General features: G+C 39.4%; 2 protein-coding genes and 1 long non-coding RNA gene across 4 annotated transcripts; all 3 read right to left on the reverse strand.

Moving 5' to 3' along the window:
* Window positions 1–24,456: 24,456 nt before the first annotated feature.
* DTD1 (D-aminoacyl-tRNA deacylase 1) lies at window positions 24,457–51,593 on the reverse strand. Of its 2 annotated transcripts, XR_011600152.1 has the most exons (7): window positions 51,485–51,593; window positions 47,427–47,517; window positions 46,758–46,993; window positions 45,470–45,567; window positions 41,709–41,883; window positions 31,787–31,895; window positions 24,457–25,563 (listed from the first exon to the last, which is right to left on the reverse strand). XR_011600152.1 is itself a non-coding variant. In XM_070939139.1 (6 exons), exons 1-5 carry the CDS (start codon window positions 51,525–51,527, stop codon window positions 41,728–41,730), a joined length of 624 nt encoding a protein of 207 aa, XP_070795240.1. In that variant the 5' UTR covers window positions 51,528–51,593; the 3' UTR covers window positions 24,457–25,563; window positions 41,709–41,727. The 2 variants fall into 2 exon arrangements, 1 of the variants encoding a protein (XP_070795240.1); XM_070939139.1 differs by lacking the exon at window positions 31,787–31,895.
* A 7,179-nt stretch (window positions 51,594–58,772) lies between these two features.
* LOC139313708 (uncharacterized) lies at window positions 58,773–59,842 on the reverse strand. Its single transcript, XR_011600153.1, has 2 exons — window positions 59,571–59,842; window positions 58,773–58,955 (listed from the first exon to the last, which is right to left on the reverse strand). It is a non-coding gene; the product is annotated as an uncharacterized lncRNA (long non-coding RNA).
* Window positions 59,843–64,554: 4,712 nt separating this feature from the next.
* SEC23B (SEC23 homolog B, COPII coat complex component) lies at window positions 64,555–97,888 on the reverse strand. The gene is made up of 20 exons (XM_070939141.1): window positions 97,801–97,888; window positions 95,138–95,370; window positions 90,446–90,503; window positions 88,509–88,595; window positions 88,110–88,346; window positions 87,917–88,002; window positions 87,499–87,643; window positions 85,394–85,552; window positions 84,551–84,666; window positions 82,073–82,196; window positions 81,684–81,764; window positions 80,124–80,213; window positions 79,234–79,340; window positions 77,790–77,943; window positions 69,640–69,717; window positions 69,231–69,392; window positions 68,872–68,958; window positions 66,921–67,076; window positions 65,356–65,421; window positions 64,555–64,944 (listed from the first exon to the last, which is right to left on the reverse strand). The coding sequence occupies exons 2-20, from the start codon at window positions 95,356–95,358 to the stop codon at window positions 64,855–64,857; spliced, it is 2,304 nt and encodes a 767-aa protein (XP_070795242.1). The 5' UTR covers window positions 95,359–95,370; window positions 97,801–97,888; the 3' UTR covers window positions 64,555–64,854.
* Between the last annotated feature and the right edge of the window lie 41,037 nt (window positions 97,889–138,925).

Here is a 138,925-nt window from a genome sequence, read left to right on the forward strand (position 1 = left end):
TGGGGCGAGTGGTGATTGGGTGACTGAATGAGCATGGGCGGGGCCAACCAGAGGTGGTATTTACCGGTTCGGTAAACCAATTCAAATTGCCGCTACCGGTTCGCCCGAACTGGTCTAAACCGGCTGAATACCACCTCTGTTCTGAATGCTGCAAAAGGTTTTTGTAGCACTGTGCAGAGCTTGTTAAGGCAACAAAATGAAGCAATTTGTCACCAGACTGAGCAGCAGCAACCCAAATGCAGCCATCATTTTGCGGATGGGACAAAATGGCAGGTGCTTTCAGAATTGTGCCATGTGGCTTCGCAAAAAAGAAAGTCATCTCAGCACTCTGGAAGGCCTCGGGCCTCTTCAGAAGGTAAATGGTGAGAGGGGTGTTTGGTGGGATGGGAGTCAGGCCTAAGGCCTGGGAGGACCCAGTGGCAATGGGGAAAGACTTGTTGGGACCCAAGGCATGGGAAGTGGAGCATGGCGCATCTCGGGGGTGGGGGAGGCCTTGGGGAAAACCAGGGCAGGTGAACCTGGGCCTGTACTAGGCCTCCAATGGCCTTGCCCATCCAGGAAGCACCTCACACTCAACATAACGACCTGCATATTCCTTTTACATTTCATTGAGGAGAGCAGGGATGGAGGGGGTCATTAGTGGCACATTCCACCTAATGACTGCTGTGACCTGTGATGTAGTGGGCATAGTCTATTACAGTCATATATTGAGGACTACCTGTATTTAATTGGGTGTTTCCAACACACAGCATGACTTCAACAGGGCTAGAAGTGTTTTGCTGCTGATTGTTGTTTGTATCTCCCTGCAGCGTCCAATAATAGTCAGCCAGCATTGATGAATTTCATTTGCCCTGACATTGTATTTCCATTGTGGCAATGTCTTGGTGAAAACTCTCACCATATTTGTCACTGACTGCATGTAGAGTTTGGGGAAAGAAGTCCAAGTGTGAATGCAGAAAATGAATCTTCAGTGACACTTCATAATCTTCTATGCTGTAAGAAGTCTGTCAACCAGCTGAATGTAATTTGTTTTTCTGTAGGTGTCAAGAAAATTCTCAACAACATTCTGAATGCTTTCCAGGTGATTTTCTCTGGCCTCACCAACAGATCTTGGAACCACTTGTCATTGATGACATATCTGATCTGTTGTTTCCAAGAATAACTGATGCGTTCCTTAATTGTGGCATCAGTTATTTTTGGAAACATCTATCTCAAATAACGAAAACCTTCCTTGTTCATCACCTTCACAAAATTTTTCATCTGTCTGAGTTTTATGTGAAGCCGAGGCAAAATATATTTATCAGGTCAAAAAGTGGTTCATGTGACACATTTTTCTGTCATCAAATTCTTTCAGAATGGCCATTTCTTTTTAATGTAATGAGACTCTCTTGCACTGCTGTCCCATTTGCATATTTGACAACAGTAGTTGATAAAGCAGAGCTACATTCTAAGCAGCAGAGCCACTACTTTTAGATCTCCACAGATATTCCAGTTGTACTTGGTCTACTGGATGTGTTTCAATCACAATTCCATGTTTTTGTATATTTCTCTCATGTGTGTAGCATAGTCAATGTGTAATAACAGATTATTTTTTTTATAAAGCAGTACATGATATGTTAAATTACAAATAATTTTTGTGATTAGCAGCTAAAAATCCATAAGATACAGCTAAAAGAGTTCAGGAAGCAAAATCTTTGTTGTCCAGTGAATTAAGGAGTTTTCATCATGTTTTCTGACTACTAGTTGGCCAGAAGACACAACTGGACCAACTAGCAGTTAGAAGACACAATGAAATCTCACAACAGATGGATAGAATCAATCATAGTTTCAACTGGAAAACTGTAAATATCATAGACCAAACTAAATCCAAAAATGCAATTCCTGGAAATTTGACATTCAGACAAATCAGTCATCAATAAAGATAAACCACATTTATACCCCATTCAAAAATGACAATAAAAAAGCTAAGATGGAAATAAAAAGACTAGAACATATCCTCTCAGTGATCAATCAGCACCCAGATAACTAAGGATTAACAATCAAGCAGAAATCATACCCTAATCAAGGAATTCCGAAGAAGAAAACCACATACACACACACACACAGACACACACCAACGTTGGTAGCGCAAGCTACTGTATATAAACAAACCCCTAAACTCTAGCACTAATGATGTTTCCTAACTGTCTAATGAAACATCTGCAAGCAAGTGACCAAACTCAGAGAGTATCAAGAACTCCATATTGCTACATCTTTATTATATTTTGTTTCATTTTTATAGTTACAATAACTTTGAGAAGTAAATCCTCTTCTCATTTTCCTTTGTTTTATTTACGGTCATCTTGAGTTTTAGAAAAGGACAAGCCTGCCTCTACTTTCTTCCTTCTGTTGTTCTACAGAATTTCTTCCCTGTTTTTCTATTGTCATTCCATTGCATTGTCAGTTTTACTGGGCTTCTCCCCATTATGCCATTGAAGATATTGAATGTTTCAGATGACACACAGTTAAAACTGACCTTTATCTGACCATAAGCACATAGTGCCATAAATTCTTCCTTTTACATTCTTCAAGGCTTTTTAAAAAATGCCTGTAACTCAATAAGTATTACAAATAATTGCACCTATGACTGTTCATGACATTGCGACCTCCTTACCATTAAACCTCATCAAGATGATTCCTCTATAAACCCAACTACTTTGTTTGCATTGTTATATTGTCTTTAAGCTTACCTAGGTACAAGAAATGTTTTTAAAACTTGTATCAAAATGCTATAAGGTGTTGAGCTTATGGCAAGGTAAAAAGAGAAGTGTCTGTGTTATACTTCTCCCATAATTTTAAAAGTGTGATTGCCTTTTGCCTTATCATTGGTCCATTCCTGCAGCAGGAGATTCCCTGTATGCACCGGTAATTTGTATGCTCAATCATGGCACCAGACATGCCAATTGATAAAACACATTTATATAAGATCTTGCCAGTTAGTCACCCAGTGAACTGTGCCCCAAAGTGAATAAGATGTCTCACTTATAGCCGGTATGAATTTGAGCAATGACAAGGAATTTAGGGAACAGAGCAAGAACAGCTGAATTTTTTCCTCATAGTTTAAAACAAATAAACTACATACTGAAAGGAAGAATGACTCTAAACTTAATATTGATTCCTTCAGAAACAAAGGAAAATTACACATAAAAACTATTAATATCTATAAATATTCTGTGCAGTGTCTAGCTTTCCTATCTTATCAACCTGTTAAGGGAACAGGCAGTAGGTAAATGTTTAAATAAGTAATAAATTAGCAAGGATGTGCAGAGCTTCTCATTCAAACCTGAAAAACCTACTCTACTCTACTCTAAAGTAGAGTAGGTTGGATGTGCAAGCCCCAGTTATTGGCAGAGTAACCACACAGTCCCAGGAAAACATGCCGAATAAAAGAGGTGCTGCCAGCTTGTAGTCCCATACATTCTGAAGCATGTGGCTGTCCCTTTCAATAACAGTGCCTGGTTGGCTGGGCTTTTAGGAAAAAGAAACTAGCTGTTACTTGAAGAATGGTGAAGAGGGCCATTGATTCTTATCTTTTGAGTTTTGTTCCTGAATAATGTGGCTAGAACAGAAGATTTGATCAAGTGAATATTTTATTCCTAGCTTGAAATAAAATGCATTTCTAGTTTATACCTGGCATATATTACCACATGGTGGACTTGTATAAAGGCAAGGAAATTTTGGATACAAATTCATATGTGGTTAGAAAAAATGACTAGACAACATTTAAGTTTAAACCAGTTTAAGCCAGAATTATTTTTATTAGGCATTATATCAGATGGTTATGATAAAGGGACAATATACCTAATATTACACATCTTGACTGCAGCAAGAATGGTGTATGTGCAGCAGTGGAAGAATGAAAACACCCCTTCAGAATTGGAGACAATAAGGAGGATACTGGTCTGTGTGGAAATGGACAGACTAACGTTAAAAATAAAAGATAAAGGGGATACAGAATACTATGCTACATGGAATAGATTCTATCAATGGTTAGAAACACGAGGTGGAAGTTAGAATGAGAAAGAATCAGGTTAGGTGGAAATGGAAAGAGATACTATGTAGGTATTAGAATGAAAGATAAATTGGTATTCTAGAATATGATGGTCAGAAATAACTGTACAGCACTAGCACTATTTAAAATAGTATATATGTTTGTTTGCTTTTACCTTTGTTTCATGGCAAGTGGAATGCCAAGACAATTGCACTGTATTCTATATATTTATATGTAAACTATATATATATATATATATATATATATATATATATATGTATGTATGTATGTATGTATGTATGTATGTATGTATGTATGTATGTATATATAAATGCATTTCCAGTTTATGTATACCTAGTTGCCAAATCTAACTAAATAATCCCAGAGGATTTTCCTCCCAATAAAATATATACATGTAACAAATGTGTATGTGTTGTTGCTGTATCATCATCATCATTATAACCTTTGCATGATGAAGTCCTCTTCATTGAAGCTTAGGAAGCCTAATCTTCCAAGCTGGTCCAATGTAGGTTAGTAGATAGATATTTTATTTTCCAGTCTAGGGATGAAAGAGAAAGAGTACCCAAAGTCACACAGCCAGCTTTCATGACTAAGGAGGAAGTACAGGTAATTCTTGCTTAATTATGGTAATTGGACCTGGTAACCCTGTAAGCAGCCCTGTCACAAAGAATGATGTCATATGTCAATGCTAACTTACAATGACAGCTGTGGCAGTTCTGGTTGTCAGTTAAGTGAATCCCTTGTGGTCATTAATCAACATCACATGATCATCATTTGTGACTTCCTGCTGGCTTCCCCATTGACTTTACTTGTCAAGTGGCAATGAAGGTTGCAGATGGCAACCATGGGACACTGAATATGGGATGTTACAACTTCTGAGAAGCAAAGTCAATGGGGAAGTCAGATTCACTTAACCATGTTACTAACTTAATAACTGCAGTGATTCACTTAACAATTGTGGCAGGAAAGATCATAAAATGGGGCAGAACTATGATTGCTTTTCCAACTGAAATTGTGGGTTCAGTTGTAGTTGTAAATCAAAACTACTTCTATACAACACTTGTCAGATATGTACTCCGGAAAGAGCAGGACTAAGACAAAAATTAACTGAATACAGAATATAGAATAACAGAGTTGGAAGGAACTCTGTTATTATAGTTGGAAGGAACTGGATGGATAAATGATTAACATTAATTGCAAAATATGGCAAAGCACACAAAAATACGGTATCTTCCCCCCACCCTTTAACAGAAACAACAAAGGAGGGAAAAACAGCAGAGTTGGGATGCGGAGAAGGAAGAGTTGTACTTACAAGGATAATTGAAATGAGGGAAGGGAGGGCAGGGAGATTGTGGAAAACTCCAGGCATTTGGGGCTGAGTTCAGCAATCATAAATTTTTTGATAAGTCTTGCTGAGTTCAGTGACTCCTATTCATACAGAGAGATGATTTCTGATCATACCTAGGCATCATAAATTCCTAAAATAGTTGTCTGCAAATGAAGGGAAGACAGTATGTTAGTTTCACATTCATTCCTTTGCCCATTGGTACCTGAAAAGGATGTCTTCAGAAAAATTGTGGAATTATGGATAGAGGAGTCTTTCTAAAATCTGTCCTCTCAATGAAGCTATACAGGAATGCAAGAATTCCCCACTTCAAAGGTAATTTATTTGGAGGAATAAACCTTCTAGGTGCTTTCACGCTGGCTAATCACAACACATTTTAAATTAGTCCTAAAAATATCAATTTGGTACTCGTGTGTAAAACACAATATTTATAAAGCTAAATCCAACCATGTAATTAAAGCTGTATGCCATTAACACTTGCAAATGAGCTGGAAACTTGCAAAATTGCAGTACTAAATTTATGGTCTGTACTGTATTAACAAGTTACTAGAGAATAGTTCAAGCCTTTATGTATATGTGACCACAGAAAGCTAAAAATCCAAAGATTTCAAAAAATTGAATATTACCACATTTTTCCTAAATGTGAATTCATTGATTTAATATTTCTTCACGAAAGTAATGGATTTTTGCATGTCCTTTGATATAACTGTATTTTATTCCTGTGGTTATAGCAAAAGTCAGTCAGCAAAAATGATTAAAAGTTCCTTTTCTCTTTCACATCTTACTTCATATCATAATGGAAGGGGTTCTATGGGCATACATATTGTTTTTGTTAAAGGAACAAAAACAATAACATTGATAGGTAGCGAGGCAACCAAAAAAAGCAGAAACAGCAAGTTGGCCTTTTAATTCATCTTGAACTGTTGGCAAGTTATATGGTATAAATTAACAATTAAATGTATAAGTAATACATCTACCTCTACAACAAAAAAGTGACAATATCAACAAACTTATAAAAAAGAACTCCAGAAATGTAGACTTGTTCTTCTGTGTTGAAAAAGACTAATTAAAATGTTGACGAATAATATATATTGCAAGCCCAAGTCTGTAAATACTATGCAATGGTCATGTTGTATACTTTATTTCACTGTCTCCTCTCTTGCAAAGAATCTCTTAGCTATTTTCTCTTCATCCCCATTTGTTGATAACTTTCTTGATAACTTTCAAGAGAAACTTGGAGAAGCCTACAGGATTGATTCCAGCCTTTTGAGGAAGGCCAGGAGAAGAAGCAAACATGGCTGGGATCTCAGAAATACTACTTTATTGTCATGTAGGGTATAATAACAGAACCTTGAAAGTCTGTCTAAATGTTTTTCTGACTCCTCTGATGTTAGCAAAATCAAGGTGAGGCTATTCTGAGTTTCTTTCTCATGTTTGTTTCAACCTCTGGAATATGTAATTGCTTGTATAAATTCCTCCTTAGTGGTTCTTTCACTCCAAGATCATCTCTAAATCCCTTCACACCTCTCCCTCTCCCTCCCTCCACACATAGACACTAACATGTCTAACTAAACACATGCCTCTGAAACTATTTTAAAATTGTGTGGTGTGTAATCAGAAAATCTTTCTATCCCCATTATTTATAGCCAATCTAAAAAAAAACCCTATGATCATAACATATATTTAAGCATTCCTCAGTACATAGTCCTACAACAGAGAAAAATCCAACTATATAATCAAAACATTTTAAAACCACATTAAATCCTTCATCTTGTCATCTAGTGTTTGTAAAAATGACAGCACAATTATCAAATCATGCAAACAATGCACAAGAATAATTTCAATGCACAAGAAAAATTGGGAGGTTTTAAACTTTGCAAAGGAAATTCAGTCTCCCCCTGGCTACTGTTTCAGATAATTTCAGTTTAATATTAAATCTACATGCACTGCATTCAGTGTCTTTTGAATTTCTGTGTTTGCAAAATTAAATGTGGAAATACACTTTATTCTTACTTTCTTACATGTTTTAGAATGCCTTATTGTTTGGGAACCCAGTTTAAATATGAGGAAGCATTTTGATCTGAAGGTGGGTCATTCTGCTGCTTCTCTGGAAGCAGGAACAATTTGTAATGAAGTATCTGTCTCATCTCTAATATTAACAATACTTTAATTATTCTTGCAGAGGTACAGTAGGCAACTTCCACTGAAAGAAATTAAAATAAAAAAATTAAAATACTTGGAGACTTTAATTCACTGAGTTAATACATACTGTATTATCAAGACCAACAATACTTTGAGAATTTAAACCTACATGAATGTGTATGAAAATTTGAAAGAAAACCAGTAGTCTATTGAAGAATTAACTCCATATTTTATATTCTCAAGAAATAACCAGGGTGGAAACTGTGGGGCAAATTAATGTCATAATACATGAGGTATTATTTCCCTCTATTCATCATTTCCCTTTGTTTGTTATTATAATTTTTGTTTGTTTTTTTGCAAATTGTTCTCTGCCTGCCTCCTGGTTTTGATGTACCATATGTTCAAATTCTGTATTTAGAGAAACAAACCCATGGAGTGTTCTCATGAAAATATCAAATGCTGCTTGGAATTATAGACCCAAGAAAGCTTCAACCACTGCTATTTGCCTTTTCCATGAAATATTATTAGCTTTGAATTTCAGAAATAAATAAAAGCCAAGGATACCATCTGGTGCCTTTTAAAAGTGACAAAATAGGAAAATAATAATAGAGCCTTTGTGCAAAACAGTTTTGCATTGGTTTAAGCTCAAGAATTTGGAGCAGTTACTATGACCTTGTTGTCAAAGCACATTCAATCTTTGCAGCTGAACATTTATGCTGATAGTGACTGATTCATTGGAAGCTAATTGTTTCATAAGGTACTGTTGAATTCTTAGCTTTACCAGGTACATGAAATATCTTCTTTGGTAGTACTTTCTTGCCTGTCTATTTATTATTTATTATTTGTTTGATTTATATCTACTTTTCTTCCAGAAACCCAAGGGCCTTATCCATTGTGGTATTCTTGTTCAAAACTCTCCTTACTTATTACTTCTGTAAGCTGTGTTTCAGGCATCTATTCACTTTTCACCAGTCTTTTGTTGTCATTTTTGTCAACTCATTTACTATTCTGCTTCTTTTAAATTTCATGTATTCATGTAGTTTCGTGTCATTTAATCTGTTATATACCCAACTTGGGGAACATTTCATTAGCAGTTGGTAACTTCAGGCAGTCCTCACTTAACAGTAGTAATTGGGATTGGAATTTCCATCACTATGTGATGCTAGATTACATGACCGCATCCCGCATCATGACAACAATCCTGGCAGCCCCCATTTATTTATTTATTTATTAATCGAACTTCTATACCGCCCTTCTCCTTTCGGACTCAGGGTGATGAATAGCCAAAATAAAAACATTTATACATAACATTACAGTTAAAAATAGATTTAAAATAATTACATAAATTTGGCCCGTAATTTAAAACTTGTCAATATAAAATCTGTATCAAAATTTTAAAACTAACTATAAAATCAAGACAGACCGGCTAACTGAAAAAAGTAAGTTTTTAGGGCCCGATGAAAAGTCCGGAGGTCGGAGATCACTCGTATCTCTGGGGGTAGATTGTTCCAAAGGGTAGGTGCCACCTCAGAGAAGGCTCTCCTCCTAGGGGTCGCCAGCCGACATTGTCTGGCTGACGGCACCCTGAGGAGGCCCTCTCTGTGGGAGCGAACCAGCCGGTGGGAGGCTATTGGTGGCAGAAGGCGGTCCCATAAGTACCCCGGCCCTAAGCCATGGAGCGCTTTAAAGGTGGTCACCAACACCTTGAAGCGCATCTGGAAGTCCACCGGAAGCCAATGCAGCTCGCGCAGGAGAGGAGTCACATGGGAGCACCCCATCGCTCCCATAATCCCCTGCGCGGCCGCATTCTGCACCAGTTGGAGCCTCCGGGTGTACCCCAAGGGGAGCCTCATGTAGAGAGCATTACAATAGTCCAGACGAGAGGTGACGAGTGCTTGAGTGACTGTGCATAGGGAGTCCCGATCCAGAAAGGGGCGCAACTGGCGTATCAGGCGAACCTGATAAAAAGCCCCCCTGGCCACGGCTGTCATATGCTCTTCTAAAGACAGCCATGCATCCAGGAGGACACCCAAGTTGCGGGCCCTCTCCGTGGGGGCCAATGATTCGCCCCCAATAACCAGTGATGGCGTCAGCTGGCTATACCGGGACGCCGGCAGCCACAGCCACTTGGTCTTGGAAGGGTTGAGTCGAAGCCTGTTTCTTCCCATCCAGACCCGCATGGCCTCCAGGCACTGGGACATCACTTCCAAGGCATCGTTGGGATGGTCTGGGGTGGAGATGTACAGCTGAGTATCATCAGCGTACTGATGGAACTCCACCCCAAAACCACGGATGATCTCACCCAGCGGCTTCACATAAATGTTGAACAGGAGGGGCGAGAGGACTGACCCTTGTGGCACCCCACAAACAAGGTGCCTTGGGGTCGACCGCTGCCCTCCTGTCAACACGGATTGCGACCGGTCGGAGAGATAGGAGGAGAACCACCGCAAAACGGTGCCCCCCACTCCTAGTCCCTCCAGCCGGCGCAACATGATACCATGGTCGATGGTATCAAAAGCCACTGAGAGGTCTAATAGGACCAGGATAGAGGAATAACCCCTATCCCGGGCCCTCCAGAGATCATCCACCAACGCGACCAATGCCATTTCTGTGCTGTACCCAGGCCTGAAGCCGGACTGGAGCGGATCCAAATAGACAGCTTCATCCAGGTACTGGGGAAGCTGTCGCGCCACCACACTCTCAACAACCTTCGCAATAAAACGAAGATTGGAGACTGGACGATAGTTAGCCAAAACAGCCGGATCCAGGGATGGCTTCTTGAGGAGAGGCCTCACCACTGCCTCTTTCAAGGCGGCCGGCAGGACACCCTCACTCAAAGAAGCGTTGATAATTCCCTTGTGTAACCTCCCGGGAAGCCAGCACCAACCAGGAGGGACACGGGTCCAATAAACATGTGGTGGCGTTCAGCCATCCCAAGATCCTGTCCACGTCCTCGGGAGCCACAGGATCGAACTCCTCCCAGATAACACTCTCAAGGCCTGCCTCAGTCATCTCGTCTGAACTAACCCAGTCGGCGGCCAAGTCTTCCCGAATCTTCCCATTGTGTTGTTAAGAGTGGGTTGTGAGTTGGAGCAGCTTTCTTGTACTAGATCCCTGCTTTTTTCCATTCTTCTTCTTAACATATGAATGTAGGTTTAACTGGCAGAGATTAACACCAGATGGCCATGGTATCATTACTATGTTGATGATACCCAACTGTATATCTCTATTCCTGGCCACCCAGATGAAGTTGTCAAGGTTCTTTTCTAGTGTCGGGAGGCTGTGGGGATCTGGATGGAGAAGAACAAGCTTTGGCTTAACTCTTCCAAGATTGAGTGTCTATTTGATTTGGTCCATGGGTCCTGGAACTGGAGATTCTACCATTGACCCATTCTGAGCAGAGCAGAGCTGCACTGCCCAGTTCAGATTCAATGCACAAGTTGGAAATCTTCCTGGATTCATAGCTTCTGCTGGAAAAGCATGTGGCAGCTAGGGGGTATGGCAGAGAAGCACTTGTCACATTTACTCATGCCTTAGTCCAGTGGTGGGATTCAGCCAGTTCGTACCACTTCGGGAGAACCAATTGTTAACTTTCTGAGCAGTTTGGCAAACTGGTTGTTGGAAGAAATCATTAGGGCAGAGAACCAGTTGTTAAATTACTTGAATCCCACCACTGCCTTAGTCACTCGCAGTTGGGAATACCCTTGTAGATCATATGAAAAATTTAACTGGTCTAGAACACAATAGTATGAGTACAGTAGTTATGGACATTCCTTATGCACTTTTACTTCAATTCTACCCCTTTAGATGAACTGGCTTCCAATAGGTTTATGGCGATCACCCATAAAGCACTACATGGCATAAGACTGGATTATTTGTGGGGTCACCTGCTTCCAAGGGTATCAGGTTATCCCCCACTCAACAAAGAGAAATCCTCCCGGTTATATCACTGAAACAATTACATTTTATAGAACAATATTTTAGTCTGGTTGTCAATTTACTGCTATAGTGAGTTTTAATGCATTGTATTGTTTTTGTTTATTTACATCCCCCCTTTATTATTTTTACAAATAAATCACAAGGTGGTGAACATATCCAAAATACCTTCCTCCTCCTATTATCCCCACAACAACCCTGTTGGGTGAGATGCTTTTTTTTCTTGTACACCACCCAGAGTCATGCGGTTTGAGTTGGACAGCCATATAAATATTATAAATAAAATAATAAAGAAGTTGATTGATATATAGATAAAACCGTGAATATTAACCAGCCAGTCTGGTTGGGCTTCAGGACCCAACTTAATGCACAAATAGTAGGTGCTACTAAAAATTGAAAAGCCCATTTTGTCTGATCTGCTCAGGATTTGTTTTGAATTAGTATTCAAGGACATCTTTAGATATATAAACAAACCATAGCCAAATCCCATGAAATGCTTATAAATCTGGGATGCCTTTTTGTAGTATTCTATCCTTTTATATATACTCATTTGATGTGAACAAAAATGGCTTGGCTATAGACTTTTCCCCATTACAAGACCAGAATTGTAATGTCAGTTTCTCATATACTCATGATGTCTTAATTTCCCACTAATGTTTATATTGAGATTACAAAGAAGAGAATTCACATTGAGGATTTCCTCATTATAATTTCTTCATAGTTTTTCTGTATGTTACAAGAGGCACGAAACTGTACCCACTCTTTCTCTCTTGTGTATGAAAGATACATGCACACATACATATACATAGAAAGAGAGTAAATGATGGGGGTTTTCTCCAGCACATCACGACTATTCATGACTCTGACCTGCACCTTCTCTGCTGCTGAAACAATGGCATTTGGAGAGAAAAAATTAGTATACTATTTATCAGTCTGATACACTAAAGCATTCAAATATCTTTAAAGGAAATGTAAACTTGAACAGTTATGTTTTCCATTAAAATACTTCACATTTTAATCTCGTCCTCCTCTATAACCAACATCTTGACTAAAGAGAAAAAGAGAACTGTAATTGCCAGGAAGGAAGGAAGTTCAGATCTTTGCATACTCTTTGAGAATCATCTCCAGTTTCTGACCGAGTAGAATATTGCCCTTCACCTTCACTTTCCCAATCAGAAAAGCCTTCTGGGGCTTTATCTTGCCCAAAGCAAGTTCCATGAAATCTTGTTCAGAGAGAATAAAAACTGTGTTGGCAGGCTCGTGAGATGCTCCTTTATAGACCTGACCAGAACCAGACTTCAAATCCAGGGTCCACTGGGCCACAACCTTTCCTCCATTCATGATGTCCCACTGAAAGACAGCATTCACCTTTTTCACAACTTGACTGCCAACACCTTTGATGCGACGCCCAATTTCCTCAAAAATAAGATCACTCTGAAGTCCAGGGCCTTTCGCTGAAGCATTTCTAGATGTCATCAGAGGTTCATACAAATCTGAAACAGCAGTTTGTTCACTTGTGTTGATTTTCATGTGAAGACATTTCAGCCTTTCTCTCCACATCTTCTTTTACAAATGTTTGAAAATGAGCAATTGTTATCTCACTTTGTATATAAGAGCTAGGGTGTTACCATACCTCTTTTCACAAACAGTATTTACATTTCAGTAATAAAATGAAGTAGAAATCATTGTTGGGTGGACACATTGTGTAATCAGATATGACAGCCAGTCAGCATTAAGTTTCAGTTGGTTTGTATGCTGTCATCTCATTGGTGGATATACTTTATTGTGACAGGCAAGATTTCTTATAAAGGCTGTGGCTGTGTGCTGCTTGGGTGTAACATAAGGTGTAGATAGACAGTGCGCCTACAATTTTTTGTCATGCATTTTATCTACATAATAAAATTTGACTTTTCTTGAAGAATTTCAATTATATGAAGCCTGGGGTTTGGCAAAAATAGTATTTATGTTGATACAAAAAATGTATAGCTCTTTAACATTAAGGAATGGAATCAATTTATGCGCTCCTTATTGATTTTTTAAAAATATCTTCATATTTTAAGAATGATAAAATGGAACAATGTGTTTTGGTATGGTCTACATTTACTTCGAACTAAATTTATACTAGCCTGTGATCCATGGTTATCTGTATCCTAGGAAAGAACAGCTCTTTAAGATACCATTGTAATCTGGGAGTGTCACTGTTTAATATCATTGATCATATGATGGCAGGGTATTGTTGGATTTATTGTATGTAAATTGTATATGTTGCAATATTAAGTATTCTTTAAGCTTTCATACTAGGTTAGCTACACCAGCAGTCCCCAACTTTTTTTGTACCAGGGACCAGTTTTGTGGAAGACAATTTTACATAGCCTGGGAGGGGAATGGTTTCAGTTTCGCTTGCTTGCCCACCGCTCACCTCTAGCTGTGCGGCCCGGTCCTTAAGAGGCCATGGACAGGTACCTATTTGTCTCGGGAGTTGGAGACCCCTGAGCTATATATTTGAATAAAGAACAGTATGAAAACGTACATTTTATCTTAATTTGAAGTATCTCTTAATACTTCATAGCCTGAATATTATTTTTAAATGTATCCTTATAAACATGTGTGTAGTATAGATATTCTTGTCAATGATCCAGAATTAGTAAAACTGCTGAAAGCTTGGCAGATAACTATTTTCTGTTAAATTAAGTTTGGAATGGCCCAGAGTTCACAAAAGTAGCCCCTTGCCATTAAAGTTATGAAGTTGCTATTTTCAAATATTTTACTTTTATGTATGCATTTAATTCTTTGAAAGTTACAGAGTAGGAGAATTTCAAACATCCTGACATTGTGAATTCAGATGTAACCCAAACTGAACTGAATCTTTTGCAAATAACTTTTGCCTCAAAAACCTTTGCCTCAAGATGCATTTAACAACTTGTATGTCAAGTTAAGGAACATATTTTGAATACGTATATACTTTTGCTGATAAATTTAAATATTTAAATATTTAAATTATTATTTAAATATATATTCTATGCAGATTTTTCCATGTTAGGAAATTTTTGACTTATGAAAGAGACACAGTGGTGAAACAGACAGAAATAACCAGATCTATCAACTCCAAGTGTGGTCTTTTTTCTGTTGCTGCAGCACATCACTTCTTAAGTTGGTAATTTGTTTCAATAGTTTACTCCCATATTTCCCATACTGGGAGAATCATTTCTGAGGATTTTCTGCTTACAGTTCTATTTTTTTTTTAAATTTTTTATTATATTTTTATTGTTAAAGAATAACAGAAAGAGAAAAAAAAATACAAAAATCAATAGTAAGGAAAGAAATTTTTTTTCCCCCAACGTGCTATACAAACGGAAAGGAAGTTTTAGGAAATTGAAGTCTTCAATTCTTCCAGAAATCTCTTTGATAAGATACTGGTGCCGATTCATCCAATCTCCCAAGTGCAAAGTCCACATTCTTTCATTACCTTTAATCTCCCTCCAAACATCTACTACACCATTTTGCAACATCCAATTATCAAGTATCCCCATTTTTCTTATTCCACCATAGCGGGTAGGATTGGTACTATCCATCTGGTTTCTAATTAAGTTAAAATCACCAGCAATAATTACCTTCCCTACCCTTTCAATTTGCAACAAATCGGTAATCTTATTCAAAAAATCTTTTTGATTCACATTTGGTACATATAAATTAACTAATGTTATTTTTTCCTCATTAATACATCCTGTTATTATCAAATATCGTCCATCGATATCTGCTATTACTTTGTTTTTTTCAAATTGGACTCTATTTGATATTAATGTTGCAACACCTCTAGATTTTGAGGACCCAAAAGCTTTTTCATCAACCTGCATCCCTTTTAAATACATCCTGTTTATATCCTCAGATTTCTGATGAGTTTCTTGCATAAAAAGTATGTCAGGAGAATCTCTTTTAATCTTAAATTCTAAACGTCTTCTCTTAATCTGATTTCCAGTACCTTTAACATTCCAAGTCATTACCTTAATTACCCCCATTAATATTTTTAATTTTAACTATTCCCTCTTTTTCCTTTCCGTGACCCAAAACCCAAACAAATATATATAGACAACACATAACATAAAAATAATAATAAAAAAATAATAATAATATAAAACATGCAGACAACATAAAACAAAAACTAACATAACACACAACCACATAAAATCTTCATCTCCCACCGTCTTCATTAAGACACGCCTCGTTTCCAAGAGTGGGGGAGAGGGGACCCCGTCCATCAACTGGGTCATCTCTTCATTGGCATAATTCTGGTTTCAATTGAACAACTACAAGTTCTTCGTCCCCGCACTCGGGCTCATCTTCCCTTTTATGTTCAGAGTCCAATGTAATCATCCTTTCCACTCCTTCACCAGTAACATCTCAACTTTTCTTCTGTACCTCCGCCAATATCCGATATCCAAGAAATATCTTTCGTTGGTTTTCTTTTCCTCTTTGGTTTTGGACCTAAACCTCCGACAGCCCCTCCTTCTTCCTCTGGTGTTGATGTATATACTTCAATTCCACCCATTTTGAGTAATTGTGATCTTAATTCACTTTGTTCTTCCTCTTTTTCCAAAAAGCCAAGCTCATGGAGATATTGAACCGCATCCGTTTCTATTGTAAATATATGCATTCTATTTTTATAGAAAAATTTCATTCACTGTGGTGGTCTCCAATTATACTTAATACCTCTGTCACTTAATATTTTAGTAATTGGCTTCAAATAATATCTCCACGATCTTTCCTCTCTTGAGATATCTTGAAAGACTTGGACCTGTTTTCCCTCAAGCTTCAGCACAGCATCACCATTTTCTCTAATTTTTGCCATTACTTGTAATTTATCATTAACACTTGCAAATCTCACCAAAACATTTCTTATTATTTCACGTTGTCTTTTAAATCCAATTCAATAAACACTTATCAAATCTGTAGTTGTAAAATTTTTATCCAATCCGAGTTCATTAAGCCATTTCAAAACACGTTGTTTAGCATTGTCCACTTTTTCTTCCACTATGCCTCTTATAACAATGTTGGACTTCCTAACTTCTTCTTCCAGAGTACATATTCTTCTATCCTGTTTTTCATTTTTTAAAAAAATTTCAGTTATTTGCTTATCAATTTTTTTTGTTTGCACTTGTAGTTGATCTACATTATCTTTTATCACTGTTACTTCTGCTGTGTATTTAGCAAAATTAACATTAATTTCTTGAACAATTTGTTCCAGCTGATTGGATCTTTCCTTCTTTTCTTCATCCATTTTTAAATGTATTTTTTGAAATTCTGTATCCATTATTTCAATTTTATCACTTAATTTGTTTAATGCCAACACAATTTGAGCTGAGTCAATACTAGCTTGAGAAATGTTTGACCTTAGATCGCACCGATTCATCTTTAGATGGATCCATCTTAATAACTCCTATAATTTTTTTTTATTGCAAAAGTTTTACAATTACATTTTCACCCCTTTTTTCACCCCCCCCACCTCCCTCCCCAAACCCTCCCTAACCCTCCCTAACCCTCCCCCCCCAGACTTCCCTATTATGTACTCATAACTAGTAACACTAATATATAAGCTTGAACCCATCCCTCCCCCTGTATAATTTTTCCTCTTTGTCTCTTTACATTAAAATATTTCTAATACATTATTTTCAAATAAAAGCTATTTGATACTTTCTAGTTTGGTATTTGTTCTGAACATATTCTATCCACCTTTTCCATTCCCATTCATAAGTCTCTTGTGAACAGTCTTTTAAATATGCTGAAATCTTCGCCATCTCTGCAAAACTAGCCATCTTCAAAGTCCATTCCTCGATAGTGGGTAAAGCTTCATTCTTCCAATATTTACCTATCAACAATCTTGCTGCTGTTATCATATACAATATCAGTTTTATCTCACCCCGTGTAAAACCCTTAACTATACCCAATAAAAACAACTGTGGAGAAAATTGAATTTTTTTCCTCAAAACATTCTGCATGACCCACCAAATTTTTATCCAAAAAGCCTTAACTTTCCTGCAGGTCCACCAAACATGATAATACGTAGCATCTAAACATTCACATCTCCAACATTTTGGCTGAACATTAGGGTACATACATGACAACTTTTTAGGATCTAAATGCCATCTATAAAACATTTTATAAAAATTTTCTCTCAGGTTTTGCGACTGTGTAAATTTAACATTCTGAACCCAAATTTTTTCCCAAGTTTCCAGCATCACTGGTTCTTCAAAATTCTGTGCCCACTTAATCATACAATCTTTAACTAATTCCGTTTCTGAATCTCTTTCTAACAATACATTATAAAGCCTTTTAATATACATTGGACCTTTCTCTCTTATATGTCTAACCAATTCTTCCTCATGCAACATAATACCAGTTTTTTGGTCCTCTTTCCATCTCAATTGTAATTGATTATATTGTAACCAAGTTAAATTAAACCCTTCATCCAACAGTGTCTGTAATGTCTTCAGCTGCCATCTGCCCGCATCTGTGAAAAGAACCTCTTTATATAAAAACCCCCCGAGTGACATTATATTTGTATTCCACAAAGTATGACCAAGATCCAGCCATAGCGGTATTTTATAATCCCATTTGAATCGGTGCTTCTTCCAAACTCTCATCAAAGAGTCTCTAAGTATATGACTTTTAAATACTTTATCTACTTTGTCGTCATAAAATAAATAAGCATGCCATCCAAATTCAAGATCAAAACTTTCTGCATTCAATATTCCAGTCTTTTTACTTCCAAACCAATCACTTGTTAAAGTTAAAGCTGCTGCATCATAATATAACTGTAGGTTTGGGAGTTTAAGACCTCCTCTTTCTGGAACATCTTGCATAATTTTCAATTTCACTCTCGGCTTCTTCTCGTTCCAGACAAACTTATTCACACCAGACTGCCAAACTTTCAGTTGTTTATCACTTTTAAGCACCGGAATCATTTGAAACAAAAACAGAAATCTTGGCAAAATGTTCATCTTAACTGCTGCTATTCTTCCAAGTAAAGACAGTTGCAGCTTTTTCCAAGTCTCCATGTCTTTCTGAACCTCTCGCCACAACACCTCATAATTATTTTGAAACAATTTCATGTTTGATTCTGCAACCTGAACTCCAAGATATTTTACCTTAGGTACAATTTCAAAACCTGCCCTCCTTTCAAGCTCATGTTTACGATCTTGTGTCATATTTTTAACTATCATTTTAGTCTTTTTTGAATTCAGTCTAAAACCTGAAACTCTACCATAGTCTTGTATAATGTCCTTCATCAGGATTGTTGATTCCATTGGTTGTGATAGGGTAACAACCAGATCATCTGCAAATGCCTTTATTCTATAATCCTCTTGCCTTATCATTATGCCTTTCAAAATTTTAGAGTCCCGTATTGTGTTTAACAAGACTTCCAATGTTAAAATAAATAAAAGTGGGGACAACGGACATCCCTGTCTTGTTCCTTTTTCAATTTTAAACTCTGTCGTCAGACTTCCATTAATAATAATCTGTGCCTTTTGCTCTTGATAAATTGCTGAAATCGCCTGTATAAATTGGTCCCCAAAGTCCATCTTTTTTAAAGTCTTTAGTAGAAAATTCCAATCCACTCTATCAAAGGCCTTCTCTGCATCCAAAAAAACCAGCACTGCAGAAATCTGTTTATTCTTATCAAGATATTCCAATAAATCTATTACTTGCCTTACATTGTCCTTCATATATCTGCCCTCAATAAATCCCGCTTGATCCTCATGAATCACCTTTTGGATTACTGGCATCAACCTGTTGGCTAATACTTTCGCATAGATTTTATAGTCTGTATTCAAAAGAGATATTGGTCTATAATTCTCTGGTTTTTTAGGACCAACTTGTTCTTTTGGTATCAAAGATATATAAGCAGTTGTCCATGATGGGGGTATTTTACCCCCTTGTTGAATATTGCAAAATAAATCTCTAAGTTGTCCCACCATTTCAGCTTGTAAAGTTTTATAATACACTGCGGTCAAACCATCCGTGCCAGGAGCTTTGGCTGTTTTTAACTGTTTAATTGCTGCTATTATCTCCTCCTCTGTTATAGGATAATTCATTCTTTCCTTTTGTTGATCAGTAATTTTTGTAACTCTCTTATCATTTAAATATTTTTCTATAAGTCCATTCTGCACCTCCTCTTTGGCATATAGTTTGGTATAATAGTCCGCAAAAGCTTCTTTAATTAATTTTTGTTGAAAAATTTCTTTCCCTCCAATATCAATACTATCAATAGTCCGTATACTTTGTTTTTTCCTCAATGTGTAAGCCAACCATCTGCCCGGTTTGTTAGCGTTGCAAAATGTAAAATGTCTATAATTTTTGACCAAATATTTCTATAACCTTATTCACAATTCAAAATCAATGGGTCATCAACTTGTATTTAAAATGTTGAATTGTTGAAGAGGAAAATCTTTAACCATCAGTTCTGTACCACAGATACTCAGAAGGATCTTTTCAGAAGGACTTGGGCTTATTTTACTTTCACTTTAAGGAGCCAGAGACGACAAATAAAGCATTAAGGAGTCCCAAATTTAAAAAAGTTGAAAGTCCAAATTATTGAAGGCTTGCTTACAATTGCTTCTTGCGCCAGAGGCAGTGTAAAATACGAACAGTGAAATTCCTGTAGTCACATTAATCAAAATCAGTTACACTCCTCAGTGCCATATTGCCCGCTGCGAACTTCAAACAGCAAACGTACTTTAGATTACTTTAAAACTTTTAACTTTTAGTCCACAATTTTCACAGCGTCTTCAAAAAGAAGGATAATTGCTTTCAAATTTTCGGACGATCCCACAAACAAGCCATTTAAATATTCGGCTATTCCAAAAAAAAAAAAAAGGTTCCTGTTCTCCACGTTTATGTCGACTCCAACATTCAGGCAGCTCTCATATATCTTATTTTTATCTTATTCAAACATAGCCATAAAACTTAATTTGCTGCCCTTCACCCTGCAGACGTTTTTTGCGGATCCAGCTCACAATTAAGTTCAAATTTATTGTTTTTCAGACCTCTTTAAATCATCATTTCACCGTTTCATCACCCCCTCTGCTCACTTTTATTTCCCCGAAGGGAAAGTACTTTTAAAAAAAGCCTCAATTAAAAGCAGTTCAGGGTGGCTTACCACATCGATCTTAATCCAACCAAAACAGGAACTCTTCAATAACGCATTTAGTTGTTATCGGACTTTAAAAATTATGTTTATTTTTATTTTCATCCGCTTTCAATTTTCCATATGCCGCAGAGAGACGAAGACAAAGTCTTCTAAGCCACAGCCATGGACACGCCCCCCCCCTGCTTACAGTTCTAAACAATATTGCATTTCCTCATTTGAGATTGGTATGAAAACTGGGGGTCGTCCTAGGCTTTAAGGCAGTTTTGGCAAACTTTTTCAGCACCGAGTGCTGATGATCTTCTGGTTTCCAGCACACACATGCATGCCGGCCACCTGGTGTTCTGGTTTCTGGCACGCATGCGCGCACGAAGACTAGCTGTTTGATGCCCATGTGCTGGCTCCACCCGGTCTTTCGGGGGTCCTCGCGCCTCCCTGCCTGCCCCCCTGGTCCCCATCGGGGTGACGGGACATTCTCACTGATGAGCCAGTTCCACAGCCCAGGACAGGGAGAGAAATTTGGGTGGGGAATACCGCCTCCCTCCATTGGAAAGCCAGAGCCCCTTTCTGGCCTCAGATATAAGGGGCGTTGGTGATCTCGGGGTTTGAGTTGGGGGGCCAGCAGGTGGGAGAACTTCGCCCCAACTCTGGCTGGGATGAAGTGCCTCCCCCAGCCCGCCGAGAACAAGCCAGCACAGCCCCCCACTTCCTGGCCGCCGCACCTCTTACCCCTCAGTGGTGTCTCCAAGCGTGAGGAGCTGTGCTCTTCGCCAGCCCTCCTGGGATAGCTCACCTCCCCGGCGGCTCCTTCTTTTCCTCCTGGCTGCTCCAGCATCCCGGCAGGAAGAGGCATTGTGAGAACCGATGCTGCCCCCTCACGGCGGCAGGAGCAGCAGGCGAGGCGGCTGCCTGCTCAGCCAGCAAACACCCTGCTGCCCCATGCGCCCCACAGGGTGTTCCAGACTGTGGACGTGTGTTTGTGCCACAGGCTGGAGCCGTGCAAGAAGCCCGCTCAGGCGGGGAGGGATGGAAGCCGTGGCCCACCCAACCTGGATGGCAGCTCTATTCTCCTTGCTCTTCCAAATTCTGGCGCGCTGGCCACCTGGTCTTCATGCATGCGGGAGTGCCAGAAACCGAAAGAGCAGCCGCCTGGTGCGCATGCGTGTACCAGGAAGATGATTTTCCGGTTTCTGGCGTACACATGCACACTGGCCGGCTGGTCTTTGTGCATGCACACTCACCAGGAACTGGAAGATTATCTTCCCGGCTTGTGTATGCGCACTGGGCGGCTGCTCTTTTGGTTTCTGGCACTCCCGCATGCATGAAGACCAGCTGGCCAGCGCGCTGGAACCCAGAAGAGCAACAGGCGATGGCTCTGCATGCCACTTCCAGCACATGTGCCATAGGTTTGTCATCACGGGTCTAAGGTGTCCCTCAAAGAGCAAGAGGAAGATGTAGCCAGGAGGGTGTTTGCGCAGATTTATGTTGTGCACAAGTTGAACTGTTTCTGAACTGGACCTCCGCACAGTCACTTCCTTTGTGCATTTTGTGATTCAAAATGCAACATTATGCACATTAATGGGCAGAGCTTAGTATGTCCATATAACAAACCAGTGGTGGGTTGCTTCCAGTTCTCCCTGGTTCTTGCAAACCGGTAGTGAAAATTTTGAGTAGTTTGGAGAACCGGTAAATACCACCACTGCCTGGCCCCACCCCCAATCTATTCTAGCTGATCAGCTAGAAGGAAAAAATCAGGGCTCACTTGACAAAGAAGAGAAAAAAAAACAAGGCACCTTAGCTTTAAATTGAGAAGCCAAGAAGCCTCCCAGCTGATCGGCTAGAACCAATCCGCTCCTTGTAATCCACTCGGTGGTGGTAGATTGGCAATTGAGGCCAAGCTGCCCGAAAGTGGTTTCCGATGCTCTCGGTGGTGGCAGAGTGGCAAAAAACTGTTTACACTCTTGCCGCAGCGCTTCAAAGGTCTGCCCTACAGCTGATCAGCGGTAAAAAGCAGTGTGGTGGTAGACCAGTGCGCTCCAAAAACAAATGGGTAGACCGGTACGGCTCTGCAAGCAGTTAAAAGCCTGGTAGACCAGTATTTCTGCTAAATCCTAAAGAATTGTTTGTCACATGACTATCAAACAATACCCACAAAATAAGCCATGCCCACAAAACCAGTAGTAAAAACATTTAGAACCCACCCCTGTAGAACCCACAAGCTACACTGGTTACCAAAAGACTTTGGGTGCAATTTAAAGTGCTAATTACCACCTATAAAGCCTTGCATGCTAATTATTTGAGGGATCATCTGCCCCATGGTTTCTGCCCATCCCGTGTGCTCAGAACTGGCATATTCTGGGTCCTTTACAAGTCATCCAAGAAGTAAGTCTCCTCTGTATTGCCTGCCTTCTGGGATCATATCCCCTGAAATCCAAAGCATCTCCACCGTGCTCTCCTTTTGATGAATCTTTGGCTCTTTTCTCAGGCTTTTTGACTCTTTGAAAATGTGATTGTTAGAAAAATGTGAGGGTTTTCCCAACATTTCTTTTGTTGATTGGCTTTTGTCTTTCCCATTTCTGTTTGCCTCCCAGAGTCATCTGGAGTTGGATGCTCTTACAAATAAATTAAATAACATCAATATGAAATCAGCTGAAACCTTAATCTAAATTTGGAATACCATTTGGAATGATAGCAAGTTCTGTATCTGACAGACAGTAGTAAGAAAATAAATTTGCTAGCCCTGATTTATGATATTTCCAACTTTTCAATATATCAGGGTAGTTGCTATAGGTGCTGTTGTCTCTACCCTTGCCCTTACCTTTGGGCAAGAGTAAGATCAGATTGCCTTTATTAGCTTTATAAGAGGAGTATCACTGTTTCTCAAGGCCACAGTATTTATGTTGTAATAAAAAAACCCTTTCCCAAGAGAAACAGCACCTTCCAGAAAAATGGCAATTGAAGCTCTCCTTTGCTCCAAACCTGCTCCTACTAGAGCCTTTTTTCCCCATATGACTGGGTAAAAAATGCAGGACAGGGAGGGTCTGGTGTTTGAATCGCATATTTCCCATGATGTGTGAATGCCATTCTGGTCATCAGCAGCCAGTGAACACAAGAGAGGGAAAATACCTAAAGAAAGTAAGAACTACCTCAGAAATATTTAAAAGAAAAGAAGGATTTCATTAAACTTTCCTAATAGACAATTTTGATATCTAACACTAAAACACATTAAGTTTCTTTAAAAAAACCCCAGGCTTGGCAAATAGAAAAGTTGTTCAGGTGCTGTACTTTATTAATAAAGTTCTTCCCTTTGAAAAAATTTAACCAACACATATAAACACACACAGTTTACAGATTAAATAATTGGTAAATTAATCTAACTTGAATTCAGTTTTTTCCACAGATTGTACAGCCAGACATTCAACACACAAACAATGCATTTTACACTTCATTCTGAAAAGAGACATTAGATCAGAGGTGTCAAACTGGTGGCCCGTGAGCCAGATGCCACACTCACCCTAGCTCCACGAAGGGGAAAAACATCACGTGACAGCAACGTGACGTGGCGAGTTTGACAACCGTGCATTAGATGGACCAAAAGTAGAAGCATGCTCTTACAAGGGAAAAAAAGTAAGAGAAAATGTATTTTAATGAAATGGATCGTAAGATTTGTTATATACTGCTCAAAAAAATAAAGGGAACACAAGCAGAAGACATCCGAGATCTGAATGAATGAAATAGCCTTATTAAATACTTTGTTCTTTACATACAGTAGTTTATACACTCCTCAAACAACACAAAATTACTGTATGTAACGAACAAAGTATTTAATAAGGCTATTTCATTCATTCAGATCTCGGATGTCTTCTGCTTGTGTTCCCTTTATTTTTTTGAGCAGTGTATTTATGCTGCTACAAACTTTCCTCATCAGTAATGGAAGTCTCCATGTTACCACTGATGAGATGAGGGCTAATGCAGCACAGCTTCTTCAGGTACAGCCAAGAAAGCATAAACAGTCTTGTGCACAGAGAAGGAGCTATTGCTGTGACTATCCCTCACTTCAGGGTCTGGAAAGTAGAAGATGCAGGAGACTCTCTCCCACACAGTATGGGCCTCCTCATATTGTCTGGCAGTATGGAAAGGAAGCACAGAAAAATGTCAAAAAGAGCTCTGTAGATATCCACACACAGGACTGATTTCTAAAAAAACAACTCTGATAGAGTTGTCCCACTACACTAGCAATGTTTACAGTATGAAAGACATCCACACATTTCAGCTGAAAAAGGATTCTATCAGGATTTAACCCATCCTTTACTGAGGGAGGGATGTTTAATTTCAAGTATTGAGTTGAACTTTAAGAGACATTCTAAGCAGCTCAAAATACAAATGATGGACTATCCTCTGTCTCTTCATCAGCTTGGAAAATACAAAACAGCCTGGGGATTCCTTTGAGGATTGAGATTGTTTGGGGTAGGGGCGTAGAAGATGAAGAACACCTGCAGTTGTACTGAGCTTCCAAAATGCAGGAGGCATTTCTATTCTGCTCCTCCAGCCATTCTCTCTAGCTGTTGATAGATTGATGATGCCCACTGGAAGAGCAGAGGGGGGAGGAACTGTTGTCATGATGAGAGCATTTATGCCAAGAACCATATGCATTGTTAAAATAATGTGGGCATTTCACAGTTATATAAACCTAACTATATGGAAGGGATAGTTATATAATTTCTGCAATGAAAATACTGCAAATAAGGAATGACCCAAATAGAAACTTGCTTTAAAACCTATTAACGGTGGACATTGATAAAATTCCTTTGGTTGTTTGTAATACAGCATGATGGAGATCCTTACTTCTGTCAAATTCTCCTTCTGCATCAAATAATTTTTCATCTGGAAATTTAGCATCCTCAGCTAATGAGCACAGAAGGTCACCAGTAGTGTTTTTGAGCTTTCCTGTTAAAAAGAAAGGGAAGAAAGAAAATAAATCATAATGTCATACAGAAAAAAAAACCCCTTTCCATTCTCCAGATACATGTTTAATTGCCACTGGCTTTAACTCTCAGTTTAATCATAAAAAAGGGAGACCAAATGATTTCAAGTAGCATTTTAAATATCTGTTCAAACTTTCAAAATAATCTCCCTATACTGTATACTATACTGTACTGTGAGCAATTTGCCTGGCATTTCTCAGTATAAAAAGCTGAGGCAGTTTTTCTGGAAAATCCTTCCACTCAATAGCTACAAATATATTTCTTAAATAGTGTCCTGAACAACATGCAAGTAATTCACTGGATTTGTGTAGTTAATGCTGCCCAGGAAATATCTGTGGCTACACTCCCATTTACTCAGAGTTGTAATTGCCAAATATGATGCTATAATATGGGTATACAGTATCTAAGTTAGATGGATGATGCTACTGCCAATTTTAGTGGTGAAAGAGATAAAGAAAAAATTGTATAGTTTTCTTATGCTTAATAGCATGAAATTGTGGATCCTTTCAACATGGAGACTTCATTTTTCAAAGTATATTCTAGCCCAAGAACTCAACCTTTTTTTTTTGTAAAAAGTTTTTCTTTATTTTTTACACATACACACACACAAACATACAATGTATTTTTGCTGAACAATCTTTGGCCAGTTAACAAATTTAAACAATTTTTAGTCCTTACAACTAAGATTATAATTTCTGTACCTCCTTTTTGCCATAGTATTTATTTTCATCTCTGTTTTTACAATATTACCCTTCATTTTCATCTCTAATTTTAACCAAATTCCATTTTTCCCTTCTATTCTATATTAAACACCTTTTCATTGTCATCTATTTTTATATCCATCATCAGAATAATTAATTTTGTGGTGTTACAATTGTTCAGTTCTTATACAAATAGTGAACCCACTTATTTTATAGCATACATTTTCTTAGGTAATATAGTCCAACATTTTAGTATAAATCAATTAATTATATAAATATCTTTTCCATTTATAAATTCAAAAAAGAAAAAAAGAAAAAAGGATATAAACGTGGCTATTCCAATTAGTTCCATTTTCATACATCAAGTAATTTTCCCCATGTTCCTCCAAACCACATCTTCATCATTTCTACTTTCATCACGATATACAATTAAAAATATTTCATTTATTACAATTTCCTTGGTTAAATTTTAAAATATTCTAACTGTTATCCTTTACTCATATAGCTTCCCCCATGTATTGTTCCAAATCCTCACTTAATCATTTCTACACACACCACTATAAACCATTAAAATTATTTCAATTATTACAATTTAGACTTATTCAAATTTCTAAAAAAAAGAAAAAAACTCATTATTATCTAGATTTCAAAAATATAAATAATATTCCAATTATTGTTCAGTTCATTTTCACCATCATATGATTTACTATTATTTCTTACTACAATTCATCTTTCAATTCTAGATGTATACCTCATATTTCTCTTTCATTTCTTTCTCCTTTTCTCCCTTTTCATTTTTATTTTTATCTTTTTCTTTCCCTTTTCCTGTGCTTTAAAATCCTGATCTCTCCCATTTTGCCCTGTATTTCCCATTGTTCCCTCTCTCTTTTCTCTTTTTTTTATTTCACCACTGTTTAGTCCGCTGTTTAGCCCAATATTATCATTCTGTATTTCAAAGTCCTGGATTCTTCTATTCTGCCCTATATTTCCTATTATTATCCACCCTTTTTCTCTCTTTTTTATCTTTTCACTGTAAATCCCAGTGTAATCATTTAAGTTCTTTATATTCTTTCTGTTCCACCCTTCTTTCCGTATTTGTCTCTTTCTAGCCTCTCTATTTCTTTCATTGTTAATCCCAATGTAATCTCTAAAAACTTTTTTATTATTACTATCCACATATTCAATTACTTTTTCATATTTAATCACATTTTCTTTATCTTCTTTATTTTCAGCCTCTGTGTCTTGCTTCTCCGTCTCTGTTTCCTTGTCAGCTTGCATATGCTTTATCTCACTTTTTATGTCCTCAGGTTTTAATCCCCCATGCATCATTGTAGTTATTTCTCTTATTTCCATTTTCCATGACAAGTACATCGATTTGATCATTTCTCTAATTTCCAGTGCCATTTTATTCTTTTTAAGTTAGTATTATTCCAATTTTAAAAGTTCAGTTGTATTCCTCCCCACTCCCCTCCCAAAGTCAAGCCGCTTGCAGACAAAGGAATCCTCCCTAAAAGTTATCAGGGCTGTTATCTATAAAGTTCACAATTTTCCAAAACACAAACCAAGATACAGTATTCTTTTTTGCTCCTGAAGGCGTCTCTGCAGTTACCTAACAAATATCCATTTTGTTTCAATCTAAGTTGACAGTCTTAACTAGTTTCTCTTTTTCTTTTTAGCTTTAAAAATACCAAATCAGTTTTATAGTCCAGTCCAAATTTAAACAGCTCTTTTCACTTTTTTTTTCCTTTTTTTCTTTTGTTTATACAGTTCTTCTATTACAGGGCTTATTGTCCATTCTCTTTTGTTTTTCTTAAAATTCGTGAAAGAGAGAAGAGAAAAAGGATCTATTTATTTCTTTCCAATCCTTTAATCCATCTTGGGGTAATTTCTTTCATTTTTAAATTTTCCAAATTATTTTCCAGGTAGTTTTGTTCAAAAGACAAATTTTCTATTCGGGTTTTTGTCCCTTTAAAATTACGCTTCAACATCTTCTTTTCTTCCTCCCATGCCGTTCTTTCGCTGGGGGTCTTCAGGTTTAAAGATTTTTTTCCCCTTATTATAAGTTGGCTGTCACTCACCTGGCTTCAAAAAATTCCGTTCCATTTATTCCTCCTGTCAATACTTAGTCCGGTTGCTCCAGCTTCGTGACAGCCGCAATGGCTGCCTCCCCCCGCCGCCAAGTGGTAGAGAGCTTCCTCTGACCTTTGAGGAACTTGCCTGTTCCTCTTGGTCTTCCGAGGTGCCTCTCCTTCATCCCCGTCCGTACAGGACGGTTCTGGTCCGAAGACCCCTTGGTGACGGTTCATCAGTCCGGGTTTTTCCGGAGCTCATCGGAGCCTGCTAATTCCTGACTGTCTCGCCGCAACGGTTCCAGTCAAATCTCAACAACTCAACCTTGATGCCTGAATAGCAGCCACTGAATTTTACAATCAGTAAATGATTTGAATTGTAAAAATTATCCAGGGTATAGGAATAATGGCACTAAAAGAAAATCAAGAATATTCAGCATGGATTTGAAAAAGCAAAGCAATAAGTTTGGCAAAAATTAGCAGGAAGTCTTATCTTCCTAAAATTACATGTGTATTAATCTTCCTAAGATTCTAGTAATACTGTTGTTAAGACTAATCTTTTTAAGATTCCTACACTAAGACTACGTTTCGAACCACGTGCCTTCTTGTCCGAGATCATAGAATTGTAGAGCTGGAATGGTCCATGAGGTTATTTACTCTAACCTGAAATGTATGGAAAACCGTAAGAAAAAGAAAGCACTATCTAAAATCTTCTTTAAACAGTTTGATACCATTTGATACCAAGTATCAAATTGTTTTTCACTGAAAGTTATATAAAAATAGAAATGTATGAATTGTGAAGAGAGAAAAAATTATAAGGGGGCTTGAGGGGTTCAAGTTTTTATAAAAAAAGGGGATTTTGATGGGATTATATTCTGTGGAAGTCAGAGGGGGAGGGTTAGGGGGGGTTTGGGGGGGTTAGGGTGGGGAGTGAGGGGTGGGTTGGGGGGGAAAAGTGGGGTGAAAATGTAACTGTAAAACTTTTGCAATAAAAAAAATAAATAAAATCTTTAAAATCTCCAGAGATGAAGCCTACACAATCTTTATAGATAGACTATTCCATTTTGTACAGAACTTACTCTCAGATTTTTTCCCCCTTATGTTGAAATTAAATCTAGGTAGTTGCAACTTATACTCATTATTTCTAGTCCTACTTTATATGGCAATGGAAAAATAGTTCATGCCCTCTTCCCTGTAGTTTCTATATGTACCTATAAATGGCTTCCTGAATATCCCAAGTTCTTTACAATTCTGAATAGGGCACGTCCTCAGCTCCTTGTACCATCTTTGTTGCTATCCTCTGAACCTTCTCAAGCCTGTCAACATTCAACTGAAAATGAGGAGCTCTAAATCATACACAGTATTTCAGGTGTGGTCTCACTAATGCCAAGTAGAGAGGAATAGTGACTTTGTGTGTCTTTGATATGATGTTTCTTCAGTGCAGCCCAGAACTATATTAAACCTATTATTAACTGTCTCACCCTGTTGAATCCTATTCAACTTGTTGTCAATGTAGCATTTTAAACTCCCACAATACCCAATCAGCAGAAAAGTATTACCAACTGAGAATTAAGGGACCCTAACTAGCATATGGCTAGAAAATGCTATGTTAAACAATATTTTAACAGTTTATTGATATTGTAGATAAAATCTAAATTTAATAGAATTCGTGAGTTGAATCCAGATACATTAGTTTGAAAACAAGGTGATGAAAAGGATTATAATAGGAAGGCAGAAGTAAGAATCAAGAGGAAAGGAACTTGAAGCATTTCATCTGCTTATGGCCATGAGAGCAAATTACTTGGAGAAGACTAATGTTAGTTTGAGGTAAAGACAACTTCTGTGGCTGACAGCTTCAATATTTGTTACTACCAAAACAAAAGTTTGTCCAATATGAAAGAACAAGTAGATGTCGAGTCACCCTGTTTCCAAACGCCCCATTTGCAAGCAGACAAAGCTTCCAGCCTCCGTCAGTTCTCCCTCTAGGTGAAAAGTGTTCTGGTGGTGGCAGAAAGGAGTTAGGGGAGGAGGGGGGGAGGAGCAGGAGATAGGCACCACAAACATTTTTTGCACCCAGGAGCTTCCATCAACTCTCCTCTCCCTCAAAGGCAAAGAAACCGCAGCAGATGAAGCTTCTCCTCAAGTCTCTGTGGCAGAGAAGAGACAGATCTTTGCAAGGTAAGTGAGTCCAGCACAGCAGGGAGGGGGAAGCATGAGGTATCTTAGTGGTTTGGGGAGATCTTGGGGGCCTGTTCCATCACTAGGCCCCTCCATGGTCTTCCCCACCCTGAGATACCTCATGTGCACTTAAAGAACCGCACATTGGATTAGCAAATGTGTGGGCAAAAGGAAGAAATGATCTCGTTCAAGGTACCAGATTCACTCCTATGGATCCTTGAGTTACAAATGGAATGGGCAGACTCCATTACATTTGTAACTCAAGGACTACCTGTAGACCTTCATCTAAGTCCTATGAAAATATACGAGTTACTTGTTAAAAAGCAACACATGAAAACAGTGTACTGCATTACATCTATATTGAATGCAATCAACATTTACTGACTACCTTTGTTGGAAAAGTGTGCAAAGCCTTAGGAATAAATTAGCTTTCTTAAGGGATAATTTGAGTCAGACATTCCAGTCAATAAGTTCTACTCTGAGTTTGAGAGAGAGCCTTCCCCATAAAAACAAAAACACACATGCATAAGTTGTCGCCTGTTCTTCACAATACAAGTCAATGGAAGTGAATCAGAAGAACTCTCTTCAGACTTCAGAAAAATGGTTATTGATACTTAAAATGGACACAAAACCATTGCCAAAACTTTGGCTTCAGTCAACTCAGATAAAACAGACAGTCCACAGATGGCCAAAATGCAACTTCATTCTTACTTTGGTAGAGTGGCTGTTCAACAAAAATCACTCCAGGAGAAAGATATATAGTACTCCTCTGCAGGCTACTCTCGCATTCATCAATCTACTGTAAGGAAAACACTGAACAAGAGTAGTGTACATAGGAGGAAAACAACTGTTCCCCAAAAAGGATACTCCTCTTTCTCTCAAGCTTGCCAAGACTATCTGTCTAGCCATTAGGCTACTGGAATTGTTTTGGCAAAAATTAAACTTTGACATTAATGTGGATTTTTACAGTTTGCAGAATGAGAAACATTGCACCCTCAGGACCTGGTTGCACAATCATTGAGGGAACAATGGATTCCAATAAAGAAGAATATTTGTATCTCAGGGTGAAATTAATCCCTCACAATGGATTATGGATCGTATCAGCAAATTCTAGAGCAGAGCATCAAGCCTGTGAACTCAAGCTTAAATGAATGTGGGCCATGCAATACCTTTATGATCCTGAAACACAAAAGTAAATCAAAAACTAAGTTGTGCTGAAGCACAAGAAATTTCTCACTTTGAAATGCTGAGTCAAAACTATCATCCTTAATTGAAATGTTGTAGCATGGCTTGAAGTGAGTAGTTCACACAAGAGAATCATCACATATCACTGAGTAGAAGCTGTTCTGAAAAGAGGAATAAACCAAATTAGCTCCAAGACAATATGCAGGACTGATCACCAGGTAGAGGAAACATCTGAATAAAGTCATTGCCTCTAATCTAAAGGAATAGCATTAGTTATCAAATTAAAAAGTCCAAATATTTTTTACCAATGAAGAATGTTGGATCAATATATTCAATAAAGAACTGACACCATCCACTTAATTGCACCCTGAATGAAGATGTAGCTGTTTCTACAAGTGCAAGAATACACTATTTATGGTAAAATTAGTCTGCAGGGTCACGTTATTTACAAACTGGAGACTCCTAAGTATTGTTAAATTCACTAATTACTTTCATACAAAGTTTCATACAAGTCCATCCATCTATCCAAGTCCTTTTCTCACTGCTTCTACTATCCTTATGTGTATAATGTACTCAAAATTGAAAGAGGAAATATCCAGAGAAGTAACGAACGTCCCTTTCTAATATGGTTGTGGTCAACACAACTTCTGCCTATACATAGTTACCAAAACTAGGATTGCTGTTAGTTCCCAGAACAAAAAATTAGTAGCTGGCTAAAGATCAGTTTCTCTCATCATAAGTATACAAGTTTCTGTATCAGCTTATTTAGGCATAAAAAGCAAGCACTAAGCACTTAGACTTATATACCACTTCACAGTGCTTTACAGCCCTCTCTAAGCATTTTTATAGAGTCAGCATATTGCCCCCAACAATTTGGGTCCTCATTTTACCCACCTCAGAAGGATGGAAAGCTGAGTCAACCTTGAGCCTGGTGGGATTTGAACTGCCAAATTGCTGGCAGCTGGCAGTCAGCAGAAGTAGCCTGCAGTACTGCACTCTAACCACTGCGCCACTGAGGCTCCTATATTATTGTCAAGAACACTAACCCCATCTTTATCTACATAATCAGTAGATAAACCCGCTTGTATCAATCTTAAACTCTGGGTTCAATAATTCTGTTCCAAGGATCATCATTCAATCTTCAGATCTTTCTCTGCCTAATTACTTTCTAAAGGAAAGGGGAACATTTTTGGTTCAGAGAATGTTGGATGATGGAACATGCATACATATCAATCATGTTTAAACTTCATATATGCACATGTGCACATATGTTCACACATACAAAAGTAAGTTTTCTCCTTTGTCGTTATTAATTACTTAGGATAGAAAAGCCATATTCCCCATTTACCTGCCTGCTTTTGACATATCACTGTTACTGCTACTGCTAATTTTTGAAACATCCAGATTTTATGAAGTTCAGCGATTGTGTAGATTGCTCAGAATAGAAGCTAAAATATCAAATGTTTTCACTTCTGTCATGAGAGGGCACAACAATCACTGGACTTGCAGGAAGGGGCTGATTTCCTGAAGGATGCTGCTTTTTGCAAGGCTCAACAACCAGACAGCAGCTCGGATTTCCAGGCACTGAAGGAGGCCTTTATTTTAAAAAAGCAGTTTCTTTAAGATTTATATGTCTGCCCATCTTAGGCTCATAACTATATAATCAATAATTATAAAACAATCATAAAATGGTAAACAAAAACTCTGTGCCTTAATTATTTCCTTGGGATGGCCCATAGCAAACTCCCCTCATTCCATATTTTCTATTTATTCAATCTTATCCCACTTCTCAATAAAAAGCCAGGACTTATTGGCCTTCTGAAAAGGACTTAAAGGGGTAGGAGGCCTGCTGAATTGCTGGGGGGAAGGGGAGGTGTTTCACTAAGTAGGAGCAGCCATAAAAAGGCACTTTCGTGTCCCACTAGGTGGCAGGATTTCACAGAAGGAATCTGAAGCATGCCTATCCTATGCGATCTAAAGGGAGGAGCAGATATTTTTATGGAAAGGCAGTCCTATAAATATCCAGATCATGTGCTGTGTAAGTCTTTACAGGTGATAAGTAGTACCTTAAATTGCATTTGGAAGGAAACTAGGAGCCAGTGCAGCTTGCTCAATAAAGGTATAACATGGGTAAACATTTGAGCATTGAATACTATGTGCAACACTGTATTCTGGAACTAATTGTAGCTTCTGAGTATCTTCAAGGACAGTCTCCAAGGACAATGTCTTCAAGGACATTAGTGCATTACAATAACCTAGGAAGGGATTAAGGCAAGAATGATGTGAGCAAGGCCTCCTAGTTCAGGAAAGGGTGCAACTGGTAACAAAGATGCATCTCTGCAAAGCCTCCCACCCAATCCCATCCCCTGAGCTATGGCTGCCACCTGTTCATCAAGCAGGAGCTCTGAGTCTAGGAGGACTCTCAAATTGTGTACCAACTCAGTCTGGGGGAGTGCAACCCCATCCAAAGACAAAGATTACAAGTCAGCAGACTATCATGATAAGCTCAGATTCAGAGGAGACTGGAGGAGGAGCCAGCTCCATTGCTACTGGACAAACTGACTGACAATGAACAGCCAACTCCAGAGTTATCAAACAGACTACTGTATAAATAGGCAGATGAGGTAACCAGCAGGCACAGCTGCCACTGCTCTCCAAGGATGAAAAAGCTTCCCCTCCCCACACACACACACAAAGACTCCTCATTCAAAGAAGTGTGGAGAGCAAAGGCCCTCTACAGAGCTGCTTGCAAGAAAGGAACCTCCTCCTTCCAAATGAGCAACACCTGATCTGTTTCTAGAGATCAATTCTCTCTGTTGACAACAACCATACACTCTTACTCCATGTTTCTTGACTCCTGATCTGTGAACCTCACAATCTTGATTCTGAAACTGACAGCTGACAAACCTTTTGACTATTGGAATTTACCTAAGCACTCTTCACGCCTTCTGTTTTGAATTGGGAGTTTCCTAAACTTTGGGGAATTTGTTACTCTACTAAACTCATATTTTGTCTCGCCAAATGATTTAGCAAAGCTTGCAACTACCTCCCCATGTGCTTGAGTGTGCTTGGCCTGGGACAAGGCAAAATGCTGGGGAGTCAAAAACTCAAGTCCATCTTACAAGGATTGAGCTGAAATTGGTTTATTCCCATTCAAACTCTTATAGTTGCATCCCCAGGCACTTGAATAACACCATACCCAGTCCTTTGCAAAGAGGACCCCCACTTTAGTGCCCGACCAGGACTTAATGATACAAGCTAGGTCAGCTCATTCATCCATAATCAGACCATGAATGATATGAACTGTACTGCAAGTCAAACAGGATTAAGCAGCAGCAACTGGAGACCAGAGCCAAGGTTCTGAAACCCAGTCCTGGGGCTGAGCACGGGCCAGAATGTGATGCTAGTATTAAACACTAGGGCTGCCTTCCCCGAAAGTGGCCTGCCCTTTACCTTCCCATGCCCATCACCTCTACAATGCCCTTCCTGCAATCTCTCCTCTCTAACCGGCTCCCCTCTCCCCTCAAATCCCTAAGAACTATCCATATCCAATCTTAACAATATAGACAGACAGGCTCTCTGCGTGTTCTGGCACTTCTGTACATACTCAGAGCCTCCACCTGAGCAGGGCCCCCATCCAAACCTTCCTTCCAAATTCTTGAACCCAAAACATTTTCTCTTACCCACCCAGTCCAACCACCCCTCACCCAGGCAGTGAAGTAACCCCACCCCCAAAGTGGCTGCCTCCCAGCCCACCCTTCTCTCATATGAGGGGAACAAAAGGACCCCAATACACCTAGCCTGCACATCAACTATCAAACTATATAAAACTCCTGATCTATATAATGTCTTAAATCCAGGCACCAGCAACTTCAGCCCCAAATCTTCCCAGACAGGCAAAATTGCTGCTTTGTCATGTGGTCCCTTAAACAGTAATTGCAAGACGCAACAGAGCTTCCCCACAGGTTTGCAACCTTATTCCTGCCCTGTCTGCCACAAACCACCTGTACATCTGAGCCCTCCACTACACTGGAGACTCCAACTATCAGGATCCTACAGCCACCAACACTTCTTCAACCTCTGTCAGCTTAGTCTGTTTTATGGTCTCTATGATGGCAGACCCAAGGAAGACAGGAGCCAAGTCCCCCAGAGTCCATTTCTCACTGCTTGTCAGCTAAAGCAAAGGCAGTTGATCCACAGCACCACTGAACTTTGCTGCCTGCTGCCTGCTGACTAGTCAGCCTCTGAAATATGACAGCCCGCTACCCACTTCACCCACTCAGCTACCTCTAGTTAACTGGTTCCAACATTACTGGCTGCTACCAAACCAGCCAGAACCACTGAACACCTCCACACACCATCCACAATATCCTCAAAGATCTCAACAAAATGAGCCTACCAAATAGGCATCCATCTTGACCTCATGATGTGGGGGAAATGGTAGAGTTGTAATACTGGCAATTCCAGAAAGAACAAGCAATTGAGGAACTAAGGAGACTGCAGATACCTATGCTAATACCCAGAAGCTTTATATTCCACCTTCCATTAGTTTTATGATATTATGCCTGGTAATGGCTACCAGAACACCATATCGCAGAAACTCTCCACCAATTCTTGCTGCCCTTACAAAATGTCATTTGGACACTAATATTAATAAACAATTGATTTTCAGTCATATGATTTGTATACATTTTTCAGAGGAAAAAAATGAAATGAATTTGCAAAGGCTTACTACACATAAAAGAACTCAAGTAAAAAACCAAACATTTATTCCTATCCTCTATATCTTCAACCACACTCCCTCATATCTTGGGAGCAGAATAAAGTAAAATAGTGCAGTCTTTAGAAAAATAAAATTCCCCATACCTGCCTTAAATACGATTGTAACAATAAATATAAAATTTATTTAAAGTGTTTTTATATTTATCAACAATTTAATTTTTGTTGTTACTTATAAATACATTTTATTAACAAAGAGCCCTACACAAAATTCAGTTGCTGGACTTTTCTACTGAAAGTCTGTGCATGTTAGGCTTTGATAATGCTAGAACTGCCTATTTCAAATTTTAAATTTTGCAAGGCCTTCACTTTAGCTAGTTTGGATATTATGCCCTCAGCAGTTCTTTTTGGATGTTTTAGGGGTACTCCTATGAATCTTCAGTTATATCCATGTGGTGATGGTTGAATACAAACTCTAGGTCATATACTATTATACTGTTCTTTATAGAAGGACTCTAGACAGACCCTTATATATCCATTCCTGGCTGGAAGAAATTTCCAGGTAGGGAATGTAATTTCTATTGAATGGTACTACTCAGACTAGGACTTGAAAACAACCTCTCAAGTCGCTCAGTTCTGTGTTATCATTTGTACAATATTCTATACCACTACTTAAGATTGGAACTTTTTATAATTCAATTTTATTTGGATTTATTTCAGTAACTACCCTGTTTCCCCCAAAATAAGACATCCTAACCCTGATAATAAGCCCAATCAGGCTTTTGAGCACATGGCAATAAGGCCAAGCGCTTATTTCAGGGTTCAAAAAAATATAAAACAGGGTCTTATTTTTGGGGAAACACGGTATGTTTTTAATTATTTTTAGACTCCATTATAGTTACTGTTTTTCCTTTATGCACATATACATATAAGAATGTACTACTTCTTTTATTCCATATTTTATTCGTATCTGGCCTTAGGGCTGTAATAAATTTTAATTGAATTTTATTAACTGTTCTTTAAGAATTATGCATGTGAATGTGCATATAATGGATTTCCCTTGGCACTCAATAGAAGCAAAATTTGGATCAAGAAGAATGATAGAAAAAGTACTGATGCTTTGGAAAAGAGTCTTGAGAATACGATAGGTAGCCAAGGAAACAAATTAGTCCAGAGTTCTTAGTCAACATCCAAATTATGAGGCTCAAATTTTTGTATTTTGGACACATCATGTGAAGACCCAACTCTCTTGAGAAGTTTATAATGCAGAAAGGTGGAAGGAAACAGAAGAAGAAAAAAATGATCAGCACCAAGTTTGATTATAGTGTCATGGGTACACTATTGAAAGATATGAAGACCAGACTGGGAACCAATCATTATGGAGGTCTATCTATGTAGTCACTAGAGGTGATACAGTTTTGATGATTCTTAGTCAATCCTCTGCTATCAGAGGAGTCTATATTCTGATATTTGAATAGTTTTCCTTCAACATGTCCAGCATCCTTTTTTCTTTACTATGTCACTGAATTTGAACATTATTTCTCCTTTCCCTTCATTTGTTTCAAGCTTAGTCTCTTACTGAATGATTTAAAATGAAGAGACATCATGTTACCACTGCCCAGGATGTTTGCTTTAAATGTCTTCATGTTGGGAAGTGAGAAAGCACAATTTTCAAAATGAAAACATAGGAAGCTGTTTGATTGAATGATTTTCTTTCAGAATTTCATGAAACGGTCACTGAACTCAATGAGGAAAATTGAGCAAAATGTTCAGTGAGTCATTTTGAGAAAGTAGACTTACCCTGGACACACCAAAAATAGTCTCAAGACTTACAGAAAATTCACCATGAAGTGGTTGTCAAATTGCTCCATCATGCGGACAAATAATTACTCAGCCCACACATTTGTTAATTAATTCCTTCGCAAGGTTAAAATAAATTGTTCCAGCAATCCAGTGACACAATTAGATGACAGCTTTGCCAGGCAAGCAGTGTCACCTGTATTGATCTGGTGATGCTAGACTGTTTTTTTTAATCACATCAATCAGCCTTTAAAGCACTGACTTGCTCTTCTTGGGAAATAAAACGAGTAGATTAGCAGTTGTACAATATTTTGTGTGTTCAAAATATTTCAGATATGTTATAGCTATAGCAATTTTATGCACCATGGCACCATAGGCACAAATCCCTTCAATGTTATATCATAATGTGCTGTGAGGTCTGAATAGGAAAATTGTGGATGACACTTGCCCTTGAATCAGAAAGTTAATTCTGGTTTGAGGGCAGGTAATAATCACAACGTATCAAGTTGGACATCTTGGAAAACAATGGTTCATGTTTAACTAAAAGCTAAAAGGGAAGCCATGCTCAAGGCAAAAATGCCCAGAGTTGGTTGAGGTTCTATTTTGAATCACTGTATGAACGATGTATCCCCAATAAAACTTTCACTCCTCTATAGTAAAACAGCATCACCGTTATTCACATATTGCAAAGAGAGCTGAGACAACACTTTTTCCAAATTATAGCCTGTCTCTTTTAATCACTGCCTTGGGCTATGTGCCATGTTTTATGCAAACATCAGCATTCATCTAAATCAAGTTGCTATTTGTCTCAGCACACAAGGAAATATAAAGGACCTACAGCAAAACAATTGTTTAGTATGACAAAGTAATAAAAGTGACCACCTACAGTAATATTATCAATTGTCATTCACAAACATTTATTCTTTTCCCTTTTATAAGATCCAGCACACTTTCAATCATCCAACCCCTTTAAGAGTAAGGATTTAAAAGCAATCTGATAAATGCAAGTTCTGGACTTTTGCTGCAACAACATAGCATGGATACTAGCCACAACTAAGTTCAAATTGTGGTAGCAAATGGGAAGTTCACCCAATTTTGAGTTCTCTCTATCTCTCTGTCCCTCTCCGTCTCTTTCTCTCTAGCGCTCTCAAAAAACTCATTCTGAACTTTTTGAAGGGGAAAGGATTTTCCCCAGTATCTGAAGAATGTGCATATAATAGCAAAAGCACTTAGACTTACCAGTATATACCACTTCACAGTACTTTACAGCCCTCTCTAAGCGGTTTACAGAGTCAGCATATTGCCCCCAACAATCTGGGTCCTCATTTTACTGACCTCGGAAAGATGGAAGGCTCAGTCTGAGCTGGTCAGAATCGAACTCCTGGGGTGAGCAGTAAGTTAGCCTGCAGTACTACATTCTAACCACTAAAACATGATAGTGGAGAGAAATGAAGATTTTTCAGGACATCATTTGTGCTTTTTTCCTTTTTCTTATCTGTCAATGAATGGAAGAAGCAGTCTCTTTAAAGTATTAATGTCCTAAACCAATTATTTTTACCGGGAGTAAGTACCCTCCATTGTAGTCTCTTAATTAATACTTGTCCAGATCTTTTAGTTTTAATAACAAAAAAGCAAAAAACAAAGTGCTCAAACTGCAAGATATTTTTTTAACCTTCCTGTGAAACAAATCTATTCTGAATGAAGTTATTCTCCAGGAGCAATATATAGCTTCAGGGTGCTTCTGACCTGAAATCTTTTTTCTGGTTTTCCAGATTGGACCAACAGCCACAAACATCTTTTTATCAGCTTTGGCTGATGCCTATTGTTGCTTTCTGGGGAAAAGTAACTTTAAACTATTATTTCAATAGTAAACTCCAAGCTATAATGTCTTAAGAGTGTTTTATGTGTTATTAGTTTTTTAATCCTAACGCTAACATTTGCATCAAGGCTGGAAATTTCAGCTGGCACAAAATTTGGCAAACAGATTGGGCTCAAGAAGAAAGCCAAAGAGAAAATCCCACACCTGTATTTAAACCACTGCACTGGCTGCTACTTCACTTCTGGGCAAAATATAAATCACTAACAGAAAGCATCTTCTGCTTATTGATATCATTCAAAGAGGTTCCCCTACAGTTACAATGATCTCATCTAAGGGCAACCCAGGATCAAGTCTTCTGTATTGTGGCCCAAACTCTGAAAGGAGTTCCCAGCAGAAGTTAACATTTTTATCACATACAAAAAAAATTAAATGTATATACGGGCTTCTAGTTATTTATTTTAATCATTTTACTTGCTTTCATTGCTTTTAATCCTTTTAAACTGTTTTTTATTCAAAGCTGCCTGGAACTTTCACCTTAATGTCTGCAGTATACTAAGTCAAATATACTGTAAATAAATAAATATTCCACAAATGATAAAGAAATGTTTTAATTATAGCAGATTTTACTTTTTTGTTTACTTGTTTGTTTTTCTTGTTTTTATTTTGTTTGTTTACAGGATTCTAAACAACTGAGCAGTACATAGCAGTTATTAAAGAAGGAATATTATTTCAAGATAGAAAATTTCTACTTCAAAATTGTGATTTCTATTATTTTCTTTCTCAAGTTGAGCCATGTACAACTTCAAGAAAGAAGGGGAGAAACTAATGCCCACTTTTTCCAGTGTTAAGTGTAATCTCGTTTTATGACTTCCTCAACTAACTGATATATCACCTTTGACTAGACCTACTTCCTTCCTCATTTTTATGATACACTATATTCGACCCCATCCTAGAACATATAATTGCTCTTCAGATTACAATAAAATTTCAAGATACATGGCTTCACTAATTATGCATACATTCAATTAAAAATAACATACTTTTTCTCCCTCCCTCCCTTTCCAGGTAAATTACATTCTATTATGCATTCCATTATTATTTTTCCCTATGCTAACATAGGAGAAATAAAACTCCTTTAATCTTTTAGATATGGACCTAGGCCCTATTTGGCAGATTTTAATTAATATATTGCATGAAAAATTGGTGAATGTCAAATCACAAAAAAATGTCATTAAAAGTTTACAATCAAGTGGAGAAACATAGCCTGAAAAGATATTTTAAAACATTTTGTTCCTTAAATGTCTCTCAGTGATTAAGAAGTTGGAATATATAAATAGCTATGGCCATAGTCCAGAATGTTCTGGGAATAAAGGAAATTTCTAATTATTTATCAGAAAAGGTATAACTGCCCCAGGCAGAGGTGGGGGAAGTGAAAAAATCACTAAAAATGGAAAGGGAGAGAGGAAACTATACAAAGAAAATAAAACTGGTCTATATGAAATGAAGTGGAAGCAGCTTTAAATATTGAAAAAGGACTTATTTATAGGATTGAAAAGAAAATAATAAATAATTTATACAAGACTTAAAATGGCAGGAAATGGATCTTTTCAAAAGAGCAGAGGCAGAAAGTTCATACCTGAAGGTGCTTTGAGAAGTTAGGGTTCTCTTTCAGAAGAAACATCTCCTTCAGCCCCACTGCTTGCACTTGGATCATTTTTACTTTTAGGAAGATTTCGTTCTCTACTTGATTCAGAAGGGACCTTCATTCTGGTTTTCTCTTTCCTCTGTTGTTGTTTCTCAAGTTTTGCTAACTGTTGCAAAGAAAAGATGGAAAAGCAGATTTGTGAATGAATGTAAATGGAAGTAGTGCAACAGCACAGACAATATCTTAGTTTTCAAAAAACTATGTTAACCTTTTGCAGCAAAACAAGACAAACAGTAAAGAACAGGAAGTTTTTGCAAATGACTCCAATCCTCTTCATCAGATATACGGGGATATAGACCTCAGAGAAGAACATCTCATATGCACAAATTTATAGGAGTGGGGGGAATATGGCAGAATGTTTATGAAAAAGGCTGAAGGCAGAGAACTATAAATATTTTGGAAGCTGGAGAAAATATCCATAAATTAAAAAAAAACATTCTTACTTCTAAGGGAGTAGCTGTGTCAGTCTATTGCAATAAATGCACCAATAAATCAATGAGCTTATTGTCCTGAGAAAAATGCAATTTGATGGGAGAAAGTGAGGGAGGAGGAAATCATAAAGAGAAAGTGCAGGGTAGAACTGCATAAAACAGCAGTTAGACATGATGCAGACATTTATGTAGTGAATAGTTAACATACCTTGTTTCATAAGAAGTAATGCCATGAGAAAGGCTATTGAAATTCTTCTAACAAATTTCACCTTTGTTGTTTCAGGGATTTTTCTCACATATCGCCACTTTGTGGTCAAAGAAAGAATGTCCCATGAAATTAGTATGTTTTCCAAGAATGTTTAGGAATTGCCATTTTTATGACAATTGAGTCCATTGATCCTGTTGCACAAACATTGGCTATTTTGTTCAGCATAGAATATTGTGGGGAATTGAAACAGATCTCATATGTCATTGATAGTGAACAAATATATGTACCTTGATTTGGTGGGTGATGTTTATTAGACCTTGAAATGGTGTGAGCAGACAAAATATACAGAAGAATTGGCATACAGTATAAGTCTGCCACTCATTGATCTATCTGTCTCACTGTTTTATAGCGTAGTAACAGTTTAGGATAGGAAGTTATCTCTAAATACCATAAGTAAATAAGTAAAGATTTGCCACCAATTTTTTTTAAAAAGGAGATGATATGTAAATCACCAAATATATGTTTGATAGCAGCAACAGTAATAATATGGGAAAAAGAGTTGACCAGACTAACTAAACTTTAAATTGAATCAATTTAAGTTCCACATATTTAAAACACTCCAGGAAAAAGTTCAAATAAACTTACAGGAAGCTAATATTACTCAGAACTCCTACCATGTCAAAAAATATGCAAGTGACAGATCCTCACTTAATGATTTCCTATAATTAAGTTCATTCTGTAATCAGTAATGAAAATCTTTAAATAGAACACTGGCAATGTATACTCATCATTACAAGACTGTTATTAGAACTTATTTACATATATATCAAAAACATTTCCAGAACAGACTCCTTGGTAATTCTACTTTGTCACAGATATCTCAAAATGTCAAACTAATAGCACAGCCTGGTTTCCAACAGGCAATACAAACATATGGGATTTACACAATAGTTACACTGCAGAATAGGCATTAAATATTAAAATGAATTTCTTTCTTTCTAGTAATAGCATTAAAAGAGAATCTTTCTAGTAAGTGTAGTAATTTTCTTGAAGTATTACAGCTCCTCACATATCACTGATATTATTTCTCCAACTCTTTACAGATCCTAGGTACCAAACCCTAGCCAAAAGACTAGAGCAGTGATGGCTAACCTTTTTGTCCTTGCGTGCCCGCACAACAGTGCGCATGCACATGCCCACACCCATAATACAATGCGTGCGTGACACCCCCGTGAGTGACCCCCGCCCCCTGCACATGCGCACACAACCCCCACCACACCCCGTTTTGGGTCTAGCAGGCCTTCCTGAAGCCTCCTGGGACCAAAAATGGGGGGTGGGGAGGCACGCTGCCTCCCCACGCTCCCCCCCGCATGCCTACGCTGTTACAGGTGTTGTGTCTGCCTTGTATGCAGCCTTATTCCTCTCTAGCATTCATCTCCATTGTTCAGTGATGCATTTCCTGCGTCTTTCTAGGATTTACCTCTATCTGCTCCTGTGAGGCACTTCCTGTTCCGGCAGAGAGGCCTACGCGTGCCACCTGTGGCACGTATGCCATAGGTTCGCCATCACGGGACTAGAGGATGATTTATTATTATTTTCTTTGAAGGCTTCTATTTAAGAAAGAAGCTTGAGAAGGAGCAAACAATTTGAGGCTATTATTTTCTTTCAATGCTTTTATTTAGAAATAAATTGATTAAGTAACAATAGCAAGCATTTTGGTAGGTTTCTTCATGGGAATAAGCTGCTCCTAGAAAGTGTAGATTAGGGACCTATAACAGGATAAATATAAATTTTCAGTATTTGCTTATTTATAACTCAGCTATATCAAATATGGGTTTCAATGGATTCAATAGACTACAGCAGTTTGAAATCCAACCCAAGATGAAAATATTGTACAGATTATTTGGTTAGAACTTCAGATGTATAAGTGCTGACACCACTTCATATTAGGGGAAAGCATAGCAATCAGGGGCAATGTATTCACATCTAATTAAAAGTATTTTTGCAGCAGCTAGTTCATGCAGAATAACCAATGTAGTTTATAGTATAATTAAAGTGGTATTTTTGATTATCTATTTTTAATACTTTGATCAGGTTTTTATTTGCCAATATTCGTTACATATTAATATGCAGAGATAAAAACTCTAGTATCAGCACAAATGATAAAAACTCTAGTATCAGCACAACTCTAATATAGCACAAGTGGATGTCAGTGAACCACTACTAACCACCTACTCTTAGAAATGATATGTCTCAATTAATACTATATTATTACATGACTCTGTGGTATCTAAAATTAATACATGCAATGGCAGTGCAATTCTTTGAAAATGTTGCTCTGTTAACTTTTTGAGCAGAAAGAGCCATTAATAAGACAAATCAGGGCCAGATCAGCAGAAGACTTGAAAGAAAGCACAGAAGCAAACAGTAAATTCCTAATGGAAATAACTATTCACAGAACATAGAATACGATATAGTCTATAATACAGTGTAATAAGGCACACATATCACAAATCTACTGGATCCATTACATATCAGATCTAACATTTCCCATTAGTTTAAACAGGAATGACTTCCTCTTTTCTATTCAAACAGACTTTTGTTAGCATCCATTTTTCTAGTTATCCCCTCTTACAATCCAGTGTCAGTAAAGTGCATCAAGATTATTGACCAATATATAAAACTATCAAACCCTCTAAGTAACTTAAGTCATAAACATAATAAAATAAACTCAAGATTTTGTAACAATGCTTTGGCAACATATAAAACCTCAGCTGAAAAAGAGGCAACACCAACAATGATCCAAAAGTATCACAGCCCTAGTTTATCATTCTTCCATGGTTGTTGTTGCAGTGATACTTTCATAACACGTTTTTAATACTCTCAAAGAGAAACCTCACTTCTTTTTAAAATAATTACTGTCCAGAAGAGGATTAGTTATTCTCAGGTCAGAATATAAAAATGAGGCCCGCAGAACACAGTTAAGGCTTTTAACATCAACATATGGACTATCTCAAAATAGGTAGGTAAAGAAAAGCACTACTACAACATACTTGTTTAGAGTCAACAGGGGCTGTAGGAGACTCCAGTTCAATGGTCACAGGTCCATCATTCTGAATATGTACCTGCATGTATTCGCCAAATTTGCCATCTGAAAAATTAAAGTTGGATGGCAAAAAGAGAAAGGGTACTTGTCCATAAACAATATTTAATTCTCCTTTTGTTAAAATCACCATACTCTACCATTAATTCAAACCAAAACATAATGAACAGCATTCAATCTTGACTTTTTAATACTTTTTTTTGAAATCTATAACTTCTTGAATCTATGAGATTCAAACTGTAAAAAAAATTTCAAAATGATAAGTTTGTATATATCTCTCCTACCATCACATCAATCTAGATTATCTAGATTTTACCTTTTTTTTTTTTTTTTACTGGGGACTAAATATACAGCCAAGTGCCATGTTCTAGCCCAGAAAAATCATTTTTTAAAAGATGTAATTATATCAAACCAAATGTAAAATGATCCGAACTATTGCATGGTTCTGACTGGCCCTAAAGCAGGTACTGGGAAATTGCAGGGCATATCTGAGGATACAGTAACATCACTGAGTGGCAGGAATAAAAACATTGCTCTTTTTTATGAATTTTGAGAACTAGGGAGCTAAATGTAGAAATGGATGCCACTGCTGCATCCATTCCAACCTCTTTTGCCTACAGATAGAAAAAAGGCACCAATGAAAATTCCACCAGTGGTGTTCTAGTGGCCATGGAATGCCTTTGGACTCAGGTTACTTACTCCTGATTTAAAACAAACTCATGGTGAACAGGGGAGGGAGAATTTGAAAAAAAATGGTGAAAAGAAGAAATGCCTCAAAGAAATATATACCCAGAGGCAATGGGTTTTCTCTCACACCTTTTTTAAGTAAAAGGAATTGATTCACTCTTGAATCAAAGCAGAAGAGAGAAATTAGGCTGAGAAAACACAAAAATACAACTGAAAGAAATCAAGAATGGTCTTTTTGTGAGATCTTAGATCAGAAGTCTCCCAGGCACCTAAGGGGGCAAACATACTCTTCACCCTAGCTTTTAAATGGGGGAATATGCCATTTCAGAAATCCATGTATTTCTTCATTCTCTCTTTTTCTCTTGTGACATAGACTTTTTCTTATATCTGCACTCATTTTCATTCCCACATACCCAAAACCAAACACATCAGTTTATTAAAAGAAGAATTGTAATTTAGTGTAATAAATTACAATGTAAGTGTAGCAATTTCTGTAGGAACCTAACTATTGCCTGAGAAATATTTCAATTCATCAGTAAATTTTGCCTTACCTTTAATTAATTCTGGCTTGTATGCTTTGCGAAGGTGCTCTAAGAAACTGTTGTAGAAAGATTCTGCTTGGTCAGAAGGCATTGCCATATGATAATCTGGTTTATTTCCTTTCAGGATACATTGAAGAGTAAACTGGCTAACACATAGCACTTCATACTGCTTATCCATTACACTTTTAGACCAGTGTTTCCCACTTTCATCTTCAAACACACGAAGATTTAATATCTTTCGAACCCTATATGAAAAGTCAAAGGCCTTTATGGAATCTTTCTGAAATTAAGCTATTCAATATTCTACATATACTATATATTCTACATTATATTCCAAAGAGGACCCGGATTGTGGGGACAATAAGCTGACTTTGTATAAAAAAGAACACCACTTAGGGGGGTCCGAAAGCCTTACTAAGCAGGTATATACAAAAGTATGAAGGCTATTGCTTAACTCATTGTAAGCCGCCCTGAGTCTCCAGAGAAAGGGCGGCATATAAATCAAACCAATAAATAAATACATACATAAATAAAATGGGGAGCAAAGATAATATAAAGAGATTTACAATAGATGTAGATTCTATACATAACAACTGATGCAAAAATTTAGGAAATATCATTTAAGTAAAACATATGTAAATTGCAAGGTGGAAGAAAAGTTAAATTCTTACTACTTACATGTGCTCAACCTCTTTCTGCGTGTCTTCTACAGAGATACCAAGCAGCACACAAATGCCATGTCCAATGGAACTTATTTGTTCCCCACCAACTATAAGGGATATTTTAAAGAAGTTAAATGTATAGAATTTATTTTATGTCATATCCCTATAAATACACACACACACACATGTAACAGTTTCTTATTCCTAAATTCGGAAAGCAATTTATTCTATAGAGTGGTATTCTTATTAAGTGTCAATTCTATTCCCAGTGGAGATACATTTTTTAAAACAATTTGTTGCAAAACATAATATGCATAGATCCACTTCCAAAGAAAATCAAGAAACATAAGCATGCCTTTGGGATGTGACATCCTTAGCTGAAGGTTAATATGTAGTGGGTTTGTTGCTTTTATAATCCTTCAATCAGTAATTACAACATAGTCATTATATTATAAAATATAACATAGTAACACAATTGGAAATAGAAGGCAAAAACAGAATATATCTCTGAATACAAAATATTTAATAAATGTTCATACAACCAATTTATATATCATAGGATGATATCAATATTTTAATAACCTAAAAGGAATCTTCTTTCAGACAAAATTCTATTTTACCAGTGAACCTCTTCAATAGGAATTTTACACATATACACTTCTAAACCTGACTACACATACTAAAATATTTCATATGCTTAGGAAATACAGCGAATTTAAATAAATCCAGATGTTTTGTTACAGAATTGTAAACAACGCCAAATTTAACCAGTCTTGATGTGAGAACAGAAACTAGTTTATTAAAAGATTTTTAAAAAGAAGAATTAATCTCCTGTCCCCTGCCTTTTGATAGGCATAATGGAAGCAGGATATAATTGTTTATACAATTTATAGAATTCATACAGAAAAAGTGTTCTACTTTCTCAGCTCTATTACTGTTGCAGTGGCAGAGTTGTTGTTCATAAGGTATTTTCAAATATCCATCCTTTAACACTACAGCACTGAGTTTAGGAATTATGAGAAACCCACACTGTTTTGATAACATTCAATATTGCCAGATTTTAACCAATCTTCCCCTCTATTTTAGCTGGGAATAATGGTGAAAGCCGGGTGGGGGCGGGCAACTTCTGTAAAATGGAATCTTACATTTGCTATTTAGTAACTTTTTATTAATTTTTCCTCCCATTATTTTATTTGCTCCCTTTGAACCAAAATAGGTCAACAAATTCCAAAGAAAAAAAAAGAGCCTCTGCCTGCAATTACTGCAAGTTCAAATCTCACCAGGCTCAAGGTTGACTCAGCCTTCCATCCTTTCGAGGTAGGTAAAATGAGGACCCGGATTGTGGAGGCAATAAGCTGACTTCGTATAAAAAAGAACACCGCTTGGGGGGGGGGGGGCGAAATAAGCAGGTATATACAAAAGTATGAAGGCTATTGCATTGTAAGCCGCCCTGAGTCTCCAGAGAAGGGCGGCATATAAATAGAACCAATAAAATAAATAAATAAATAAAATCTCAAAATTTACCGTAAGTTTATTTAGGAAACTTTCATTCTTCTGGTTTTGAAATTATCAGCCAAAATTAATGGGTGTTAAGCTGGAAAAGGCTCTTTTTGGCTTGTTGATTTTCTCTTTTGAATGCTATGTAGCTCACCCCACTAACCCTTGTACAAGGGGCCAGCTGCAGACCTTTTCTCTGCTAAAGAATTCTGACTGGTGTGGTCAAGGGGAAGAGCCTTTTCCACTGTGGCCCCACCCTGTGGAACACCAGACGTGAGAATTGCTTCCACTCTTTTTGCCTTCCAGAAAGATATCAAAAACAAAATATCTTATCCCTGTGACATCTTTGGTTCTAGTTTTATATATAGCACTTCAAATTTTGTTTGTATATTTTGTTTGTAAATAAAAAGATATTTTTACTGTCTGTAAGCTGCCCAGGACAGAGGTGGAATTCAATTTTTTTTACTACTGGTTCTGTGGCCGTGGTTTGGTGGGCATGGGGTGGCTTGGTGGGTGTGGCAGGGGAAGGATACTGCAAAATCCCCATTCCCTCCCCACTCCTGGGGAAAGGATATTGCAGCCAGAGGTGGTATTTGCCAGTTCTCCAAACTACTCAAAATTTCCACTACCGGTTCTCCAGAACCTGTCAGAACCTGCTGAATAGCACCGCTGGCCCAGGGTTGCCTTATAGGTGGATGGACAACATATAATTCTATTTATTTAATTTATTTTTAAATTTATATGCTGTCACTCTCACCAATAAGGCTATTCTTTATAGTATTAAATATAAATTTAATAAATTATAAAAAATAAAAAACTCTTCTTTAAAACTTTGCTGATATAACCAGTCCATTCAAAGGAGACTTGATAGGTAGTCCTTGACTTACGACCACAATTGAGAAGGAAATCTTGACTGCAGAGCAAAGCAGTTAAGCGATACATCACGTGACTGCTTCACTCAATTACCACAATTCTGGCACTCTCAACTACAGTTGTTAAACTGATCTCTCAGGTGATTAAATAATCAGAGTCTCAGGTAAAGAGTATGGGATGCCGGCGGGGGGGGGGGGGGGGGGGAGGATAGATCTTGGGAGGTTCCACTCTGGAGCTGAAAACCCTCCCTGCTGAAATCCAAGCAGGATTTTAAGCCCAAGCAAAGAGATGCTTGCATATAGCCTATGCCAGACTTCCTGGGGCTTCCCAATCTGCCTGAGGAACCCTATGCTCCTTATCGTACTGCCTCTCTGCTATCTGCTTGGATTTCAACTCTTGGGTACAGAGGCTGAAAGAGTTGCCTGCTGAAGTAATTTAGCTCCCCCGGAAAGGAACCCCTCTGGCAAGGTGCAGGAAGGGTCACTTCTGCATTTCAATTCTGCATAGTCAGCGGCAACTAATATTTTAAAAATAAAAATAGAAAGGACAATCTTTAACAATCTACCCAAGAAACAATATTTTTCTGAAATTTTACTGTTACTGCATCAAATTCCACCTAATTCTGACAAAGGATGCCAAAGCATATGGTTAACTTCCTATTTTAATCAATCGGATATTTCCACAAGTTAAAGGGGATAGGTGAATTCTAAGCTAGTCTCTGTTCAAATGTTTTCCAAATTTGAACTCGCATTAAATCTAATAATAATACTTATGGCATATAAGTAATTCCTATTTTCTGTTTTTATTCTATCAAACATTTCTCTCTTTTTCATTATTAGAATCTGGAGTGTACTTTCTCTGTTTCTGTTATGTTCCCCTAACTATTTTGATTTATATATTTTTATCTTATGTTAATTTGTGAGGATTTACTCTACAATGATAAAATATTATCATTATAAATAATAAACATACAAGTTACAGACATTATGGTTTTAAAACTCTATTACAATAAAATGATTAAATAATGTAGAATACTTTGAACATTCTACACAATCAAACCAGGATATTACTTCTTCCTAAATAAAGATATGAATGTTGTCAAATATACATACATACATACATACATACATACATACATACATATATATATATATATATATATATATATATATATATAAAAATTACACATTGATATATATCAGTGTATAAATTTTGTACATGCTGTATAAAACACATGTGACACTGCTGATCCTCACAAATTACCATTCTCTATAGAGCACCTTGCGTATTGTGGTAACAGGATAACGAATCAACAATTTAGGGCTTCTATTCACACTTCCTTTTTTTGTTTCAGGCTTAAAAGTTGCTTCAAAGATAAGGGAAGGATGTGGACAAATACATGATCCATATGGACATGCCACAAAGAACTGGGATTCGCTGCAGTGTCCAACGTGAGGATGCATTTCAAGCCAAATCAGGGCTTAACGGAACATAAGACCCTTTAATAGCAACCAGGCGGTGGGTGGGTTTTGAAGGAGCCCGCGGCGGGAAGCGGTCAAGAGGGTGGGATGAAGATGCTCGGCCACGAGAAGCCCCGCCGGCATCCCAGAGCTCTAAACCACCGCGTCGAGGGGCAAACGCGACCACGCTGGCGCTGGGCAGCTGATAGAAAACGGAATCGGAACATAAACGGCCCCCGCGCACCTGACACACTGGCTCGAGTGACACGTTGGATGATGGCCTTCATCACGCCGGGCTCAGAGGGATCCGGAGCGGCCTAGCACAACTTCCGGCCTCGACCGGAAGCAAAGTAACACTGCTTCCTGCCCTTCCTTCCACACTGAGCTATGGATATATAGTTTCTAGAAGTGGGTTTATCTCACGGTTCTGAGTTCCCTGAAAACTTACCGCGGCCCCCACTATATCCCCTGAATGTAATAAAAGCTTCTCATAAAAACTAATATTTCCCGTATCAAGTTTTCCGGATCAAGGGAAATGGTGCAGGCCGAGGTGCCTTTTCGACTTCGTAATTTATTTCCGCACCCGGCGGTCTCTTTTCTATATAACTATTCCGATTCAACCTTGTATACGATTTGGGAACCTGCCAAGGTTAATTAATAGTTGCGATGGAAATCCGCGATGTTTAACGTAGCCTCTGAGCGCGCCTGTTTTCCACGAAGCTTAACACGTAGCAATACAAATCTGAGCTTCGGTTTTTTTTAAATCCCGTCTTTCTTCAGCATCAATACTAGAAATGGCAGGACTTTTTTCAATGATTGCACCAGTCAAACAAATTGCACTTTCTTGAAGAAAAATCCCCCTCTTTCTGTACATACATACATACATTTATTTTGTCAAATATGTATAAGATAACAGATATAAGTATAAACATGATTATGAATACAGGAAATGGATAAGAATGGGGACAGTAGGACAGGGACGGTAGGCACGTTGGTGCACGTATGCACGCCCCTTACAGACCTCTTAGGAATGGGGTGGGGTTCACAGTAAACAGTTTAAGGTTAAAGTTTTGGGGGTTTGAGGATGTAACAACAGACAATGCTAGTTCATCCCTATCGAAATGCTTGTGGTCTAATCTGGTGTGAAATTATTCTGGTTTTTCTAATCTTTCCAAAAAATTTTCTAAACCAGGCCAGAATCAGGAGAATATTAGCAAACTCCTCAGAGCGTGAAAAACAGCACAGATGGCTCCGCATAAAGTAATCTACGACTAAGAATAACAGAAGGGATCTTGGAGGTCTTCTAGTCCAACCCCCTGCTCAACCATTTCAGACAAATGGTTGTCCAATATCTTAAAAACTTCCAGTGTTGGAGCACCCACAACATTTGGAGGCAACCAGGTCTGCTGATTAATTGTTCTGTGGAAATTTCTCCTTGGTGAGCTCCTTGATTCATTTCTATCCATTGCTTCTTGTCCTGCCTTCAGGTGCTTTGGAGAAGAGGCTAACTCCCTCTTCTTTGTGGCAGCTGCTTGGATATTAGAACACTGCTATCATGTGTTAGAAGAAATATCCTTCTGGGTTCAGCTCCAAGTGGGGAAAAAGACACTGGAAACATGGAGATGGCTTGGAAAGATGGTTTAATAGTGGACAGGATCACATGGTTTGAGTTCCTGAACAGAAAAGGAGGCGAGATGCTGAGCATGCCTTAGTTTTATGCCCTCTGGCTTTGAACTTCCTGGGGCCCAGGAAGAGTAACCTGATTGGTTGCTGCCAGAGGTCATAGCTAGCTCTTTAGGTTGTCTATGTGCCAAGTTTGGTTGAAACTTGGTGGGTGGTGCAATAAAGTCAATTTAATGGCTCTGCCTGAAGGAGGTAGATCTTTGTTATGTAGAATAGACTGACTCAGGCCTTAATGGCCCATTAACAAAGGTGGGGGGCTGAGTTTCTGCTTCTCTGAGTTTCTACTTCTCTTTTAGGGAAAATATTCTGCCTTTTTAGTATATCCTAAAATATTTCATTTTTCTAGGAGAGGGGTGAGTGCTAACACGTCACCTCCTACACGTCACTTCTAGTTCTTTTTATTAAACTAGACATACCCAATTCCTGTAATCATTCTTTGTATGCTTTAACATCCAAGCCCATAATCATCTTTGTTGTTCTCTGCACTCTTTCTAGTCACATCTTTTTTATATCATGGATGCATTATGAATTGGTATTAATACTTCATGTGATCTTGATTCTATCCTTTAATGCAGCCTAGGATTGCATTGGCTTTTTTTTTTTTTTTTTTTTTTTTTGGCAGCTACAGCACATTGCTGGCTCATATTTCAGTGACTAGGATTGCAAGATCGCTGTTGCAGTTACTACTATTAAGTCAGGTACCGCTTATTCTACACTTATGCATTTGGGTTTTCTTGTCCAAATATAGAGCCTTTCTTTTCTCACCATTGAATTTCATTTTGTTAGATAGAGCGCAGTGTTCAAGTCTGTCAAGATCCTTCTGGATCTTTAGCCAGGATCTTGGAATCTCTGAAGACCAAAGGGATAGGGATATTTTTCTCATTTTGTGCAGTGGCCCTTCTTTTTAAGAGCCAATGGCTACAGAAAATAATGTCCAACAATCATATTCATATTCACCCCCCACCCTTTCACTGCAAGAGCAGTGATAAATAGAAAAATTTATTATTTTTTGTCCTTATGGATATTCAACTCCCGCTTTTGGAGTATCAGAATCCAAGGGCCTTCTGAAATTCTTCATTAGAGTGTCATAAAATAGGGTGTTGCGGAGCTCCTATTCCAAATGAGAGTGCAAAATTTCAGAGTTTGGTTGCCTTTGGGCAGAGAATGAAACAAATTCTATGAAAACCTGACACATATTAATCCTTATTCATTTGGAGATCCATTTCAATATAGTACTTGCCCACAATGCAGCAAAATATACATGGAAAATATTGAATCAGAGTTTATGAACGAAGGCAAATATACATGTCCCAGGATAATGTTGCAGGATCCAATCTTAGTCGGTCACCGGGACCAGAGGTTTACTATTCCAAGTAGGTTGGATTCTGCACAGATAGTTTCAATACTCTCACCTATATTAAAGTTATGACCATGGCTTAAGAATCTCTAGTAAAACTAGGAAATAAATGAAACCCATAATAATTTGCTAACTATTCCTCCTTTCTGTCCATGCACATTCAAGGCATCTTTTACTTCAAAATACTTTAAAACAATGCTCTTAAAAGCAGAGGTGTAATTAAAATAAATATCCTTAAAATCAATTTTGTGGCCAATCAAAAGTGGAGATGGAGTTTTGCCATTATCTAAACAAAAGGTGGACAGGGACCCCAAACTTCTTCAGGGAAGGCCTTCCATATCCTGGAAGCCAGATGGGTGAAAATCTTTTCATGGATGCCAGAATATGTGTCCTCAAAATGCTAATCTATGTATCCAGGCAGGAAATAGAAATCTCTCAGACTCTAAACTGTTTATTACTTTCAAGGTCAACATCCTGTTAAAGGATGGTCAGCAATCAACTGGAAGTACAAACTTTTTATTACAGGCCCTCTGTGATCCCTCTATCTTGCATTGGTTAGAAGGGTAGCTACCACATTTTGTAAGATTGCAATTTCGAGTCCCTTTTTAATGGCAATGCCATATAAAGTAGGTTCTACTAGTGAAGTTACAATATAACCAAGGTGCATTGATAACTCTCATTAAGGTCAATCAGCTCAGGAAGGGTTGCTGGATGCCATATTTACCAGTTTACTGATACCTGGAATTTGAGGAACATTCCCAAACTGTGGACCTGCTTCTTTCTAGGATAGTTAGTCCCATTCAGAATGGCTTTACCTGAGCTTCTTCCTTACCAGCAGCATGTTAGGCTTATCTTTAGTTTATTTGCTGTTTAGCCCAGGGGTCCCCAATCCCCGAGCCGTGGCCCACTACTGGGCCTTGACCCTTTTGGAACCAGGCAGTGGAAGTGGCAGACGAGTGCATGCATGCATCCCCCCTCGTACAAATGGAGCTGCACATGGGTGCTTGTGCACTGCATGCACTGAACCATCCCCTCCTCCTCCCTCTGGTCTGCAAAACCAAAAAGGTTGGGGAACTTTAACCCATGAATTACCTTTATTTTCCAAAATACCAATGACCTCCTCAGATTTACCAAGTGGAGATGTTTCTTCAACATACTGACAGCAATCCATTCCAATGCTCCAAATGATTTCACCTAATAGTTTCACTTAGCAAAGGGGAGAAGATAAAAACCCATGTGACACTTTTAGTAAATGACCTGGGTGTCAAATACTAATCCATATATCATCTTCTGAACATATCCAGCAAGAAAAAGACACAGTGCAAATTACTGTTTGCATATCCACATCAGATGGCCTCAAAGTATACCATTATTAAGGGTATTAAGTCACTGAGAATTAGAAAGGCTAGTTCTTACCTTTAATTTTTGCATAGATCATTCATCAAGGTAATCAAAGTGGACTCACCATTATATCTTGGGCAAAACCCTAATTGAAATTGATCCATACATTCAGTTTCATCCAGATCAGTGGTGGGTTGCTAACAGTTCACCCCAGGTCAGGGAAACCAGTAGGAGCGGCGGTGGGAGGCTCCGCCCACCTGCCCAGACATCTCTGTGCATGCCAATGGGGAAATCAGATTCCCCTAACAACTGTTACTAGCTTAACCACTGCAGTTATTCACTTAGCAACTACCGATATGGAAAGGTCATAAAATGGGGCAAAGCGCATATAACAAATGTTTTACTTAGCAACAGAAATGTTGGGCTTAATTATAATCATAAATTGAAAACTATCTGTATACAAAAAGATGTTGAGATTGTAGGAAGAGTGCAGAGAAGAGCAATAAAGATGCTTAGGGGGCTGGAGCCTAAAATATATGGATTGCAGGAACTGGGTATCTCTAGTCCTTACCAGCAGCACCTTAAGCTTATTCTTGATTTAGTTTGCTTGCTATTTAGTCCAGGGATCCCCAACCCCTGGGCCACGGCCCATTACTAGGCCTTGATCCTTTTGGAACCAGACTATGGAAGTGATGGGCGAGTGTGTGCCTCCCCACTTGCACAATTGGAGCTGAGAAGGACTAGGGGTGACACAATCTTCCAATATTTGAATTGCTATCACAGAGAAGAGGGGGTCAACCTATTCTCCAAAGTATATGAGGGCAGGATAAGAAATGACAGATGGAAACTTATCAAGAACTAAGAAGAAAATTCCTGACAGAACAATTAAGCAGTGGAACGGCTTGCCTGCAGTTGTGGATGCTCCCATCACTGGAGGTTTTAAAGAGATTAGAAAACTATTTGTCCAGAATGGTATAGGGCAGTGGTGAAATGCAAAATTTGTTACTACCGGTTCTGTGGGTGTGGCTTGGGGGGGTAATATGACTTGAGTGGGCATGGCCAACTTTTTTTTTTTACTTTTAAAACCATTTTTTCTACAACCTCTTCGGCTGAAGAGGTTGTAAAAAAAATACTTTTAAAGCCTCTGACGATCCCAGCTGACTTGCCTGATCGGCAGAGGCTTTTTTTTTTAAAGCCTCTGATGATCCCAGCTGAGCCGCACGATCATCAGAGGCTTTTTTTTTTACTTTTAAAAGCATTTTTCGTCCAAAGAGGTTGTAGAAAAAATGTTTTTAAAAATAAAAAAAAAAGCCTCTAATGATTGCGCGGCTCAGCTGGGCAATGGGGGGAGGGCAGGGATTTTTGCTACTGGTTCTCCGAACCACCCACCTCCATCACTACCGGATCAGGAGATCCGGTCCGAACCGGGAGCATTTCATCTGGTATAGAGTCTCCTGCTTGAGCAGGGGGTTGGACTAGAAGACTTCCAAGGTTCCTTCCAACTCTGTTATTCTGTATCTGGAGTTACAAGGTCATAATTTCTCTTATCTCGTTATTCAAGAATGGAAGATTTGAGACAACTTTATGAGTTCTTCTGTATCCAAGGAAGGCCTTTTCAATAAAGGTTAAAAAACTATCTTTCTTCATTAAGAATATAAAACATTCTTAATATAAACAATTACAAAGATATCTAATAAAATATAAAATATTCAAGGAAACATTAATCACTATAAGAAATAGTGGGCTAGTACCAGCCTGGCAGTTGTTATTTATCAAATTTGTAAAACTCTGTGATCTTAGGAAAAACAAGATTCAATCTCTGGTTTTCCTTTTCTTTTTTTTCCCCCAAACTGGTAATTTTTAAAAACTGTAAACTGTAGTTAATACAATATAAAAAACTGCTTCTAGGTCACTAGACTCCACAAAGAAAGTTCAGTAAAGATAGCTTATAAGCAATTGGGTATTGGAGATGCAGTTCGGGGAGCACATATGGTTTAGGCTTGCCTTATAATGCTTTACTTTGTACCATCTGTCTGCCACTGAACTAGTATTTTTTCCACAGAACTGTTGATGAAGAGTTACAAGTAATATATGTCATCTACAGGTTCCCAAAATTTTCATCCTTTTTAAATGTTATAATACATAGCTTTATGGTAAGATCATTTGTTAATAATTATATAACACTGAAAAATCAGTTTCACATTTCCATTTTTCTTGTATCATTGTTTAAAACAAAAAGTTATTTGAAGTCCAAAATACATTGAATACCTTTATTTTGAGGTTGATGTAAATTCTAAAAATGCCAGCTTCCATCAAATAATCAAGCAAATGCTCAAAGGCACAAAGGAGCAATACAGCTCATAAATCTATCATGATTAGGCAAACTTCAGAGCTTAAACCAGTTAATGAGACTTTGGGAAAAATATTAAAGAGTATCTTATTTACACTTCATAGATAACATTGTTGAACTATACCTTGTCTTATTCAGACACAGAGAAAAACCATTTATAAACTGTTCCATTTCAAGTATGTTGAAAAATGATATAGGTAGGGTTGAAGAGAACAAGCCTTCTTGAAACTCCTTGTATGGTAAGGAATATGCCACTTTAGTTTTTTAAAAAAGTCCAAAATACCGCATATGCCTTTATAAACACTGGTTCAAAAAAGTTGAATGCATTCCTTGTCATGAAACCAGCAATGCGTAGTATAGCTAGCCTGAACTGTATCTGTCAACCGGGAGGATTTGAAACCTGCAAGGTCAAAAGTTACTTCTACCATATTCAGAAACTATCTAACACCTTTTTCCAACTCCAACATCAGAGGTAAGTGCTACAGAAATTCTCTATCCTTGAAAACAAAGATAGCTATCATAAACACCAAGCTCTATGGGAAAAATATGTATGGTTTCTGAAAGAGGAAATAAGGAATCAATCACATTTACTCTTCTTTAGGATTTCAAACACATGGTAGCAGAATTTCAGGAAAAGGTATTAAAATAAATTATAAACAAAAAGAAAAAATATAAAATTATATTCCATATATTCAAATGCATGAAGATGAAGCAGGGTTACAGTTTCATAATACTTTCCAATTACTGTTATTTCAAAATCAGATCTCATGCAACTTTTTAATAAAAGTTAGACACTGATACTTTGCTTTTTTTCAATGTTTACTTTTCTTTCCCAATATTATAATAAAGTGTCAGCATTATATTATGCAAATGAGAAGAATATGGCACAAAATCAGATGTAGTAGTTTTTTGCTGTTAATTTGAATCCAGTTTCAGTCTTGATTTTCTGCTCCTGTCAAACACTTCTGGAATATTCGTTGTGATCTAAATGGATAAAGATAAGAATTCTAGGAGGTCAGACTATACGAGTGAGTTCTATTTTTAAAAAACAAATTAAGTTTCAAAGTCTTATTAACTTCATCTGCATTGTTTTAATACAAAAATTACACAATAAAATGTACAAAAATCAATTATTCAATATATGTATTTCTTGAACATGCTTAACCTAAAATTAGTGTGCAAGTTTGCATATTAGTATATTTTGAGCCAATGAGATATAAATTATAATTCAAAATTATATTTTATTTATTAAACATTTTTTCCAGGAAAAAATAAGTTTGTAGAGAAATTTTAAATATAAAAATATATTAATTCCCTTACCACCCTTTACTCAAGTTTGGTACTGTTAGAATACAAAAACTGCCTTATGTATACTTGGGGTTACTTACACGTATTGTGCTTAGCATGTTAAATGTAAACATAAGATTCATTGAGACACTCGGGTTTACTAATTTACCCTAGTAGTCCATTTTAAATCTGTCAACACCAAAACTGTAAACTGCAACCGCAAACTTAAGATCCCTTAACCCTAGAAAACACTCCGAGGCGAAAAACTGCCTCCCCAGGGCCAAAGATCTATATACGGCGTTCGGGATATACCGGGCGGCGGCGGCGGCGGCGACTGCCCGCCTTTCTCCTTTTCCTCCCGTGGTATCTCCCTGAAACGCACTGACCGGGATACGAAATACCCAATAATCGTCCACACTCCCATCGCGTACAGCAGAGAGAACCGACGAGACCACAGGACTGCCCGCGGCGTCTTAAGGTCGCCACTCGTCATCTCTGCGTCCAACGGCCCTTTTAGCGGCCACAAGAAAGACACCCTAAGGCAACACCGAGCGAGGCAGAGAACTTGCTCCCCGCTTCCGCTGCTTCCCAACCTCGTGGTTTGCTTTCTCCGCCACCTCGGATGTCATATCCTGTCTTGAAGCTTTCGGTAGCTTTCTCTTCCCCAGCTCCCTGCGGCTCAATTTCCCAGGTAGAACTGACCTTTCTGAAGATGTTCCGGTAAACCAGAGGTTCTCAATCTTGGCAACTTTAAGATGTCTGGATTTCAACTCCAAAATTCCCAGCCAGCACGGCTGCCAACCAGAACTGCGTAGCTTGAATGTCAGTGTTTTAACTGTTTCTCAAGATTGGCAAATTTAAAAACGTGTGGATTTCAACTCCCAGAATTCCCTGGCCAGCTGTTGCCAAGATTGAGAAACTGGTATAAACAATGGCTAAAAAACGCCCTTAGTTTCTGGCCATAATTGATTTGAATGAAAATCTCCAAATCTCTTTTGTGTTCAGCAGTATCAATGTTCTCATTTTGTTAACCTTTTTGCAGACAATCCCATCGTGCTTTTCATACAACCTGCTGGAGAAGTTTGCAGATCTTTCCATACATCAAGAAGACCATATACCAATACAGAGCACACAATAAAAATACAAGTTTTATGTTTACAAGTTTTAAGTTTACAAGTACTCCAAAGTTTTTGAACCTTTAGTTAATCTAAATAACTATGCCTAGGACAGCTAATTCTGGAACCAACCTGTATTGTTCTTAACTATTGATAGTTGATTGTAAAAGGCAGAAGCTATCCACCACTTTGATATCTTTGATAGCCAGTTCTAAGGGTGGCTATCAATCCAGAACTACCTGTATTTGATTAGCAGTACCTTAAATTGCATCCAGGTCATTGCCAACCAGTACAAGTTGTGGAATGGTGTTCTCACATGGGCATGCCAAACCATGCAATTTTTTAAAAAAATTATTAAATCTATATGCTATCTATTTTGCTATCCAAAGTGACTCTGGAAAGCTTACAATGCAATAGCAATAGCACTTAGACCAGTGTTGGTGAATCTTTTCGGCACAGTGCCAAAATGGGAGCGTGCACGCATGCACGTGGGAACGCCAGAAACCGGAAGAGCAGTTTCCCCGGCGCACATGTATGCACCGGGAAGCTGAGCTTCTGGTTTCCAGCGGGCACATGCGTGCCAGTCACCTGGTTTTCTGATTTCTGGTGCGCTTGCGTGCGTGAAGAGCAGCTGGCCGGAAGCTCAGCTTCTTGGCGTACGCATGCATGCCAGGGAGCTGCTCTTCCAGTTTCCGACGCTCCCAAGTGCGCGAAGACCAGCTGGTCTTCATGTGTGCATGCGTGCCAGAAACCAGGGGCCTGGTGGCTCAGCAGATTGATAGCATTGTGATTAACACCAGCTGTCTGCAATTACTGTAAGTTTGAATCTCACCAGGCTCAAGGTTAACTCAGCCTTCCATCCTTTCTAAGGTAGGTAAATTGAGGACCCAGTTTGTGGGGGCAATAAGCTGACTTTGTATAAATATACAAAAGTATGAAGACTATTGCTTAATGCATTGTAAGCCGCCCTGAGTCTTTGGAGAAGGGCGGCTTATAAATCAAATTAAAAACAAAACAAAACCGGAAGAGCAATGGGCGACAGCTAGCATGCCCAGAGAGATGGTTCTCTGTGCCACTTCTGGCACGCGTGCCATAGGTTCGCCATCACAGACCTAGACGTATATACTACCCCACAGTGCTTTACAGCAGTCTCCAGATCATTTACAATGAAAACATATTGCCCTGAACAATCTGGGTCCTCATTTTAGGAACCTCGTAAGGATGGGAGGCTGAGTCAACCTTGAGCCAGTCAGGATCAAAACTCCTGACTGTGGGCAGAGTTTGCATGCAATACTTCATTCTAACCACTGTGCCACCAGAGCTCAATTCATTTCTTGCTCCACTGGATTCTTGACCAACTGTACCTTCCAAAATCGTCCTTAAGGGCAGTCTGTGTAAAGCACATTGCAATATTCCAGGTATCAGATGATATAATGAGCCATGGAGAAATATTTGGAAGCCATTACAAGGCCAAAAACTTAAAAGTTTGATATTGATTAAAAAACAAATGTTCTTGCTCTTTGCCAGGTAACAGCTGAACTAAATACCGTATTTTTCAGAGTATAAGACACACTCCCCCCCCAAAAAAGGCTGAGAATTTGGGTGGGTCTTATACTCAGAATGTAGCTTTTACAAAGCCTTTTTTCAGCCCTAACAAGGCGCTAGCGAATGAAGCGATCTTCTGCGCTTTGCCTGCTCCCTCCGACTCAGCTGTGCTTTAGCTTTTTTTCAGCCTTAACAAGGTGCTAGCGAGTGAAGCGATCTCCGTGCTTTGCCTGTTTTTCTCATTGCTGCTCTCTCTCAGCTGTGCTTTAGAAGCTGTTTTTTATTGCCAAGCAGGGGATAAAACGCATGCGCGCAGGCTCAAAACCAGCAAACTAATGTGCTGAAGCTGACCAGACTAAGAACGCTAGCCACATAAATACCTGTAGGCAAATTTTTTCCCCCTATTTTCCTCCCCAAAAACTAAGCTGCGTCTTATACTCTGAAAAATATGGTAAATCAGCCTCTCAAGAAAATGCTTCTCTATCTAGTATTTATTTATTTATTTATTTGTATACCGCCCTTCTCCTGAAGGACCCACTCCTTTGTTATATAAAGAAGTGTTCCAAATATCTTCATCTCCTTAGAATTTTCTTTTGTCCATACTTTGTTTAGCCATTGCCACTGAAGGTAAGAGACATTAGCTGCTATGAAGAGATATATCACACAATGCTGTATTTGTTGGCATAAAGCTTAATAGCATGTTCAAAGAAAATATTAAATTGTAACAGCCAGGGTCACACATTAAGATGAAAAGAAGCAACCCTCATTACTGCTTACCATGATAAATGGTAATAATAAATGTATCCAACTATTTTCAAAGTATATACACTAGTTTAAAGGTTATGTAAATATAAAAAAGTTAAAATTAACATTTAAGATCATCATCGTCGTTCAGCCATTCAGTTGTGTCTGACTCTCGGTCACTCAATGGATCAACACTCTCCATGCCCCTGTCTCTTAACTGCCTCCTTCAGATCTGCCATGGTCGTCCCAGTATCATCTTTTACAGTGTCCAGCCAGTGGGTACTAGGGTGGCCTTCTCATTTTTCCACTGATCACTCCTAGTATGATTGACTTTTCAAGTCAGCTCTCATGACAACCAAAGTATGACAGCCTCTGTTTGGCAATTTTGGCTTCAAGTGATATTTTTGGTGAGTCTAGGACTTCATTATTTTTGCAGTTAAGATACACAATAGTTGCCTCATAGTTCAAAGGCATCCACCCTTCTCTTATCTACCCTTTTTCAGAGTCCAAGTTTCACAGCCATAAGTAGCAATTGGAAAAATTATTGCATTAACTAATCTGTATTTGTTGTGAGGCTGATGTTTTTACTTGTTCAGATGTTATTCATGCCAGACCTTGCAGTTGTTCCAAGTGCTATACGCCTTCTTACAGTGGCTACCTGATCAGAGTACAATGAGTGAATGAGCTGGATGTGGTAGGTGACATTCCCAGTTCTTTGAGGCAGTTCCAGAGCTTGTCATAGTTAACACAGTCAAAGAATTTTAGGTAGTCAATGAAGCACATGTCATGTAGAGGTGTTTTTGGTATTCCTTTGCTTTTTCCATCATCCAGCGTAGACTGGCAATATGATCCACGTTCCTCTTCCTTTCTGAAATCCTGCTTATACATCAGGCAGTTCTCTGTTGGCAGTTGGATTCAAACATTGCTGGATTATCTTCAAGAGAAATTTACTCACGGTGGTATCAAGGCTATGGTTCAGTTGCTGGAGCAGTCTTTCTTATCACCTTTCTTTAGTATTGGGATATTGACCTTTTCCATTTTTTTTGGCCACTGATAATTCTAAACTAACATAATCAAAATTGGATTATTAGAAAAAGATTGAACAATCTAACAGAAGTTAGGGAGATGTTATAACCAATCAGCACCCAATACAAGTAGTCCTTGATTTACGACAATTGAGCCCAAAATTTATATTGCTAAGTGAGTATTTGATAAGTGAGTTTTGCCACATTTCTTAAGTAAATCATTGCAGTTATTAAGTTAGTAACATGGTTGTTAAGTGAATTTGGCTTCTCCATTGACTTTGCTTGTCAGAAGGTCACAAAAGAGGATCACATGACCCCAGGACACTGCAACTGTTATAAATCTGAGCCAGTTGTCAAACTTCCAAATATAAATAACCTGACCATGGAGATGCTGCATCGGTCATAAATGTGAAAAATGGTCATAAATCACTTTTTTCAGTGCTGTTCTAACTTCGAACGATCACTAAATGACCTGTTGTAAATCAAGGACTATCTATATATAGAATGATTGTATTCACTAACTAAATCTTGTCAGTTGTGTAACTTTTTTGCATTTTTCTCTTTTTCTCCTAGTTGAAGAATGTAGTATATCTACTAAGAATATTTTATTACAAAACAGAATCTTGTGTGACTGCTGTTAGATTATTTTGCATTTTATACTACTTTGATATTTAGATAATTCATCAATTTATCATACATTTAACTATTTTTTTCAACCTGTACAAAGTACATGGATATTTTTGTAATAAAGAACTGTTCATAGTCTGACAATGCTAATTCATTGCATCTATCCAAGCCAGAAAATTAGGAATGGTAAACCTTCCACCCTGCCCCCAATAAGTGGTAGAGAACATAATACACTAAGAATTAACACTATTCTCAAATTTTATTTTGCTTAGTTGTAAGGGCAGAAAAATGAACTATGCAGGACAATATAAATGCAGATTTTAATCTTGGTATAAGAACATGAAAATGAAGAGTTTGTAGAATAAAGACAAATATATCAATAAGTTAAATCTAAAATGTAAATTTCCCCTTTTTATATGGGTTAATTAAAACTCTTGATTTAAAAAAAAGAAAGGAATGTTATTAGTTTCTTGGTAGACTGTAATCTATCAGCAGCATGATTCAATAAGATTATTGTTTTTTGAGACTTTAGTATCAAAATTAGGATGCGCTTGATACAGCCAGCTTTTTTAGATGATCCATGAATACTTGTAGACTAACATCATCTGTTAGTATTGGAGCACCAGATTCCTGAAACAAGAAATTATAGTTTAGAAACAAAATCTGAGTGTGGGAAAAAATGTGGGAAAATTGGAAAAGTACAGCATAATTTACATGATGTATAATCATGTTGACTCCTATTGTACTTTTTCTTATTTCCAAATTTTAAAACTGACTTGAATGAGTGAGTGAGTGAGTGAGTGAGCGAGCGATGAATGAATGAATGCTCCAAGTCTAGTTTATGCAGTTTTGGCCCATAAACTATATAATTTATTATCTATCTTTCAAACACTGGAGGCTCAAGGGAATTTTCCAGTTAACCAAGCCCAACCCCCATAAATGGTAAAAATCAACTGACAAACTCCTGCTCCTTACATAATGCATGTCATAAATTGTGAGTACATGCACAATAGAAATAGAACCAAACACATCATTACTTACTTGTCCCCATGTGTACAGATTATTATGCGTCTGAGAAGGATTCACTTTAGATAGGAGAAACCGTGCCTGTCAAAGCCAAAATAAGCAGTGTAGATGCAATATAATTAAGATTGTCACATAAATTTGCCATTACTTGCATGTTTCCTTTTAATACAGCTCAGAATAAATTAAGTAGGATTATTTGGAAAGGAAAGAAAGTAGAAGAAAGAAAACAAGAAGCGAATCATATTCTGAAATAATGAATGCTTAAAGAACAGTTTCTGTTATAATCAGACAGAAACCATATCAGTAGCTTCCAGGTTAGATAACACTCCAAGTCGTCCTGAGCTTGTGACCATTCATTCAGCAAACCCACAAAGTTATAATAGCTCCTGCTGCTTTTTGACCTACCTACTCGCCCCTAAGGCATCCCTGCACTCTGTAGTGCCTGTTCATGGCACTCCCTCATGGCACTTGCCCACCATAGCTTTCATCTGCAGATCTACTTGCATGAGATTCCCACTTTTTCCTAGTTCTTAGTCACAAGACCCTCATTTAATGACCTACAGGCCTGAGGTTATGAAAGCAATTAAGACTGCTATGACTAAGCATTGAAATCATGTGAAACATGCTTTACAATTGCAATGGTTAGCAATGGAATTCCCAGTCCCAATTGCGATCATAATGTGAGGACTACCTGAATTCTGCCAGCAAACAATTGCCTCTCAGAACCAAAAAAGTGGCCAGGTTTTGATTTATTCAGAAAAGTGGTAGGAAAAAGCCTAGGATTTAAACTCTGGAGACCAAAGTATTACACTTGACCATTATGTACTACAATAAACAGATACGCTGTGTATATAACTATATTGCTTTTGATTGCAATAAAGAAATTAGTTACGTTATTCTTTGAGCCTTTTGTCCAGTAAGCCAGTTCCTGAATAATGCATTCATTTCTGGAAAACTGGATTTTCAGCTAAGCCAGTATAAGGCCTAATATTAACACATCTTGCAAAAATATGGATTTTTCAATATGAACAGATGTTTAACCAAGGCTAAGAGACTGCTGGACAGTGGACATGCATTTCTAGGCTTGTAACCATAGCCCAAGAACATTTTAATTCCTTCTGGTCCTTGTCAAGTAGGACATTGCCAAAGACAAGACAGGCCAAAGTCCTGAAGCAGCTCAATAATACTAGGAAGAAAAAAATCCCTCTTCTCTCAGGGAAAGATTGATGAAGCATTAGCAGTGGTTGAGCTTTCTTAATAATCTTGCAAAATAAATTGGGCTGAGATAATGACTGGCCCAAAATTATCCTATGAGTTTCTTTAGTTGAGGATAGTTTAGAATCTAGCTGTCCCTGGTGGCAATTCATCACCTTAACCACTATGCCACCCTGATTCTCACCTGACATTATCTTCAAAGTCAACTTGTGCTGGATGAAGTGAAATCTCTCCAAAAGTTCAAGACTGATAGTGTGAAAACATTGGTATGATATATTACTAATATATTAAAACCAACATTAACTATAAATATAGCTATGGCACACCTTTTTTAATGCACTTAGAATTTTTTAAGTTTTCCTTACCTGGCTGCTTCCATGTTCTGTGTTAACATAGCGTGGCATTGGGAATCTTGTTTGTAAAATTTCTTCAGCATCATCCAGTGGAGCCTGCAGTAAATGCTTGAAGTTTTCATATTCTGGAATATCTTGATAACCAGCCTTACGCCACTGGGCAATAGTCTTGTGGAAAATAATGTGGAAGGAATTAATTAAGGAACTTTCATAAATATTTGTCTTTTTACTGCCTAATTCACATCATGTGCAAAATCCTTATATGATTTATTTCACATTTTAGAAAAAAATCAATGAAACCAAACACATAATGCCAAGCAATTGTTTGGTGAAAATATCTTGCCTGAGAATATTAAAAAAATAATTATATAATTGTCACTTTTATTTAATCACCAGCACTTTGTGCTAGTTTGGTTCTAAGCCAATTATGCTTTGTCTTATGCACAAAATGAAAGCAAAAAAAGGCCTTTGGAAGGAAAAGGAGCTTGTTATGATCCCAATCTACTTTTGGTTGCCATCAGTATTTGATACAATCCTCTCATCTCCACAGCAAGGCTAATTAAATCACTTTAACCACTCAGATGGGGGGAAATCTTTAACTTGTTCTGCTTCCTTTTAGAATTTGCCATTTCAGAAGTAAATCCTTTGAAAAAACAATTCAATATGTCATTCTGGACAAAATAAACCTGTTTGGGGCCAGAACTCTCACACAGTATCACATCAGGTCACTTCTGATTCAGAGTATTTATTTTCAGAGAGTACTGAAGTGTCCTAGGAAATACTTGGTTCTGACAGAAAAAGGAACTTCCTGGAACTCCTTGGAATTAATTAAATTTGCACATTTCTAGTGAGAGATGAGATCACAGAACCTCACATCATATTCAACGTAATAGTTGAATTAGCATGATATGGAAATACAACTACTGTTAATAAATAATTTAACTTAAGTGTCATCATGAACCATTTCACTATTACATGTTTTTGCCAAATCATGGTAAAAATGATGGTTTAATCACAGTAAAAAAAAAGTTATTCGATAGGGATATGCAAATCATTCCATGTATGAATCTTGGTGCTTCAGATCTATGTGGACACCATAATGTACCTGTTAGGAGCTCTTTAATGAATATTAAATTAATATCCATTAAAGTGCTACAAATATTCAATTAATATTTGTTTGAGTACAAGAGGAAACAGGATATAATACATTTCTGCTCTCTGGTGGTTTCCAGATTTTTTGCAGCCCAGATCAGGTATCCTTCTCTTTCTAAAATGCACACTCATGATTGACTGAGGTTTGATATTTACTGCACTAGTTTCTTCTTTTGATTCCATAAAGACACTTTAAATGGAAACATTAATTTAGATCAAGGGATAAATTGCTGATTAGTGATTTACACATACATAAAAAGCCATAAGACTCTGTCAGTGTGAATATGACAGCAGATTCTTTGCCTTAAGATCATAGTTTGTGTTGTTCTTTTAGTAAGCATATGGCTTGTATACTCTCAGTTCAGACAAGAGGTTTAAAAAAAACGCAGTGGACCTGAGATATGAGAGAGACTGCCTTGCTGTGCAAGACTCCTTTCCCTGATTATGGTCATCTGGAAAGGCTCATTTCTAAAGGTAGTCAGAGGCTGGCTGACACTCGGGAATGAGTTTTTGCCATAATTGCAAAGCTTCTATGGAAAAAACTCACTAGTGCACTGACTTTTAAGGAGGCTTTAGAAACTCTGACAATTAATCTACAAAATTTAATTATTTTACAAATTTTAATTTTTGCCAACAAAATTATTTAATTTTATTTTAGCACAAGATTTTATAATTTTATATAGTTTAGTTTCTGATATATTTTCTGTTTTGTGCATCACCTAGGGACTTCAGCTGGTCTAAAATATAAAATAGCTGGTTTAAAAACCAAATCAAAGAACCAAAAATTCTAACCAAAGAATTGCTTATTTACCTCACCAAGATAGATAACAATCTGGAAAAAAGTATCCATCAGCAGAATCCTATCAGCAAGAATGCTACTGCTATCCAATAGTACAGGCTAAAAGACACAAAAAGGGAAAGCGTAATTTTACAAATAAGAAGGTAAATATAACACAATTTTAACCAAACTTCATTTTTAATTGCAGAATTTGAAAAGATGCGCCCCTAATATTTCTATTTTTTTCTTCTTTGAAGACTGTAAATTTGAAAGATTTGTTCATTTATTTGTTCATATTTAAAAATGCTGCATTTTGAACATACATCAATTTTATCAAGTTTTTTTTATTACTATTTTCAGTCAACTTTCATCAAACACAGAAGGAGAATCACCTCAGGTGGTCCATAAAATGAATAAGAATAAAGTATAGGCTGAATCATAATAAGAGACTGGGTCAAATCCTGCCTGGCAAAGTGATGACGGTAATAGGAAGATTCATCTGGACTGTTATTGAATACTTGAAGGAATGGAGATCGTCGCAAATGGAACATGAACTAAATGGAACAGAAAAAAACCAGAAGTCACATTGAATATAATATCTACTTTAATCATTTCCTGTCTCTTTGCCTGTCTAAATTATTTTGAGATACAAATACAAAAAAGGCATGTACCAAACATAAAACATTTTACTATTTAATACAGTCTTCTGATAACCATAGAAATGACTTGGAGGCAAACAGCTACTTCTTTTCTTTTATTAAATTGTTTTATTTCTTTTAAAATTTTTGACATAGATCTTACCTGGGGGTACAAGGAGAATGAATCAGACAGCCTAAATGAATTTGGATCATCTTTGTTGTATTGTCCAAACTTCTGACACTGTTGGAGAAATATGCAGATCTCAATAATCCTTTGAAGATAATATAAATCTTAACAAAGGAACAAGGAAGGAAAATAAAGACATCACCTGCAATATTTTTTTTTCCAAAAATATTGTTCATAATATCAAAGCAATAAAATTTGTCACTTTATCTCCTTTGTTTCTAATATGCCTAATAACCAAAACTGTATTTTACAAAAGGATATTGTTTCAAAATTATTAAGAGAAAATTGCTTTTAAGGACATCAAATGCACAATATCATAAACAACATGATAAGACTGCAAAAGCCTAATGTAGACTTTGTCAAGCATTTGATGGTATCTGGTAAATTTATATGTAATTAATTGGGATTAAATTTAGTGGCCAGCTTTGAACAATCATATTTTGGCTTAAAACAGGCTCAGGATTTAACAATACACTGATTTATAATTTTGCGTCATCTTGCCCCTGTGTAGCTCAACAACTCCATGAACTTCTGGGAGAGATCTTTGTAGTGAGGGCATGGTTAGTAGCCTGTTAGCATTTAATTCCATAATTCCTTGCCATCTAATTTCATGGAAGCAATCAGCATCCCTGAACACTAAGACAGATGTGCTGTTGATAAAAAAAACCCCACTTAATTTGAAGATTGTAGTATTACATAATGCTCAAGTGCCACTGGCTTCCTAGGTAACTGCTATGGCAAGTATCATATTTGGGCAATTATGTTTAGCATCCAAGCTGTAACTATTCTTAAGCCAGTCAGATTTGACAACTTTTAATTCAGGCTTTGATTACATCTTGATTTGATTACTGCTGTCGAGCCTAGCAACCTGCTCGACACCGCTAACGCATGTTGAAAGCATCGAGGGACATATACATACTTGGTGGTGGTGGCACTGGGTGCAGGCGGCCATGTGCGGGGCGAGGGGAGGTGGGATCGGGTGCGACGGGATTAGGACGTCTCCAAATGACACTGCAACCAGCACCTTCGAGAACCAGCTGAGACGCTTTCGCGCTAACAAGGGTGTGGTGATAAACGGGGGGCGCGGTTTAAAAGGGTTAATGAGAAGGGAGGGCTATATAAATGCCCGTTTCTACTACACTGTAGCGCTGATTTCATTCGTCTTTATGAGTCACAGCGTGTAGCAGTCCACGGATGCGAATAAACCAGCATGCCAAAAAGAGCTGAAAGGGGTGCTGCTGTGTTTTGATTGCGTCTCGCACGGTCAACCTGAGAGGAAATCGGCGCTGCTCTTAATACTTGCTTCAGCGGGATGGCGGAGGGGGTGGACCCAACCGCCGCTGCAACACCGCCCTCAGAGGAGGAGGACTCACCGGCATCGGGAGAAAGCCCAGCTGAGGATCCACCTGCGGTTCGTCCGAAAGAGCGCTGCCGAAGTCGCAGCCAGGAAGAGGAGGGGAAGAATGCTGTCACGGCAAAGAGGAGGCCCCCCTCCCCGACGGAGTTGGGGGAGTGGTGGCAGAGTCCTGCCTTGGCAGCCCCGATAGGAGCCCCGAAGGGCCAAGCATCGCTCCCTTACAGTGAACGTTTCCACCGCTTTTTTAAAAAATTTTTTTTTTAAATATTATATTTTTATTGTTAAAGAATAACAAAAAAGAAAAAAAATCAATACAAAAATCAATAGTAAGGAAAGAAAAAAAATTTCTCCCCCAACGTTTCCACCGCTGGAGAGAGCGTCGTTGGGTGGATGATGACGGGGAATGGAGTTATTCAACAGGTTTGGGCCACTCAACTATAGAAGTCCTTCGAGAGCGTTTTGGGGAAGCTAGCTTCCGGGATGCGCAGTCCTGGCAACCATGGATGGCGGGGGCGGAGCCCAGCCCAGGCTGGCCAGCGTCTTCCGCAGGGACAGAGACTAGGTTTCGATTGGCTAGCCCCAAGCTGCGGTTGGGTCCCTCCCAAAGCGATACCCGACCTCCGGCTACCCAGTCTGCTACAACTCAGCCATTTGGGCCATTGGGAGGCGTGGCTACAGGGACAGCGTCTGGCTCAGTGCGGGGCCCTTCAGGCCCATGTACGGCTCCGACCGCTGGACCGATGGCTTATCCAGCTGTGCCGGTTGGGCAGGCTGGGGTGTGGGGGCCCCAACCGGTCTGGGGACCCCCCCCCTGCAGACCACGTTCTATGGCAACCCAGACCGTGTGGCCCTGTTCCTGAGCCAGGTACTTAGCTACCTCGACCTATATGGGCGCCTATATCCAACCCAGTGGTCCATGGTAGTCGCCATAACAACAACCTTAACAGGGGAAGCTGCTGACTGGGTAGCGGACCTTCACAATGATCATGCTCGAGAGCTCACTGATATTGGTCTGTTCCTGGAAGGACTCAGGGTGCGGTTTGAGGATGATACACGAACCCAGGTGGCTGAGGGGGAGCTCGTAGCCCTGAAACAACGGGGAAGTCCAGCAAAGGAATACGTAAAGGAGTTCCGTCGGCTCGCAGGGAGGGTGAGGGGTTGGCCCAAACGCATGCTTGTTCATCAATTCCATCTTGGCTTGGATCATGAACTAAGACAAGCCTGCGTATATCGGGGCATGCCACCCCGCCTGTCCGAGTGGTGTAAAGCGGCCATCGACCTGGACGTGGGATTGAGAGAGTTTCGGGTAAAGGGTGCTGTGAGCGCAATCCCCATCTGACGCCAGCCAGACCGACCGGCTCCCGTCAGAGCAGTAGGGAGAGGGGAGCTCGATCCCCGTGTGGCTGACTCCACACGCCAACCATTACGCTGTTTCCGATGCAACCAGCCCGGCCATAGGGCTCTGGAGTGCTCGTGGCCACCGGTTCAACCACCTGGGCCAAATGTTCCGACAACCAGTGGGAAGCCTCGTGGGCGACCATCTTCGGAGAAAACTAGAGCCCTGTCGCAGCAAGGACAGAGTCCAACTTGAACCACCACAGGGGGACCGGGTCCTGCTATACTCCCTGGTGTAGTCCCCGTGGTAGTGGCTGATAGCGATGAGGATGAGGATACCAGCGATCTGTTGGTAAGTGAGCCCATTCGTCCCTTCCTCATACCCATCACACTAAACCCGTTAAAGGGGCGGGACGGGTACAACACGAGGCCCTTATTGATTCTGGATGTACACGATGCTTGATGAGACGTGCTGTGGCCACCCGTTTGGGTATCCGGTTACGATCACTGAAACCCCCGATAACGTTCGAACAAATGGATGGGTCCACGTTAGGGGGGTCCCGGTAACCCAGGTCACAGAGTTGGTAAAGATGGAAATAGGGGCCCATTGGGAGTATATACGATTTGTGGTGGTGGATACGATGATCGAGCCTGTGATCCTGGGTCTGGCCTGGCTAGACAAATAGAAACCCGCGATCTGGTGGGAGGGGGACTTCAGGAAACTCCGTTTGCCGCTAGGTCCAGACCCGGATATCCAGAAGATCCCAAAAGAGCAAGGGGTGGCTTTGGGGATAGATAGCAATACATGTCCCATTGGTGTACCTGCCGTTTATGGGGACTTGGCAGCAGTATTTGACGAGAAAGAGTATGACTCGCTACCCCCACACCGACCCACTGATTGTGCTATCGAGCTAATACCCGGGGTGAAGCTCCCAAAGCCACGCATGTACACCATGACTCCACGGGAGGTGGAAGAGTTACGGAAATACATCGATAAAAACCTAGCTCGGGGATTCATACAACCCAGTCGGTCACGTATGGCTGCTCCGGTTCTGTTCAGGGAGAAGAAGGATGGGGGCCTTCGTTTATGTGTAGACTACCGGGGTTTAAATGCAGTGAGTGTGGAACCGGTGTATCCGTTGCCGTTAACGAAATATCTACTCGCTGCTTTGGCAACCGGCAAATATTTTACGAAATTGGACTTGCGGGAGGCCTACTATAGGGTACGAGTGAAACAAGGCGATGAGTGGAAGACCACGTTTAACTGCCCGTTGGGCAGTTATAAGTTTTGTGTTATGCCTTTCGGGTTACAAGGCGCTCCCGCGGTCTTTATGCAACTAATCAATGAGGTGTTACACGATTATTTATATCAAGGGGTATTGGTGTATTTAGACGATATTTTGATATACACCAAGTCTATGGAGGAACATATCGTGTTGGTACGCCAGGTGTTGGAACGGTTATTACAAGCTCAACTGTACGTTAAGGTATCCAAGTGCAAATTCCATTGCACAGAACTAGACTATTTGGGATATAGAATATCTAAGGATGGCATAGCTATGGATCCTGCAAAAGTAAAAACAGTATTAGACTGGGTAGCCCCGACGACTAGAAAGCAATTACAAAGCTTCCTTGGTTTCGCCAACTTTTATCGTCAGTTCATCCCAACATTCGCGCAAATCGCTTTGCCCTTAACAAACTTACTACGGACAAAGGGGGAGGGGCCTCAGTGACCGGGCCATCGTTTGGCTTGGACACTGGAGTGCCAAATGGCGTTCGAAACCCTGAAGCGCCAGTTCGCAGAGGCACCCATTTTGTAGCATCCTGACCAGGCGAAACAGTTCATAGTACAAATAGATGCCAGCGACATTGCGGTAGGTGCCGTGTTATTGCAGACTGATGTCCAAGGTCAGTTACACCCTTGTGCATACACCTCGAAAAAGTTCAGTTCCACGGAGAGGGGCTGGGCTATCTGGGAAAAGGAGGCGTTTGCTGTCCGTTGGGCTCTCCTCACCTGGAGACATCTATTGGAGGGAGCACAGGTGCCGTTTGAGGTGTGGACGGATCACTGCAACCTTATAGCGTTGCAAACACCCAGAAGGCTGTCCCCCAAACAGGTCCGTTGGGCTCATCACTTCCAGCGATTCCGGTTCACATTAAAATACGTGCCCGGAGGCAAGAATTTCCTGGCCGATGCTCTGTCTCGGATGCCCCAGTTCCAAAGCAAAAGGGACGAGGTAGTGCAAGCTATGATACCAGGCAAGGATAGGGGAACCGTAGCAGCCGTAACAACGGAGTCCTCGACAAAGTGGAAAGAGTTGATGCAAAGAGAGTTAAATACTGATAAGTGGTTTGGAGAAAACAAACATCTGCTCACGCACAGAGACGGGGTCTCATGGAAAGGGGACAAGATATATGTGCCTGAAGGGGTTCAGGGCTTAGTGTTACACCGATGCCATGACAATAAAGTGGCTGGCCATTATGGTTTCCTCAAAACACTACACCTAACAAGGCGGCAGTTTTGGTGGCCTCATATGAGGAAAGATATAGAAGCATATACACAAAACTGTTCTGTCTGCGCCAAAGCCAAGTCCTGCCCTGGAAAACCATTAGGGTTGTTACAGACTGTAGCCACCCCTACCCAACCGTGGGAGGAAATAGGGATGGATTTTATAGTTGACCTACCAGACAGCAATGGGAACACGGTTATCTGGACTGTTATTGATTTGTTCTCTAAACAAGCTCACTTCATTCCTTGCCAGGGTTTGCCGTCAGCTCGTAGGTTATCTAAATTGTTTGTACAGCACATATACCGGCTACATGGGGTGCCCCACCGTATTATATCTGATAGAGGGGTGCAGTTTACTGCTCGCTTTTGGAAAAGCTTCCTCTCAGCTATTGGATCAACACAAGGACTTAGTTCGGCGTTCCACCCCAGTACCAACGGGGCTGCAGAAAGAGCAAACGCAATGATAGAGCAATACCTCCGTTGCTATGTTTCATATCAACAGACCGAGTGGTCATCACTCTTGCCCTTTGCAGAGGTCGCCTATAATAACATGGTTCATAGCAGTATGGGTCTTACCCCTTTCCGGGTGGTGATGGGATGGGACTTCGTAGCAATACCTGAATTGAGTTATTCATCAACAGCTACCACAATGCCCCAAGAGTGGTCCGACAGAATAAGGACAGTATGGCCCCAGGTCAGGGAGGCATTGGATAAATCTGTTATCGCATACAAAACCCAGGCAGATAAAAAACGTGCACCATTCCAACCTTTTAAGGTGGGGGACATGGTATATCTCTCCACCAAGTACATCAAACTACGACTTCCTAGTAGGAAACTGGGACCAAAATATTTAGGCCCATTCCCAGTGGTGAGGACAATAAATCCTGTGACTGTGGTTCTAAAGTTACCTCCGTTACTGGGGAAGATCCACCCCGTATTTCATAGTAGTCTTCTCAAACCCGCCACCCACACCCAAACATTTGAACGTCCTGGTTCAATTACAGAGGGCCATTACGAGGTCCTCCATTACCTGGTTAAATGGAAGGGCTATCCAATAGAGGAAGCTTCCTGGATACCACAGAGCAATATGAACGCGAGTCGTATAGTTCGACGGTTTCATAAACTATATCCTCACAAACCACAACAATCTAATAATATGTGTAATTTGTCTCTTACAGAAGGACACTTGGTGAAAGGAGAGCTGCCTGTTGAGCCTGCTCGACACCGCTAACGCGTGTTGAAAGCATCGAGGGACATATACATACTTGGTGGTGGTGGCACTGGGTGCAGGCGGCCGTCTGCGGGGCGAGGGGGGTGGTATCGGGTGCGACGGGATTAGGACGTCTCCAAATGACGCTGCAACCAGCACCTTCAAGAACCAGCTGAGACGCTTCCGCGCTAACAAGAGTGTGGTGATAAACGGGGGCGCGGTTTAAAAGGGTTAATGAGAAGGGAGGGCTATATAAACGCCCGTTTCTACTACACTGTAGCACCGATTTCATTCGTCTTTACGAGTCACAGCGTGTAGCCGTCCACGGACGCGAATAAACCAGCGTGCCAAAAAGAACTGAAAGGGGTGCTGCTGTGTTTTGATTGCGTCTCGCACGGTCAACCTGAGAACTGCAACATGGTTTTGTGAAAGTGCCCAGAAATTTCAGTTGCTACAGCTAGGCTCCTACTTAGAGCTTGTTACTGGTCTTGCATGATGCTTATAATCAGTTTAATTATCTGAGTATCTCATTATCTTACTTATTTATGTACTTATTTATTTATTATTTTTACAAACAAATACTCCTTCCTCCTGGTCTGCTTCTACGCTTGCTTTCTATCCTAGTGCCTTAACCATAGACCAGGCCTGTCAAACTGGCGAGCTGGATACGTCATGCACAGGCTGCTCCCACCCCAGCTCTGCAAAGGCAAAAAACATCGCAATACGTCATGATCCGGCCTGTGATGCCAATGCACTAGACCAAACTGGACACTAAGATATATATATGAGAGGCCATTCTGAAGATGACCTTGTTTTCAGAGTTATCTTTCTTAGGCAAAAGGACAAAGGGTCCCTCCAGGATCATTTCTAGGCTAACAAAGGTACTTTCTTAAGAGCAGCATCTGGCTCCCATTCACTGTGCTTTTAGAAGAACAGCCAAAATCTTTTTCACCAAGTTTTTAATTTTTAGTTTTAGTTTTAATTAATATTTTGAATTTTAGCCATTGATAGTCAAGTTGAATATCCATATACTATAAAACTTTCATTCTCATGACCTTTAATTGGACAAAACAGTACATAATACGGCAACAATTTTCAACCGAGGTACCTCAAATGATCTAACTTACAAAACATGTCCAAAATCAGAGACCCATGACTCCCAAGGGAATGAAATTTGAGAAAGTTGTGACAGTTTCCCAGCCCATCTTGCATCCCTTGCCCCCTCCCTCATCCAGCAGCAGCCATTTGCTTGCCTGCTAAGAAGGAAAGATTCTGAAGGCTCATTCCCAAATTCCCACAATACTCAAAGGGGAAGCCAGCAGGAAATAGGAAGTTGCTCCTGCTCCTAATGCTCCCCCCACCCGCCTTTGGCCATTCTGTTTCCCTGTTTAGATAAGAAAATATATCTGAAACAATGACCTAACGGGCATGGGTTGTCTAGTCCATCTCAGTAGTACAATGTGGCCACATAAAATGAATAGTGTCCAAGCTTATTCCTTTCTGAACTAGCTAATTGTCACAAAATGAATTTATATATATTGAACCAATTATTTTCTGAAAAGCAAATTGAAAAAATACTAATCAGTATTTACACTTGGAATTTTCAAGACAAGGATCAAAGCTTTTGGAATGCAGAGTGGTGAGGGGAGTATGTCTGATCAAGCAATCTTCTTTTTGATTCTAAAATTCATAAGCTTACAATTGATCATACTCACAAGTCTAATTAGTTGCCTATCCAGCCATCGCAAGACATCAGGCCCTTCCTCTGATTCAGCTCTGTAGACACCCAATCGAGCCATCAGGACAGCAGCTGCTTCTTGGTCAAATGCAGCTTCAATGTGCTGCAACTGACTCTGTGCATCTGCCCAACTAATTTATGGCAAGAATTAGTAAAATTTAGATTATTAAATGCCATAAAGAACATTCTACCAATAATTTACAGAAGCTTATGTTTGTTCTAAAACATTTTTATATCAGCCACAAAAATGAACTGATGGTCCATCTCAGTTTCATAAGCTATTTTATTTCGGGTTTATACAATACACCAGGGCAGTGTCCCTTAATTACAATTTCTAATCACAGATTGGTTTTGATTAGTTTATTTTAAACCATGGTTGAGCATATCATCCAAATCCAAATCTCTGGTTAGCTGACTATCAGCAACCATCACTTGATAGGCATATTTCTTTCTTTCTTTCTTTCTTTCTTTCTTTCTTTCTTTCTTTCTTTCTTTCTTTCTTTCTTTCTATTTATTTATTTATTTATTTATTTATTTATTTATTTATTTATTTATTTATTTATTTCTCAATTTATATACCGCCCTTCTCCCTAAGGACTCAGGGCAGTGCACAGCCAGAATTAAGAACATAAACTACAAATATTAAGAACAATTAAAATATATATAAATATTTTATCTCCCATAAAGAACAGATTAGTCAAAATCATGAAGGGGGGGGGAACACGGTTGACCTTCACCTCAAATGTAAGGGTTTTGATTCCCCATAGGATTGCTGTATTTTTCTTCCTTCATTTTTTTAATATTTACAAGGAAGACTATAGAACCGTGATGGCGAACCTATGGCACGCGTGCCACAGGTGGCACACAGAGCCATATCTGTGGGCACGTGAGCGTTGCCCTAGCTCAGTTAATTTTCAGGCCTCCCGGGCTCACCAGAAGTCAGGAAACAGGCTATTTCTGGCCTCCAGAGGGCCTCAATGGGGGTGGGGAAGACCGTTTTCACCCTCCCTAGGCTCCAAGAAAGCCTCTGGAGCCTGGGGAGGGCAAAAAAACGGGCCTACCGGGCCCACAGATAACCTTTTTGCTGTCGTGTGCCAAAAGCGGGGGGCAGTGGGGGGGTCGCACGCACATGCACAGGGTGAGGGGGGCACTGAATTATGGGTGTGGGCACACACACGCGCGACCCCCCCATTCCCCCCTGCTTTTGGCATGTGACAGCAAAAAGGTTAGCCATCACTGCTATAGAAGGTTACCACAAAGGCTAGCTTGATAATAGAGAAACCAGGTGAGATCTATTATCTGTGGGACAATCAGCAGCTCATCCCCCAGTCACAATGCTAAGTATGCTCAAACAATACAATTGATGCAACAAAGAAATGCAGCCAACAGAACCAAACCTAATTATCATAAATTATTCTCACTTTCTAGCAACAGTAGTCACACGAATGCGCCTCTGTGTACTGGAATGCTGGTAATGTGTAACAAACTGGATAGCTCCTCTTCCACCCTGAGGTATTGGAGTGCTGTGCTGAAAGTTAATGAGATAAAAGTTGTCTAAAATACACCTTACATTTTAAAGACAGGTTGACATCATATAGGAGAAAAATGAAGTACAAGAGTATAATATACTCATTTACAACTAACACACTGGCTTCTTGGAGGAGCAGAGAATATGAATACTAAGATATAGTTCCAAGAGTTATTAGAACTAGACTGGAAGTGCAATAAACAATTTCTGCTTTAAATAAGGTTCAAATAACATAAAGCAGTTTTCTTTTTACTCTTAGTAAATGGGCCTAGAGTTGTCATTGAATAAGATCTGAGTTCCTGAAAAGACCATCCAGAATTTTAAATTATTCTTAGAGCGGGGAGGGGATAGGAGAATAAGAATGTGAGCATGCTTTTTTAGATAGGTTTGAGTCTTCTTTAAGATGACAAATTGATCTTACTGCAGCTTTTCCTTCCCAGCATTAGCTGCTCTTAATTCTAATAAAATCTTCATTAATCTCAAGTAGAGGACTTAGAACCTAGTTCTTCAAACAGATAATGCTAGTATTTCCTACTTGTATTTTAGCTCAGTAATACCTCTTCTTGGTCCACACCCAGATTCTTTTAAAAATATTTTACATATTTCATACAAAAGACTTCTCTGACTTATCTAAATATCTGATCCTTAATGGCATCAAAATTTCAGTAATAAGGCTGAGGGAATAACAGCATTTTTCTGCGCATGCTGTCTCCTTGGCCTCCTCATCAATGGAGTCTGCACTGTATACAACATTACAAAGATTTTTTAAAAATCTAGTCTCACCTGATTTACTACTTCAAAATAAATGGCAAGAGTCATGGAGGGGTCAAGTCCACAAATTTTCCATTGGTATGTGCCACCTATTCCAAGCTCCTGTGAGACAATTCAAAATTCAGGTTTTATTCTAAAATCTTAAGTCATATGTCATGTCATGTCATGCCACAGGTAGGTAGGTAGGTAGGTAGGTAGGTAGGTAGGTAGGTAGATATACACAGACAAACATAGATACACACACACTATAGCTTCTACATATTATTTAGACTTTACAGCACAAATTACCAATTTATATCCTTCATAATTCCCATATATAAACTGCACATTCTGAGGTACAATTCTCTAAATATTTTAAAGTATCAGTTAGAAATATATAATGTGAGTCAATCACCAATCCCCATAGAAGGAATCTGGAATTGAAAACTGCACTCTTTATTTTGTAATACATTAAAATTCACATTTAAAATGGACAAAGGCAGTGGAAAGAAAAAAAGAAAAAAACCCACAGGATATAAGTGTTTAATAAATGTAAACCTATAAAAAGAAAACTAAGTACAGGTAGTCCTCAATTTACAACAGTTCGTTTAGGCACCATTCCAAGTTATAACACCACTGAAAAAAAGCGATTTATGACAATTTTTCACACATATGACTATTGCAGCATCTCCATGGTGAAAATTCAGATGCCTGGCAACTGACTCATATATATATGACGCTTGCAGTGTCCCAGGGTCATGTGATCATATTTTGTGACCTTCTGACCAGCAAAGTGTCGACTGGCGGCCCCCAGGGGGAGAGCCTTTTCTGTGAGGGCACCCACCATCTGGAACGAGCTCCCCCCAGAGATACAGAAGATTCCGGATCTGCACACTTTCCGCCGTGCCCTCAAAACATTCCTGTTTCAGCAGGCCGGCCTGGCCTAACTTTCCCTTTATATTGCTTTTTGATTTTATTTTAAACTGGGATGTCTTGAATTCTCTAGGACCAGAGTGTTTAGTATATTTTAATTGGTTTTTTATTAATGTTTGTATTACATGTATTTTTATCGTTCGCTGTTCACCGCCCTAAGTCCCTTAGGAATAGGGCGGTATATAAATTTAATAAATAAATAAATAAATAAATAAATAAATAAATAAATAAATAAAGTCAATGGGGAAGCCAGATTCACTTAACAACCATGTTACTAACTTAACAACTGCAATGATTCATTTAACTGTGGAAAGAAAGATAGTAAAATGGAGCAAAACTCACTTAATAACTGTCTTTCTTACCGATGGAAATTTTGGGCTTAATTGTGGTCATAAATTGAGGACTATCTGTACATTAAACTACAAATAAGAAAGACCTGTTTATGCTAATGGAGCTTGGGAGCCCATTTTCACTGGAGGAGCGCTGGGGCCACCACAGGCGCCCCCAACACAAGTGAGATCGAGCTGGCCATGCCCACCCTGGCAATGCCCCCTGGCCCCTGAGGTCAAACACAACCCTGATGCAGCCCTCAATGAAATAAGAGTTTGACACCCCTGACCTATTATAAGTCAAGAACTACCCATCACCAAGAAAACTTACATTTTCAGAAACACTTGGCCCTTTGGCATTTAAGGATACACATGGTCCAATAGCTCCAGCTATCTTCAGTTCTCTACAAGTCTATAATAAAAAAGTTCCAAATTAAATTTCAAGCAATAATAACTGCCTAACTGATCTCTTGATGATACCTCAGCATGACAAACCTTTCCTTCCTTCATTTAGAACTGTGAGTTTCAAATAACGTAGAGATTATAAAATATTGAGATAATTCAACAATATTGTTAGCTTCCTATTGCTGCACAGAAACTATCCTGTAAGTAAAGGATGGAAAATCTCTCTGAAATCAAAAGCTACAGTAAGCAATGTAAATTACCAATTCTTTTGATTAGGAAAATATTCAATTAATCAGCAGTACCTGTGATACTTACTTTCACTTCTAGAGTTGCTCCAAAAGCCATTCGGAATTCTCCACTGACATTTTTGCTAAACAATCTCTGGAAAGTTTGCTTGAAGAGAGAAGTATTAAAAGAATCTCCCATCACCATATAACCGCTGAGGAAAAAAAGTCAGTGAAATATTGAGAATAATTGGGTTCATGAAGTATAGACCATAACACTGTTTCCTTGGTTTTTCTTATTGCATTAGGTGAATCTAGCCATCAGTTTGTAAAGCACGGTTTATGTCTAGAATTTTGTGAGAACCAAACCAATTTTAGCTTGTTAAACTAACAATACCTCAGAAGGGAAATGTAATAGTATATGAACATGACCTTGGGAGACGAGGTGAAGAAATGCTGCCTAGGAACCATAGCCCACAGCTCCATAGTGAGTGGAGGAAAAGACTCAGGAGGGACCTTCCCTAAGGCTGTAAAGGCAGGAAAATTGTTCTTTCACTTTTGCAAGATTCTGTTAATGTAGCTTTACAATAAACTAGAATTAGCTTATCTGGCATTGATTCCTGTATGGTCTATTTGATAACACTGACAGGAAGGTCGCAAATTGCAATCATGGTAAACTCAAGCAGATTGTTGAGGTCTCAGATTGTAATTGTGTGATTGCAGGGACATTGCAGCAACCATAACTTTGAGGACTGATTATAACTTCCACTCATTTAGTGCCATCACAAGTTTCAACAGTTGCTGAAAGAGTAGTCATTAGATGATCTGTAATGCAGCACTATTAACTGAAATACAATATGTCTATCTTGATGACTGAAGTAGAGCAGGAGAGAAAGACCATATGTTGCAAAGATTCTAGAACAGTTTCGTCTTCTCTCCTCCTATTAATTAAGGACAGACAAACCAATGTCAAGAATTAGGAACACTTTTACTTTTTTATAACCATTTCCTCCCATCCCCTTCATTTTCCTAGAAACATTAAAGAAAATAAAAGAAAACCATGAATAATGCCTTCTTATGGGAGTTTAAATCTAATATAAAAGTTTCTCAGGAAAGTAAGTCTTTAGTTCTTTTTTTGCTTCCAGTGAAACTCAAGTCTGTCCACATAGGCTTTTTAAAAATTCAATTTCCAATAGGCATGTTTGGAGCAATTCATGTTGAATTGAATAAGATGTATTCACAAGTAAGCATTAATGGATTGCATCAGTTATCTTACAATATGCTGCTCTTGCATAATAAATGCAGATACTTGACTTATAACCATTTGTTCAGCAACTGTTGGAAGTTACACTGACACTGAACAAAATGACTTGTGACTGTTCCCTGAATTTATGGCTGTTGCAGTGCACCCACAGTCACGTAATCAAAATTCAGTCATTTGGCAGCCACCTACACTTATGACCACAGGGGCACTTCAACTCCCTCCACCTGCCTATCTCCCTCCATATCTATGCCCTTTGGCCCCCTGCACTCTGTGGCCTCTGCTGCCTTAAGCTATCTTGCTCCCTCTGCTGACCGAGCATGCCTGGCCTGGTTCTTAGCAGAGTAACTGAGAGTGAGTGGATGGTCATATAAATTATCTAAATAAATAAATAAATGCAGCTGCATAACACTTCTTAAAGTCGCACATGGCAATTTCCTTGCAAGGCTTCGAGAAGATGCCTTACATGACCAGCAGCTACCTTGCAGACATGACTTGTCAGCAGCAGGAGCAAGTAGATAGTGAAGGTCAGATGGGGTGGCAGAATTCAGGTTGTCAGAGGCCTCAGAGTGCAGGGAGGCTGGACTGGGCTAGGGCAACTGGAGTACTGCACTGTACTGCTGGGCTGGGCTGAGCCAGCTGAAGCTTCAAGGAATGGCTGCAGCTTCATGCTGCACTGTGCCTCAGGGGCTTTTTGCAGCCCCAGAGCTGCAGTGCACCAAGAAGCCTTGAGCCGCAGTTGGTAAGCAGCCACAGAGTCACACTAAGGCTGCATTCTACACCACAAGGCAGGGTGCAGGATGGCCAAAAGGGCAGATGTGGAAGGGGAATAGGTAATTGGGAGAAGTTGAAGGAGAGGCAGTCCCTTACTGTGGAAGAACTGAGCCTTCGGCCCAGGAGGGACCAAGCCCAGAATGGCTTTGATTGGGGTGGGTCATTAACGACCAGCGGAATTTAGTCGTTAACAATGGCAATGAGGAATGCCAGGATTACTGTTGCTAGGCAATGTAGTCATGAGACATTGTACTTTATGATCACATCATATAGTGACAGAAATTCGAGGCCCAATTACCATTATAACATGACTATCCAAATATGCATATGGCTTCTAAATTACCTAAAAGATAAATGCAGTGATTTCAAATCACCATTTCTTCTAAATGTACACATACATGAACACACACACACGACTTTTACTAAACATTTTCTCCTCAGGGTGATAGAAACAGTTTAGAAGATCTGTGCTAATCAAGAAATGTATCTCTTCTTTGTAACAAACAACATTTTTACTCAGGATTAAGAACATACCCAGTTATATTTGTACAACATTTTATCTCCAGAAGACCAGTCTGATCAAGAGCACATGCATAAATATCAATGCAGTGTCCATTAGTAGCAGCACGATTAGACAATGCCTCATAATGCTGTGGAAATATAACAGTTTTAATTTATTTTAAATGACAGTTATGAGAAAAGATTATTCATAGTTGTTTAGCATGATCTAAAGGCACATAATTCAATAATGTTGCTGACTTTAGATCTAAAGTGGTAAAGGCCTGCATGTTCTATATACAAAGCTATGCACCCTGTGGAAGGGAGGTACAATTGTTCAATAAACATTAACAATAATTGGCTACTGAGAGCTTTCCAAACCGTTTTTCCTATAACAAAAATATCTTGAAGAAGAGAGCTGATACAACTGAGAAACCATAAAGGCTCATTTAAATACAAGAAATGCAGTGTTACATAACGTGTCTGAACAGAGGTTTATGTTAAAATTCAAAGTGAGAACAGTGTATGTCCAAAAAACTTAAATCAGGAAATAGTAGCATGAAAGGGGTTCAAAAGATCAAGGAAATAAAGGAATGGGTTCTTAATAAACAAAGTTGGACAGATGTAGGCAAAGATCCAAAACAAAGAAAGTCAACTAGAAATTAATATTAAAGATAAACTGGATTAAATAATGGCACTCAGAATATAAAAATTTGTAATTGTAGAAATATTGAACAAACAAGGCAGCTAAAGACAAAGTGAAAAAGCAATCAAGAATGCAAAGTTTCTGAAATTATTTGGCAGTAAAAGGTAAGTTCAGCAGAAAGTATGAAAGATAATGTTTATCTGATAGAATTCAAACTAGACACTAATTCTTACTTTCATAGCTTTCTTCATGAATCGTGCATTGTCTTTCTCTATATCATGCCACGACCAAATCGGAGTTTTCAGCTCATCTCCTACCACCATGCCTGGCCCTTGAGTTGGTGGCCCTCCAGTAAACAACATTATTCTAGCCCCAGTATTTGGAAATGATCCCTTGGAAGTGGGAGAAAAACAGAATAAAAAACAACAAATTACATAAATTACTAAATTAATTGTCAAGAATGTAGTTGACTATATCTGTCTTATTTGCAAATTAGGTCAATCATAGGTTGCATTCTTTTAAAGACTGATTTCCTAGAGTATCTGCCTGGCCAATCATCTATCAGGACTCCAGAAGTGCACCCTTCTCTGTTGCAGTGGCTGGAATGTTCCCCCAAGATTCGAATAGCTCTAACCCTACTAGTGTTTTAAAGGATTCTGAAGACCTCGGTATTCATCCAGGCTTTTGGACAAGGGTGACAGTAGTCCCCATTAGATTATGTGGGTTGTTTTCTTTTGTTCCCATCTCATTTTTTCATTCTTGCCATCTTTATTCTTCATTTTTGTTGCTTTTCTTGTCTTTAATGTTTTAAGCAATTGAGAGCAGCATGGTGGCCTAGTGATGAAGATGCTTGCCTCCCACTCAGAAATTTAAGAGTTCAATTCTAGGTAGTGGCAGATGTTTCTCTCCCAGAGCACAAATAAAAAATATCTGCTGTGAATTTTGCATGGTGTCAGGAAGGCCATCCAGCCACTAATTACTCAGCTCTGTCCAGTCACCCTGACTCTATTCTGAATTAAGGGATTTCAGGGTTGTAAAGTGACATTTTTAAAAATGTTTTAAGCAATTTGAAAATATTGAGAATTACTGCAGTCAGGTGGTATATACATTTAGTATTATACTTATTATACTATACAGAAAGATAAGACAGAAATTATGCAAAAAAGAAAATATACATAAACCAAAGGGAAAATATACTTTTAAAAAAGATAAGTAAATTTTAGCCGTCTTCTTTCAGTATTTCAAATGGTTTAAAAAATTGATTTGTAACAAGCTGATCTAAAGTATTAATACCCCTATTAGTCCATAAATTCCCTATATAAAGTATATCTGTTATTTTCAAACTGGTTTTATCCTAAAATGCATTTCTTCATTTGAATACATGTGAATTCATCAGAATTATACTAACATCCCAGTTCTGCCTACTAGCCATCAAAAAATTACCAATACTATAGAACTATGATTAGAAAAGAAAAAAGCCCATTATCATGATACTGAACTTTCTAATTGTGCCCATATTTTTTGATTGCTTGGATTCCATAGAGAAACAAAATCAAACTTTATGCCTAGTCTCCCTAATCAAAATATGATATATGAAAAGATCTAAAAAAAACACCTATGGATTTGTCCTCCCCATAAAAATAGTCTTCACAATTTTTTAGAAATGTGTTGATGGCATAAACATGGAAGTCCGATGACCTATGTCTACATATAAGAAGCATGACTTTTAAGAACAAGAAAAAAAACTGCTTATGGTCAATCATCAACACTTTTCAACATTCAGCACAATTGAATTTTTAAACAAAGGTTACAAGACATTGGATGATATTTAATATAAATTTATATCTGTTATGTGGTAACTACTCAAGATAGCTTACATTGCCAGTCAGTGTCTGATTCTGAATACCCATTCACACAGAGGTAGGACCCCAAAAAGCACAGAAGGATCTCAACCCTTCCTTTTCATAGCTGGAAAAAGGCACTGTTCTGTTAAAACGACAGCAAAACTCTTGAAGGAAATAAACAAATTGCTGGGCTGAGGTGAAAATAAGTGGAATTAAACACTCCTCACAGCCTCAGAATTAGCTAGTTGGAATTTCCAGGGAAAAGGGAAATCGTCAGACTCATTTGTGCCACATCCAAAAACATGTATATTGGAAAATACATGGCTTTCAAGTACCAGACAATACTAGTAGAGTTTAGATTACTTCTAAAGGTATTTAAGATTGTAATAAATGAATGAAGAAAGAAAGAAAGAAAGAAAGAAAGAAAGAGAGAGAGAGAGAGAGAGAGAGAGAGAGAGAGAGAGAGAGAGAGAGAGAGAGAGAGAGAGAGATACCTCTAGTAGTCCAACAGCAACTGACAAAGCTACTCCAGTGGATCGCAAGGGTCTCTTTCCTTGAGTAACTGGCCAAGGATCTCTTTGTAGTTCTCCTAGAAGATCTGTCATGTTCATGTCAATTTTGTGAACAGGCTGCAAAAATCTAGGTTTTTTTTATCAAGAGAGAAAAAAGGAGAGACAGAAAGATATATAATATTGTGAATTATGCACTGGGTACTTGTTTATTTGGAAAATGTTTAATCATAGATTCAAAATGTATCAATCAAACCTTCGTAGTTTGATTCACCTATTACCAGCTTTATATTTTCTCTTACATAGACGGCATAGCCTTTGATCTTAAATCTAAAAAGAAAGGCAGCTATTTCAAATAGTAAAAATAGGCCTGAAATATTCTTTGTTCTGCAGAGCTACATACCTGTTAGAAAGGTGAGGTGATTCTTGGGATTGAAGTGGTCTCCCTTGCTGAGTAGGGACAGCAGGCCTTGAAAGACCCAACATATCCTGACAATGAAAAACATCCATTATAAAATCAGAAAAACTTATAAAAAACATGAAATAAGAACTAGGAAATCCTTACAACTTTTCACAGAAGACAATGCAAAATATACCTGTATTTGTTTCGCTGATAGATCTTTAGTTCCTCTAAAAACGTAACTTTTGGAGATCCCTTCACAGCTCAATTCATGAACTTGAACCATTCGACCGAAGGTAATCAAGCCCACAAGAGCATCAGGAGGGAGCAGACTTAAAGACATTTGCAAAGATTCTTTCAAAGCTTGTAAGTCCTCCTCTTCCAAACATGTGTCTACCACATAAAGAAAGACCAGGGGTGTCTGAGGGCCACGCTTGATTGGGGAAAAAAGGAATACATATCACACAAATGTACACACAGTGAAATACTCTAATTTCCCTTACTATAAGCCATGGTAAAAACACTTTATTCTTATAACCTGTTGTAGAAATGTTGAATATAGTTATGGAATTTGAGAGATAACAAAAAGGACTACCTGGACTATATATTCTATTGTAGAAAACTGGGGCATAAGTTCTGCTGGCTGATTCACTTCAGATATGCCGGCATATGCTGGAGGAAACTGAAAAAATACACCAAGAATTAGAGCATGTGCTGAAAAATACCCATTCTTAATAAAATGCAATGTCAGCATTTTTTTCTTTCAATTAAACATATGAATCTTAATTCCATTTTATAATGGTTTCTGGCTTCTTAACATTTTGGTTGTAAACAAATGTAGGCATGATTTACAATTTTTTCCAAAATCATATCCCAGGTCTGCTCACCAATTTAACTATTATCTGAGTACACTGGTCTACAAATTTGGGGAAATTATCGACCTCCGAGATAAAATGTGCTAATTTTACATATTTTGATTAGATAAATTAGAAAATAGGTGATAAAGGTGCCGGTTGGCTAAAGTTTTCAAGATATTTCACAATAAAGATTTATACACAGGTGAGTATATTTGCCTACAAGGAAGGGAGGCATCTAATGATCATGATGCCTTGTAACTTCTCGACAAAGTATGGTAGAACAATGAAAATGGTACCAAAAGGAAGTGTATAAATTTATCTTCACTTTGAGAACAGCAAGGCAGATGAGTATGAAAAACACATGGAAAATTTGCTTAGGTCCTATAAAGCACTTGATGCAAACATGTCACTGAAAATTCATTACTCGCATTTAGACCATTTCCCTTTGAACTGTGGTGCAACGTGTGTTGAACATAGGGAGAGATTCCACCAGAATATCGCAGGCATGGAGAAAAGATACCAAGGGAAATGGAGTCTGTCCATGCTTGCCAATTACTGCTGGAAACTTCCCAGGGTTGATCCTACTGCAGTTCACAAGACAAAAGCCAAAAAGCACAGTTTAGACACCAAATAAAGATGGAACCTTGTCATTTAATCTGATGTTAGAGCTTGTCATTTTTTTCATGCAAAAGGCATGAAAATGTTACATGAAAACCAATAAATGAATGGAAAGTTATGTTATTGGTATCAATAAAAAGATAAATTTATAATGATTGATGTGGCACCATTTTCATTGCTATATCACATTTTGCAGAAAAGTTATGGAGCATAATTGCACAGCCCCTTGTAATTTTGAATTATTTTGATGCAATTTTGACCTAAGCTGTTATCTTGGAAACTGGAGCCAATTAATTTTTCTTTATTAGTGACCCAATTTCTGGTAAAATTTAGCTATTTTACTTTCTGAGGCTTTCTCCTTGTAGACCAGTGGTATCACCTTTGCATTCAATACAAAGCCATGGGTAAGAAAAATCATTTAAGATTTGTTGTGATGTTTGGATAAGAATGGTGTGCAAATCAATGGCAAATCAAAATCAGAAATCATCTATTTTCATATCTCATGTTATGATTTATTTAACAAGTACATCTTATTAAAGTCATACATCACATCAAGCTATCTTTTACAAACTATAATGGCTGTGTTTATAATACACGCAATGTGAAAATAAAAAAATAAGCATGAACCCAAGCAAGTGCTATGGCTTAATATGATGTGGTAACTGAGAAACCATAATTACAGGTATTGTGTTTCATCTAGAGATTAATAAAACAGGATTTCATGCTGCCTATTCTACACAATCTATAGCATGATTTCTAAATTATGATTAGCACGAGCCATATTTTAACATGAACTAATTGAGATTAAACTGGGCCATAAAGTAACCCAAAAACATTGTAAAAATCGAAGTGAACTCTTTGCTTAGAAGGCTTTGGCAATAATATTAATTAAATGGTACAAATAAAAAATAAAGAGTGATATGACAAACAATCATGGTATATAGTTGACCTGGGGGGTACAGTAGAAAGCCAATGGCATCATTTTAGCACCAACAGATGCAGATTTTTTTAAAAAATGTATTACAGGAATGTTGGAACATAACAGTTTTACACTTACCTGGTTCCTCTGAAAGCAGAAGTTACAAGCCCAAAGTTTGGCTCTGTAATCAACTTGACTATAAAAAAGGAATATATAAAAATAGCTGAAATCAAATTTTGAATTTTTAAACATTTAATAAAAATTACTGCATTCTGTTTCATTCACAAGCACTTGACACTGGGGTAATGATTAAGGTAAATGTATAACGCAAATAGGACCCCTACAAATTAACAGCAAATTGACTTGGGGACAACTCTCACCCTGGTCACCACTTCTTTACCCTCCTACCATCAGGAAGGAGATATAGAAGCATAGTCAGCCGCATAAACAGGCTGAAGAACAGTTTTTATCCATGTGCTGTTAGATTCCTGAATGCGAAATAACATCATAATTACGTAGTATTATTTTATTTATTATTTATTTTTATTTTATTTATTTGATTTGTATACCGCCCTACTCCCGAAGGACTCAGGGCGGTGAACAGCCAACTATAAAATACATAAATACACAAAATTTAAAAACCCGATAAAATCAAATTAAACTTTTTGGCCCAGACAAATTAAAATACCCCAATAATTTAAAAACAGATTAAAATTTACATATTTAAAAAGGGAAGAGATCAGGCCAAGCCCGCTTGATGGAATAAAAAGGTCTTCACAGCACGGCGGAAGGAGCGCAGATCCGGGATCCTCCGTATCTCCGGGGGGAGCTCATTCCAGATGGTAGGTGCCCCCACAGAGAAGGCTCTCCCCCTAGGGGCCGCCAGTCGACACTGTTTGGCTGACAGCACCCGGAGGAGTCCCTCTCTATGAGAGCGTACTGGCCAGTGGGAGGCTATTGGTGGTAGTAGGCGGTCCCGTAAATAACCAGGCCCTAAGCCATGGAGCGCTTTAAAGGTGGTAACCAAAACCTTGAAGCGCACCTGGAAGACGTGGAGCCCCATGGGGCTCCAGTGCAGCTCGCGCAGGAGAGGTGTTACATGGGAGCGCCATGTCGCTCCCATTACCACCCGCGCGGCCGCACTCTGCGCCAGTTGGAGCCTCCGGGTGCTCCTCAAGGGGAGCCCCATGTAGAGAGCATTACAATAGTCCAGGCGGGAGGTGACGAGGGCATGAGTGACCGTGCGTAACAAGTCCCGATCCAGAAAGGGACGCAACTGGCGAATCAGGCGGACCTGATAAAAAATCCTCCCGGTCACGGCCGTCAAGTGCTCTTCTAAAGACAGCCGTGAATCCAGGAGGACGCCCAAGTTGCGAGCCCTCTCCGTGGGGGCCAATGATTCGCCCCCAATAGTCAGTGATGGCGTCAACTGGCTATATCGGGACGTCGGAAACCACAGCCACTCGGTCTTGGATGGGTTGAGCCTGAGCCTGTTCCTCCCCATCCAGATCCGTACGGCCTCCAGGCACCGGGACATCACTTCAAGGGCATCAAGGGTAGTATGATGGACATGCAGGGCCAGTGCAACATGTAACATGTTCACACTAGTGCAATAGGACTGGGTGTTTTGTTAATATGATTTATTGGGTTAGGGATTTTCTATCTTCACTGTGAGTTGTATTGTGTTGGGGGGGGTGCCCTGAGGGAGCTCAACCAATCTCATTGTACATATGTTGTGCACTGACAATAAAGATTTGAAACATTTGAGACTTCTGGCTGATGTCACGGTGAGATCGGACAGAGAGAGCGGGTCTCTGTATTCCAGTGCTGAGTTCTCCCCATTGGTGGGATCCGAAAGCAGCCAAAGCCACCTTGGAGGGGCGGTGAAGCAAAGAGGGACGATCTGGGAGGTCTCAGAGAGTCGCAGCTCTCCTGCCTGACCCGGGGCTTACTTTTCCTCTCAGCCATGATGAGGAGAAGAGACAACCTAAGATGGCTGCCACAAAGTTGGGACAGCCGACGACCATCTAAGCTTTGAGCTGGAGCGGACTTTGATGAACAGTGTGGAACTGGGTGAGAGCATTTTTTTTTACCCAAAAGTTAACCCCAAAAGAGAAATCTAGGATTTACTCAGAACTCTGTTAAAGCAGCCATCAAATACTTTTGAGAAAACTACCAGACTGTAAGGAAAGAATTAAAGAGAGAAAGAAAATTTTTTCTTTAAAAACGCAGGAAATTGGACACTCAAACTGGGAAGACGTGTCATTGGGAAAGCAATTTAAAATGCTGGAATTACGGATTTAAAAAATTAACACTGTTTCTATAATTGAATTACAATTTAAAATAATTAAAACCAGATTTCTAGTAACAATATTGAAAATTAACCTGAGAGTGCCACCTGCTGATGAAAGGAAAATATATAAGGCTGGGAATACCCATTTAAAGGACTGTGACAATATTTACTGGACTATATACATCTATCCTATGACCACTGGCGATTTAAATGTGAGAAGACCTTTAATTAAAGGGACTCCTGAATGTTAAGTTACATGACTAAATTTATAAAGGAGACTTAAAGAGGCTTGGATAACTCCCTGGACTATGTAAATGGAACTGACCGACTACTTATGGAACATAAAGAACTGTGATTAGTGTATACTTTGAAGAATAACCTCAGGGTTGAACAAATGGTTCTTGGGCTATTGGCCAAAAGTGGAATTTATTAAAACAAGATAAGATGCAACATAAGGAGGAAACAAGCAGAACTTTGAACGAAATGGACTTGATGTTTCAAAGCATAAAGGATATTATACAGAAAGAACATAAGGCAATTATGGAATTAATGGATGGCATAGATCAAAAATTGAAAAATATTATACAAAGGACAATGAGTAATGACCAAGATGGCCAAGAAAGAAAGGAGCTAGCAGAAGGAATAGAGGGAAAAACAGAATTGAGGAATCAATGAAAAGAAGATAAGGAGTCATTATAAAATTAATAATGTTTGATGAATCAAACCAGGGGGAAAACATTCTAAGAGATCTGAAAACAGAATGGGACGAGCAGGAAGATACTTTGGGAAGGGAGACAGGGGTCTGGGTTGATAATTTCAAAGCTAGACTGTGGAAGAGGGTAGGGATAGGAGAAACATTTAGATTGACTAGGCAGGATGTAGACACAGATACAGACAGAGATAAAGATTTAAGAGAAGAATATGGGAGGCAAGTTTAAAAAAGAATAAGAATTAAAGTATTGATGCGGGCAAGAGATGATGGATAGAAGGCGGATAGGAAAAAGAAGAAAGAAAAAAAATATTTTTCTTTCTTTTTTTTATAATGGTGGCAGGAGGAGAAATTAGGAGAGATAGGAATGTGTTCAATAAGATATTGAGGGATTACTTGTACATATACCTTTACATTATGAAACAAAAGTAATAATAAAATGGGAAAATTAGAGATTGAATGATGGTATTATTAAGTAAGCTTAAATAACATTGTGATTGGTAAATGCGATTAAATAACGAAAAGAATTTTTAATATAAACGTGTATTAATACTAGAATCATATAGATTGGATGAAAGCAAAGAATATGAATAGAGTTATTTTGTATGTTTAAATAATATTGTGATTGGTATTAGAATAGTATATTGAAACATTGAATAATGAAACAATGAAGGATAATATTTTAATATAAATAGATTCAAAGAGGGAAATATGGGAAATATGAATAATAACTAAGTATTAAAAAGCGAAAAATTAGAGATTGAATAATGGTATTATTGAGTATATTTAAATAATATTATGATTTGTAGTTGAATAATAAAGTGAAACAATGAGTAATAAAACGATGAAAGAACATTTTAATATAAACAGGATAGTGGAATCATATAGATTGGATTAATAGTGGAATCATATAGATTGGATGAATGTAAAGAATATGAATAGAATTAATTTGTATGTTTAAATAATATTGTGATTGGTGTATTAGAATTGTATATTTAAATATTCAACAACGAAATAATGAAGGATAGTATTGTAATACAAAGGGAATGTCTTTTAATACAATGTTGACATGAATAAAAGTTAGTTTTGCATCAAAACAATCAGATTAACTGTAAACTTAAATTCTGATCTAATTATTTAAGGCAGGGATGGAAACATGTGGTCTTTCAAATGTTGCTACATTACATCTATTAGTAGCCTTCACCATCAGTAATGCTAACTAAAGTTGCTGTGAACTCTAAGTTCAGCAACATTTGAAATTCAACAAGTTCCTAGTCATACTTGAAAAGAAATCCATTTATCACCTTACTATGTACCTTTTTTCTTTTAAAATACTCAATATTATCTCCTCAATTAGTCGGAGTATGTGGATAATCTTAAAGTTAAAACTTGAAGAAGCATTTTGCAAAATTCAGGACTGAATCTACAATTGTACTTAAAAATATTTTCAATATTTCTGCATAAATACTGTCTAAAATGTGATCTGTTTTCTACACATCTTAAAACTGGATGAAGAGAATCCAATTATATGAACAAGTCAAAACATTATACTAGTTCATTTATTTAAGAAAATTGCGCAGGAAGCAGGCAAGCACGTGCGTGTGCTCTCCATTTATGTGCAGCAGGCGCACATGCCCACCACTCATGCAAATGGAGCTGTACACTCATGCACATCTACCCATTGTTCGCACAGAACCATCCTTTCTCCACCCCCCCACCAGTCTGCAAAACCAGAAAGGTTGCGGAACTGTGATGTAAATAATTTTACCACTTCACAGCAATCAAAACAATCCACAGACAAAACTAAATGTACTAAAAAAATACATACCAGAGTGGATTGAGAACAGTTTTGCAGGTTGGTCTACTGCATAAAACAGGCTCATACTGGACAGGTGGTAAATCTAACCGTTCTTTCAAAGGTGTTAGAAGACAAGCCAATGGAACAACCATTCTGGTGGCCTCCAATCTGCTGGAAGGCCAAACATTCCAACTGAAGCGAACTCCATCACGCTCTTCATTTTGTTGGATAAATTCTAGATAAGTCGCCATAGAATTGTATTTCTGCAAAACCAGAACACAAGTTTGAAATACAATTTTAGAGCCTTGAATAGAATGGCAGTTTCTTTCCACCCAATGAACTGAAAACCATGCACAGTATATAGTATATTATTCAGGTACTCAGAGGCTTCACTATAAAATTACTCAACCAGTGACATTCACCTGTAATATTGAGGGGAGGGGGTTGTTCTAATTTGATAACATGCTACAATGGCTGGTTCACACTTAACTATAACCATGGATTTATAAACACAAAGGGTCAATTCACATATTATGAACATAATTACCTTATTTGTAGTGCTACGTTTGAAAACAGCTATCATTTGTAACTCATTCATTCTTTCAGACAAGCAATTGTGTTCCTTTGCAAAGAAGGGTAAAATAAAAATGAAATAAATCCTTTTTTCATGCCTTTCTTTTGCCATTCTCCAGATGGTATTTCAAACAGTTTACAATTATAAATACTGTTTTGCCTTTTGTTTCTCTACACCTTTTTTTTGTTTATTGAACAATGTGTTTTTTGCTTCTGTCCTACATTTTTTTTTGACTAAAAAAAGAAATTCTTCTGGAGCATCTTTGATATTTTGAAATACTGAAAAGGTTAGCTTAATAGAATAAATATTATTGATGTCTATTGTATCCGTATTATAAATGATCTTTAACTAAACTTGGCCATCACATTTTTGCCAGGGAAATACAGGAAAAAAATAGGCAGACATTCAAAAAGGAAACAATAACTCTATATAATGCTACTTCATTGCTGTGGTTTAAGAAGAACAGGTATTCTTAAACAGCAGCTTATATAGCAGTGGGACTTTATGTAAAGCTAGTAGGTTAATTACTAAGTTTATGTAAAATGTAAGCTTGTGTAACAAAATCTATAATTGGGCCTCAGACTACCAAAATATATTTTAGACAAATCAGGTATTCATGGAAGCAATTATCATATATCAAGGATACATTCACAGCAGCTATCAAAAACAGCTTGAAGAGTTAGTTAACACACAACTTTGATAAAAGAGCAATCTATTTTCAAACTACTTAATAGAAATTTAAGGATGCATTTCTAATTAAATTTACTGGAAGTAAACTCATAAACTCAAAGCTAAATCACAATTAGGCACTAAGGTATGAACCAAGGCATTAAGCGATACAGGACTAAACGCTTGGGACAATGGGACATTGTGGATAGAGTCATAATACTATGGTAACACAGCTATGCAGGTAGTCTGACTTATGATCACAATTGAGCCCAAAATTTCTTTTGCTAAGCAAGACAGTGCGTGAGTTTTGCCCCATTTTATGACCTTTCTTGGCACAATTGTTAAGTGAACCACTACAGTTGTTAAGTTAATAACATGACTACTAGCTTAAGAATGGTTAAGTGAACCTGGCTTCCCCATTGTCTTTGCTTGTCCTGGGACATTGCAACTGTCATAAATATGAGATAGTTGCCAAGTGTCTGAATTTTGATTGATCATGGGGATGCTGCAATGTTCGTAAGTGTGAAAAACTGTCATAAATCACTTTTTCCAGTGCTATTGTAACTTTAAACGGTCACTAAATAAACTATTATAAGTAGAGGACTTTAATATATTCAAAGGGCAAATTCTTGTTGGATTTTTATACAGAAATAACTGAAATAAATTGGCAATACCACCATGCCTTTATATTAATTTGTGGCAGTGTCACAAACATTCATGTTACACTTTTTGAAAAAGAAATAGACCTACAAAAAGACAAGTTTCCTAAATGAAAGACTGTATGGATGGGCAACCATCATTCCCCAGATCACTTTTCTTGCTGCCCACCAATCTCTGTCCCACCTGATTTTTGTTTCAGATATTTTTAATGAAAAAACAAGAAAGCAGCATGTTGCAAAGCACCAACCTCCAGCACTGTACTTATTTACAATAATGCCTTTAGGCTTCAGAAGGTTGCACTGGCCAAGTTGAGAAGTATTAAGTACCCCAAAAGAAATTTTCCCATATAAAAAATTGCACACTGAACTGAAGAAGCTTCTCGGATGAGAAGGGAAACGTTTTAATTCAAAAGGAAAAAAAAATCCCAAGGAAGTCCAGTTGCCTTCTTGAAAAGCACCTTTGGGAGAGCCCATTAAACAGTCAGTTCTAATTTACTGGTGATGATGCTCTCTGTGTATATAACATACCGACGGCCAACAGTTACAAACGGTTCAGTAAACGAGTGACTGAACTGACGGGAATTCTTCCGTTAACCGGCTAACGCTTCAAGAGAGGAGAGAAGGAGCCGGAAAGAAGTTCAAACCGGGGCGGGGGTGGGGGAGAGGCCCAAAGGCCGAGAAGGCGCTGCCAGGCACCCCTCCTCCCCCCCAACAGCCTCCGATGCCCCCCAATGGCCACCTCGAAGAGGAAACATTCAGGAGAAGAAGAAAAAGGGGGGAAAAAATCCAACCTCTCGACAGCTCACGAGACACGAACTCCCCTCTTCTGCGCTTCCTCTCCTCCCTTCGCGTCAAAGAAGAGCGGCTGCCTCTTCGCCGCCTGGACCTGCTTCCACGGCTAAGCCACGCCCACGTCGCTAAGGCCAGCTCAGCACCACCTCGCCCGGACTTAAAATGGGGGCTGTAGCATCAGCTCCTGCCTCTCTCGCCTTCTTTCAGTTCCTGGTGATTTCGAACGCCGCGATCCGAAGGGCAGATAGAGAAGCCGGCTGCCCGCGCTAACTACAAAAGCAATCGGGAACTTTGATTTCTAAAGAGCTGGTTGCGCTGACCTAACTTTTTCTCTATTCCAATGGTTTAGATTAGAAGAGTATTTTGGCCGCTGAGGAAGGTGGTGTCGCCTTTATGCCGTTGAGTATAATATGATTCTCCCTTCAGTCTGGGGAATTGCCCTCTTCCAAAATGGCAAACGGGGGAAGGCAGGCAGAGAACAGTCATAGATGTTGGAAAAGAGGGTCAGTTGCTTTTTCCGTTTGTGAATATAGTTAAGAGAGTACAAAGGAAGTAATTCGGGCTGTGCTGAGCTTTATCGCTGCTTTTCTCGTCCCTCCTACCTGCTACAATAACCGATGGAGCCGAAAGTAACAGTTCATACTTCGTGTAACACGGGCTTTATTTAAGCAAATGTTTTATTTTTTTTCTAGTTTCTTTAACGCTGATGAAAACAAGGGAGCGGTTTTATCCATGTGGCAAGCAAATTAGGATTTCCTGAATGTGGCAGAGTGGCACATATTGATGCAGCAAAGGTGTTCTTTGTACTGCAGATCCTAGTGTTGTGACTCAAGCTGAGAAAAGGGGGCAGCTGAGCACCAGGCTTCTTGATCTCTGTCTCTTGGCAATAGCTGAGAGGCTGTTAGTCAAGACAAGTTTCTATTCAAAATTGAAATAAATTTTAAACATTTATTAACAAAAACTATAGAACCTGGGTTTTTTTTTTCAGACCCTGGTTAGGTATGCCTCGTGTAGTAACATATCACCATGGAAGCTCCTACAGAAAGAAGCAAGAGACTATTTCATTCAAAGACTAATATAATATATAAATTATAATTTAGAATGATACAGTATCCAAAAGGTATAAAATACTGGCACAGATTCTGTACTGTCACAGATAATTAAGCAGTTATCCCCTTTCAATATCTGCAGGCAACGTTAGAGTCATTCAGAGAGACTTATTTCTCTCAAGGTACCAAAGATAAAATTAGTTTGGTTGTTGTGGATTTAATAAGACAAACACAACTTTTGGATTAATCAGAGACAATTTGTATATTGCACAATAGGTTCAAGGCTCTGTACATGAAGCGTTGAAAAAAGACAGAAATTAGGTACAATGGTTTTATACCCTTCTAGACAAAGGATTCTGTTAACTCAGCAATTCATATGGTCATATACATTTGTCATTTTTAATTGACATTTCCTAATTACTGAGTTTCTTTGCAAAACAGTTATAATTCTTTTTATAGATTACTGAAGCATAGACTCAAATCATCTTCTGACGATAGACAACTTTTAACTCATGTGGATCCCCTTGACCTAACCAACCTTTAAGCTGTATGTCATTAGAATGTTCCTTTCTTCTGACAACTTAGAGGCCTCCTAGAGGTACCAAAAGGATTTTGGCTGAGTTTGTACTTTTTCCAACCGGATGCATTGCTTTTTAGAATAGAGTGAATAGAAAGTTATCCAGTGGTCATCTATCAGAGCCCGCTTCATTTACATTATTCCTCCCTCTGAAAGTTTTTCAGTGCAGAAACTTTCACTATTCTCATATAAGTTTAACTTCTGAGTATACAAGGTTCCAATAAACAAATCTACCACATATAGGGTCTAACAAAAGATAATTAATAAAAGTAAAGGATAGGTAGTTCTTGATTGTTTTTTTTTACTCTCTTGATTCTTGGGGAGATTCTCTACCTCTTTCTACAGGTTCCATTTCCTCATATGGGTCTGCCTCAGAATCTTTATGTTCTCCCACAGGATAGGGACCAAGTTGATTAAGAAAATGTTCTGTCAAAGCTAGTTCCTTTTCAACTTGAATCTCCTTTACTGCTCTTATTGATAGCTGTTTCAGCATAGGGATTGCACAAGGAATAAAAGCTAGGCCTGCCACAGCCATATTAATCCACCCAGATCCAGGCAACCAAGAAAACCACATGTCAGTTGTTTATAACCTCTGACCTATCTTGGAAGCCCTATCCTGCAATTCCTTGGCAATTTCTCTGACCACACCTGATTCGTTACATGTTCCTGTCCAGTTTGTTGGTAAACACAAATATGCATCCTTTCCACATAAGAAGATTTATGGAAAAGGCATGCACTCAGTAGTTCCTTGCGTCCAGACCCCTAAGTCCCTGCCACAAACATTCCTGCCAGTGGTTGCAATGGGACTTCCAGTGAGGGGTCCTTCTGTTTATCTCTGAGAATTGGTCCTTCAAAAACATATCGAGAGATAGTATTTCCAGGTGGAAAAAGGATACACAAACCTGATTTGGACTTTAAGTTGAACCAGAGCGGAAATTCTGAAGGTTGAAATGGTCTTGGACAGATTCCATCCACCCCACTTTCCCTTCTTAAAGTTTATTTCTGGTAGCCTTTGTTCTAACCCAGAGTTGTGGTTTGACAGGAACAGCATGATAAGATGCAGGGCTAGCAGATAAACATAAGCAGCATTTCTGACCTAGGGTAGGGTCATACTGTTTAACAAGATCTTGACTTTATTCCAAAATCCGTGATATATAGTCTCCTCTATGCAATTGTTGTAGAGGCCCATTTTCCTTATCTATTCCCCCCTCAGCTGGGAATGTCAATAGTGCAACCTTAGGTGGTGGAGTTGACTTAGGTCTAAAGTAAGAACCCCGTGCATAGACAATGCGTTTTTGGCGGGAGCGAACTTGACCTAAAGTGTCTCTACTTGGGGAATCAATGTTCATCTTATGTTCACTTGAGAGTCCTAGTGCGAATAATGTCCAAAGCCATAAACAAATCATAATCAACTATGATGTGAAGCTCACAACTGCAGGGAGAGGGTTAGTGGTGCGTGTGGTTTGGGATATAGCAGTAGCAAGAAAAATCCTAGGTCTACCACAAAAACGTTCCTTATATATGTAAAACAAAATTACTAGCAAGATTAGAAAAACAAGTACCCACAAAACGCACTCCCAAACTTCTAATAACATTAGCATGTGTAAGAAAGTGTTATATTAAAGCTAAGAAAATGTATATGTGCAATGTGAAGGTAGTTTCCTCCTGATGAATTTTCCGCCGTGCGTTGGGAATCAGCTTCCGGAGTGATTCGGCAGGGCTGATGATCACCACCGTGCGTAGAGAGCCCGTTGCCGGTAGGACTCAGCAGGGTGTATTCTTCTTAAAACTTCTGTGCCAATGGCCTGTCAGTTTTTTGTTACCTGGTATCAGTCTCATCCAGTGGATCCAGGATCGTCCTCCTAAGATCTTAAAAGCACAATTACAAAACCAATACATCTGGGCGAGTGCGCAAAGGAATCTGAGCAGTTGTAGTCCTTTTCAGTTGGGAAACAGCATAGGCAACCACTGAATCCTAAGAAAGAAAAAATACAAAAATAGTCCAGATGATGAAGAACGCTATTCTCACTGGTGGCTGCCTATCAGTCCCTTGGATCCTTTGGATCATCAACTTCACTGGACCTTCTTGATGAGATTGGGCCCATTCACTTGGGGTCTAACTTCCGTCCAGTTTGGATTAACATCCAATCATCGTGGTGGAATTTGTGGACTGGAAACTTCAAAGGTGGTGTTTGGGCTAATAGTCCTTGTTTCCTAAAAACTTCAAAATATCTGGACAGGTTATACACATATTGTTTCAATACTTTGTCTCTGGTTTCCAGGGAATTAATGCATATGCTTCCTGTAGTGAAAACTACTCCAAACAACAGTTCATATGATGATAATCTGTCTAGGTTGGGTAAAACTCTTGACACCACTGTTGCTGTAGCATTACTGCAGAGAAAAGCTGCAACCCACCCTGTGAGGTGGTTCACTATGACTAATAAATATTTTACACTCCCCACTTTTGGTAATTCTGTAAAATCCACATGAATACATTGAAATGGTCGTAAAGCTGGTGGTACCTCTTACCCATCTGTTGTTTTCTGACAGCATGTTCATTCACCTTTTTACAAACCAAACATTTGTTTATAATTGATGTTACTAAAGGATATATCCCAATAGAACCATAGCTTAGTTTAAAAGTTCATCTACAATAGCTTGAAGTCCCCAATGACTCCACCCATATTTTGCCAAATGATGTCCAGAGACTAAGGGTTACAATGCATTAAGCAATAGCCGTCATAAAGTCAGCTTATTGCCCCCCACAAACTGGGTCCTCAATTCACCTACCTTAGAAAGGATGGAAGGGTGAGTCAACCTTGAGCCTGGTGAGATTCGAATTTACAGTAATTGCAGACAGCTGGTGTTAAATTACAATGCATTTGTCTACTGAGCTATCCAGACTCCCTGTCTATAGAGCTTAATTTAATGAATACAATTCAAAGTTTGAGCAGACCAATTTCAAGGCAATTTGTCTCCAGGGGGTGTCCCTCCAAATCAGGTCTTATTTTTGTATGGAAACCAATTATTTCAACACCATAATGTTCTCATCCAAGGTGATTCATTGATCTGGTGTTGGTTAAGAACTGTGCTTGATTCAAATTGTGATCTGTAGTTAAAATCAAATCTGTCTGCTGCATTAAAATTGTTTCATTTTTGTTTAGAATCTTGAATCAGATAACCACCACTGAAGGATAGTTCTGACTTGATGTGGGGTCTTACAATGAGGGCTCCCCCAAAGGTCAATTTCCTACTTTCTGAGCCAACACCCCTCGTGCAATTCAATGTGTGTGTGTGTGTGTGTGTGTGTGTGTGTGTGTGCCTACAAAGAGACCGAATGGCTTTTCCAAATTTGGCAAACCCAATACAGGAGCCCTGGTTAAAGCCTGTTTCAAATTTTCAAGGCTTCCTCTTTCATGTCCCTCCCATTTCAAACTTCAAGGTCCAGATTCAATTAATTTTGCATAGAATTATCTTAATTCTTGCTTGTTTATAGATGGAGGCGGAGACACCACCCCTCCTTTCTATCAGGAGTGATTTTTATTTTTATTTTTTTTACTACTCCTATTGGGGGGGGAAAGTCTTTCCCTTTAAAGATTGCTGAAAGGCAGAGCTTTCCCTTCCTGAATTCAAAACTCCTGGAATCAGTTTATTGTTCCTAGTAAGGCAAGCAAGAAACAAACACATCTTTTATTCTTCCTTTGTTGTGGAAAATAAGGTGGCGTCTCAGTTTCTTAATGGCCCATTGGCAAAGGTGGGGGCCGAAACTTTGCCGGAGTTTCTGTTTATTTATTTATTTATTTTTTTAGGGGAATTTTCTTGTGCTTTTAATATTGAGCTGCTCATATCTTCCAACACTCCCTTCACTGATTAAGTGTATTCAAATGCTTTGTCCACTTAATCTGATCTCTGTCAATTAAAAACACCACTTCCTCTTCTTTGGATCGGGCAATCTTTAACGCTGTCTTCCCTGCCCATATCACCACTTCTTCCCATTATCACTTGGTTCCACTCTCACATTCCTTTCTTCCTTCCCTGTCCAAAGGTTATACAACATCCATAACCTTCCAAAAACAAATCACATACCTTCTCCCTTCCATCAATTCTACTTTCTCTAACTCCTTCTTCTTATAACATTCAATTCCTCCTACCACTGCCATCCTGATTTCCAAGCCAGCACAAGTCTGTGCAGACCAACTTAAAGGCAACTTTCTGACTTCCCTTAAAACTTCCTCTCACCCTTCAACTACCGTATATCCCTCTATAAACAAATTAGCTCCTCAGCACCAATATCTAATCTTGTAAACTGAAGTGGACAAAAACAAGCATACTCTCAAGGCAGAATCTAACATTTTAGACAAAAATGCCACTGAATCTCTCTTACTACATATTGTAATTTCTAACTCATCACTGTAACAATTCCTAAAAGGGCAGTAATTTTAGCTGCAAAATGTAATTCTCTGCCTCCCGGAAAATGCAAGTCAGATTCAAAAAATCTTTCAAAATCATTTCTTTGAGATAGAATAAAAATAAGAATAAAAATAATTTTATTTCTATACCACCCTTCTCCCGAAGGACTCAAGGCGGTGTACAACCTATTTTGTTTAAAAAAACAAGACAAACACCAATTTAAAATAATTAAAAATATTAAATGGATTCAGCTCAATTTAAAACCCCAGAAATTTAAAACATCCAATTTAAAATTATGTTGCTAACCCAGCCTGGCGAAACAACAGGATTTTGAGGACAGGTTTAATTAAGCGTATTAAACCTCCAAAAATTGCCAGAAAAGAAAAAATAAAAATAAAATCAAAATGTATTCAGAGCAGAAAGGAGAATGTATCTGCATAGCTTTCATATGTTAATGAAAGAGGCTTCGCAGAAAGAGGAGGAGGGGTGGGGGTGTGAGAGAAAGGAGAAAAAAAAGTTAAAATGAACTGTTTCTCTCTTACAAAGGAAAAGGGGGGGAGAGGAAAAAAATGTTTTACAGCACGTAAGGAAGCACGCCTCGCTTCCCTCCTCCATTCAGCATTCTTAGAACAAAGCAACACATTCAGTATTTCTCTAATTTCTCACTTTATCAACACACAGGCTTTCACATTTGTACTGCAATCAGACTTCTTGTTTAAACCAATTTCACATACAAAAAAATCCCACCATTACAATCATCTCAAACATCTCCCACAGCCTCAAGCACAAATCTACTCACTTTGCTGGCAGCCACACATATCACAATCAATTCAATTCCATTCAATTTTACACACTATCATTATATATATATACATATATATATATATTTAACAGAAATCACATCAAATTGATCAAGTCAAATTATCTGTTTTCCCATTTAGACAGGCTTTACCTTTTTAACTGCCTGCTAAACCCCAGGTGGGAAGAACAGTAAACAATTTCTTCTTTATTCTTAGTTCTTTCAGAGTTCTCTGGCTGTTTAAGAATGTCAGTTTATCAGAAATTTTATAACACTGCAATTAGTTCTTCTCTTACCACACATAAGATTACACACAATACTTAGTTCCTTAATTCCAATACTTAAATACTTAATTCCAGAGACTTCAGGATGCCACCTGGTCCCCCAGGGGGTTGATCAAGCCCCACTCTTCTACCCCTTAAAGAGTAGGCACCTCTAAACAGAGAGACTTTAACTCTCTGATTTATACTTACCTGTTTTCTTTTCCTCTTTCTTTCTTTCTTTCTTTCTTTCTTTCTTTCTTTCTTTCTTTTTTTCTTTCTTTCTTATGTATTTATGTTGAGTCTCTGTGTCTGATTAACCTTCAAGGATTCTTGACTGGCCTCTTTTCGTCAGCGGGTTTACGGCACCTCCTCACTGAATCTCCGTGGACTTCAAAGGAGTCCTAATGGCCGGCCAGTGGATTTTCCTTGGAGAGGCGTTGATTCCCGCTGAGGCAGGCTGTCTGGTAGAACAAAAGTTCCTCCTTAGTCCCATCTGCAGGGTGCCATAAATGTTGTGGATTTAATAAGACAAACACAACTTTTGGATTAATCAGAGACAATTTGTATATTGCGCAATAGGTTCAAGGCTCTGTACATGAAGCGTTGAACAAAGACAGAAATTAGGTACAATGGTTTTATACCCTTCTAGACAAAGGATTCTGTTAACTCAGCAATTCATATGGTCATATACATTTGTCATTTTTAATTGACATTTCCTAATTACTGAGTTTCTTTGCAAAACAGTTATAATTCTTTTTGTAGATTACTGAAGCATAGACTCAAATCATCTTCTGACGATAGACAACTTTTAACTCATGTGGATCCCCTTGACCTAACCAACCTTTAAGCTGTATGTCATTAGAATGTTCCTTTCTTCTGACAACTTAGAGGCCTCCTAGAGGTACCAAAAGGATTTTGGCTGAGTTTGTACTTTTTCCAACCGGATGCATTGCTTTTTAGAATAGAGTGAATAGAAAGTTATCCAGTGGTCATCTATCAGAGCCCGCTTCATTTACATTATGGTTAATAGCAGTATTGCCCAGAATCCTTGTAAAAGGGGTGCGCAGAAAAAAAATAATCTCAATATTCCACAGAAAACATCAAATCTACACAATGTACTTATTTTACACAGGCTAAAAATGGTGGGAAAGTATACTTCTCTATGTGCTTCTTGAAATAATTTTTACATAGGTTTATTATTATTATTATTGTGCTTTTTTCTTAACCTCTGAATTTTAAATCTCACATAGCATTTATCTTCCACAATTAGGTAATTTATTAGCTCTCCCACGAAAAGAGATAAGATGGGAAAAAACAGTATCAGAAAATAAACTCTGGAATGCAGTTAGAAAATAAACCACAAAAGCAGCAAAATTTAAAAAGTTCTTAGGCGTAATGAGGATAAAAATTGTAAGTAACTCTAATGATAGAATGAATCCAGTGCGCTTGTTAAATAGATAATCATATAATAGCCTGGGACTTGCAAACAGTGGCCAAAAGTCAACAAAATTTAGAATTCATCTGCCTTGAGGAAGAATCAAATTACCAACAATCCCTTCTGCTGCCATTTCAATCAATACTCTGTTGATTAAAGAAGGGGTTTGTGATGTATAAGGGTTGATATTATCCTTTGGAAAGTCAAAAAACATTGGCTACAGATGAAATCAGTAATATTTTCATTCTGGGTCTGGAACTTTTGAAACAGATGCTTGCTATATTTCCAAAGTGTATTGAGACAAATTAGCAAAGATTGTGCTAGCAAAAAATTCTGGAATTAAAAATGAACAATGTTATGAATCAAGAAAAATCTTTGAGCAAATTAAAAGGATGATAAAACACAAAGAGAATGTCCCTTCAAATATAGGAGAAACAGGAAACTAGAATTAAGAGGAATTGCACATTTCAAAATAATTTGATCACCACATGATCACAGGTAGTCCTTGACTTAACCAGTCACTTAGCGACTATTTGAAGTTATGACAGCTCTCCCCAGAGCTACTTGTGACCTGGTTTTGAAATTCTGATGGCCACCACCCCTTTCTGCACAATTATGCGATCATATTTTGGGTGCTTGGCAACCAGCTTGCATTTACTGCCATTTACAGCAGCCTTTGTTCACAGTTTACATTTTTTCTGGAAAGAGATATTTACTTCTTGTTTTTTGGAAAAAACAGCCATTCAGTTTGCTTAATCACTGCCACTTGTAAAATCAGGCATGGTGACATGGTGATATGCTTATTGCCCTGATTTTCCAGAATGAATTCGCCTTGCCAGTTAATAGACTCCATAACCAGTTAAAGGAGCTGTATATAATGCAAATGTCGACAAGTTTAGACCTTGGGGTCTTGAATGGCACATTGAATACTGACTCTGTAGTGGAATATATCCATTGGGACAGGAGAAAGCCCCCACTTGATAGATTATGCTGTGGTTTCAAAGATCTTAGTTTTCTTCCTGTAAATATTCACAATCTTTATGTGTTCTGATAGTGATCACTTTCCAGCTGTTCTTCACCTGAGATTTCCTGAGATTATTGATACTTGAATATTAGTTCTATTCCTCAAATGGACTATGAAATAGGTTCAACTCAAATAGTCGCTTTGCCAGGACTATCTGGTAAAAAGCATATTATAGTCTGAAGAGGGAATTTAAGTTTGCTTTGTGATTATGGAAAGTTTGGAGGGATTTATTCTAGAGAATTATACTAAACTCTTATCTTAATTCTATCATTGATACATAGAGCATAGAGCAACACATCAACCCACGTGCAGCTGTATTCCTTGTACTGTACCTCAGCAGGATTATTGCCAGGCTTCTGCTTACTTGAGTGACCCTCAACATGCCAACAGACTTAAGAAGTGTGGTGAGGAAGGTCTTTTTTGGGATGTGGAGAATCAGAGGAACAGATGTAAGTCTAGTAGCTGGAGATAGTCAGGCAATGAACATGGTGCCATTGACAGTGCAATGACAGGGATCAGTGATAATAAATGTTGGCAATCTTGTATGCCCCAACAAGGGCAGAGGATGTTGCCCTGCAGTACCAGCACCACTGATTTACACGTAAGTGCTGCTGCTGAATCAGTGGCCATGACATAGTTGCTAATGAACCCAACATCATTAGATTCTTTGGATCTTAGTGTGAAGCTACTGGTTCCTTGATGCTCCTTTATAATAGCTTCTTGTTTCAGAAAATGCTGGAGACCATTTGTTGTGAGCTTATATTCATGTCATCAAGTATAAAAATGGAAACGGGTCATAACCAAAGCAGAATATCAGCAAATAGTCCAAATTTGCAAAAACAAAATCAGGAAAGCTAAGGCTCAGCATGAACTAAGAGTTGCAACAAATGTGAAAAATAACCAAAAAAAGTTTCTTTCAGTATGTAAAGAACAAGAAAAAAGTCAAGGAAATGATCCATCCACTAATGGGGGAAGATGGTAAGAAGGTGACAGACAGCAGAGAGAAAGCGGAACTGCTTAATAACTTCTTTGTCTTTACACAAAAGCGGGGGGGAGCCTAACCTACCAAAACCAGCACTGTGAGAGACAGAACAGGAATGCAAGTCAAAATAGGCAAGTAATTGGTAAGAAAATTCCTATCCACTCTACACAAGTTCATATCTCCAGGACCAGAAGGTTTACATTCCAGGGCTCTGAAGGAGCTGGCAGATGTGTGATCATAACCACTGAACAAAATCTTTCACAGCTCCTAGATCCGTGATGGCGAACCTATGGCACGCGTGCCACAGGTGGCACATGGAGCCATATCTGCAGGCACGTGAGCTGTTGCCCTAGCTCAGCTCCAGCACGCATGTGCACACCGGCCAACTGATTTTTGACTGGCCCTGCCCACGCCACCCCTCCTCTCCCAGGAGTCTCCACACGGCCTGTTTTGGATGCCAGGTAAGTACAGGACTCACACGGAAGCTCTGGGAGGGCGTTTTTGGCCTCCGGGGGGGCGGGGAAGGCCGTTTTCCACCCTCCCCAGTCTCCAAGAAAGCCTCTGGAGCCTGGGGAGGGTGAAAAATGGGCCTACCGGAAGTCTGGAAATGGGTATTTCCGGCCTCCAGAGGTTTCAGGGAGGCCTGCTAGGCCCAAAAAGGGGCACGGGGGGGTTGTGTGCGCATGCACGGGGGGGTCATGCACGGGGCATGGTGGGCATTGAATTATGGGTGTGGGCATGCACGCAACCCCCCTCACTCCCCCTGCTTTTGGAACATGACAGCAAAAAGGTTAGCCATCACTGTCCTAGATCATTGGTGAACTGACAGAAGCTTCTTGGATTAGAAGCGAAATGTCTTCAAAGAAAAAACAAGACAGTCCAGTTGTCTCCTGAAAAAGCACCTTTGGGACAATTGATGTGGTTCCAATCTACAAATAAAAGCGGGGGAGTGGATCCAGGAAACTATAGACCAATCAGCTTGACATCAATACCTGGGAAGATCCTGGGAAAGATAATTAACAGCAAATAGTTAAGCATCTAGAAATGAACAAAGCTATCACCAGAAGCCACCATGGGTTTATTAAAAACAGATCATACGAGACAAACTTTATTACCACCTTTGATAAAAATGACCAAATTAGTGGATCAGAGAAATGCTGAAATGCTGTGGATATATGTAGTGTACCTAGACTTCAATAAGGCATTGGACAAAGTAGACCATATCCTACTTCTTGGTAAGATAGAACAATGTACCACCACCAGAACCACCAGATGCATTCAAAATTGGCTGACCATCTGCACTCAGTGTGTAGTCCTCAAAGAGACTACATCTACATGGAGGGAATCATGCAGTGGGGTACCTCAAGGTTCTATTTTGGGCCAGTGTTCATCTACCTTTTCATAAGTGATCTACACAAAGGAATAGAACGAGAGTATCAAATTTGCAGATGACACCAAGTTGGAGGGAATTGCTAACACTTTGGAGGACAGACTCAAAATTCAGAAGGATCTTGACAGACTTGAGCATTGGGTTCTAGCTAACAATGCATTTCAATGGTTAGAAAACTAAGGTCCTACACCTAGACCGGAAAAATCAAATGCATAGGTATAGAATAAATGGTACCTGGCTCAAAGTGAGATAACTGAGAGAGATCTAGTGGACCATCAGTGTGCTACAGCTGCCAAAAAACTAATTCTAGGCTGCATCAACAAAGGGATAGCATCAAGATCATAAGTATTAGTACCACTTTATACTGTACTAGTGAGGCCACACTTTGAATACTGCATCCAATTCTGGTCACCACAATACAAAAAAGATGCTGAGGCCCTAGAAAGAGTACAGAGAAGAGTAACTAAGATGATAAGAGGTCTGCAGGATAAATCATATGAGAAATGGTTAAGGGAACTAGGTATGCTTAGCCTAACAGAACAATTAGGGTGACATGAAAGCTGTCTTCTGGAATATGGGGGGCTGTCACAGAGGTGGGGATCAACTTATTCTCCAAAGTTCCTACAGGTAGGACAAGAAGCAATGGATGCAAGCTTGTTAAAGAGAGATCATACCCAGAACTATGGATAAACTTCCTGATAACAAGAACAACTAATCAATGGAACAGCTTGACTCCCAGAGTTATGGGTGCAACAATTTGTCCAGGATGATATAAGGTCTCCTGCCATGGTCAGGGGGATGGACTAGAAGACTTCCGAGGTCTCTTCCAGCCCTATAATTCTATGATCTCATAGAACAGAGGTCTTCAAACTTGGCAGCTTTAAGACTTGTGGACTTCAACACTACCAGAATTCTCCAGCCAGCATAGCCAGCCCTATGCTGGCTGGAGAATTCTGGTAGTGTTGAAGTCCACAAGTCTTAAAGCTGCCAAGTTTGAAGACCTCTGTCATAGAATCTAGTGTAGTGGTAGAAGAGGCAGGGATGTTGCTAGTGGTGTGCTAATAAATGTTTAATCAACTTTGCTGGCTCCATTGCTGTGGCCATGCCACAAACCACCAAAAAGTGGTTTGGACAGTAGACATCATGGCTTAAATCTGCTCTGAATTGGCTCAGAAAATTTCTCAAAATTCCTCCCTCAAGTCAATACAAACTAGCTCTACCACACCACTGGATATTGCTCAGCATGTCATTGTACACCATGAGGCACTTGTGCTCGACTGGCACTTTGTCCCAGAGTGGGGAAATCCATTGAGATCCACAGCAGTCCTTTCAATTACTGATGTCAATGTTTTTGTGAATGAAGTTCACAATGAATAAATTGTTTTGATATTTTCTATGGTATGGCTGAGGGATCAATCAAATGAGGCATCCAGAAAAAAAATGAAAAACAATTATTTAACAAATGTTGAAATGATTTTTAAAAATCTTTAAAAATGGAACCTGGGCTATGGGAAACATCCTTGATTGATCAGTCTTTTCTACCACTGAGTAAGTCAGCTAAACTGAAAAAATAATAGAGAAAAATCAAGGAATGTGGCAGGAAGACCACCGAAAAAGAATAATTGGCAGCATGGAGAGGGGGGGGGGCAGGGGGGGTGGCAGCTGGCTTGTCAAGTTGAGTGATTTCCCTGATTGTTCAGAGGTTGAATGCAGACTGGTCAGCAGAAACATCCCAAAGCCCTTGGCACCATCAAAGCATTCCCAGCCAGCCAGAGTAGACACAAGAGAAGAGCAGAGGGCAGGAACGGAGCAAGGGAGTTGAGCATATAGAGATCATCATCAGGCACAAGATTTGCAACAATGTTCATTACATCACTCCCAACGCATCCTGAGATGGCATATCACAGAAAACACTACTTCCAGCACCTAATCTACTTTAAGGATAGCATAGTTGCACTTAGTGATGTGATAAGTTCACTGACATGCAGAAATATTCTTCCAAATGTGTAATAGGCAATTCCCATGTTGGGACAAGGAGGCTGTGTGGATTAACCCAAGGAGTAAATTGACAGAGTGACACATCTCAGCCAGCATCCTGTACAAAGCAGAAGGCACCTGATTGTCCACCTATTGGGTACTTGGTCTGCAGCTGGAATAAATGTGTTCAGTATTCTGATCTGGGTACCACACCAGGGACACCATTGGCTGATACATTCCCAGGCGCTTCAAGCAGAGGTGGGCTGCAGACAGTTCACACTGGTTCAGGCAAAATGATTGTTACATTTTTTACCAGTTCAGAGAATCAGCTAATCCCCCGAACCAACCCAGTGATGCCCTCGATGTGATGGCCCGATGCCTGGAAGCGGTACGGGTCTGGATGGGAAGGAACAGGCTTCGGCTCAACCCTGCCAAGACCGAGTGGCTGTGGGTACTGGCATCTCTGTCCAAAGGAGAGGTTCCATTGTTGGCTATAGGGGGTGAAGTTTTACCTCCTGTAGACAGGGCACGCAACTTGGGTGTCCTTCTGGACTCACGGTAGAGTTTAGAAGACCATATAACGACCGTGACCAGGGGGGCATAGGGCCAGATCCGTCTGGTGCGCCAGTTGCGCCCCTACTTGGACTGAGATGCCCTACGCACAGTTACTCATGCGCTAGTCATCTCCCGTATTGACTACTGTAACACTCTCTACATGGGGCTGCCCTTGAGGACCACTCGGAGACTTTAGCTGGTACAAAATGCAGCTGCGCAGGTTGTGATGGGAGAATCCCGATACTCCCATGTAACACCTCTCCTGCGTGACTTGCATTGGTTGCCAGTTGCCCTCCGGGTGAGATTCAAGGTGCTGGTGATGACCTATAAAGCCCTACATGGCTTAGGCCCAGGATATTTGACGAACCACCTGCAGCCAGCAACAACTTCCCATCGCCCGGTTCGCGCCCATAGGGAGGGTCTGCTCAGGGTGCCGTCGGCTAGACAATGTCGGCTGCTGGTCCCCAGGGGTAGAGCCTTCTCTGTAGGCACACCCACCCTCTGGAATCAACTCCCCTTGGGGCTCTGGCTGGCTCCTGACCTTCGCACTTTCCGCTGCGAATTAAAAACTTTGTTATTCAAGTCCCCTGGCCTGGACTGATGGGGTTTTATATGGGTTTTTAATCTTTCTCTGGTTTAATTAGGTGTTTTAACTTTGTACTGTGGTTATTGTGGATTTTATTGTTGTGAGCCACCCTGAGTCCGTTGGAGATAGGGCGGCATATAAATAAAATAAAATAAATAAATAAATAAATAATCCCACCTCTGGCTAGCCCTTCCACACCCCACCCGCCCCTCCCAGGAGTTCCCCTGCATGCCCCCTTTTGGATTCCAGGTTAGTGTGGGAAAATAATTGGGATTTTTGCATGATCATTACTGTGGGGTGAGTCCTATCTGTAGATCAATGTTTTCAGTCTTGGCAAGTTTAAGATGGGCAAATTTCATGCTGCCTGGGGAATTCTGGAAATTGAAGTCCATGCACCTTAAAGTTGCCAAAGTTGAGAAGCATGGGTCTACACTAGAGTTTAGGATTTTTCATTCCTGCTTTATTTAGAATTTGGTGCAATTAAATAAATCAGTTGTGGTTTCATTAACAAATAGTGATTAAAGCAATAAGAATCATTACTGGACTTTTTGTGAGAAACTTAAATTAAAAGTTGATCTGGGCTTTGATGATTAAATAAGGGATTATGGAAATAATGTAGACAAATGTTAATTTTAGAGTAAGAGTTTGATATATTTTTTTACTTACATCTGTACCAAAGAAACTTGGAAGTCATTCTTTTTAGGTTTTCCTTCTTTTCCACTTTCTTTCTTATACCTTCACTCTTTTTCTTTCCTGAGCCTTTTCTTTTTTCTTTTTTCTGTTTTTTATTTGTTTATCCCTTAACTTTTTTTTTGTTTTTTAATGTATGAAGGATCAAATACTCAGCCATTATAATGCTACATTCCTTATTTACAGAAACCATATCAAAATTTAGAATGAAATCCACTGGGAGCCATTTCATATAAGGCAGACTCTGAGTCCCTCTAACCAAAAAGTGTTTACCAATACAAGATAATATTTGTAGCTCAGGGTTGAACTGTGGGGTCCTTGGTGCTCTCTGAGCTTGGTGGTTGTTTTTGCAGATGTTTCATTACCAAACTAGGTAACATCATCAGTACTAGAAGGGAGTGGAGTTTGCTCTTATTTTCATATACTAGTGGCTTACCCTGTCAGTGTTGATCACTTGCTTCACAAAAAGTGTTTTGATTGGTGCCGAGTCTCTACAGCCTCAGACAGAGAAGGGCTATTCTGCATCCCTCCCTCAAATGTTCTTTAAAACACAGAGTTTCCCAGCATTCCTTTAGGAACCTCCTACATGCAAACTGTGGTTACTCATCCTAAAACAAATCCTCTTTACCTGGAGCTTCAAAAATTGCTATTTGCTGGGGAGGTGTGTAGCTAAAAGTCTGTCTACATTTAGTGTACATCTGACTTTGGGGATATTTCTTCATAACCAAACAAAAGTGTATTTTCTGTGAATTCAAACCCTTGCTCGCTGGATCTGAATGTCACAAACAAAGCCCACATTTTGTAATTAACCCCTGCACCCCGTTTTGGCTGGCAGAGTGCTGTAGGAGGCTGAGTGCTGTCATGCCCACCCAACCACACCCACCCAGCCGGTCATTAGGGCAGAGAACCGGTTGTTAAATTATTTGCAGCCCATCATTGACTTCAAGTGTTTCTGAACAGTTTGTGAATCCACTGCCAGTTGATATTGCATGATTTCTTCCCTTCTCCCCTTACCAAAACATTAATTGAACAACTTTAGGTGAATCATACTTTTAAGCTAGCAGTTGTTACCTATGCAAACTCACTTGCTGCATGTACTTACCAGAAAATGCCCATGGCATGCCAGCACCCCCCCTGCAGAATTCTGCATAGCTTCCAAAGCTAATTTCTGTTAGCAATCAGGCTTCTTCAGCACTCAGGATATCCAAAACAGCATGGTCCCCTGTGCTGGAGTATATGGGTGATCCAATAAGGTGGAGCCATTTGCAAAAGCTTGCCCAGAGTTGGACCCCATAAAGACCACACTGACCAATAGCCACATTCCCTCCTCAGTAAACAAGCATGAAACCTGAGGCCCAGACAGAGAAGGATATGAATCGCCTCAGTCTACACAACATTCAGTCAGCTAAAGGGTGACTTCCAGAGGTGGTATTCAGCTGGTTCAGATCAGTTCGGGTGAACTGGTAGTGGAAATCTTGAGTAGTTCGGAGAACTGGCAAATACCAGTCTGGCTGGCCCTGCCCCTGCCCGCCTGCCCGCTTGCTGCTTGTCCCTCCCACCCTCTTGCCCACCCGCTCACCCCCCCCACCCCGCTCAGTCACTCCTCATCTCGTCTCCCCAGCATAGCACACTGTGTGGCTCTTGGCTTGTGTTGACCACACAGTTTTTGCAGCTTGCCTGCCTTCCCACACGGTGCCTGCGGCCCAACTGAGCAGCCCTGATCTGCCTGCCTAGATAAGTAAATGTTGCAGCACAGAGAAGCAGCAGCCATGTTGAATGCTGTTTCTCTCAGCCACAGCGCCTTAGATTGGGACTTAGAGGAAAGTCTAAATTGCACAAGACACTCTCCCAGCAGTACAGAGAGAAGCAGCCACTGCCCCGTAGAGCAGAGATGGAGGGGAGTAGGCCCCAAAAGGCTGCTCGGTCAAGCCTCGCCGCATGGCAGAAGACCTCTGTGCGCTCATGCATGGAAGCTACACATGTGCATGCACTCACATTTTCGGCGAACCAGTGATGAAATTATTTGACACCCACCACTGGTGTCTTCTATAGCTTCCTTCAGGAGCATGATGGCCACCTCCCCTTGCCTAGCAATTATGAGGAAGATGTGACTTGTTGAAGCTGGCTATTTTGGGATGACTGCCAGAACATAGGCACATTTGCACCCAAAATTGATCAGAAGGTCTGGAGGGTTCACATGACCCCCATTGTTTCAAGCCATATGCTATGTGATGTAGGAATGGTGATATAAGCAATTGTGTAATGGTATTCGCAACTTCCAGGCAGACTCCCCACTATTGTTTCATATTTGTGCAAGGAATGGTAGTTTGGACAATGACCACAGTGCTCAGCTCAGGCCATTCCTTAAAGGGCTACAGTCCGGTGGTGGGTTGCTACTGGTTCATCCCAAATCGGGTGAACCGGTAGCAGTGGCAAAGAGAGGCTCTGCCAAACTTGCCTGGACTTCTCTGCGCATGCGCAGAAGCTTCTGCACTTGCATGCATGCGCAAGATGCGCATACCCATGAGTGAACCGGTAGCGGCCGAAATTGAAACCCACTACTACTTCAGTCGCTCAGTCTGCTGTTCCCTTTGCTGAGCACATTAAGGAAGCAGACCTCAATTGTTGAGCTAATAGCACTCAGGTCATAAACACCATGCATCTTCATCTCTATCTCTTAGCAATGGATGAGGGACTGTCAAAACAAGTTTCTAATCCAGGCAGAAATAATTATTTTTTAGTATTTATTAACAAGACTATGATGTCTTGAAGAGAGATGATCTGCACAAATTAAAGAATGGTTAATACATTTTGCTAGGCAAAAAGTGGTTTGTTCCAGTTTTATCATAGTAAATGTATTGTGGTTTGTATCATAGTTTATGTATAAGCCTGTACGGTTTATTGTTTTATTCAAAAATGTGGTTGAAAGAAAACGTAATATTTGAGTATGTATGTCTCTATCTGATAGACAGCTATTTTCTCTCAACTATACTGCTTGCTTTAAAAAAAACATTAGCATTCATTGGCACTATCCAGAGGCTTCTATTAAAGTGAGTGAGAATTTTCCATGTGCCTGGCCTTTTGGTCCATTATTGAACTTGAGGCTATAAGATACATGATGTATCCAAATTACAAAGGCACCGTCAATGGGACAACAGCAAAGTAGTGGTCCTAATGTGGGTATCCCATTTTGATCAGTCATGTCTGTGCAAAGAATGGCTTTTTGCTGGAACGAGTGCTTTAAGGGGGACCTGAAGTTATGGGATCTGCCTGGGATTTTTCTAAGGGCAAGAGTTTCTATCATTAGAAGCAGAAGTATTCAAGAAATCTCCATCACTGCAGTTAACCAAAATATCTTTCCATAAAGATGCTGCTATTGATGCCTAAAAATAATGTGGTGGAACCACAGCATTCTCAAACACTTAACTTGTCTGGAACTTAACCATCTATGAATCTTCTGGCAACAAAAGAGACCTTAGTTTGTCTACTAAAATCTGTATTAACTCACCAAAATCTGATCAAAATTTAAAATAAAACTTGAAATTATCTCAATCTACAATTTTATGTTGATATGAAAAATCTTGAGAACCCTTCAAAGCTATAGAGGCACTGGAAAACCTGTAGGCAGAGTAGAGTGGAACGGAACGGAACAGAACAGAACAGAACAGAACAGAACAGGTTTATGGGCCAAGTGTGATTAGACAGACAAGGAATTTGTCTCCAGTGCAAAAGTTTTCAGTATACATGCAAAACAACAGAGTAATAATATTCATAATAATGATACCAATAAGAGGGGATAATAAAGAAGATGGGAAGGATAATAATACAGTAAGTACTCAACGTACAACCACAATTGAGCCCAACATTTCTGTTAAGAAAAACATTTGTTAAGTGAATGTTCCCCATTTTACGACCTTTCTTGCCACAGTTGCTAAGTGAATCTGGTTTCCCTATTGACTTTGCTTATTAGACGGTCATAAAAGGTGATCACATGACCCAGCACACTGCAATTGTCATAAATATGAGTCAGATGCCAAGCATCCAAATTTTAATCACATGACCATGGGAATGCTGCAATGATAATAAGTGTGAAAAATGGTCATAAGTCATTTTTTTCAGTGCCATTGTAACTTTTAAAGATTATTAAGTGAACTGTTATAAATCGAGGACCATTTCTAATACTACAGCCATACAACATGGTAAATATACTTAGACATTACTGTGAGAGATAAGCGTTCAGCAGAGTGATGGCATGAGGGAAAAAACTGTCCCTATGTCTAGTTGTTTTGGCATGCAATGCCCTATAGCAGCACTCAAGGAAAAAAGTTGAAACCAGTGGTGGGATTCAAATTTTTCTACTACCGGTTCTGTAGGCGTGGCTTGGTGGGTGTGGCTTGGTGGGGTGGCACCTTGCTGTGAGTGACATTGAGTGGCCATGCCCACTCAGTCACATGACCCCCCACCAAGCCACGCCCACCAAGCCACACCCACAGAACCGGCAGAAAAGGCAACTCCTGCATCTTGTACCTTTATGATACCCCCCTCCCCCTGCATCGAAGTACCTTAAAGGAACATCGCAGTCCAGCTGCCTTCTGAGCAGCTCTGCTGCGATGCCGTCCCTCCGGCGCAGCTGGCCATTCTCCTGGCCAGGTCTGGCAATGGAGTGTGGCCGTGCACGCACACCAGCAGGCAATGGGGTGCACGTGCACAGCCGGCAAGAAGAACAGGGCAGCAATGCCAGTGATGTGACTTCAGGCCTCTTTTTCGGCCTGTAGTTTTCGGTGCGAGAAGCCTGGAGCCGCCACCTCTTTTTCGGCACAAGAAGCCTCTTTGCCAGCCAGAACCGAGCCGGCAGCTGCAGCCCTACTATCTGTTGGAGTCTATACCTGTCCTGTTTGGTTTCTATGCCAAACTAGACATTTATAGAGGTACAAATGACAGAGTCAATAATTCCTCTGAACTTCCTGAGTTAATGCAGGAAGAACGGTTTTTGTTGTGCCTTTTTTGTGATAGTTCTAATATTAAGTGTCCATTTCAAGTCCTGGGAGATTATAGTATCCTAAAACTCACCGGATTCTACTGCTGATACTGTTATATATGTATCCATTTTGTGCGGGAAATTCAAATGTACAGTGAATCCTGATTGGTTCATGGTCGCCCCTGAATAGTATATAAAGAGGGCTGTTGCCCGTGTTGCTTTGCTGAAGTCTCACCCTGAATTAAAGAGCTGTTGTTACTAGCCTGCTTGTGCCTCTCGTTATTCCCGCGCTACAACATTGGCGACGAAGGTGGGATAGAGGATACAAGAGGCAATTCAAAAGAGCTTAGAGTTTCAGCCAGGGTGACTAGCGAACACGGAGACATGGCATGTCTGCCTACATTCCGCCAAAGCCCTTTGATCCGACCCGAGAGAAGTGGGGATCGTATCTGACCAGGTTCGAGTGCTCCCTGGAAGCGAGCGAAATGCAAGGGCTCTCTGCGAACAGGAAAAGGGCTCTGTTCTTAAGCCACTGCAGGCCAGACGTATTTGAGATGGCCGAATCCCTCTGCGAGCCAACCCCAGTCCAGACGGTTCCCTGGGACGTCCTTCAGGCCAACCTGAAAGCCCACTACGCTCCTGTTCCATCTAAATTCGTTCAGCGCTACGAACTCCAGCAACGAGTTCAAAAAGAAGGAGAGCCAGTCAGTGCTTATGTGGCCGCGCTTCGAAAAGCTGCAACGCATTGTGACTACAGAGACTTAGACGACGCATTGCTTGAACAACTGATTTGCGGGGTTCGAGATACCCGGTTACAAAGGCGTCTTCTAGCCAAGCCAGATCTAACGCTAGCCGGCACGCTAGACGAAGCCCGAGCACACGAGGCATCAACGAAAGCTTCGGAAGCGCTGCAGCGTCCCTGTTCAAGCAAGGACGGGCCGAAAACAGCCCCCATCCACAGAGAAGAGGTGCGAACCAGCACCTAGGAAGAGTCGGACAAGGACGTCTTCCATACCGAAAAGAAATCGAGCGAGCAAAGCCGCCGCCACGAGAACTGCCCTAGCTGTGGCGGGGATCACGAGAGACAGTCGTGTAAATACAAAGAAGCCATTTGCAGGCGTTGCGACAGGAAAGGCCACCTAGCACGAGTTTGCAGAGCTTAATTTCCGCGTAGTCGAAAGTCACGTGACTACCGCGACCAACCAGAACCGGCTCGTTCAAAACAGCCAATCAAAGATGATGGCGTGAGAAAATGGCGCGAACCTCAAAAGCGGGAGACCTACAGCACAAGAATCGGCCAAGCCAGCACAACCGACGATGAGAAAGTCTACACATCGCCCATTGCCTATTACTCTTGCACTTTGTCTAGTGCAGAAAGAAACTATAGCCAGCTAGATAGGGAGGCACTAGCGGCTGTGGCTGGGGTCAAAAAGTTTCATGAGTACTTGTTTGGCCACACGTTTGAACTTGTTACGGACCACCAGCCTCTTTTGGGACTTTTGGCTGGAGATAAACCGACCCTGGCTGCTCTTTCCCCCCGGGTGACCATAAGGTCGATTTTCTTAGCCGCGTACTCATACAGACTGCTCCACCAGCCGGGCAAAACTTTAGGACATGCTGATGCCCTCAGCCGATGCCCCTTGCCCAAATTGTTGGACAACCCGACCCCGGAAGCCCCGGTTTTACTGCTTGACATTGTTTCCCCGGGCCCCATTTCTTCAAACGAGGTGGTGAGGGTTTCTGCCAGAGACTCTGTTTTGCACACTGTAATGGGCTGGGTAACGAGGGGTTGGCCTACCAAGGTGGACGGTGGTGACTTTCAATTGTACTTTAACAAGAAAAATGAACTGTCAATATTGGGGGGTTGCTTGTTGTGGGGAGACAGGGTGGTCATCCCTTCGCGGTTAAGGCACAGAGTTTTGGAAATGTTGCATGAGGGACACCCTGGTATTGTTTGCATGAAAGGGCTAGCTCGTAGTTATGTTTGGTGGCCACATCTCGACCAAGTTGTCACTGAGTGGGTGGGGAAGTGTAGGCCCTGCCAGGAGTCCCGCCCAGATCTGCCCATAGCTCCCGTCCGTGAATGGGAAAAACCAAAAGGGCCTTGGGAGAGGATTCACATTGATTTCGCTGGCCCGTTCCACGGCCAGAATTTTCTTATTAAGGTAGATGCATATTCTAAGTGGCTCGAAATTGCCCTAATGCCATCTACCACTTCTGAGGCCGTAATCAAAGTACTCAGAAAACTATTCGCAACTCATGGGTTGCCGGACATCCTGGTATCCGACAATGGGCCCCAATTCACGGCTACGCAATTTGAAGGCTACCTAGCCAAATTAGGCATAAGACATGCATTATCCGCTCCTTTTCATCCGGCTTCTAATGGTCTTGCAGAGAGATTTGTAAGAACGGCCAAAGAAGCTCTGTCCCGGCTTGATGCAGGGGACTGGCAGGCTAGAATAGATGAGTTCTTAGCGGTACAGCACGCAACCCCGTGCCCCACCTCGGGCCGCAGCCCAGCCGAGCTCTTAATGGGCCAAAAGTTAAGATGCATTCTGGACCGACTGCATCCCAATTACTCCCCCAAGAGCTTCAAGGGGGAAGGGGAAGGATTAAGACAATTCCAAGTAGGAACACCAGTTTTTGCTAGAAGTTACACCAATGGGCCCTTATGGGTGGAGGGAACCATTGTAGGAATTACCGGCCCAAAGTCTTATACAGTCGATATAGGGCATGGTAAAATTTGAAGAAGGCATATCGATCAATTGCGTTTGATCGTGTCCTAACTTTCATGTCCTAACTTTCAAGGTCTTCCTGACACAGCTACCTCAAGCCCGAGTAAGCCGGAATACTTATCTGGCAACCCTGAGTTCCAGCGCCACCCCAGCGAGTCGACACTCCCAGCCGGAGATAGCCACACCTCCAGAGAAATCCAGGAGGTTCCATTGGCGGAGCCAGGAGAGACAGGAGGTCCCTCCGACCGGCTCGATGCCTCGCCAACAACTGAACTGCGCAGGTCAACCAGGATTAAGACACGCCCTGGTCACCTGCGTGATTTTGTATGTAAATATGTAAATAGATAGAATAAGTGCCTTCTGGGAGTGGAGGGGTGTTATGTATGTATCCATTTTGTGCGGGAAATTCAAATGTACAGTGAATCCTGATTGGTTCATGGTCGCCCCTGAAAAGTATATTTATTTATTTATTTATTTATTTATTTATTTATTTATTTATTTATTTATTTATTTATTTATTAAATTTTTATACCGCCCCCTCTCCCGAAGGACTCGGGGCGGTGAACAGCCAGAATTAAAAACACACAATACGAATATTAAAATACATTAAAACAGAATTAAATTGTCTTAGGCTTCTCCAATTTAAAACCCCGTTACCCATAAAATTCACCCAATTAAAAATTTTTAACCCAGCCCGGCTTGCTGAAATAAAAAAGTTTTCAGGGCCCGGCGGAAGGTCCGGAGGTCCGGGATTAGTCGTATCCCTGGGGGTAGCTCATTCCAGAGGGCGGGTGCCCCCACAGAGAAGGCTCTTCCCCGGGGGGTCACCAGCCGACATTGCCTGACAGACAGCACCCTGAGGAGACCCTCTCTGTGGGAGCGTGTTGGCCGGTGGGAGGTTATCGGAGGCAGAAGGTGGTCTCGTAAATAGCTGGGTCCTAAGCCATGGAGCGCTTTGAAGATGAGAACCAACACCTTGAAGCGCACTCGGAAGACCACCGGAAGCCAATGCAGCTCGCGCAGGAGAGGTGTCACGTGGGAGCGCCATGTCGCCCCCATAAGTACCCGCGCGGCCGCATTCTGCACCAGTTGGAGCCTCCGAGTGCTCCTCAAGGGGAGCCCCATGTAGAGAGCGTTGCAGTAGTCGAGGCGGGAAGTAACGAGGGCATGAGTGACCGTGCATAGGGAGTCCCGATCCAGAAAGGGGCGCAACTGGCGTATCAGGCGAACCTGATAGAAAGCCCCCCTGGCCACGGCCGTCAAATGCTCTTCTAAAGACAGCCGTGCGTCCAGGAGGACACCCAAGTTACGCGCCCTCTCCGTGGGGGCCTATGTCTCGCCCCCAATAGTCAGCGATGGCACCAGCTGACTATATCGGGACGCCGGCAGCCACAGCCACTCAGTCTTGGAGGGATTGAGTGGGAGCCTGTTCCTCCCCATCCAGGCCCGCACCGCCTCCAGGCACCGGGACATCACTTCAAGGGCATCGTTGGGGTGGCCTGGGGTGGAGATGTACAGCTGGGTGTCATCAGCGTACAGATGGCACTGCACCCCAAAACCACAGATGATCTCGCCCAGCGGCTTCACATAAATGTTGAACAGGAGAGGCGAGAGGACCGACCCCTGTGGCACCCCACAAACCAAGTGCCTTGAGGTCGACCTCTGCCCTCCAGCCAACACAGACTGCGACCGGTTGGAGAGATAGGAGGAGAACCACCGTAAAACAGTGCCTCCCACTCCCAACCCCTCCAACCGGCGCAGCATGATACCATGGTCGATGGTATCAAAAGCCGCTGAGAGGTCTAATAGGACCAGAACAGAGGAACAACCTCTGTCCCGAGCCCTCCAGAGATCATCAACCAACGCGACCAATGCCGTTTCTGTGCTGTACCCGGGCCTGAAGCTGGACTGGAACGGATCTAGATAGACGGTTTCATCCAGGTACTGTGGGAGCTGTCGTGCAACCACACTCTCAACAACCTTCGCCAAGAAGCGAAGGTTGGAAACTGGACGATAGTTTGCTAAAACAGCTGGGTCCAGAGAGGGCTTCTTGAGGAGGGGCCTCACCACCGCCTCTTTCAAGGCGGGAGGCAAGAACCCCTCACTCAAAGAAGCATTTATAATCCTCTGGAGCCAGCCTCGTGTAACCTCCCGGGTAGCCAGCACCAACCAGGAGGGACACGGGTCCAATAAACATGTGGTTGCGTTCAACCTCCCCAGCATCCTGTCCACGTCCTTGGGAGTCACAGGGTCAAACTCATCCCAGATAACCATCTCAAGACAGACCTCGGACAACCCGCCTGTACCTACCCAGTCAGAGTCCAAGCCTTCCCGAATCTGAGCGACTTTATCGTGCAGATAATGCACAAAATCCTCAGCACGACCTTGCAAAGGGTCTTCCCGCGCTCCCAGGTGGAGAAGGGAGCGAGTCACCCTAAACAAGGCAGCTGGGCGATTCTCTGCCGACGCGATAAGAGCGGAAAAGTAAATATAAAGAGGGCTGTTGCCTGTGTTGCTTTGCTAAAGTCTCACCCTGAATTAAAGAGCTGTTGTTACTAGCCTGCTTGTGCCTCTCGTTATTCCCGCGCTACAACAGATACTGTGCTATCAAATATAATAAGAGATGGTAGAATAAAAGGGCTCTTCCTAAAATCCACTCGCATCTCTACAGAAGCATGTTCAGCTCCAGATAGTCCTCTGGATCTTCCTACCCTGGTCCCACACCCTGCTCCTTAATGTAGCAGCTTCACACTTCTAAGGATATTTCATTTATTATAATCCCCTTTATTAATTAAAAATATTCCAATTATTCATACACCCATATAGTTTTAAAATTACTTCATTAAAAATACAATTTCATCTTTTCCCTAGTATTCTTTTTCTTTACCCCATATTCTCCTTCCATTTCTTTCTCCTTTTCTATTTTTCTATTTTACTTTCTTTTTCTTACCCCTTCTTCTTTTTCGTATTTTAAAATCCTGATCTCTCTTTTCCCTAATCCCAATATAATCATTTTGTTTTTTAAGGTCATAAACACTTCTATTTTGCTGTATCTTTCCCATTATTTTCCATCCCTTTTCCCCTTTTCTTATTTTCTCACTGATAACCTCAGTGTAATCATTTAAGTTTTTTATATTCTTTCTATTCCATCTTCTTTTCTTTTCTTTTTTCTTTCCCCTTTTCCCATTTTTTCCATTGTTAAACCCAATGTAATAATCATTTAATTTTCCATAATCAATCTCCTTGTCTTTGTCTTTATTTTCAGTCTCTTTTCCTTGCTTTTTGTTAGTTGTTTCTTTGTCAGCTTGAATGTATCCTAAATCAATTTTTTGGTCATCAAGTTTCAATTTTTCATGCAACATTGTAGTCATTTCCCTTATTTCCATTTTCAATGATAGGTACATCGTTATCATAATTTCCTTCAGTTCCTGCGCCATTTTGTTCTTTCTAAAAAGTTCAGTGTTATAATGATTTTCCCCCCTTCCTGAAGATGGCTCTGTACAATCCACGTTTACAATTGGCACGTTTAAAAGGCATCCATTTTGGTTGCAGTCCATTTTAGCAATTTTTACTTACACCAAGTCAATGTAAAATTCAGTCCAAATTTATATAGTCCAAATTCCATGTTACATTCCAATTAGGTTCCAATTTACAGTCATTAACCAGTCCTTTCTATTACAGACTTTTCTTCATTTTTTTAAAAAACTCCCTTTAAAGTTTCCAAATTGAAAAAGAATTTTTTCGGGTTTTTGGTTTTTCTAATTTTTTAAAAAGTTCTCCAAGTATTTTAAATCCAAAACAAACAGATTTCTAGTCGGGTTCTGTTACTTTGTAACTTCTGCCTTACTCTTCTTCTTCCATCCTTTCCCACGCCTATTAGCCACTATAATGACACCAGGACATTTGTAATTGTTTTAAAAATCCTTTTTCTTTTCCTTTCTGCCTATGAGTTAGATATCACTCACCCGGCAGCAATGTTCCATTCACTTCTCCACTCCTGCACATCGCTTAATCCAGTTGCCCCAATTTACTAGCGGTCGTAATGGCCGCCAAGCCCCCCCCCCCTGCCGCCCGCTGCAGAGTTAGAGAGAATTTCCTCTGACCTCTGAGGAACTTGCCTATTTCTCTTGGTCTTCCGAGGTGCCTCTCTTTATTCTCTGTCCCTACAGGACAGATCTGGTCCGAAGACCCCTCTGCAGTGGTTCGTCAGCCTGCGATTTCGCGGGGCTCATTAGAGCCTGCTAATCCCTGACTGTCTTGCCGTGATGCTTCTGGTCAAAATCCACACTTCTAATTACCATTACCTAACCAGTTGTGGGTTTCAACATTTTTTACTACTGGTTCTGTGGGTGTGGTTTGATGGGCGTGGCATGCTTGGTGGGCGTGGCAGGGGAAGAATACTGCAAAATCCCCACTTCCTCCCGATCAGCTAGGACTTGGGAGGCAGGAAATAGATGGGATGGGGCTATACCCAGTGATAACCCAGTCTTTCAGAGTACAGACGAAATTAAATTTTATTAAAGAGAAGAAATTTTCCAATGTGGAAATCCTTTTAACTTCAATCCTTTTAACTTCAAGTAACACTGAAAAAAATACTTTCAGAACTGCCCAATTTTATAATGACACAATAGCTTCTGACTGAGTCAAAAGAGGAAAATGTCTAATACATTGATCTCATCAGATCACTGGTCTTCTATAGATAGGAGTGGTATTCAGATTCTCAATCAATATCAATAAAATAAAATATCTTTGATTGTAAAACTATTTTGCAGAGCCTGGTCTGATTTAAGTATTTACTGCTGCAAGCTGAATGCCCATATTTTATATATTTTACAAAACTATTGTAGAAAGTCAGCACCTACCCCCCAGAAGAATGAAATATTTGGGGAAATATTAAAAAGGCAAAATATTGTATTTCCCTAAAGGAGAAATATGTTTTAGAGGCAGGAAGCAGCCCCCATTTTTTCTTAATAGCCTACAGCAGATGCCAGCACTTAAAGAGATAAAGAGTGTATTGAAAGAAGAAGCCAACTATCTAGATGGCTCTATTCATAAGCAAAGCAAACACTCCAGGCAGAAATTCATTCAAGCCAGGATATTTCAAAACTGCTTGCAGCAAAGTTTGACAACTAACCAAAGCAGAGTGATAGGATTAGAAGCAGCCCCTCACCTCATCCAACACAGGAGGAAAGCCATTAGCCATACAGTAATAGGAATTGGCCAACACCCTTTCAGAACACAAGCCCCTTCATTGCACCACCCCCAGAGCAATCCAAACTTCAAAGTCACAGAAGCCTTGGAACTGATAAACAATAAGCCAGAGGTTGACCAAATTATCTTAGACAAACCCCTAGGATTTGCATTTCCTCTTTTACCTATAGAGCCAGCTATGACCCCTACATAACCCCTTCATGACTCCCATAGTAATCTGACAACAGCCAATAGAATATTAAAGGACATGTTTGTCACATATGTAAATGCGTAATATATATATTTGCCTGTGTATATATTTATGGTTACCTCCCACTCTGCCTACATCACCCCCATAACCACTCCTACTTACCTCTAACCACTCCTCCTCTGTATATATATATCGACTCCTCCTTGACTCTTGGTTCTTCTGCTATATCTCCTGTAAGAGAATATGTGAAAATAAAGGATAAATAATATCATAACACTCTGAGTAATCATTGGGCAAGATCCTCGAATTCTGACAAATATGGTAGCAGAGGATGGTTTACAGCCCAATTAAATCCAGATATGTCTGAAAACAACGAAATTCAAAAATCCAAAAGAAAAAGAAATAACACTCGGGCCTGCACCCAAAAGATGGCAGCCCAACTCTCACCAGAGACCAACGCATCAAAAGAAACTTCAATGAAAGAAAATGAAAAAGAAAACCTCATTGAAACCTCTCCAAACAAAGAAGACAGTCTAACAAGAAACCTGCTAGAAATGATCAACAACACACCAGGTGAAGAAGATTTGATCGTGAAACTCCAAGATCTATTAAAAGACTGTGGAGCAGTGACCAAGAACGATAAACCTGAACCAGAATCTGAACCCGAAGACCTCGATCCGGTAAGAGATTCCTCTATTTGTCTAACACCCACCAAACAGACAGAAACGGCTTTTGCGCCCTTTTCGCGGTGGCCATCTTGCCCAGAAACATTAACTAAAATGGCCGACCAATCAGCGAGGGAATCTCCCGATTCAAATACTAAAGCGGGAACGAGGGCCTACTCACTAGAAAACCTATCGGACAGTGATGACAAAAGTGAAGAAGAAAACTATAGTCCCACTAAAAAACCACCAAGCAGAAAAGAAATAGAAAAGGCCATGCAAATCATAACAGCTGCCTTCGGTGAAAATGTAAAACTAATCAATAAAAATCCAAACATTTCTAAAAATAAAGTAAAAGACTGCCACGCTGAAATAGACCCTACCAAAGCCTGCTTTAAAAACTACCACGACCAAATCAATACCTCTATGCCTGCACTACAACGCTGGGACACACCCGAAAAACAAATAACAATCACACCGATCCCAAAAGAATGAGAAAAATACTTACCAGTCCTGCTGACACCGAAGAGCCATCCCGATCCAGCGACTGACGACATCTTCGGTGCATTCCCCATTGACAGACGAAACGCAGAGTCGAGCCTCCATGGTGTCCAGCACTTCCCCGCAGATCTTCAGCACCAAACAACGATCCAGAAGGATGTCCTGAAGAGCCACACGAAGATTCGGGACTTTTTCAGTCTCCCTGAGGCCTCCGGACCAGATCCGACTGTCTACCCAGGCGAGTGGGGCCTGCAATCAAGAGCTCCGGCGGAGAGGTCCTTCCTCGACGACTGCAAAGCTCAAATGAGGGCTGAGCATGCGCAGAAGCTGCCTACTGTGAAACAAGAGAGAGACATAGAAGCAAGTAACTACAGACTGCCTAACTCTATTCCAATGCCATATTGTGAGTTTCCTCATGTTGTAAACCATGGACAGCGCCTGCCTGTAAGTAATACACCATATAACAATGGATCTCTACCTGTTGATTTTCCCAAACTTAAAATTGATGGAACTAATTTACTTGAATGGAACCAACAATTGCAAATTATTTTTCTAAAAGAAAACATTTTATTTCTTTTTTTTTTATTGAAAAAGTTTTCAATTACAAATTTTTCCCCCTTTTTTTCCCCCCTCCTCCCTAACACCCCCCTCACCACCCCACCACCCCTGTGACTTCTTCAAAATAAAAACCTAATACATAACAGATTTTATAATATTTTACCATCCCCTTACTCCCTCCTCCAAATACTGACCCTTACTTCTAATGATATTATTAATATTATTACTTCCCCCTCTTACCATGCACTTCAAAATAACATTCTATTATAACACTATATAATAACTTCTGATTTAACACAGTAATATTATTATAACTCCCAATTTAGCAATAATCTGCCCTTTTTTTTCCTTCTCCCCCATACTTATGTCTGTATATTAATATAACATTTCAAAACAACCTTCCACTTTAGAACTATATAATAAATCCTACTTTAACATTTAATCTTTTGTGTATATTGACATTTCAAAGCAGCCTTCCCCATGAATTCTAGTTTTACATTTGTTCTGCTCTATCCATTTCCTCCACTCCCATAAATATATCTCTTAAGCATCCCTTTTCTTAATCTATACAATCAATACACTAGCCTGTCTCCACCCACTTTCCTACAAAATTACCATACACAACAATTATTAATATCTTTGTTCTTCTGCCCATCCTACTAAAAAATATTCCCTTATATAGACAAAATCAATGACTTTAAATTTATAATCCATATAATATCTTCTTTGATGTCTTTCCACTGGATTGTTGACTCCATCATCCATATTAGGGTAACATAACATCCCGGTTGCAACAGAATATTCAAAATCCTCAGTTATCATCTGCCCCATCAATAATGAATATCTTCGTATATATATATAAAAAAAGAAAACAACCACCCGAGTGACTTTATAATTGTATTCCATATAATATCTGTAATAGTGGCTTTCTTCAGGATTATTAATTCCCATCGTCATAATGGGGTAACAGCCAGATCTTCTGCATGCCCCAACATAACTCTCTTGCCTTATAGCTCAGCATAGATACAATACGTTGATCAATGAAAAGAAAACCAAAAATAGATAATTCCAATCGAACAGTTTAAGGCCCTTTTCACATCCCAAAATTATGGCACTGCAGAGGTCCGTCACTCTCCTCAGGATGATATTAACCACTACTTCGCCCCAACCATCTCCTCAAATATTCAATCATGTATTTTTTAAAAATAACTGGCTTCGCTGTTGCTTAATTTAGAAATTTTTATTTTTGTGAGACCTGTTTCTTTTTTTTCCTTTCTTTTTGTGGGTTTGATCTCCATCCTAATTTCCTTTCTGCAGGTTTTGTATCAACTGATCGGTTTTCATTCTGATTTATAACTTGATCTTGTTGGTTTTGCTTTTGTGACTCATATTTCTTTTCTATAAATTGTGTATCAATTGGTTGATTTCCATGGTTGTCTGTGACTTGATGAATCATCACGTTAGAATCCGATGCCACTTCTCTCTTATTCATAAATAATCCAGCTGAGGTGTCTGAAGAATCCAAAGGCAATTCATCTACAAAGGCCTCTGTGTCTCGATGTTTTTCCTTTATTTCTAACTCCTTCTGCTTTTCTTGTGTTGTGCATAAAGATGTTAAGTTCATTTTTAAAATTTTTTGATAAAATTCTTCCGCTTTTTCAACAGTATTTAATTGATATCTTTCTCCTTGATATCTCAATATTATACCAACTGGAGCATTCCATCTGAATAAGATATTTCTTTTTTTAAGCTCAGCCACCAGAAAACCAAATTTCTTTCTTTCCAATAACATCTTAGGCGGTAATTCTTTATATATCCAAATCTTTCTTCCAAACAGTTGCAAAATAGACTTAAAAGATTTCTGCACAATATTATTTCTTATTTCTTTATCTGTAAAATAAATCACCACATCTCTAGGCAATTGCCTTTGCTTTGCAATCCAGGAGTTTATTCTATAGACTCTATCGATCCTACAAAATACCTCCTCAGGTTGAACCTTTAAAATCCCAGCCAGAACTTCAGAAGATATTTTCCTTAAGTCATCTCTGTTGTTTTCCTGTAATCCTCTCAGTCTAATCGCATATTCAGTAAAATTATATTGCATCATTAAAACTTCCTTTTCAATCCGTTGTTGTATATTTTCTACATTACAAATCTTTGGATCAACTTCCATTTTTGGTTTTTCTTCTAAACTATTGTCTTGAATGTTTATCAAATCATTTTCAATTTTTTCTATTTTATTTTCCAAATTGTCCTCAATTTCCTCCATTTTAGACTCTAATAGATTAATATTTGTATCCAACCTGATCATAAATTCTGAGAAACCATTAGCCATTTTTATAATCTTTCGATGCAAAATATCAAACTTTAATTGCACCAATTCTTTAGTTTCCTGCTTAAATTTCTCAAAGTTCTGATTCATAATCTCATCCCTTCTCACAATCTCCTCCAGAAGAAATTCAATTATATTAAAATCAGTTTTCTGAGACTGTAAGTTAAGAACTTGTTCATGTAGTTTGTGGATGGGGGAATCCCCCCCCCTGCTTGTTTGTCCGGCTTTGTAAGCCTAAACGCCATATTTCCACACAGGCAACCTTTTTTTAAAAAAGAAAAAAAAGGCAAAAGCAAAGCTTCTTTCCAAACGAGATCAATATCAAATCAAATCTCCAGGAAGGAGAAAACACAAAACACAAAAGTGGAGCTTTTTCTTCAATTGTAGCCAGGAGTATTTATTCCGCTACTTTGTGGCTTAATAAGAAACAGAAGGACTTTCCCTTTTCAGCTTCCCTGCTCAAATTTCGGCAGTCGCCATTTTAAAAGTTCTTTTTTACTTTGTTCAATATCAGGGCCGGATTTTCCTATAGGCTAACTAGGCTTCAGCCTAGGGCCTCAAGATCAAGAGGGGCCTACACAGTGGTGGGATTCTGGGGGTTCTAGGGGGTTCGGCCGAGCTCTTTGTTAAATTGCTGGCTCGCCCGCCCCTCGCCTCCCACCCGCACGGCGCCAGCCTACCATAACCAGGGGTAGGCAATTGTGGCTCTTTTACAACCTGTGGACTTCAACTTCCAGAATTCCTGAGACAGCTTGGCTGTCTCAGGAATTCTGGGAGTTGAAGGCCACAGGTTGTAAAAGAGCCACAATTGCCCACCCCTTCCCTAGCCTGAGTTCCGCTGCCTGGGATCCACGTGGGCTGCCGGACGCAAGAGAGCAGAATGGAGAAAGCAGCTTCCAAGCCTTCACTCACCCTCACTCTCTGCTCTGTTGGATCGGCGGCCCTTCGCTTATCCCGCCCACTCCCCATCTATTGCTGCCTCTGATGGCTGGAGGAAAAAAAAACTTCAAATTCTTGCCGCGGGGCTTCAAAGGGCCGCCCTAGAGCCAGTGCTGCAGCCGAACTCTTTGTTAAATTGCTGGCTTGCCCCGCCCCTCCGCACCACTATTTATTGCCAATAAATAGTGGTGGGTGAGGGGCGGGGGAGCCAGCAATTTAACAAAGGGTTCGGTGGTTTTTTTTGTAATTTTATTGGCCCCCGGAGCTTCAGCATAGGCTAATTAGCCCTTGCTTAGATCGGCTCCCGACCCCCAGCTGATTTGCTCTCAGCTGTTTTGCTCACGGATCTGCTCCTTGCTTGCAAAGAGTGCTGATTTTTTCCCCCCTAGCTATACTGAAAAACGAAAGAGAAAGTAAAGCAGGCTGTTGGCTTTGCACGTTGGAAAATTAGGCAGGCAGATTTCTTTTTCCTCACCAAAAAAGGTAGGTGCAAACAACAGGAAATTTAGGGAAAAAGAGGAGATTTTAAAACACAAAAGAAAAAAAGCTCTATTTAACTAGGGAATTGTAATAATTGAGATACTATTAATTGTATATTGTGTTGAAAGCAGAAATGGTTAAGTTGTGGTTTGGAGGAATATATGGGAGAAATTATTTGGTTTATTATTATTGGTAAATATAATTAATTGATTTGTAAGAAATTGGATTGCATGGAAATAATTGGAATATTCATGTTCATATTGATTAATATACAAAAAAGGTAGTTATATAACTAATTGATTTATATTAAAATGTTGAATTCATATTAAACAACTGTAATATTACATAATTAACCAATGTGAGGATGGATATAAAAATAGATGACAATGGGAAGGGGTATAATATAGAATAGAAGGGAAAAATTGAATTTGATTAAGATTAGAGATGAGGATGAGGGTAATATTGGTTTTTTACAAAAATAGATGAGGAATAAATATGGCAAAAAGGAAATATAGAAATTGTAAATTTAATTGAAATGACTAAACACTGTTTAAATTTGTGAACCGGCCAAATACTCTGTTCAAAGAAAATACATTGTATGTTTGTATGTGTGTTTCTAATTATTGTTATTTATTCATATTTAATCTCTTTTATTCTTTAAAGTTTAACAATTCATTCTTTATCTTAATATCTTTATATTTGTTTGGGGTTGGCTTTCTTCCCTTTCATCTTTTTTATTGTACAGCAATCTTTCTCCGCAAACCTACCACCTCTCTCTTTTCTTTTCTTTCCTTCTTACTTTCTCTTCCTCCCCCTCTTCTTCTCCTCCCTACTTCCTCTTCCTTTCTCCTTCTCCTCCTCTCTTCCTCCCTCTCTCTCCTACTCTAATTTCCCTTCCCTTCCTTCATCCCTCTCTATTGCTGTATCCTTTTATGCATATGGACTACTCAGAGGGCTGAAAAAGTTATTTCTGACTGGTCCTCGCACTTTTGATCAGTCCTCGAACTTACGACTGTCCTCACATTTTACATTTTTGCCCTATCTTGTCACCATGGTGAAGAGAAGCAGTTGTGAAATGAGTGACATGGTTGTTAAGAAAGCTGCACGGGCATAAATGTGAGGATGGTCATAAGTGTGAGGACCGGTCAAAAGTGCGAGGCCCAGTCAGAAATGACTTTTTTCAGAGGGCTGAAAAAATAGCCCTCATTCACATAGCCACGCCCACCCGGTCACATGACGAGCTACCCACGCCTACACAGTCACGTGACCAGCTAGCCACGCCCACCCAGTCACATGATTGCCAAGCCACACCTCCAACTAAGCCACGCCCACAGAACCTGTTGTTAAAAAATTGAATCCCACCACTGGTGAAAGGGCCTCATAAGTGGAATAGCCTAGGGCCTCTTTCAATCTAAATCCGGCCCTGTTCAATATCCTTTGCAAAATAAGTATAAATACTTGCAGTTTAGGGTCACAGATCCAGGTCCAGATCTCATCCTCTTTGCTTAATCTGTTAGTTATCTTGAAAAGCTTGTTTTCGTAGCCTTGCTCTGCAAAAAAGCAGAGGTCTCCCAACGCCCGGAGCAAACGGCGAGTGATATAGGGAGCCTCATCCGCTCGCCCCCAAGAGTAAAAAAAAACTCTGGGGGCTACGCGGAAAGCTCTACCTACACTCACCTGCTCTATCTCACATTTCCTCCTGGAAATGGAGTTTTTTGAGCCGCCTTTCCGTTGTAAAGGCGGCTCTTTACAGGCAAAGGGCTGGCGGTCCCAAGGGACCGTCTGGCAGCTACGAGGAGCAAACCCGGCTGAAAACATTTTATTTCTAATCAATAATCCACCAAAGAAACCCTGGTCCTTTGAGTTGGACTGCCTACATCACAGGGCTTTCTATTTGTTAATTGCTAGTATATCTCCTTGTATTTACCCCAGTCTCTGTGACCATCTAACTGTAACTGAATTGATTCAAAAACTGTTTAATTTGTTTTACAGCAGAAGTAGGGCAACAACTACCAGAATCTCCAGAGAATTCTATTCCTCTAAACTGAAAATAGGTATGTCTATGAGTGAACACTTGTTTGCACTTAACGCTACTAGAGCAGAATTAATTCAAAGAGGTGAGAATATAACAGATGAAAGCATGAAAAGTATAATTATTAATTCCTTAGATCAAAGTTGGGACAATTTCATATCTCAGTTAGATAGTCTCAACATAGAGCACTTGACAGTGGAAAACCTAGCTAGCAAACTGATTACAGAAGAAAACTTAAGAAAGGATAGAAACATGTCTCGTAGAGAATATAAAACAGATAAAAGGCCACTCACTGTAGACAGACACAATCATCACCCTGAATGTTACTTATGTGGATCTAAGAGTCATTACAGAAGGGATTGCCCCAAAGCTACTCGAAGTAAAGATCATAATTATCTTAGAGACAGAGCAGAACATAGATATAGACATTCTCCAGAACACAGATTTAGACGTAGAGACTCTCCAAACCCCAACAACAGAAAAGAATGTAGAGACACCTCCAAAGAAAGATATTCAGGATCACTATACGGGCTAACTAAGCGGGGATACAATAACAAATACACCAAAAAGGAAAACCTCTGGTTAATCGATTCGGGCGCAACCAACCACACCACATATGATGCTAGTATATTATCTTCATTTGTCAATGAAGATTCCACAATCAAAGTAGCCAATCAGACTAAAGTCAAAACAATTGGAAAAGGAGATATAATCTTACCAGAAATTGGCAAAATAGAGGGGGTCCTGGTTATACCCGATATTCCATACAATATACTGGCTGTCATTCGACTCAGCCAAGATCTAAATATAGAAATTGAAATTAAGGCAGGCCAAGCTTACATGAACAAGAACGGGATGCATATAGGAAGAACCACTATTATTGATGGTTTGCCTTATCTCAACACAACATACACCAATCAATATCTCACCAATACACTCACAGCACCAAATCAAACAACTAATGACAATCAACCAAAAACTCAAAATGATAAGCCCTCTATAGGGAAACTATTACATAATGATTGTGCACATCTCCTACATAGGAAATTAGGTCATATAAGTTTCCCCACAGTACAAAAAGTGAAGGAATATACTAATGGTTTAAAAATAAAGAATTGTGACAATTATCTCGAGTGCTCAATTTGTAAGTCTGCCAAACTAAAAACAAAACCCAGACCCAAAAAATCAGTACGTACCACTGATTCAGTTTTTCAATTGGTACATATGGACCTAGTAGGACCATTCAAACCTTCCATAAAATACAAGAAAAGATATTTTTTAACCATAGTCGATGACTATAGTCGCTATGGATTTGTATACACAATTAAACACAAAAGTGAAGTCTTTCACAAATTTAAAGAATTCTACAAACGGGTTGAAGTTCAACATGATACTAAAATAAAACAAATTATGACCGACAGAGGGTCAGAATTTTTATCCAAGGATTTTTCTAAATGGCTTAGGGAACAGGGAATACTTCATTACACATCTTGTCCTTTTTCGGCATTCCAAAATGGTATTGCAGAAAAAAAGAATGGAACACTACAGGTAATGATGAGATGCATACTAGAAGATGCTGGACTAGGAAAAGCATTCTGGTCAGAAGCCGTCCTATATTCTAACTATACAATCAACAGATTATGGTCCAGCACAATAAATTCAACCCCTTACGAGTTAATGTAAGGGGTTCACCAGTACCTAATGACAAATCTCCAATTGGAACAAAATGGATATATAAAATAAAGGCCCTAGATAATAATGAAACCATATATAAGGCTAGATTAGTTGCCCAAGGGTTTGCCCAAAAGTATCCTGAAGATTATACGGAGACCTACTCTCCTACAGTAAGAATAGAAAGCGTAAAATGTGCCTTAGTAATTGCTTCAATCTTGAAATTAGATGTATATTAATTCGATGTTCAAACTGCCTATCTGCATGCCAAACTGGACAAGAAAATATATGTTAAAGCCCCTCCCGGTATACACCCACTAGAAGGTAAAACATGGCTATTAAATAAAAGCTTATACGGACTGAAACAATCTGGAAAACAATGGTACGATTGTTTGTCCACCATACTAAAATCAATAGGATTCTCCCCCACTCATGCTGATATGTGTTTCTTTTATAAGAAAAATAGTGATTCTACAGAATATGTTCTCATATATGTTGATGATATTTTGTACATAGGAAATCAGAAACAAAAATGTGAAATCTTCGCTCAGGAATTGAACAAACATTTTTCTCTAAAATCCCTAGGGAAAATAAACAAGTACTTAGGTGTTCACATCACACAAACACAAAAGGGATTCCAATTATTGCCAAGAAGAAAAAATAATAGAACTAACAAAAAAATGTAATATGAATGAGGCTAAGTACTGTGAAACTCCTATGCATCCTGATTTTGTAAAGAACATGCATAATGAAAACGACCCTTTCACTAACAACAAATTATACAGGTCAACAATAGGTTCTTTATTGTATATAGCCAATTGGACCAGACCTAATATAGCATTACCTGTCAATTTACTATCTAGATATGTAAGCAATCCTACTATCTATCATTGGGAAGCGGTTAAAAAAATCATTAAGTACTTGAAACATAGTTCAGGAGCATCTCTAAGGTTAGAGCCAAATAACTCATCTATACCCACACTCTCATGTTATGCTGATGCTGATTGGGCAGGTGATGTAAAGACTAGAAAAAGCACTTCAGGTTATATACTCTTTCTCAATGGTTGTCCCATCCATTGGTATACAGGAAAACAAAATCTGGTTGTTACATCTACTACTGAAGCTGAGTTTGTATGTTTGTCAAAAGCAGCAAATAACCTCATATGGTTTGACGATTTATTAACTACAATATGGAATGAACCCAATTATCCCATCATCATTTATGAAGATAATAAAGCTGCCATAGAAATCTCTAAATCAGATGCAGTGGGTCAAAGATCCAGGCACATCGATATTAAGTATAAACATATAAAACAGTTGTCTAATATTGGATTTCTAAAAACTGTTCATTGTGAAACTAGTGAGCAAATAGCAGACATACTTACGAAGCCCTTACCTAACAAGCAGCATTCATATTTAAGATCAAAACTCAACATACAACTATCTTAGGCATTTAGAGGGGGTTTTGTCACATATGTAAATGCCTAATATATATATTTGCCTGTGTATATATTTACGGTTACCTCCCACTCTGCCTACATCACCCCCATAACCACTCCTACTTACCTCTAACCACTCCTCCTCTGTATATATATATATAGACTCCTCCTTGACTCTTGGTTCTTCTGCTATATCTCCTGTAAGAGAATAGATGAAAATAAAGGATAAATAATATCATAAGAGACTCTGAGTAATCACTGGGCAAGATCCTCGAATTCTGACAATGTTATTGCACAGGAACAGGAAACTCAAATACAAAGCCCAAATAAGTTAAAAAACCCACCTACTCCCAACTCCATTTTGTAAGCTGCCCAGAATCACATGTGGTTCTGTTCCTCAATAAACTATCTTTCCAATCAGCCTCCATGTTTCCAGTGTCTTTCTCCCAGCTTGGAACTGAACCAGATGGATTTTTCTTCCAACACTATAAACAAGAGATATTAAAGTCTAACTAGCATAAACAGAATACAAAGGTTAAACTTAGTCCAGTTCTTTTCTAATATTTTTTCTACTCCTCTATACTATCATTGAATCAGATTCAATGGAATGTTACCTGGACATTCCATTTCAACCAGAGATTTCTAATAGCTTTCTCTGCCCTTTTCTTCCACCTCCCACACCCTTGGTGTACCTTCTTCCTCCTTTTCACCACAGTTCTCCCTGCAGCCTCCAAAAAAACCCAAAGCTGCTGTCTCCCAAATAGAGCAGCAGAGTGGCAAATCTGCCTTTGATGTCTGGGAGAAAATATGTATTCAGAATGTCTCCAATCTGCTGGATGTGCAGCTGACAGGCTGAAATATGGTAAACAAACAAGCTTCATTGCAAAAGCCTTACATTAGTATTCTATTTTGCTTCTTTTGTTTTCTTAAATTTCCTCCAGAGCTCTTACAGCATCTCCATTATTTACATCATAGTGGGCTCAGCACCTAAATTATATAAATTAGATTACAAATTAGGGGTAGTATGCATGGAGAATTTTGAATCAGGTCAAATGGTTAGAATTCATCAGGTGAATCGCAATACATCCCAAATTGCCCCAATTCCATTTGACTTTCATTTTTCCTCAAGCTGAAGCTGAACTGTGATCCATTAGCAATAAAACATATTTGTATGTAACAACATGCACACCTGGTCCTACTTTTTAAGCTGGTATCTTTATGATCTCTTGCTGGTATTTTCTGATTAATATAACACAGAATAAAAAGGCTTTGGAGATCTTCTAGTTCAACCCATTGCTCAAGCAAGAGACCTTATACCATTCTGGACACCGTTGTCCAATCTTTTCTTGAAACTCTCCAGTGATAGAGCACCCACAATTTCTGGAGGCAATTCTGGAGGCACTGATTGTTTACTGTCAGGAAATTTTTCCTTAGTTCTAGGTTAGATCTCTCTTTAATTATCTTCCACCCATTACTCCTTGTTCTGCTCTCAGATGTTTTGAAAAATAAGTTGACCCCTTCTTCTCTGTGACAGCCCCACTGGTACCGAAAGACAGCTATCATGTCATCCCTAATCCTTCTCTTTGTTAGTCTAGGGATACCTAATTCTCTCAATCATTCAACATATGCTGTAGCCTCCAGTCCCCTAATCATCTT

Source organism: Pituophis catenifer, unplaced genomic scaffold (assembly GCF_029215685.1).
Source record: "Pituophis catenifer annectens isolate HBS135680 unplaced genomic scaffold, rPitCat1.0.hap2 SCAF_3, whole genome shotgun sequence".
NCBI lineage: Eukaryota > Metazoa > Chordata > Lepidosauria > Squamata > Colubridae > Pituophis > Pituophis catenifer.

What these genes read in the sequence shown, in the direction of transcription:
- DTD1 (XM_070939139.1), bottom strand. Translation starts at nt 51,527, where the DNA reads ATGAAGGCCATCATCCAACGTGTCACTCGAGCCAGTGTGTCAG. An exon ending in CAGAAAGAGGTTGAGCACAT is followed by an intron (nt 46,994 to 47,426) that starts GTAAGTAGTAAG and finishes CTTTTCATATAG; the next exon opens with GGTTCGAAAGATATTAAATC. An exon ending in CAAGCCAGAATTAATTAAAG is followed by an intron (nt 45,568 to 46,757) that starts GTAAGGCAAAAT and finishes TTAATTTTTCAG; the next exon opens with ATGGCAAATTTGGCGAATAC.
- SEC23B (XM_070939141.1), bottom strand. Translation starts at nt 95,358, where the DNA reads ATGGCGACTTATCTAGAATTTATCCAACAAAATGAAGAGCGTGATGGA. An exon ending in TTGCTGTTGGACTACTAGAG is followed by an intron (nt 85,553 to 87,498) that starts GTATCTCTCTCT and finishes CCCACTTCCAAG; the next exon opens with GGATCATTTCCAAATACTGG. An exon ending in ATAGGCAACTAATTAGACTT is followed by an intron (nt 69,718 to 77,789) that starts GTGAGTATGATC and finishes TTTCTCCAACAG; the next exon opens with TGTCAGAAGTTTGGACAATA.